The 123,063-nt window shown below is 35.1% G+C and overlaps 4 protein-coding genes and 1 non-coding gene across 8 annotated transcripts; 4 read left to right on the top strand and 1 right to left on the bottom strand.

Moving 5' to 3' along the window:
* Nucleotides 1-19,523: 19,523 nt before the first annotated feature.
* On the top strand, nucleotides 19,524-35,615 carry LOC149079987 (putative ammonium transporter 3). Its single transcript, XM_089238577.1, has 7 exons — nucleotides 19,524-19,655; nucleotides 21,645-22,194; nucleotides 22,325-22,396; nucleotides 26,606-26,665; nucleotides 32,787-32,860; nucleotides 32,989-33,307; nucleotides 35,261-35,615. Exons 1-7 carry the CDS (start codon nucleotides 19,526-19,528, stop codon nucleotides 35,613-35,615), a joined length of 1,560 nt encoding a protein of 519 aa, XP_089094703.1. The 5' UTR covers nucleotides 19,524-19,525.
* Nucleotides 35,616-36,350: 735 nt separating this feature from the next.
* Nucleotides 36,351-42,060, top strand: LOC149079988 (putative ammonium transporter 3). The gene is made up of 7 exons (XM_089238579.1): nucleotides 36,351-36,453; nucleotides 39,175-39,721; nucleotides 40,098-40,169; nucleotides 40,259-40,318; nucleotides 40,524-40,597; nucleotides 41,119-41,435; nucleotides 41,743-42,060. Exons 1-7 carry the CDS (start codon nucleotides 36,351-36,353, stop codon nucleotides 42,058-42,060), a joined length of 1,491 nt encoding a protein of 496 aa, XP_089094705.1.
* Nucleotides 42,061-44,894: 2,834 nt separating this feature from the next.
* LOC149079989 (putative ammonium transporter 3) lies at nucleotides 44,895-57,781 on the top strand. The gene is made up of 8 exons (XM_089238580.1): nucleotides 44,895-45,182; nucleotides 46,870-46,993; nucleotides 47,087-47,636; nucleotides 51,139-51,210; nucleotides 51,944-52,003; nucleotides 52,355-52,428; nucleotides 57,138-57,454; nucleotides 57,695-57,781. Exons 1-8 carry the CDS (start codon nucleotides 44,895-44,897, stop codon nucleotides 57,779-57,781), a joined length of 1,572 nt encoding a protein of 523 aa, XP_089094706.1.
* Nucleotides 57,782-59,799: 2,018 nt separating this feature from the next.
* Nucleotides 59,800-89,421, bottom strand: LOC149079990 (uncharacterized). Of its 4 annotated transcripts, none has more exons than XM_089238909.1 (12): nucleotides 89,366-89,421; nucleotides 88,601-88,770; nucleotides 86,931-87,080; nucleotides 86,046-86,083; nucleotides 84,167-84,303; nucleotides 82,486-82,568; nucleotides 78,326-78,419; nucleotides 77,331-77,448; nucleotides 69,917-69,984; nucleotides 69,106-69,190; nucleotides 66,673-66,717; nucleotides 59,800-59,977 (listed from the first exon to the last, which is right to left on the bottom strand). In XM_089238909.1, the coding sequence occupies exons 1-12, from the start codon at nucleotides 89,389-89,391 to the stop codon at nucleotides 59,891-59,893; spliced, it is 1,101 nt and encodes a 366-aa protein (XP_089095035.1). In that variant the 5' UTR covers nucleotides 89,392-89,421; the 3' UTR covers nucleotides 59,800-59,890. The 4 variants fall into 4 exon arrangements, with proteins under 4 accessions (XP_089095035.1, XP_089095038.1, XP_089095036.1 ...); XM_089238911.1 differs by lacking the exon at nucleotides 59,800-59,977 and adding an exon at nucleotides 60,509-65,296; XM_089238912.1 differs by lacking the exon at nucleotides 86,931-87,080.
* TRNAA-GGC (transfer RNA alanine (anticodon GGC)) lies at nucleotides 79,172-79,243 on the top strand. The gene has a single exon. It is a non-coding gene; the product is annotated as a tRNA-Ala (tRNA).
* Nucleotides 89,422-123,063: the final 33,642 nt, after the last annotated feature.

Here is a 123,063-nt window from a genome sequence, read left to right on the forward strand (position 1 = left end):
TATCTTCAAAAAAGGGGTGGTTGATGACGTAAGCAATCTTCAAAACCCCCTCCCCCCCTTGTCATCAAAAGTCAGCAAATCCGAAACCCCCTCGATGCTGACGTAATACTTGAATGACCCCTAAACGCGAGGTTGGGAATACCATTATACATGTTTAGGGTGATCTAAGAATGCCAAAGCGATGTTTGCACAATTCTCGCGAACGAAACGGCTCCAATAAATTTTTATGTAGTGAAGAATGATGAATTTACTGACGCCGATTTGGCTGTGGTTTCACCCGCTTTCGACTATAGCCTTAGTGATGGTTCACGGTTCGAATGTGAAGCTGACCTTGAAACGTTTCTAAGCATGCGCGCGCTAAATGAAAGTGGTGCAAGAAAAAATAATTTCCCCCTCACTTGTGTTATTTTTGTTCATTGGATTTTCTAAGAATTCTGGATAATTTTCCAATGTAAAAAACGGTTTTTTTTTTGTAGCGACTATTTTCTTTTATTTGCCAGACCTGATTTGGCGCTATTTGCTAGGGATACAAAATAATTTTAGAAAACAAGGAGGATTATGTTGGCGATAAATCGCTTTTTTACGGTAGTGGAAAACTTAGCGACTAAAAGGTAAACCGTATACTGTAATTGTGATGAGGCTTTTCGAATAGATGTCATCATCAGCATCACTCCTGATGGACATGCACTGGATGATCCCCATAGAGATCAACGTTAAAATTGCCGATTTGAGCGTAGAAATGCGGAAATTTAGTGGGGTTTTCCGCCACATCAATAATTTTTAAAATTGAATTGAATCTGGTTTTCGAAATATTGAGCTCGCTTAGAGAAACGAAGCTTAGAAAATTAAATATAAAATAATGAGTCAGACCCACTTTTGAGGTGGATATTCATGCAATAACGTTGATTTCAAATTTTTATTCATATCTTCTCAAGTGGGAAAATGAGAATGTCTCCGTATTGTCTTATATTATCCAATCGCATCAATCCATATAGTTTAGGATGTTTTTAAATTAATTATGGGCCCATATAAATTACATCGAAGAACCGTAGCTTTAATCAAGCATTTTTTGAAAGAAAAACAGGTAGATCGATAACTTGAAGTTAAAAAAAAAATCGAAATTTCTCTAGCTCATTAAAAAGAAGAAAAAACGATTCATTTCATGTTTCTTTAATTTAGATTTGTTTCTTTCATGAATCGCACAGGAAGTCGCCATATTGGCTACCTTGTATGTCCCTCAAAAAAAAAGGGAGATATCACGTGATCCGAAAAGCCTCATTAACGAAATTGTGGATGATAGTAATTGTTGAGATATAAGTCGGTTGAGACCATTTTTCCTGGGGAAAAATATGAAAATCACCAGTGGTCGCCAAAATGCTGTCAAAATTTTCTACGAAAGAAACGTTTTACATGGTAAATACGCAAAATCAATGTATTTAGGATCATAATTAAAAAATTATATACCAAAAAGAAATACGATAAACATGTTAGGGTAAATCGAGAAGCTATCCATACTTAGAATAAGACAACCATAAGTATTCTTTATGGGCATTGTATAATATTTTATCATGTGTATATATTGTTTACAATTTTTTTTTAATTGCATTTTTAATTGGGTTGCTATATTTTTGAAATATATGACATCCATATTTTTATGGGCATCTTTTTCTCAGCCACCTCGTTGGGCATTTTGCCTGTTGTGGCGTTGTATTTGTATTTAAAGTTTGAAAGGTAATTTTAATCCTTGAATTCAGTAAAGAAGAATAATTCAAGTAGGTTTCGTTGAAAAAGCATGCCATTTTTTACAAAAAGTCGAGATGGTCAGAATTAAGGAAAATATGGTCATTAAGAGAAATAATGATTTAATTGATCAATCAATTATATCTATGAAGTGTTAAATTGATTTTTCGTCAGCGCGGGTCGGGCCTTTCTATTTCTTAAAAAAACTTATTTTTAGGCATCGCTCTGTGTAAAATGCTGGTCTTTTTCAATATAGTATATACTCTCAGTCGTAATCACTAGGGACGCATATAGTAAAACTCTTGACTACCATACCGAGAGAAAAGTGTCAAGGCCCGCAGGTAATCCTTTCGATTCCCAGAGTCCGAAAAGGAGAAATCTTTTCGATTCCCAGAATCCAAAAAGAAGAAATTGAACTTGAGGTGATCACCTGTAGATCGGGCTCCAACAAGCTGTTCCCACAAAGTTTTCTAAAACTTGTTATCAAGAGTTTGATAATGTGGATGGACGTCACAAACAATCTAGTCAACACCACAACTTGAGATATCTCTAGTGTGGTGTTGATCCAGTCTCTCGGCTGTAGTTTTTCTGTTTTCCAACTTCGAATAGCAAATGTGAAATGAGCCCCCCTAAAAAAAAGATACTGTCCACAGCGAGCAGCAGACCCACAACGAATATATAAATTCATATACACGACATGTCACTTTGAAATATTGATGAACTCATTACACACAATGTTGTAGGTTCACCAGGACAATTCGACATAACTCACTTTTTCTGGGGTAAAACCCAAAGCTGAGTTAAGAGTTCTTTAAGATCTATTAGATCTTTAACTCAGCTTTGATAAAACCGTAGTAAATTGCTTTAATGACGATTGATCGGGCATTGTGGACATCTTCAAAGAAAGTCTTAATTATACTTACGAAGAGTTACCAGACGTCATTTTCTGCATACGAAAGATATTTAGACCGGGACATGCACTCAGTGGCCAAAAAATTAGGACACCCCCTCACCCAAACTTTGACTAGTCCGTGCAGCAAGTGCGCTGACGTAATAAACAGAATTTCCTAATAAAATGTTTTCTTTCGCAACAACAGAAGAGCTACAACGCAACAAATTGAAGCGCAATACAACTCAGGATCATCGCAAAGCACATCTGTACGCTCTACAGACGATTCTTAAAATTAATTGGATTTAATAGCCGGTGACCAACAAGAGTCTCTTTGATTTCGCTGCTAAACCGAAGAAAACGGCTTTTCTGGCTGGGCTAGAGAACGCCGAAATTGGACACTTGATGAATGGAAGAAAGTTGTCTGGTCTGACGAGTCAAGATTTCTTTTCTATGACGTTGATGACAGGATCAGTGTGTGGCGCAAGCAGCACGAAGCCATGGATCCGACATGCCTCATGACAACTGTTCAAGCGGGTGGCGGTGGAATCATGGGGAACATATTCCTGGTATATTCTATATTCCATTGGAAACATCCGTCAATTCCAGCACCTACCCCCACATCGTTGCTGACCACGTGCACCCGTTTATGGCCATAACGTTTCCTGATCATGATGGCTATATTTCCAGCTGAACAATTTACCTTCCCACAGGGGTGGAATTATTTGAGGAACATGATTCAGAATTTCAATTGCTTCAAGGGCCCCTCAGTCACCTGATCTTAACCCAATTGAGCATTTGTGGGACGAGGGGTTGAAAGGTCTGTTAAAAGCTCCGAAACACCACCTTCTAATCTGAGGGAATTAAGAGCTGCCATTTCGTTACCATGGGCTATTATTCCTCCTCAACGGTTTCAGCAACTTGTCAAGTCCATGCCTAGAAGAATATTTTCTGCTGCCTTTGAAGCCAGAGGAGGTCCCACACGATATTAGTAGTGAGTAGCAGGGTGTTTCTAATTTTTTAGCCACTGAGTGTAAATTTTATCGCCGAATACGTATGGCACGTTCAAAATGTTTTCATATAATCTCGCTGAGGGGTTGGTGTGCCAACTCCTCGGTTAAGGGAATTCCTGCAGTAACAATGCATTCTGCGGTCGTCTGATTACCATTTCTGTTGCATTTCCGCCTCAAGAAAGATTTTTACTGGGAGTACTTGGTTATCGCGAACTCGCGACACCTCTGTGATCATCTAACTTAACTAAGTGCAATATTTGTTGAGATATTTGAATTCAAAAATCACTGAAAACGAGGGAAAGAACGGCATAAACTAACGAAATGCTTATTATGCTGTTCTTTCCCAAGTTTTCAGAAATTTTTAAATTCGCATATCTCAACGAATATTGCACTTAGAAATATGAGTTTTATTTTATTGGCCTCAGAAGCTACACGGCAAAAACTTTCTCTCTCTCTAATTGGGTTGTTTTTTTAACACAAGGTGACCAAATAAAAAGTTAATTTTTTTATTTCAATAACTATACAACCCTTTGCAATATGAACGATGTATCTTAAATTTATGTGTTGGTTGGATATTTTTCTTTTTTCTAGCTGGAAGTATGCCTGTTGGATCAACGGTTTGCCAATTTGTGGCCAAGGGACATAAGGCATCACGATGTGTAATAGCGACAGTACTGCACTTTGGTTTTGGGTTTGGACCAGGCGTTTTCGGTGTCGTTCACTTTGAAATCTTGCGCTCTACTCATTCATGACTGATTTTTGTAGTTCTGGTGCCCTCATATATATCGCGACATTTTAATTAAATCGAGAAATTTTCAAACTTTTCTGAAATTTACAGCCTCGTATCTTTTTAGTTTTTAGATATAGACTTAGAACCCAAAATAAGTTGTAACACATACAGCATGCACTCTTCTTTAAAACAATATTTAATTGACCCTAATAGGATTAGTCTCTGAGATATGATCTCGTTTATGGATATGTGTCGAACCAGGAAGTCAAAAATCGTGGGTTCACTTTGCACACTCGCAGTTCGCGACGTCCTGTGGCCACGAATGTCAGAGCAATATTGAAACAAATTTTCATTCTTCTTCTTTAAAACGGGACGAAGATGGCGGTGCTATGCCTATTTTTAGCCGAATTATTAAAGTTTGAATTTACTTCGACAGAAACTGTTACTCATTTGGGTGTGATTGCCTCCCAACACCCGGGATCGCCGAGCCGAAACGGCTGAAGCTATAAATGTGAAATTTTGTCAGTAGTTTCATTTCATGATGTAAAAAACTCATTAAGAAGGTTTTTTTTTTCGAAATTCGACCCCTAAGGGGGGGGGGGGGTCGCAGGGGGTTCCACAGTAATGTAAAAAAATCACGCCGAGCCGAAACCGCTGGGGCTGTAATTATGAAATTTTGTCAGTAGATTCATTTCATGATGTAAGAGACTCATCAAGAAGGGGCTTTTACGAAATTCGACCCCTAAGGGGGTCATAAGTGGGGTTCATAGGTTACATAGAGAAATCACGCCGAGCCGAAACCACTGAAGCTATAAATATGAAATTTGGTCAGTATTATATCTTATAATGCAGATAGCCAGGGTAGTTTGGCTTAAACCACGTTGGTTTTAACGGACCGTCTTTTTTTCCAAAAAATCATATAAAAGTGGACAAAATGTTATTTTTTCTCCTTGAAAAATAGCATATTGGTTCATTATTAGCCCAATTTCCATTCATTCTTTCCACATTTTCTATTCTTGGGGTACAGTCTGATGGTATATCTTTGAATGGTGTAAGATGTTATAAGTGGGTTTTTTCCTAAAAATCTCATAAAAGTGGCCTGAATATATATGTATATATTTTCCACATAAAAAGAAGCTTAGTTACTAAAGTTATATTTACTGTACCAAAATTTCTCATTCTCACCGCATTTTCTAACCTTTGACTACATTCTGATGCTCTGTCTTAAGCAAATTCATGAATGAGGAGCAATCCTCAATCACACATTTTATAATTAGTGATGTATGATCTCACAGGCTCCCCCCCTATCTATTGTTCTATCACTTTGGTCCCTCTCCCCCGAACGAAATTTCTGGCTACGACCCTGGTGCAGTGGGAGGATTGCAAACTTTGGTGAATTGAAACACATCCACATCCTTACCATGACATAGGTCTACTTTGATCTGTTGAACAAGCATTTTTGCGCTTCCACCTCACAACCAGAACACAGTGGACAGCATATTTAACATTTCTTGTGTAAGTTGTAATTGATTGTTTAAATGACTTCATTTTTGTGATGTTTTCATGAATTACAAAATCGTGCCATGTTAATTAAGCAATCATTTTGTTCGGACTGACAATCGTTTCCATTCTGCGAGAACATTTTCCATGTGCTGGGTGTGCTGGGTGAGAACAAAGCGTCATCTACTTTAAATTTTTAAGTATTTTTTCCACCTTCGCCATACAAAACTCCATTTGCTTTGCAAATTTTCAAATTCTGACCAGTGGTTCTTATTTTACAGTGATTTGAATAATCACCCTGTATATCACAAATCATCGCTGATTAATCTGCATTAATTATGCTACATTAAACATATTGCATTTGCCTATTTTTTATCAAAATAGCGTCCTAATTAAGTGTATTGAAAGTAACTGGGGAACAACAATATTGAGAATTCTCTAACACAAAATAATTGTTTAAGTTAAACTTTAAAATAATGAAATTGAAAAAGTTGGTTTTTGTTAAAATATAAAAAATATTTATCGATTAATTAATATGGAAATTGTATAACTAATAAACATTTTATTTTAATTAATTATTAGAAGTTTTAATGGTTTTTCAGAAATTTTGTTTTTAATAAAAATGATATTTAAACCAAAAAAAAAAACTGGGTTTTTGGTTTTAAAAAAACCAAAAAACAAAGCCAACCCCTGAACTATTCACCAGGGCTGGATAAATCAATAAAAAAGGCTCAAACCAAATTCATTAGGAGCGAAGCATGTTTTTCCCCAACAGTCCTAAATAATTTTTTTTTACTTTCCCATGTTGAAGACACATTATTACGAAATCAAAAAGAAAAAAAAATTGTCATACACTTCATTTCGACAATGATACATATAAAATTTTAGGTGAAAAAACTGACTTTTTAGTCACCATATCACCTGGGTCCAATATAGCAATTTGTCCACCCCTGCAATCTAGCGCCCGAGTGGCGTGGTGGTAAAATGCTAGTCTATCACCGTAAAGATTGCTGGCACGGTCCCACACAGGTTCAAGTTTTTTAGCCAACCCTGTAGATATTTATTAAGGTGGGATTTCTGAAAATTCAACCCCCAAGGGAGTTATGAGACGTTTAAATATTATATTACATCGCCTAGTAATTTTCAGATTACCAAATCCACGCGAGCGAAGCCGCGGGTAGCAGCTATTTAATGAATATAACACGCTAGTTATATTCATAATGATATTAGAACTAGGAAAGTCTAAAGTCTCCAAACTAATACTTAAAATGCTCACAAATATAATTTCATAGTTTTATACGTATATGCCGCCCAACAGGGCCATAGCTAGGATTTTTGCCGCCTGGGATTTTGCCGCCATTATTTTGCCGTCCCCACAACTTTAAAATTCGAAAATTTTATAACTGTGTTCTTTGCTCCCACCTAAAATTGTCGCCTGGGCAGTTGAACCCCCCCCCCCCCTTGCGGCGAGCGCGGTAAAAATAAAGTGGTGAGTTGACGCGTGAATTTACTTGATCCGACTGAAATCGTTTCTGACGGAAACAGAATTATCACAGAAGCGTAGGATCTGAATCTGCACGAGTCAAAAATGATAAAGTTAGCTTCTCAGCAACTTACGAGGGAATGAAGTAGAGTTATAGAATTAGAATGGATGATGATACAAACTTCGATACTAGTAATGGGGCGAGGAGTCTGAGCGAAGGAAGCAGAATGAGAATTGATTTTGGCTCTTTATAGTACAAAAACCTGTGCCGAAGTGAACAAGAAGGCGTAAAATAGCCAGCAAATATATTGAAATGCTGACGTTATACGGCAACACTGCCCCGTAACTCCTGCTAGCCGAATACCAAACTGGGAGTATGATCCCGAAACTCTCAGGCGTAAATTTGATCTGAAGTTGCAACTTCGCAAGAGCGCTTCAATTATTTTTATTAAAGAACGTTTCGGAATTATCCTCTTGTTCGTTGTCCTTTGAGACACTGAAAGGTAACATCCTGATCGCGCTCAGTGAGCTATACTGGTTTCCGTGGGGGTTTTGTTCATCGAAACATTTTCTGAACGAATATACACTATCTACCAATAAGTATTTGGACACCTGTGATAGAAAAGAAAAACTAACTTTATTCAAAATCAATAGTTGGTAGAGCCTCCACGAGAGGCAATTACAGCGTGAACCCTCCGGGGCATACTTTCCACAAGTCCTTGTGTGACGGCTAGTGGTATTTTCTTCCACTCGGCTTGGAGAAGACATGTCAGTTCCTTCACCGATTTTGGACGGGTAGGGCACTCCTTAATTCGGCGATCCAACTCGTCCCAGAGGTTCTCGATAGGGTTCAGGTCTGGGCAGGCCAGTCCATTCGATGAACCCCATTGGCACCATACCAAGCCTTGGTTAACCTCGCAGTATGACAGCTGGCATTGTCGTCCTGGAAGTAACAGGGGTCCACCCCGTAAAACTGCCACAACGTAGGAAGCACATTGTCATCCAAAATAGTGCAGTAGGCATCGGCGTTGAGCTTACCATGAATGGGGACCAAGGGTCCCAGTCCATACCAGGAGAAACACCCCCAGACCATAATTCCACCTCCGCCGAACTTGACTGTTGGCACAATGCATTCTGGCAGGAGACGTTCTCCAGGCAGACGCCAGACCCAGACCCTGCCATCCGAACGGTAGAGGGTGAACCTTGATTCGTCGCTCCAAAGAACCCGTTTCCACTGATCTACGGTCCAATTTCAATGTGCTTTGCACCACATTAACCGAGCAACGCGGTTGGACTTTGTGATCAAAGGCTTATGGGCAGCAGCACGACCATGAAAGCCAATCAGATGCGCTTCCTTACGGATGGTATTCATTGAAACAATACTCTCGGATGTCTGTTGAAACTCCTCGCGGATGAGGGCCATCGGTTGGGTGCGGTTCTTCCGAATTTCTCTGGACAGCACCCGTCGGTCTCTATCTCCCAGTTTCGTTGGTCTGCCGACTCGGGGCAAATTCCGACAATCACAGCTCACCTTCCACTTCTTAATCACATAGGCCACTGTCGATTTTGGGTACTTCAGCTCGCTAGATATGTCCCTTAAGTATCGGTCATTTTTGTGATACCCGATAATTATACCTTTCTCGAAATCAGAGAGCTCCGAACTGCGCGGCATCTTGCATGCGACTAATGCCGATGTTGTTTCCTACACGATATATACCGGCGGAGGGCGTGACGTATCTCAGGACCGCAGATATCGTCATTTGCATAGGTGTCCAAATACTTATTGGTAGATAGTGTATTCCAGGCACTTTCACCTGATCCATGAGATTTTGAGAAAGTGCTGATCAGCTGTTGCTTAATGACTCATAGTTGCTGTGGGGTTTTCGAACTTTTAAAAAATATTATTTAAATGAATATATCTTAGAAACAAACATATCCAACAACGAGGAAGTGGTAGTTCGTTGTTTAATACACTATTCTGCGACTGCTGTAGAAAACTTCAATGATACGCATAACGCATAGAAAAATCTGGTCATTCCTATTTCGCTCGGGCGAACCAGCAACTCGAGACGATTTTCCGCATATTTGATGAATTTCTTACAACTAACTTAAAATGATTTCACACACAATTTAACGTTTAAAACTTTTATATTTTAACATTTTATACTTCAAATAAATAAATAAAAAATAATCTAAGAGTTTTTTTATGTCTGAAGATTCCTGCGGCTCTTTCGCCGGATACAAACGGTATTCTTTGCGGTATTTCTCCGGATTCTGTGCACGTTATCCATTTTGAATTTACGGTCTTCTGTGGAATCACTGTCGCTTTCACATTCATTATCTATCTATTACCCCGATTTTTCCCTTCTTACACCTCTTCATCGCTATCTTCATCACTGCTTTCTATCGTCAAGTAATCTATACATAGACGTAATTTCGTTCTTCAATGAAAAATCGAACTCATTTTCACTTGAACTGATTCCTTCATCGTGTTCCATGCTTATTGGGCTCCGTAACTTTGGAAATAATATTCCCATTGCCACGACTGTCGAGTTCGAACTAACGCAAAGACGCATATATAACATCTAAAAAACGGATTAAAGATTGGCAGTTGTTTTATATGCATGTATTGTTGAATACTCATGAAGCGATATTACCCAAACCAAACCTAAATAAACATCGTTACCGCTCGAGTTATTGCGTCAAACCGAGTGGTGACCGAGTCACCTCTCGAGTGCAAAGGGTTAATATAACTCTTGCAAAGAAGCGATAGATTTTTTTAAGTAAATGTTTAAATAATGTGTTTAATGTGGAATTAAAATTGCATATTGAGGATACTGTTTTTTCATCAGTAATAATGAATATAATTTATATGATGAAAGGTCCGTGAATCAAACTGAGGGCTTGATGTATATAAATGATCGTAGAAGCGTGTTGGAATCATAGGAATTCATCAGAATCAAGAACGATATAGAATTGGCTTCTCGCAAATAATCAAAGGAATAGCGGGGCGGGGGAAAGAGTGACTTAGAATGTGTGGTGTAGCAGTAGTAGGTAGGGCCTCCAAAAAATGGCTCGGGGATCCATGATGTTCTTAAGTCAGCCACCTCGTTGGGCAATTTGCCTGTTGTGGCGTTGTATTTGTATTTGTCATCGTGCCCCCCCCCAGCAATAATGACCGTGCCCCCCAGACTTCCAAGTCTATATCCTCTGCCTATGGATAGACCTATGCGTCAAGACACGTCTGGGAAACGAGGATGGAATGGATCGACGCTTCTAAGCAAAGGGCACAATGCTATCAGAACGAAAGTAGAGAATCCGTATTATAGGAGAGGGCAGAAACGTTGCGCCATTTCGGTTCCCGTGGGGCAAGCGCTGATCCAGAGGGGGGGGGGGCAATTGCTCCCCCAAGAGAAGAATAATATGGGATTAATTTGTCTATCTAAACACGGAATGATCCAATTCACTTACACAATAAGTCGTTTCTCTGACACATCGCCCTGGATCATTATCTTCTAGATAATGTCCCTGGATACACCTTCCTCTGCTTCATTCGCAGTTCTCCAACCACAAGATGAGACAGCTATTGAACGTCTATTCATGTCAGCCGATTCTATTCTTTTGTAAGACAATTTGATCATTTTTGTCGCACCACGGTCATTTTCTACACACGAGGGCTAATTAGACCGGGACTTACAATTTATTGCCGATTCCGAACGGCAGGCTTGTTTTTCATACTCATCGAGAGGTGCGCTAACCCCTCGATGGGGACTCCCTGCGGTAGTAATTTTTTCTGCGGTCATGCCGCCGTTTTTGTTGTACCCCTGTGTCAGGAAAGTTTTCTGACAAGGACGAATCGGGTATCGAACTCGCGACACCTCTAAACATCCTTTGGTACTTTAGGCGAGTATCTTATTGACCTGAGCTACCGCGCCCTTTGTAAGACAAGCCTTTTCTAGTGAAAGCTCAGTCATGGCCAAACTATTCTCGATGCGCAATCATCTTACCTAAAAGAATTGAATAAAATCGTCCTACGTGACGTGACATGACATCGCTGTCTCATCTCGTTGTTTGGACGACTATATCTACGTCGGCTTCATTCGCAGCTGAAGATGTCTGCCTTCGCTCAGGCGCGGATCCAGAGGAGGGGGGGGGGAGATATTAACGATTGCTCCTCCCAAGAGGTGAATAATAAGGAAATATCTGCCCCGTAAAATACGGGATGATTCATAGAACTTACACAATTTGCCCCTCCCAACACATCGTCCTGGATTTGACCTGTATATCTTCGGGTGGATCAGGCAAGGGCGTAGCGAGGGGGGGGGGACTTGGGGGTCTGGTCCCCCCCCGAAATGTGAGAAAATGACCGAAAAAAGGGAAAAAGATGGCCAAATCCATTGTTCTGTCACTTTGGTCCCCCTCCGAAATGAAAGTGGTCCCCCCCCCGAACGAAATTTCTGGCTACGCCCCTGGGATCAGGGGTGCATCATTGAGATTACATCGTCCTGTATCCGCGCTTGCCGTGGAGTTTAAAAAGAATAGGCAGTGTCCGACACTAACAGCGGTAACTTTCGTGAAAACGACAATCGTGTATAATAAATAGAAATTAAATGTTTGTACTATAAAATGCTGTGATGGGGATCATGGGAACAAAATTTCACCTAAGTGAAGGTTTGGAATCCATATCAAAATGAAGATAGATCTGAAGTTGGCTTCTCGGCTGCTAAGGAGAGACAGAATAACAATGGATGAAGATACGAACTTGGAAACTAGGAATGGGGTACCGTGTGTTTAAAAAGGAGTGCAAGAGCGTATGAAATAGCGCTAATCGATTTGAACTGTCGGTGTTGCGAGAGTAAGCCAGTAGCCGTTGTTAGGCATCTACTAACCAAGTGCATACTGAAGTTGAAGTGCGAGCCCATCACTTCTAAGAATCAGAACGAATGCGGATTTTTTCACATACCCACAAAAGTGGTCGTCTGTGCCCGAAAACGGCAATGAAGGCCCGAGAATGAAAGTGGCCGTCCAGGTATGCAAACGAGAATGGGAGCACGAGTGTGCGGAGTAAAATGAGATTTGCGAATGAAATTAAAGTTTAATTGGCCCTCGACTTCCTAGTTTCTAAGTTGGCCGCATATCATTGGTTCACGTGGGGCTCGGTTTCTTTTTTAAAGTAGTTGTCGGCCCCGGTGCAAATCCAATTTCGGCCCCCACCACCGCATTCGGAATGCCAAATGGGTCCAATGGGTCTGAGTCGACCTCCATGGCACTGTTCATTTCATCAGCAATGAAATCCATAGCCATATTTGATCCAGCCCCGTCAGATGTCACCAGAGTTGCCGAAGCTCGCTTGCGTTGACTATATTCGCAGCAGTACTGCGCGTTGGTTTTGGGTTCAGGCCCAGCGTTTTTTGTGCCATTCTCTTTGTCATTTTGTGTTCTATGCGTTCGTGTCTGATTTTTCTTAATTTGGTTGTACTTTGCACTCATATATCACAACATTTTGAAAAAAAATCCAGAAATGTTCGCACTTTTTTGAATTTACAGCCTCGTATCTTTTTTGAATGTTTTAGATACAAACTCGATCCCCAAAATAAGTTATAGCATATATACTCCTCTTCAAAACAACATATGGTTCACTGGGGTTGAATAAGTAGTTTGATATATGATCCCCCCCCCCCACCTGTTTATAGGCACGTGTTGAATCCGAAAACTTGAAAATCGTTGATTCATTTTGCTCGTGCGCATTTGCTGAGGTCAGGCTGCCACAAATATATATATAAAAAGGGTACTATCACAAACTTTCATCGTGCTTCTTTAAAATGAGACCAAGATGGCAGCGCTGTCTATTTTTGATGGAGTTATTGAAGTTTGAAATTACTTCGATAAAACTGTCGCTCATTTGGACACGATTGCCTCCCCATACCCGGCATCGATTTTAAAAACGTTTTCACGGCAAGAATAACTAAAAGAATTATGCTCAGAGAACTCTATATTGGAACACGAGGAGGCCCGGTTCTGCCTTTGTTCGATGCACTTTACCGGTTCCCGTGGGGCAGGCATCTTCAACCAGTTGCTCGCGAGCACCACGGTGCCCTCCGAAGCACCCATAGCACTTTATGTCCGTGCCCGATTTTGTGCTCGCGAGTACTTAAGGTGCAGATTAAACACCTCGTACGCATTGCATGCAAGGATTAAAATCCTCATTTTTTATGTCAAACTTGCTGTAAGGGTGCTCTTCTTCTGATAGTGGATACAGGCAGTGCTCGCGACTAAAAAGAGGTTGAAGACCTGTCGTGGTGTTTTGGAAGGCTAATTTTCTAGGCACTTGGTCACGATCCGTTTGACTAGGAAGAGGTAGGGATCCGTTGATTCTGTTCATTTTGTACATGATACTTGCCGAGTCAATTTATTATAATAATAAACTAAGAGGTTATATGACGGATTTCCGTATTCGTAAACGTTAAGGTGAAGAATTCATCGCTAGGAATGAAATAATCGTTCAACAACAACGGCGGAAAATGTCGGGTTCTTTCTCGGCAGTAGAGAATATTGTGCACAGGATAAACAATATTTCTGATCCGTAACGGTGACTATAGCGTGAACTTCAAAATCTTCAATGAATGACCATGTTTCAGTTCAGTTTGTCACAATATATAATTCGTTTTTCTCTCCACTACAAGTCAAGTATCCTGAAGCTCGATATCCTGTGATCCCTGGTGAATTTTGGAACCGACATATACATCGTTTTTTGTGTAATCCTCCTTTCAATGCCTTTATTAGCCATACGAAATTTCATAGTTTTGTGTAGTATCAGTTTAATTATGGCCACCTTGTATATTCAAAAGCTAAAATATTTACCAGTTTAAAAAAATAGATAAATTATCTTAAGAGATGTTCAGATTAATGTTTTTTTTTTTTACTTGTGACGTCATCGTTTACATGAAAATCGAATTTTCTTTAAGACTTTTAAGTACTCTGAGAAAAACAATAAAAATTGCCATCCACATTATCTTGAGAGGCGAAAATAAAAATCGTGCTTCTAGAATAGGGAAGCTTCCGGAAATTTTAGTGTTGTTGTCATTTAATGCGTTGTTTGACTGACGCTTACCAAGACCATGAGCCTATCAGACTCTCTGCTCGGAAGTGATAGGAGTGAACGGCCAATAACTCTTTTCGGTCACTCAAAGGAGATTACCGGCGACTGCCTCCACAAAATTGACTGAGAAAGCAAACTGAACAAACGTGCCTTCTAACATTCTCCGCAGTGGACTAATACATATCACGAATCCACAAAGCAACTGATAGGTGATGAAATATAAAATTTCAAAGTAAGTAAATTATATATATATATATATTGTCATTATATATTGAATCAAATAATTTTCATTGCTCAAGTTTAGTTTAATTAGGACAAAAATTAGTTTGCATTCCAACAGAGATTTATTCGAATTTCAAGTTTCAAAAACATTAATAAATTAAAATTTCTTGAAAGACGGGAAGAAAATAAATTCTACGAGAGAGCCATGTGTGTGATATCGCTACGAGTCATAATTGGACGGATTTTATATAAAAGGAACCAAGCGCCATTTTTAACATTTTTGAGATATACCGACATCTGAACTATTGAAAGAGATGGGATTTTTGATCTAAATGGAACCAAGTGACATAATAGGCTGTGATGCCGTCTGTGCGCACTTGAACCAACTACAAAACTGAAGAGATAACTGAATCGAAGATAACTTTAAATCGCTTTTTCTCTCAGTTTTGAGAGAGAGAGAGAGAGAGAGAGATTTAATGGTGTTTGGTTCCTTTTATATAAAAGCCGTCCAATTATTACAGCTTAATCGTTTGCAATCGACCTTAACAGTAGGACTGAGTTTAATTGACCTTCGTGCACTTGCTCCGTAAAAGATGACGTTTTTTTCCTAACCACCCGCAAGTCCGGTATATCGTCGATTGAGGATTAAAACCGTTTTATTCCTGGAGAAGTGAGTTGCGTAGGAAAGTCTTTTATTGAGGACAGCCAACAGTGCATGTGCATCTATTGTTGTGTGTCGAAAATTTCCAGTATGTGTTTCGCTTATCTTGCGAATGGATAGAAATGATCAGATTTTATTTTTTTATAACTTGGGGGGGTCACAAACCTGAATGTTCATTCGTTGTGTATTCATGTAACAAGACATAACAAAAGCTATTGCGTTCGGTCACTGTTTATACGAAAAAATATGAATTTTTTAACCTCATGGGCGAGACACGCTGCATATACAGTGTGTCCTGTAAGTGCTAGCCATACCTTTATCTTATCAACCGTTCGTCGTAGAGGTAAGGTTCCAATTTGTTTGGAATTATTTTATGTTTCCAAATGCTCAGCAGGTGTTAAAAAATTACCCTGTACCAGTTTTGAAAGTGAAATACAGTGTATAACAAAATAATAAAAAAAAAATCTATATTTCTATACGGTCCCCCTGTGCTCTAACTTCCAATTAGAAATTTGTTGCCGTGTCTTTCCTAATGCCAACTAGAAAAATTCCATGTTTCGGAATTGAAAATTCAGAAATGGGAAAGAGAGGCAAAAATTCATTAATTGGCAACGAGGAAAAAATTCATTAATTGGCAACGAAGCAAAAATTCAGAAATTGGCAAGGGAAGCAGAAATTTAGAAATTTGTAAGGGAGGCAGAAATTCTGGAAAACAGAAAGAGGGGTAGATATCGTATTCAGACAGGGACAAAAATTGAAGAAAGGGCAAGAGTGGTAGAGAAATTTAGAGAAAACGGTAAGTTAAACTAAAATCAGAAAAGGGTAAGATAGTTCAGAAAGTAGGCAAGGGGAAGAAATTTCGAAATGAGCAAGGAAGCAGAAGCTCGGGGAAAAAAATAAGGAACGTAAAATTTCAGGAAAGAGGGTAAGGGAGGACAAAATTCAGACAAAAAAATCAAGGGAGACCGATATTCAGAAATGGGCAACTGAGGAAGATACTGTAGACATGGCAACTACATCCTGGAGCGGGCCCCTAGGATGGGACCTTTGGCGGGCCCCATACCGGACTTTTCACGGGCCCCTTTATAGTGGATTTATGGCGTGAAAAAAATAAAAAAATAATGAGAATCGTCCCGGAGCCCCAGGACTTGAGCCCTGCCAGCACCTCCCCCCTTGTGGGGGCCATGACTGTAGAATCCCACGATGTCGTCTTGTCTCCGGGGCCTAGTTCGTCCTGAACTGGAGTATGCCGTAAGGGTATGGAGACTTTATCTACAGAGGGATACAGACTTGGTTAAGGGGGGGGGGTTGCAGAGAAGAGCTGCACGTGCTCTTGTTTGCACACCACAAGACTTGAGCTATGAAGAGAGATATGATACCTGATTTCTTAATATGTTTACATTGGAACAGCGCAGCTGTCGGGGATATGATCGATGAATTTTCAACGGGATTTATAAAATGAGCTATGAGTTATAAACACGTAGTCAATAAACATCTTCTACAGGGGGACACCAGTATCGATTAGTAAGGGACAACTCCAGGTTGTGGCGTCGCATGTAATTTTTCTGTAATAGGGTTATGAATAGAGCCCGGATTATATGCTCTAAAAATACGCAAATGTGCACTTAAAAATGCAAAAATATGCACTTAAAAATGCACAAATATGCACTTAAAAATGCACAAATATGCACTTAAAAATGCACAAATATGCACTTAAAAATGCACAAATATGCACTTAAAAATGCACAAATATGCACTTAAAATGTCAAAATATGCACTGAAAATCCCAAAATATGCACCGAAAATCCAAAGATATGTATTAAACACCTCAGAATATGCACTAGAAACATTCATAAACTCAAAAATTCCGAAATATGTACAAAAACTGAGAAAATATGCATTAAAAAATCTCCATGCAAAAAAAAAAGCAAATGTGGTTTTTAAATGGCATCTTTTCTATTTCTTAGTGAATATTTATTCATTTTCAAAAAATTATCCCCTCATATATATACTGCATAGGCAAATAACTTCTACATATTTTTTATTCAGGCATTTTTTTAATTTTCAGTTCGATGTAATTGCACAATAACGAAAATACCAGTAGGAAAAGAATTTCGACACTATTTCTAAAAAAAATTTATCACTTTGACATATCTCTAGAAATAACCTTACATATAAAACAGTTTAGTATTCGTAAAATACTTTATAAATATATATTAATTCACTTAATTTCACCTGCGGGGAAAAACCCCGATGTTATGAAAATATTATGAACAATATTTATTTGAAAAATTATAAAAAAAATTGAGTGAGCTTAAATAAACCTTCAAAAATATGCACTTTTACTGAAAATTCTTTGATTTTATGCATTTATATGCATTAATGCTAAGAAATGCCAAAATATGCAAATGCATATGCACATATGCATTTTCATATAATTAGCTCTAGTTATGAATAAATGGAGTAGCTTACCCCCGTGAGTAGTGAATTCTAACACGATTGACAAGTACGATTAACATATCTGGGTAAATCGAGAAGCTATCCATACTTAGATAAGAGAACCATAAATATTTTTTATGGGCTTTTGTGTATTATATTTTACTATGTAATTTTTAGTTTTTATAATTGCACTTTTTTAATTGGGTTGCTGTATTTTAGAAGTACAGTAGAACCTCTCGATAACGGATATCCACGGGACCAAAGCTTTTGTCCGCTAATGAGGAGGTACGATACACAGTGAAACCTCGTATATACGACATTTATACGACGTTTGGCTCAATTGGTTCCTATACATTTTAATATTAAAATGTTTAAGTGTGTGTTACTGTGAAAGTGATACACCGGTGGTTATGCATAATCACCAATCCTCTCGATAAAGAAAGTTTGATGAAATTTCACTACATATAGCCTACCACTTTTACCAGAGACTATGTATAATTCCCAAATACATATATAAAGTTGGAAATACAAATACAAATACAACGCCACAACAGGCAGAATGCCCAACGAGGTGGCTTTGAAAAAGATGCCCATAAAAATATGGATGTCATATATTTCAAAAATATAGCAACCCAACTAAAAATGGAATTAACAAAAATTATAAACAATATATATACACATGATGAAATATTATATAATGCCCATAAAGAATACTTATGGTTGTCTTATTCTAAGAATGGATATCTTCTCGATTTACCCCAACATGTTTATCGTATTTCTTTTTAAAAGTGTGAATTGTGTTACAATTGACTACCTCCGGGGGTAAGCTATTCCATTTATTAACAACCCTATTAGAGAAAAATTCCCTGCAACACCATAACCTCGCATTGTCCCTCACCAATCGATACTGGTGTCAACGATACTGGTGGAAAGTCTGATAAATATGGAAAAATTTATATTCATTAAAAGCCAATTAATTATTTTTACCCGTACACGATACGCGCACCACACATATTTTGCAATAAAAATTAAATTGAATTAAAATAGTGCGAAGAAGAAAAAAACATTCATAACAACATTATCAGTCTTGTAATGTTTGGATATTTTCACACGTAGCAACAAACAAAACCATTGCAATTCACCGTTCTGGTATTCTTGGACCACAGTCACGTTCAGTTAATTAAATAATTAATTTGCAATTTATCATATTCACGAATGCGAGCTTGAGATTACACATAATCTTAGTTGAATGAATATGATAAATTCTCGGTTTGTAACCAAAAATTAATGAATTAGAGTGTCTGAGTTTACTGTCCGCTATCGAGAGTGTCCGATAACGGAGACTGAAATACATTAACGCCCTATTACATGAGACCGGGGATCGGAAAAGTGTCCGTTAGGGCAGGTTCCATTGTAGGGAGACCAGGAATAGGCTATATGAACCCAGTCCGCGAACTTAAACGGAATAGTCCTCATATACACCCATTTTTTTTCATGAAATGTAAACACATGAAACTCCAAAGCTTTGTGTTAACTCTGTAAAATAATGTACGTTGTATGATAATTATCGATTCAAATTTGTGAGAATAAGTCTTGTTACCATAAAATTGAAAATACATATTATCAAGTCAATTAACCACCGGCGTGTAATAATTTATCCCTTTTCCTGTAATTACAATAAATTAATTCTTTATTTAGCACACGTGACATTTACAGTCAATAATAATATTTTCAGTTTTTGATACTGAAATGCTACAGTACGAAGATTCAACGATTTCACAAAACCAGAATTCTTCAAATCTTAGTCTCGACCGTGTTACTCCAGACGATGCAACATGGATATTGACATCATCGTTTGTGATATTTACCATGCAAACAGGTAATTATTACAATTCTTGAGTCAATATATAGTGTCATATTTGATGCACAATTCCAATTACAGTCAAACTCGGTTATAACGACATCAGAGATTTCTCGAAATTTTGTCGTTACAACCGAAGTTGACGTTGTCGAGATTTTTTTTTGACTAAAAATGTAATCAGATGCTGTGCATGAAGTTATTTCGTTATGATCAGGGTGACCAAATTCTTGAACGATGAAAATACGAAAAACTGTGATTATAAATTTGAAGCATAGTAAATTCTCGCCAAAAGTGTCAAATATTGCTTATAAGTAGGGCTAGGATTTTTATGAATTAAAAATCGACAGGATATGCTCCATAAAAAAATGTATTTATGCCCTAAATCGTTAATATAACTTGTATATCTAGGTATATGGACGTTTCTCACTGTAATAAGATTACTTTTTCGTAACCTCTGTATGTTATTTTACACTGAATGATCAAGATGCGAATCGCATCCTTCCAGTGGAGGTTCCTATCTAACACAAGCAGGAAAGAATTCAATTTAATTAGAGAACGGAAATTTCTTAGTGTCCAATCCTACTGAGAACCTATCAAAAAACGGATATCGCTTGGCCAATTCGTTAACGGGAGCAATCACCAAAGTGTCACGAAGCGAATTCTAATAATGAGAACTTTGTAATCGATACTCCCTTCCGTTGCTCAGTTGATGGAAATTACTCACACATACGCTGCAGTTCGGTACATTGAACCAGCAGTATTTTTTATTTTATTTAACATGGACTGGAATTTCTGTTGGACTGTAGGGTACTTACGGAAGTGACAAGAGACTATAAGTCCTCAAGGTTTTAAAATACAGTAAAACCCGTGAAATTTTGTCGTTATAACCGAGGTGCTCTTACAACCGAGTTTGGCATTTTCAAGATCTTTAAAATATGAAGAACTGCCTAATATAACAAAAAAAGCAAAAAAAAAACCCGAGAAAAGGAATTGGTATAAGGGTTTTTTGACCATGTGTATCAGCCATGTATATTTAAATACAGGGTGTCCTCTAAATTCGTAAATAGTTTGAAAATTCATAAAAATTCAACGAATTAGTGTACAGTATTAAATGCGGTTTGCGAAAAAGTTATTGTGACGGAAGGGGATTTTTTTTGGCATAGGAAAAAAAGTTAGGGTTTTTGTCGATAGAAGGCGCTGCACTAAAGAAAATCATTGGTGATTGGACCTGAACCTTTCTTCAATCTTTTCTGTATCTGTAACACTTGTAAAGACTCAGCCGGCTATTTGAGGCGAAATTTGAGATGAGAAATTTGAGAGAAAAACTATTTATATATAATAATATACATATAGATATAGTTTTTCTGTCAAATTTTGAAAAAAGAAAAAATTATTACTGCATCGTGACTGCGATATGATAGGTTGCTATAGTTAACGTGGACATAATTATCACGAAGAATATGCCAAATACCAGTGACACCGAATCATGCCTTTTCTCAGATAGTACCCAACGCAAATCAAAAGCAATGGTATCGATGATAATGACTAATTTCATTATGTCAGTGCCCTACCACACGATTCAAGGCACAGAAAACTTGTTCACGTCAAAACTTGCGGCCATGACTATGACACAGCCTACCCTAATTTTTTACTTAGACATTTAATGTGTATATAAAAACCAACACCACAGTGTTTAGAACAATTTTATTTCGCATATACGGGGTATCCACTCTCATCACTGTCCATTAGCTAATTCCTAAAATGTTAGTTCTAGAGGTAACTTCCAATCGCAAAAAAATATTTCAAATATTGTCACACATCATCTTCAATGCTGTTAAAGTTTAAAAAAATATTCCCGTGAAAGTAACGAAATTGAAATTTTTCTAAAGTTACTGTTTTCTACAGTTACACAATATGTGTAAAATATGTACTTATTCAAACACAATATTATACTATGCTCATATTGAATAATATTACATTTTATTATTATTCCGAATTTATTCTCAGGATTTGGCCTTTTAGAATCAGGTGCTGTGACAAAGAAAAACGAAGTAAATATTTTGATGAAAAATGCTGCTGATGTAGTATTAGGAGGACTCTCTTATTGGATGTTTGGATATGGTTTGCAATACGGTGATGGACCAGGAACTACACCGTTCTATGGAGTCGGTTCGTTTGTACTGGATGCAGAACCAAAAGAAATGGGTGTTGTATTTGCTACTTTCATATTCCAGTTGTCATTTGCCACAACGGCGACAACTATAGTCTCCGGTGCCATGGCCGAGAGGACTGATTTTCTAGCTTACTGCATCTTTTCTTTTATGAATACGATAACTTACTGTGTACCGGCAGGATGGATTTGGGCTCACCATGGGTTCCTGAGACATCTGGGTGCTGTGGATTTTGCCGGTTCGTGTGCTGTGCATCTTGCTGGTGGAGCATCAGCGTTAGTCGCATCCATCATGCTCAGACCGAGGCTTAGAAGGTATGAAAATAAGGATAACTCGCTCCCCATGGGAAATCCAGGAAATGCTCTTGTTGGAACTTTCACTCTGTGGTAAGAAAAGTATCCAACTGAATATTTTTTAGCATCAATTGTTTCACTACTAATTCCATCCTTTATTTGTGATTACGAAATTTATTGTGAAAATAAACTTTGAAAATTGGATATTTAATCTAAATTACAGGTGGGGTTGGCTGGTCTTTAACTGCGGAAGCTCTTTTGGTATATCTGGTGACAGATGGCATTATGCAGGAAGGTATTAATTAAAGCATGAATAAAAATTTACACCATTAATTTGTTATTTCTTTTGTTGTTGAATATTATTACTGTACGCGAGTAGTATTACGTGTTTATGATATATTCTTTACCATCAGTTTTGAAAGAAAAAAAACCTATTTTGCTAGCAGTAATTTCCATCTTTATCGAGATTTGTAACTCTGACGAAGCAATAGCAACAACAATGAATGCCTACACAAGAACTATTTTATCTGTGTCCATTGTTAACAAAAGTCGCAACGTTACCGGTAAAAAAAAATATTACAAATAAAAAGACCACAACTGGCAAACTGCCTAACGGGGTGGCTGAAAAAAAAAGCCCATAAAAATTGTGGATGCCAAATACATTAAAAAATTCAGCAACCCAAACAAAAAGCAATTTTCTTGTAAAAACTAAATTAACCCATTGAAATTTCCTGTAATGAATATGAAACCCTTTAATTAACATGATGTTGAGGCTATAGTGCGGGGAAATTGTACAATTGGCAAAGAGTTATCTGCTAATGCAACAGATTTCTTAGCTTGTGAAAGTGATTCGCTACGAGATTGAGAAAAGGAGAAAAAATGTTTCAATTGTTTATCGGCTTCTTACTTTTCTTTTAAGAAAAATGAAAAAATTCTACATCCAGTGTGAAAACCAATCATCATGTTGCTCCATGGGGGAAAAAAACCCATGAGCTTTGAAAGGGAGCCAAGGTCAGAATTCAGAAGAGCAAAGTAAGCAGCACAGTGGTGCTACCAGCTTTCCACAATCGAGTAGGTTTCACCTCTGGATGATCACTTTTAATGCAAACAAACTTTGCTATCCATCTACATTCCCTTTAGTAATAACCGTCATCGATGTTTATGTGAAATCGAGAATGAGCAGAACACTGAAGGATTCATCTTTCCGTTTGAATTTCATTGAGTCATCATGCGTAAACATTCTAGATTTGCTAGTAGGGGAGAAAAACACCCACGCACACTGGTGGTGGGATTAAAAAAAAACTACAAATATATAGAGAGAAAAATATAAAAACAGGCGTTTATGATAGAAAAAATACGCACTTTTTGTGATGTAGAATTTTGATTCAGACGGAAATAATTTACGCTACTTCAAGGAGGTAGCCCGCTGTGAAGGCACTTAGGATAACTGCGAAAGTAAGGCCAACCCGTGAAAGAGATTTCATGGAAGAGTATGGAGATCTGCATCATTGTAAATGTAAGAAGTATAGATGTGAGAGAACTTCAAAAATTTCATTAATTAAATTTTATATGAGCTCAATAGTTTAAAAAAATATGGCATTTATTTTTCGAAACTGGAAGAAAATTGCAAAAAGAAAAAAATTGCGTGAGAATCTCGCTGAACAGAAGTGAAAATTGCGAATGAAATTAAGAACTATTGACATTAAGAACAAATTGTAACGAAATATCTCTTGTTACATCTGTTTCGGTATATAAATGTACATCCCAAATCTGCACTTACGATGGCTATGCATGACGACCATTTTGTGTATCAACCAATAGCGGAATTTCTACGTTCTAAATCATTTAGTGAAATTGGAAGTTTTTTTTTTACTCTTAATATCGTTCTTCAGAACATTCTTGCTGTCGAATAGCTGCTTATTCTACTAAAAATGCGGCACCAAGTTTTTGAACAATTATTGCTGTAAGTGAATAAGCGGTGGAAATCTACAGACAATTTCGATTGTTGTTTTCAAAGCTTTCCCGGTCACACGTCAATTTTGACATTGTCACTTAATACTGTATGTATCTTGGAACTTATAAGGAAATCTTCAAGATTATCGAACATCCGATTCATGTTTTGTTTTGGTATCTTGAGGAGTTTTCTTTGAAATGCAATCACACACAAACATGATTCTCTCGGAACATGGTCTTTTTAGGAGCTTGTGTTTACAGACGCTTAGATAAATTGTTATGTTTCAAATCTGCAATTGTCTTGCCTCACAATTCAGAAAAAAATGACGGTCTGTGTATTTCCTTCATAGAAAAGGAGGATTTTCTATTCCTACCCGATTCAGATCCTAAAAGTGTGCTTTTACATTTGGCATTGAGGAAATAGAAGATCAAATTTCTAGATAGACGCAAGTCATTTGAAGTTTCTGTGGAAGGACTTCTTATTCGAATTCTTCATATCTAAATATTGCATCATGTAATGATACAGTTATGTAGCAGCAATAGGAGTTGGAAGAATCGCTTCGGTGCGTTCGCTTGATGAGGAGGGAATGTTATGATTTAATTAGGGAACTATTAATGACGCCAATCATTGTTGCAAGGAATACTTTTACAAGCTGGGGCTATTGCAGAAATCTTGGGGTTGTGCTGGAAAAAAACAAAGGATCACTTCAAGTTGCAGGTAAGGCCTGAATCATATCAGTGTATTGAGTATTATATTCGATGTATGAAAATTGTAATTAATCTAGTTTTTACCTTTCAGAGTTCCAAAATCCCCCTTGCAACATGAATGACGTATCTGAAATTCCCGACATCGCACATTTACATTTAGCAAGAATGACTTTAATATCTGTCACCGTTTTCTTGTATCCCATTTTGAAAACCATCAGTCGATTGTGGGACACTGTATCACTCAGAAAGGCTTGCATTGAAATTTAATTTTCCATATTTGTGTTTTACCAGCCGAAAAAATAGTTTTAAATGCCCACGGAAAATAACAGCAAATAACCTTATACCAAGCAAGAACTGATCAGCAATAAATCAGGGAAAAAAACTTTTAATTCATAGCAAGAGATATATAGAAAATTTTAAACACGAAAAAAGTTATAAAAATTTATAATTTTTCATAAAAATTCACGAATGGATATTATTTTTTCATGAAATATAAAAATCACTCGCAAAAATCATTCATCTATCGATCGATAAGTTTACATTTTAACATAGATTATGCAGCGACACAAAGATAATAAATGAAAATATTGAAATAAAGGCACATTAATTTTTAGAGGGAGATATTATATTTGACATAGAAAATATAATAGTATATCTGCATTGATATTGATGCTCCATATTTGTTGAAGCGGCTGAAAAAAGTAGTTTTAAATGCTCATGTCATATAGCAGCAAATGATCTTATAGAAAAAACTGATCAACAATAAAATCGGAAAAACTTTTGATCAATAAAAATAGAGTTATATAAAAAATTACGCAAAGATATGAAAATACACAATATTTTTTCATCGAAGGAATCAAAAAAAAATACACATGAATGTACCTTTTTCATAAAATATAAAAAATTCTCGCATACAAAAAATCATTCATCTTTCAATCGATAAGTTTACATTTCAATATAAGCGATATATTATTAAACAACGATAAATAGATATACGAAGAACAAGCATATCAGTCTTTGGAGAGAGATATAACGTACATACATATATATTTAACATAAAAAAATTTCAACATAGAATATTTTTTTAACATAGTCTACATCCGAGGACTATATTATTTCGTCATAAATTTTCAACATGGAATGTTTTTCAACACATAGTCTATATCCGAGAACAGTAACAATTGTAAATATATAAAGAATGAAATATTATCAAACAGTGACATTTGACGGAATGTAGTATGGCATTGATATTTATTCCAAAATATCACATTATTCTGATTAATACAGTATATATAAACATAGAGATTTTATACGTGGAGATGAATTATTTCACATCAGTAATAACTCTTGAAAAATAAATAAACAATCAATTTTTTTATTCAAAAACGTGCTTCGGAATGTTTCTAAATTCAAGAGTGTTTATTTTAATTTTATGACTCTTCATGTGTAGTCTACCTTAATGGACGAATCTTCGAGAAGCTTAAATGTATTGTCATGATAAATATATGAATGACGGCAGAGAGGCGTACGCAGGGGTAGGCATGAGGAGAGAGGGGGGGCGATAGAAAATTAAAAGTATTTTAATGAATTGGAAACACAAAAAGAAATATATTTATACCCCGTTTCTATCAATTTCTTTCAATTTAAAATGCTACTTTTTGAAGGCTGCATACATAGGTGGAGATAGACTTGAAAGTCTGGAGGGGGGCATGATGACGATGTCAATTCATATAGTATATGCATATAATACATTATATCAGACGGTTCCACCATTGACGCTAAGGAACAATTCCCCCCCACCGTATCTCTGAATTTAATTAATCTGAATAATTCTTCTTTACAGATCAGCTGTGAATACCATTAATGCTTCCCTAGGAGGGGGTTTTGCAGGAATCCTGTATACGTGAGTCCCACTTTTCAATTTTTTTTTGTTTCATTCTTAACATATTATAAATAACACTAATGATGTAATAATCTTTGAATTTAGACTTTGATTTCAAGTAAAAATTACAAATTTATAAAATTGCATTAATGAATTGATCAACTGTGAAATAACAAACAACACATTCAATTTTTTTAGGTAATTAAATAATGCATTTATAGTATATTGGAGTTCAAAATGATTTATAATTAAGACATTTCTTCATATATGAATTGCAAAATACCGTTTCACAAAACCGTAGTCATAGCAATAATTTCTTTCTCACAAATTTACATTGTTGAAAAATTCCAAAATTTCTTATATATTTTTACAACAAATTAATTATTCATCCCAGTGTCTGAATTCATGGTAATTTTTTTTACTCGTGGTATTTTCCACGGTATTTTTTCTCACTATTTTGCATTGATGGAAAATTTCAATACTTTCACATATTTTTATAACAAATCTCATGGTCATGGCTTTTACTCATGGTATTTTTGATATTTGATAAGACATTTTTTCTCAAATAATATATATAATTAAATTATTCTTCATTTTCAAATATATTCAAGTAAAATACTCATAGTTATTCTGATTAATTATTATGATCATTTGCTTGCCTGAAGTGGAAAACAGACGACAATGAAAAAAATATATAAATGCCTGAATCACCACGAAGTAATTCTATTCTATTCATAACCTCTTGAGTTATCCTAAGATAAAACGAATTTCTAAACAATTTTTTTGATTTAAGATTTGATTGCACACATATGAAGTTTCATACCGAGTAAATGCAAGAAAGGTCGTTCCATCGAACGATGTTGCGAACCATAAGTTTGCAGAACCATTGTTTAGGCCAATCAACAGAATAAAAAAATCACCATGTTTGATGAATTATCAAACAATATGTATGAAATGCACACATTTTTCCGTTGGTGGTTTTATGACATAATATTCTCAGTTGTACCTGAAGATTAGAGATCGACATCGATTCTCATAAAATCTCGATAGTTATCTCTTATAATTGACGATGTCATTTCCAGCAGACGGTCATTTAGTTCGAGTTTTGAGAGGATATGAAGTTTCGCGGAATTCGCAACAATGTCGCTGAAATGAATCTCCAAACCGGCGACTACAACCGCGGCAGCGACCAAGAAGAAGTCGGCAATCAGATACGACGTAAGATGGATAACTTCAGTAACAGGAAATACAATGTTTAAATCAGCAGTTGAAAGCTGTTGACTTAAAATTAAAAAAATATCATTTTCATGGGTCAAGACATAATCCATAATATTTACAAATTTCTTGCGAATTTCCCTGCATTGGGAAAAGAATCCGCTCTCAATCAGCAAATCCAAAATTGCTTCAAGGTAATTGATTGGACCACATACTTGTTGAAGAGACAATTGATTTTCCCTGCATAATTCCTCAATGGATTCAGGTGCAGTATCATCAAGTACGCCGCGAGAAATAATTTCCTTACCGAATGAATGTCCGAAATGTTCTTCGATTATTTCAAAAAATTCCAATAAGTATTTTGAGGTAATGTCCGGACAACCATGGATTCGAGCGGCTACACAACAACTGATGATGGATTGTTTCACATAAAGGAAGATGGCATCTTTCAGGTTGTCATACAAAAGTTTAACAGGCGGAATCTTTGGACAATTCTTGAGAAAGTATACAGCAGTATATTTGGCAGCTGGATCTAATTCCCGGCCTAGAACATGTACAGCGAAGCATTTGAAGATGAGCTGGATGGCATCATCGGGAGCGTAATAGTTCTGACCATTTCTCTTTATGTCTTCTAACCTTTCTAGGTTTCGAAGGTGAAGATCGGCAAGTATTATTTGAAGTAATGAATTTTTGCTGTTCTTCGCCATCTTCAGCAAGTTGATCAGATAAAATCTTCGATCAATAATGATAAAAAATGAAACTCCGTCGAACTACTTCACAGATGTACCTACTTCAACGACGTTTGAGGTGGAACTGAAAGTATACGTATATGGTTTATCCAATTATAGTGTTCTTCTTTCCTCCATTCTGCGTCGCGTCAGTTGTGAATCAAATACACGGACGGCGTCTGGTTCGACACGAAGGTCTTGGTAATCAGCCAACGTAGCTAGAAAATGTTGGCCTTGAAGAGTACGGTTTGTCACAAATTCAACACACAAAACAAAGATTCGCGTACAAATAGGGTTACCTGTTTCCGAAACTCATAGATGACGACGCATGCGCGCACCCTTAGGAACGTCACTTGCATTTGCAGACAGAAACAGATTGCTCCACGAAACCAACAAAGAACAACAATAGCTTTCTAAGCCGAAACAGAGTTAAAGCACAGTTTTTTAATTTTTTATTTCCGGGGTGAGGGGGGGGGGGAAGAGGGTGCTTTCGAACTGTGGTTTTGCTAAGCTATCGGAAATCGAGAGTTTTTACCTACTTTGTTTAGTTCTGAAAGGAAGACGTAACCTCAGAGTAATCTCAACACACGGGCTCATTAGGGCATATAGCCTGGGGACATGTCCAGATTAACCCATATGAAGATCCTAAGCACTAAATTGATTTTGGTGCCTCCCTCCCCTCTCTGTCCCTTTTACTTTTAACCCTAACGCCTGGCCCCCTTATGACAATTAGATCTATTTACAATTTTCGAGTGTAGGTAGGCTATGCAATTGTTGGCAAACAGGTATTTTTAGGCGGGGTAGGGGTTTAGGAGTAGAATTTTGGAAAAAGCCACGACTCTCTCTCTCTCGGGAGCCTCAAGTGCCGGGAAGGCCTCAAAACAATCTGATCTATTTAAAATTTTGGAGAGAGTGAGCATGCGAATTGGGAGGGAGGTGGGGAGAGGGTGAGAAAAATTTGTTTTGACCGAGGGCCTATGATGCTGTTGAGACGGCTCTGGGCTTACTTTATGGAAATAGAGCGATATCCAAAAACTGAGCATAAACGCGAGTTCTTGCTTGCAATCAACTTAGTTTTTCTGCTTTTCTGTCACCCTTAGGGCCGTAACTAGAAACGAAAATTTACTCTGCTAATTAAGGAGGGGGTCTGCGTCCGTTTTGGTACCCCCCCCCAGTAATTTTTAACGGAAAAAGAGTAAAATCGACGCCCTTCCTGCTCTAGCGCCCGGCGAACAATCACCCCGCCCACCTTTCTATTAAAAACCTTCAATCGTGCAATCAAGGTATCCTAAAATTTTGGGATTTTGTACTGGAGGGCATGGCTGGCTTAAGAGCATCATGGACTCCCGGGCGAGTTGGTTTTCCTGAGGCCCTACCTCGTAAATTCTAGAAAACTTCAACCGAATCTCATTTTTGTGGACCCATGCGTTAAGACGGCACTGCTGGATGGTTGATGCTGGGGAAAAAAATTGTATATTTAAAAACAATGTATATGATTATACATTTAAAGTGGGATTGCACATTTAAAAACAATGATTGGATAATTTTTGTGGTGCCCTTATTCTGCTGATGCCCTAAGCACGTGCTTATTCTGCTAAATGGTTAATCCGGCCCTGCCTGGGGAGGGGTACTCGGGTGCATAGGGAGATTCCATGATAATAAGATACAGTGCTAAGACTAAAAAAGCATCTAAATCGGTTGGTTGGTATATCCAGCCAGGTAGTAGGGGAGTATCCTGAAATATTTTATTGCCCATGGTAGTTTTGAGATGGCCTTGGGTAACACCCCCCTCCCCCAATGCATAGCATCAGATGTTGTTAAGCTAACAATGGTATTTTCAAGATGGATATGGGTCCTTAACCAGAGGTCCACAAACCCCTTGAGGGCCCCTGGAGATATTTGAGGAGGGGGGAATCTGTGAATTTGAAAGAGGAAACAACTTATTGTTTTTCATTATTATATAAGTTGAATGGCTAACATCACGCATCGCAAATTACTGGTGAACCGTTGATCCGAGAGAGAGAGAGAGAGAGAGGGGCATACTTACAATTAGAAAAAGTATCCTACACAGGGTGATTTAGAAAAGATGGGGAAAACTTTAAGAGAGAGAGTTGATAGTGCACACCAATACAAACAACTGTCATCAAAGCATGGTCTAACATTATTCGTTGGCCTCAGGAGAGGCAAAGCAACAACTTTCTAATAGATTTTTGAGAACAGGGTGTCCGTATAAAAAAATTGTTTTATTTTATTTTAATAACTATACAACCCCTTGCCATATGAATGACTTATCTGAAGTCTACACGTTATTTGGACACTCTTTCGAATTTGCAGTAAGCCTCTAGAGCCCCGTTTACATGGGAAATGGAAAAAGCGGGTTTAAAACCTGCTTCAAGAATTTTCACCAATGACTGCTCTCCATTTGTTTCCTTACAAAGGAAAAAAGTCGTCAAGAACTCCCAATGCTACAATAATATTGCACATGTAAACGGGGCTTAGGATCAACGGTTTGCCAGTAATTTGCGGTGCGTGATGTTAGCTATGCACCCTGTATACTGAATATAATCCAGTTAGGAGGTCGGTTGTTATTCATTTCATTGGCGTAGTGCGTCCGTGTGTTTGCATACTATCCATCTAAATGGCAGCTGGATACGATAACGTGAAATGCAATGATTTCGTCGCTCTGTTTTTGGTGGTAAAATAGGTTTGATCGCGACTGCGCATTAACCTCTTCCCACAAAATAATGAGATATCTCTTACTAGTCTAGATAGAAGACGTATTTTAGAGCTCTCTTTCTCTCTCCCCCCCCCCCCTCTCATCATCGTGATGTTTGGTTGGTAACCTTATGAAATTAATTCGATTTTTTCTCTTTCCCTCGGCATTACTATTTCTTCTTTTCGCACTCGCTACAGTGTGACGAATAAAAAATATTACATATTGGATAAAAAGAAGACGATGGCTGGGGGTGAAAGAAGGGAAAAACTTGCTCCATTCATCTTTTTCAATTTATTTCCTAAATTTTGACGAAGATACCAGTTTCTGGGATTAACCCCTGGTACTTCAACCATACATAATTCAAATTTGTTGTCAAAAGTCCGGGTGTAAAAGAGTCAGTTAGTTAGTTAGAGTCTTGTTTGCCGTCTTCAATACTATTTTGGCGTCTCATGAACATTTTTTTCTCATTACTATTTTCGTGACGTTTGAAGTGATACAGTTTTTTTGAAGTATCTGTACCATAATTGTTAACAATGAAATAGTCGACAATCGCGCATAAAAAAAACCCATGAACTGAGGCATTAAACCTAATATTTTGCTTTCAAAATTGTTTTATTGAATCCAAACTACTTACTACTTCACCGCACACCAACTCCGGTCATATATCGCCATACGGTAATTTCCAACCATTGGAAGCTCCATCCATCGGTGGTCGCCCCAGGATCGGTAGGTAAAGAACTTGCTTCTGATGTTCTATGCCCGGATTCGAACCCATGGACCGTGACGACAACCTTCACAGTGGAAGACGAGCATCTTTACCACTGCGTTACTCAGGGTAACCAAGCCCAACCTGGCGCAAAAAGCATTGAAACAGTTTTATTGAATATATTTGGCATGTATCAGCTGGTTCAGAACACTTCAACTGTTTCGACTGGGCAACACGAGACAGTCACAAGCTACTCCTGAGGGAACCCCGGGTCAGCAAAATCACACTAGTTAATTGCTAGATTTTTATTTCTTCGTACAACATTTTTTCCACCCCCTGCAATTAATCAACTGCCAGTGGTCGGAGTCAGCTCTTGTTCAGGGTTAGATAAGAGAGGGAGCGAGAAAAAGAGAGAAAAAAATATACCCTCAGAGTATATAAATAATACAAAAATATTTTTTTCCAAAAAAAAGTATTTCTCTTCCTAGAAAGCCACACACGTCATGGCAGGTGTTTTTGTATCACAATGAGAGAAATAAAAGCATGGGCGGAGTCAATTTTCTTGTTGGGGGGGGGGAGGGTAAAACACTTATCAGCTCGCAATCGGAAAAAAGGTTCTTCTTGAAAATAAGTGACAATTTGTGAAGGTTTCGTAATTTCAAATGTGGCCGTTGTAATGCGGATCAGGGAAACCTTAAAAACTGCTTAAAGGTTCAAAATAAGATTGTTTTTTTAATATGTATTTTTAAATTATTCATGATTAATTTCATCCAACAGGTACACCAAGAGCCATTTTTTTCTTGTGAGCGATTTAATAAATTCTATTCTGGGAGCTTTGGTTGCAGTTACAGGTGGGCAATACTCGATAAGTTTTCGTATTTGAAAATAAGTTTAAATGAATATGAACTGAAAATTAAATGTATTGCCATGTATTTATTCTTCCTCATATGTAGACCAATCATGTTATTCATTTTTACAGCTGGTTCAGGACTCTTTCGCTCTTGGGAATCTTTGTTCATAGGAGCCGCAGGAGCGCTGTTGGTGCAGTATGTTCTTCAACTGATGGACAGATGGGAAATCGATGATCCTGTTGGTGCTGTTGCAGTTCATGCTATGGGCGGACTATGGGGCATGGTAGCTGTTGGCTTATTCATCGACAACGATGATCTTTTAAATCTCACTAACAACAGAAGTGGGCTTTTCAAAGGAGGTGGTGTTTACTTACTTGGAGTTCAGCTACTGGCTTGCTTCTGCGTGGCAGTTTGGAGCATGTTCGCAACATTTGTCATTCTCAAGGAAAGGATTTTTTTTTTCTTAAATCATAATGAGGAGATTGAAAACATTACAAATACAAATACAAATACAACGCCACAACAGGCAAATTGCCCAACGAGGTGGCTGACTTAAGAACATCATGGATCCCCGAGCCATTTTTTGGAGGCCCTACCTACTACTACTACACCACACATGCACCGCGGAACCCCCCCCCCCCAACAAATCGGTACATGCGGGAATGTGCGTGTACGTGTAGTGAAACCTGACGTGAAGTTTTTGTTGTTTCTCTGTAATGCTTGTTATGTGTAGTGCTCAAGTTTTTCTAAATTTATTCTAATTTAGAAAATTTCTAGAGAAATTCGAGTTTATTCTAAATACATTCAAGCGTCTATAACCTCTTTCCGTACGAGGGCGAAATAGCTCGGGCTAGAATAGATGGAATAAATACATTCGAACTTTTTAACCCTTCTTTGTCTCATCGAGATGCTTCATTGGCAACCCTATGGACGGGGATTTATTTTTTTCCGTTACCTCAGCATTATTCTTTTTCTGTTCTCCTCTACGCTTTGGAGAGTAGAATAATTTTATATCTCATAAAAAAGGGAAAGGATAATCGGGGTAAAAGAAGAAAAAACATGCTCCACTCATCTTCTTTCCTTCAATTTCTCAAATTTTAACGAAGATACCAGTTTCTGATATATATATCGCTCGTACTTCAACTGTACAACAAGTACAAAATTTGTCGCCAAAAGCCTGCACGTAAAGGGGGGGGGGGGGTTAAAGAATGCGATTAACAAATAATGATTTATAAACCACGTATAAAGTTTACAACGTTACTTTAGAAAACTTTTCTTTTTTGTACAATTTTTCTATGTATAGCCTAAAGTGGACTTAAATATACCCGTTGCCTGCTAGGAGAGGATTTTAGCGTCATCTAATATAATTTTACACCATGCAACCACGACAAAAAATCACCTGCGGGCTGCAATAGTAGATATATGCTACGTCGATCATGTTGATGACTTCGTACGAAGGTGCCTGTAAAGGGTGACGGACGTATCCTCCACATTGGTCCTCAGTGCGAGATGTTTGCATTGGTCTCCAAGGAAGGAAGTGCATTTCTTTTTCAGAATCGGAACGATTCAAAGTAAAATCCCACGGAATTCTCCCCTTTTTAATATATACAGTATATATATAATTAAAATTGAGTAGCGGATTTCTCAAGGAAATCTACATAGCGGTGAAATTGCTGCCACGGGAACCAAACTGTCGGATGTGCCAACCTGGTACAGTCAAAACCAAGTTGTAGCGCCCCTGATTTAGGGCCAACCTTGCTTAGCGCCAGAAGTTTTCAGAGAACGAATGCCCCATGTATAGGGATTATATGGGTTAAACCGTTGTTCAATGCAACGCCAAACTCGTTATAGCACCAGAATTCTGCTAGACAAACGGTGGCGTTAAATCTTTGGCGACTTTCTGCTTTAAGAAGCTAAGCTAGGAAAAAAAAATACTCGCTCTTTACGTGTTAGCAAATAACACTCCTTCGTGGAAGCGAGCCAGCTTTTGAAACCGTTTCGGTAAGAGTTAGGATATATTGGCAGGATTGGCATATTTTTCCACTCAAGGCGATCTCGCGTTTTTGCAATTCTGGAATTTGAAATTAGTCAGAGACACAATAGACAGATAGATAGACAAATGTAGATGTATGACTGTTCACGTGATTGTATATGGATAAAAAGGAACTACTTTTTTTTTGGAAACGCAATAAACACCCTCACGTACAGTATAAACCTGTAATTCAATGTTTCTGTGATTGCCATAAATAATAATGTGATGAGAAGTAGTTCATTTTAAAAATACAAATAAGTCTGATAAAAGTACATACATGTGTATTCGATTATAGCAGCACTTGAAATTTTCTTTTGTTAATTTTATTTATGCTGCAGATGGTTTCAATAGTTTTGGCTTTTACAGGTTATTAGCTTGGTTATTCCCATTCGTCTTGCTCCAACGGAAGAGATACTTGGTGCCGATTTTGCAGAGCACGATATACGTCACGATGGATATGACTATGAAGCTATGATAGTGGAACTAAGCAAGCTGGGCCTTCGTCTAAAAAGACCTTATTTCCGCTTTTATTCTGCTAGACGATGGGAAGAATATCATCACCTGCACAACATTGAAAAAGTCCTCGTCAAATGCGATAGCACGGATTCAACTTGCGAGCTCGATCCTTTTGCAGATCCATCTAGCGATGGCGATTGTCCATTAGTTCGAAAAAGCTTTTTTTCGAGATGTCGTAGCCTTGATGACAGCTGTATTGTTTCATAATTGCAGAATCAGTCTAATAAAATGTTCATTGAGAAAATTATTCAACATTCTTTGGTGGGGGGATTGGGTATTTCTTATTTCATTTTTTTATCGTATTTGAATAAGATTTTTTAGTTCCTTTGAAGAAAGAAAAATATTCTCGAAAAAACTCGATGAGCAAAAAAATATATATACACATAGATCTCACAAACAATTTACTATTCCAATTAAAATTGTATTAGTTTTTCTTTCTGAGTTTTTTCCTCCAACCTAATACATTCAAGTGAATGTCATTATTTCTTCAACTGTCTTTTACGATATCGAATCGATCAATCGCAGACTTTTTTGTTTGCGTTTCACGAGTTCCATAGTTGAATCGATACCTATTTCCACACACGGAAGATTCAATTTTCAGATGTAATCAAATGTATGTGAGGGCTAGAGCTCACGACAAATGCCGAATACGAAAATGTGATGCATAATATAAAAGATGCACATTACTCCTATAAAGATACAGTTTTAGGTATCAGCCGGCTAAAACAGTGAATACGTCGGAAAAAAAGTAAACGTATATTTTAATAAAAAAACTTTTTAATTAAAAAAAAGAATATAAAACGTTGAAAAGTAAAATGTTTAAGTTACGGAAAGAGTTTTATATATATATATAATTGAAACTTAAAAATTAATTAACTTTAAATGACTGAGTATAGTTTCTTGGAAAGGAGGAAACAGCTTTGAATTTTTACTAAAGGAAACATGTCGAATATAAGTGAAATAGATGCGGGATTAAATCCAGTCAATGCTGATGATGCAACCTGGATATTAACGGCTTCTTTCGTGATTTTCACTATGCAGACAGGTAAGCGATGCATTATCAATATTTTATCAAATATTTCCACCGATTTTTGATTTTGCGAAGTTTGATTTTAGTATCTTAAAAAAAATTAACCCTTGAATTAACTATGTTGCTGCTCTCATGCAAACATTGGTTTCTTACATTTTTCAAGTAAAGCCATTTTATATTTTGAGCTCGTTTCGGCAAATATGCTTTTAAGCAACTCAGGCCCGTCATTTGGGAGCGAGTCAAGGGGGAGGGGTAATCACTTCCCCCGACTTTAAAAAATACAATAGAAATGGACAAACAAGGTGAAAAAATATATACATATATTGAGTATATGCTCTTTGCCCCCCCCCCCCGGAAAAAGTTTAAATGACGAGCCTGGAGCAACTCATTAAGCATTCGATTTTTACTTGTGAGCTGAGCTGTTCATGAAGTTTGTACAATCACCAACCGAATGGCTCGAATGTGTCTCTTATTTGTCGACAAGCCAAACAATGACAATTGCTAATCTTTGCGTTTTGGAAAGAAATAACATGTGGAGGAGAGATATTGCTCTGCATTCTTCAACAATAATAGAGAAGTAAGTTGACAAACAATAAATGAAATTTTTTATGCTATTCTTATTTATGTAAATTAAATAGTATGTTCAACATCCCCATATTTTTTAAATATTGACAATAAATTTTTTTTGTCCTAAAATGACATTCAAAGTACCTCATTTGCTTATATATATAATATAACTTCTCAAATTTTTTCCCACTGGATGATTCAATGCTTGCCAAGTAAAGGTAAATATACACAGTCGATTTACATTATTGTGAACACCTTCAATTTTTGACATCAGTTGCGTGTAGCTAATAAGCGAGTCGCAAGCTAGCTTGGTGCGAACATACAGTGAGATTTAAGCATTCTGAAAATGCATCAGTCGCCACCGTATAAGGTGCAATGCATAAAAAATTTCTGTTTCTTCTGCAAATTATTCCATCCAATTACATCCGTAGTTTGAAATTCTACCGACAAAATATGTAGTTTATTCTCATTTTTCGGCAATTATTATTTTTTCCTTACCCTTGATTTTGCAACCTGTGGGGCCGCATGGATCGAATAGACGCTAAAGAAATTGAGTCACATCCTTGAGAAGAGTTTTATTATTGAGATGGACAGCATGCCAAAAGCTTACTCCCACAAACTGTAACTTATTGTTTTCCTTCAAAGGGAGGAAGAAGATGGTGAAGATATTACGTATTACGAGTCGGGAATGGCAACAGGGAAGCATTCGAAAATGCCGGCTCGTATTGTTTATTTTCACCCTTTTACGATCACGAACTAAATATTTCGTCCAAACGCCAGTGGAATAAATTCAATCCTTGTGTTTTCTTTTCTCTCTCCTCAGCATCGCGAAGCTTTATTGTAACATTATGAACTGAAGTCGTTTTTTTTTTTTCTCCCAGTTTTTTTCTATACTCCTGTTAGTGATTCCTTCCCCCCACACATAATGTATCTTTCTACTATATACATGTAGAATAAAAGAGGACACAGTAAGGGTGAAAGAGAAATCTACTGTATACCCTCTTATTTACTTAACTATTATCTTTTATTTTCCCTATTTGTTTTCCTTTTCTTCGATTGTTCCCCTTCTTCAACGTGTGGTTAAGTTAGGACAAGATTACCAGATTTATCACTGATTCGTCAAATAGAGATCATTCAGATTTGTTTCCAAAAGCTTGTACGTGAAGGGATTAAAAGCCCTGTTAGGTTTTCTTTCGTAATCGATGTCATTCATATCACCAAACAACATTGTGAGTTGGCATACACTTCGAAAAATTTTCGTCACGGTGCAATGAATGTAAATAGTTTGTTAATCGGGAAATCCTGCTTTTGAAACCAATAGCCCAAACAGAAAAACAATTTAATACACAGTATTTTTACCGTGTCGGGGGCCGCACAAAATCTCTTCGCGGGCCAGCTGTTGGTCATCCCTGGTCTACATGAACCATGGAGCTACCAGACTCAAGTCTAAAATAGTAATGTAGCGATCCCTGATGTGTATGGTGCTCCAAAGTAGATGGATAGTCACTCCGCCCACGGTAAGGAAATCGCAATTTTCAAGACAGTGTCTATGATTGGAAAAGGGTTCCTCCAGCTCATATGATCTATGGCTCGTCGTATTTCTGCAGTTCGGCGAGATTGTAAAAGAGGTATCAAGTATTCGACTGATACATCAGTTTTTTTCTGGCACATCAATGAGGTTGGTGACTATAATCACCTTTTTACTAAAATACAATATTATTCTTGACGCAGTGCTAAATTTTTCAAAATTATGTTGTTTGAAGGAAACATTAATCAAGGTATTTTGAAGTTGAAATTTTTTCACCTTATAATGGAGAATAAAACAAGAACAATTTTACCCTTCTTTTGGCATGAATTTTAATGCATTCCAGAGTGGTGCAGTGGTAAGATGCTCGTCTACCACCATGAAGGTCCACGGGTTCGATCCTGGGGAAGAACATAAATAACAAGCTCTTTTCCCTAACAAGCCTGAGGTGACCACCAGTAGATGGTGCTTTTATTTCCAACCTAAACTCATTCGGTAGTAAATTGCTGTATGGCGATATGATCGGAGTTGGTGTGTGGTAAAGCAATGGTTCTATTGATTTTTTTCACTAGAGTAAGCTTTGTGTTTCCGAACTTGTAATTGTTTTGTATTAGCATTAAACGATATTTTTGTGATTTTTCAAGGTTTTGGGCTTTTGGAATCGGGAGCAGTGGCGAAAAAGAACGAAGTGAATATCCTTATGAAGAATGTTGTAGACGTTGTTCTTGGAGGACTTTCATACTGGATGTTTGGTTATGGCTTACAATTTGGTGACGGCCCTGGAACAACTGCTTTCTGTGGAATAGGGTCCTTCCTTCTAGATGCCGATAATGATAACATGGGGATATTTGCAACTTTCATTTTCCAGTTGTCGTTCGCGACCACAGCTACAACCATCGTGTCTGGAGCCATGGCCGAAAGAGCTGACTTTAACGCATATATAGTATTTTCTTTCGTAAACACAATCACTTACTGCATACCAGCTGGTTGGATGTGGGGTGATCACGGATTCTTGAAAAGAATGGGTGCTATCGATTTTGCTGGATCGTGTGCTGTGCATCTATGTGGTGGTGCTTCGGCTCTGGTCGCTGCTACTATGTTGGGTCCGAGATTGCATCGCTATGACGAAGGAACGACTTCGTTAGCGATGGGCAACCCCGGGAACGCCATCATAGGAATGTTTACGCTTTGGTGAGTTACAGCTACATCATTTAGGATTATAATATGGAGAAGTTTCTTGTGAAAACGATTATAGCAATCGTTATTTTAATGTATTTATTTTCAAAAATCTCTTTATTATCATTCTTCATTCAACTATACGAGTAAAATAGTGCCACTGGCGTACTACCCCATAGGCGTAAACGGCATGGGCCCGAGGCCACTTACCCCAAAATTTGTCACCCCGACATCTCCATAGTAGCCTATGGAAATATTAGATTGCTCTTCCCAATATTTCCAATCACTTTACGCTTATGCTGATTACAATAAACAGTTACTAAAAAATTATCAAATTGCTTTTTCTTTTCTTTTTCAAAATTGTTTATTATATTATTATTTTTACCAAAAGGTGGGGCTGGCTAGTTTTCAACACTGGAAGCAGTTTTGGAATTACGAATAACAAGTGGCAGTATTCTGGCAGGTTTGTTTCTTAAAAATGAATAAATTTATAATGAAGGTTTGCATCAGAAATGGCGAACTCAGAATAATCTTAACCCGTTTTTCTTTCAGAGCTGCAATCAATACCATAAATGCATCTTTAGGAGGAGGCACAGTAGCAGTGATTACCACGTGAGTTTATGAGAGAGAGAGAATCGTTACTTATTATTATCATTTGAAGTACGGCTGAATAACTGTCTATGTTACATTTTTTGCGAACGTTTAAAAAACCACATGGGCCGTCATTCGGCCGAACCCTTCATTTATTAAAAAACAAATTTTAAAGTTTTTTTGAAGATTTTGTGTTCACATTGTACATTTTTTACAAATATTTTAGGTATATTAAAAACCGAATATTTGGCGTTTCAGACATTGTCAACGGTATTCTTGGAGCTCTTGTTGGTGTTACTGGTGAGTATAGTCATATGATTTTGATGCACGTAATTTAATGGATGAATAATTTTCAGAAAGAAATGGAAACTTAGGCATAGTGACATATAATGTAATAAGCATCAGTCTAAACCTGAAGGAACTATTTTGGATTTTTAGGGATTTTATGTTTAATTCGTTTTTTTTTTATTTAAATGGTTTCTCTATCATAAGTAAGAGAGTGATACCTTAGATTGTACAGGACTGTCTTTACACATCATACTCGGGCAGTTCCAACGCTTCATTTGGATCCCATTATAATGCTGCCTCATGCACATGACGCTTCTAATGGGGTCCATATGATGCTATAAAGACAGCCGCGAGTGGCCGCATTTTCATGAAACACTCCGATCAACATTCAAAAAGCTTGAGTTTCAGAAATCCTTCATTTTCAGTCAAAACTATAGCTGAATTTTCAGTGGTTATTTGTATCAACCGCAAAACAAGCAGTAGTTTTTTGAGAAAATAACCTGTGTTTTATTAGAAGTTCTTATGTATTCCAGCTGGATCCGCATTTTTGAGACCATGGGAATCAATTATCGTTGGAGGAGTTAGCGCACTTCTTGTGAACGAAGTACCACCTATCCTCGACAGGTTCCACATAGATGATCCCGTTGGAGCAGTGGCCGTACATGCCGTGGGTGGTATATTAGGCATGGTAGCAGTAGGATTGTTTGTGGAAGCAGATACTCTGCTCAAAATGACTAAAGGACTCAATGGTGTGTTCAAGGGAGGAGGTTTTTATTTTCTTGGAGTACAGCTATTGGCATGCGTGACTACGGCTGCGTGGAGCATGTTAACTACATTTGTGATATTGAAGGTAAGCAACTGGAATGGAAACACTCTTTCGGTTTAAAAATAGTGAAGAAGCAAATGTGATGACATTTTGGTGGTTTGAATTTTTATTGTGTGTGTTATCTTTTAATTACACCTAAGAAGCTTCAGCTATAAACTTGATAGCTGATAATTTTATATTATAACACCTCTACAAATGTTGCTGGTATATTTGTTTATAATTGACTTAAATTACGAAATATTTTGCCAGTTACTCAAGTTTGTAGTTGAAATTAGATTTTTGAGTAAATAAATTATAAAAACCGAAGTAAACTGGCTTTTTTGTTTTGTAGACCATCGACTTGGTTTTTCCTATTAGAATGAATGAAGTAGACGAAACTTTGGGTGCCGATTTGAATGAGCACGATGTTCGTCACGACTGTTACGACTACGATGCAATGGTTGACGATCTCAAACGACGAGGGCATTCACTAGAACATTCTACTCCTCATATTCCTTCCAGAAGTGAATGGGATTCCCATTTGGTTCAGAAATATTTAACATCTTCAACACCATTTCCGAAAAGGAAAAAACGGAAAACTGCCTGGACTGCTATTGCAGATTCTGGTTGTACTTCCATAAGAAAATGCTCACCATGCGTTATTATTTGAGTGAAAACCTATAAAATTTGTGAAAAGAAATTCGCCGTCATCTAATAAATTTTATTTGAAAACTTTCTTTTCTGTGTGTAAAATTCTTTTGAAATAATCACTCTGTGCAATTAATCTTATTTTTAGATTATGTTTCCTTTTCGACAAAAACGTTTCTGAGTTATTACAAAAGTATTTGCATTCTGGGAGATTTTAAGTCAAATAAGCGTCCACATCGTTTATAAAAAATGATAGTAATAGTTTTTGGGGAAACAGAAACGTGTTTGTGTGTGATAAACCAAAATCAGATGTGACGTCAATTCCCCATAAGTATTTCTTTAATTCAGTGATATTGTGCACACTTATACATAGCCCACTTCAGATCGATATGTACAGCCAGAAAACGGGAATTAAATTCTAAAACTTACATTTTTTTCTTATTCAATTCATGAAATCACAAATTGAAATATCATATAATAAATGTATAACTTATTAATTTTACTCTACGCCTAGAACTTCGAAATAAAACAAGAATGCGTCCCAATGCATACCTGAACTACCCTTATAACGTGTAGAGAGATAAAACAGCTAGTGAACGAATACATAGCTTACGAATAGTAGCTTATTTTCGAATCTAAAGTGCAAAAAATTTTATGCAAGTAAAATTTCTCGCTAAGGAATACTTTTTTGCGTCTGAAAGTATTCCATCCGTTTCCGTGAATTTTTTGAAAAAATCATGAAAATACTCAGCAACTTCATATCCGACTTGTAATGGTATTGCATAGTGATGTCTAAAAGGACACAAAAGTAAGTTTTCAAAAAATTGCTTTAATTTTACAATACTTGTCAAATGTAATGTAAAAAAAATGTGTCAATTCTCAAAATAGGCAACGTGTTTGCACAATTGTGTGTGATTACGTATGTGATTAGAGGATGTGTCCAAAGCTTATGGACTACAAAAGAGCTTGAGTTAGGGGGGTTGGTGCAGGCGAATTTTCTAAAAAAACACATTTCTGAGAATTTCCAATTTCCAAATACTGTAAAATTTTCTGAGTCTAACTGCGTTCGAGTTTTTGTTCTACCTGCACTAAAGGTATATTTGAAACATATTTTAATGTAAACTGTTGGCAGGCATTATATGCTAAGATTTTCCATTAAAAAGCTTTTTTTCTAAAAAATGAGTTTTTTGTCAGATAAGAAACATTTTTTAAACACCACTTGTTAAAATGACTTGAGACTTTGTGTGTCTCTCAATACTTGTGTTACATACTTTATCGAGAGGATTTCTTATTAAAATTATTTAAAGAAATTTTATGGCACCAAGTAGGACTAAATTTAGGTGATTTTAGAAAAAGGTAAATGTTGTTAAATTTAAAATTCGAGAAAAAAAATAACAAACAATTAAAATCCTAAATGCTCTTGTTGAATTATTTTAAAATATCCATAGTTTTTGAGAAAAAGAAAATTGAGTGCTTAAAGTTAATAGACAATTTTCAAATGTTCCTTAAAGGAGAGATATTTTTCCCGTAGGAAAAAAGCAAAGATCGTGCACCAACCCCCCTCAAATCATCTGGTCACCTGTGTGTGTCTGACTTTATTTAGAAATCAGTTTCCCATTATCTTGATGGCTCTGGAAGATGATACCTGGGAGAGTCACTGTTACGCAAATCGGCACATCTCAGAATTTTTATTACACGATCACGAATAAAACCCCCCGACAGCCTCACTCTAAAACATGCATATTTAAGCTACATACAGTATTTCCTGCTGATGCAAACCTTTGACAGCACCATCATTTGCAATATAATATTTTTGCATTGAACCATTTCCTTAAAAACACATTAATTTTTTTTAACATAGCATTTTTTGTGTTTTTTCTCATAATTTATGGAGACCAGATAAAAACAGTTGAAAAAATAGAGGCATTTTTTGAACGGAAAAGCATAAAAATGTATTCTGACATAATGTCAAACTTGAAATATCTTTTTTGACCATTACCAAAGGTTTTTTTTCTACAAAAAACAACCCATCTAAAATACAAAATGACTGCCAATATTCAGGAAAATTTGATGTAGTTTTTAAATAAGACTTAAGTTCACATTCACAGTAATTCTGCAAACTGGTATTCAACAATTTATGTGTGTGCGTGACATATATTAGGGAAGAAAACAATTTTTTATATACCTCAGAGCCAAAGAAAATGTAACTTAGATTTTTTACTTTTGCGAGTTTTTTAAATTGAATTGACCATCTTAATATCTTTTGTCAATCAAATCCAAGTATCAGCATTTTTGCTTCAGAAAGAATTAAACTATAACAGCTCTCAGTTTAATTCCAAAAAAATTATTTAATGACTCTCTTATGCAGGGGGTGATTACTTAATTTCCCTTGCCGAATTTTACTGGTGAACCGTTTATGTGTGTGTGTGTCTTCATAGAGTCATACTTTCAACTAGAAAAATTATCCAAATAAGGTATAGAACTCACATACGTCATTCATGCTGCAAGGAGTTGTATAGTTATTAAAATAAAAAAAATTAACTTTTTAAACGGACAACCTGCCTAGGGGCGAAAGCAAGATCGACCTATGGAGGGGGCGCAAAAATTTTCTTCCTGAGAAATTTTGAGTTACCTCTTTTCAAAAAAGCATTTAAAAACAGAAATTGGTTAATATGGCAGATATAAATGGTATTTTCTTCCGATATTTTTTAATGTTTTCACCGAAATATTAATTTCTTTTAATTAATGACCCTGCCCTCAAAAACCCAATTAGAAAGTTGATGCCCTGTCTCTCCCGTGGCCAACAAACTAAATTCCGCGTTTCTAAGCGCAATATTGCTTCCATTCGCCGTCAAGATGGGCCTAATCCCCTCACTTCAGTTTGACTTCATTCCTGGCCGCTCCTTATCAGTGCAGCAGTTGATTTGTCATGATATATGGGTGAGTGCTACAAATTCGGGACAAGAGATTGATGTAATTTACGTCGATTTCCAAAAGGCATTTGATAAAGTAGACAGGCTGCTGCTATTGAGAAAGCTAGCTGGCATGGGAGTTCCTGATAAAATTATGAGGATAATTCAAGTACTGCTGTCAGACAGAGTTTATCAGGTTCGCGTAGCCAGCGCCATGTCTAGAGAATGCCAGGTGCCAAGCGGATTCGTCCAGGGGTCGGCTTTGGGCCCGATCTTATTTACTTTGTACACTTACGGTATTATTCAGGCTGTGTCACCCATCTCTTTATTGCAATTCGCCGATGACGTGAAGTTATTCTCTCTAGTAGAAAACACTAGGAGCCTAAGAATTGCACGCCAGCAACTTTTCCAGTGGAGTTATCAGTATAAACTCCCTATTTAATCATCAAAAAGCGGATCAATGCTTTCAGGTAGACGAACCGATCCTGAATATTATCAACTAGGTAATGAAACGTTACAGCACTTGGATACATGCGTGGATTTAGGTATTACAATGAGCCGCATTCTGTATTTCACTGATCATTATCATGGAAATGTACGTTATGTTATGTACGGCATACCGCAAGTGTGATGCGCATACGTTGTCATATGCTTTCTGTGTGTACGTTCGCCCGACTCTGGAGTTCTGTTCGCAAGTATGGAGCCCTTACAAAATCAAGGACTTTTTTTTTAACCGTTCAATATTTTGTTGTCCATACTAATTTTGGTAGCATTTACCAGAGAATGGGTAATTTTTTCTTCAATTCCTGGTAATTTTTTTTTCCTCTCTTTTTCCCACATTTTTTGCATTTACACAATAATAAACTTGATTTCATTTGAAAAAGAAAGAATCAATGTCTGGCTGACAAAACATTTTTGGTGAGAATTAGTGATGTCCCGTGTTTACGATCCCAATATTTTCACATTTTTTTCAATAAAATATGGTCACTTATGTAATGAAATTTCAACTTCATACATATAATTTGATTTTTGATGATTACATTTTTTTATTTTGAAGGTCAAAAAACGTCAACCTTGATTACAACGACAAAATTTCACGGAATTCTCGATGTCATTATAACCAAGTTCGACTGTATTCTTCGACTTCAACTGTTGACATTTTCTGGACAAATGTACTGAATATATCAACTAATTATCTGCCTCGGTATGTTTCCAAAACCGATTTAGGAAATTGATCTAGTTTTCGAGCGCATCTATAAACGAAACTTATCCCGGTCATGCAAGTTGTCCCCGTTGCCTTATTTCTTTTGTCCTTCTCGGATATCGAATCTTTCTCCAACAATGCCAACAGATCGATGAAATACGCAGCACAGAGGCTGCAAAAAAAAAAAAAAAACAATAAAGAGAGTTGAACTATTAACGGCAGAAGAAGCACCTGCACCAGAAGAAAAAAAAGCCGATCTCCTATCTCCTGAAAGAAAAGTGAAATTGATTTTCATTAAGTAGACGTTGAGAAATCACGTAACCCGTTTACTTCACTTAGTTTGATAAATTTTTTATGCTGCCTCTCGGAGAAAAAAAATCTTTTCGGGCATAGTACATTACTAAATCACGCAGATAGCTGTTCGGAAATCCCAAGTAGAGCTTTTTATCAATCTCATCCAATATCTTTTTACCTTAACCCAGTTCTTAAATGCATCCTAACCATCATGATTTTTGCATACATTTTGTAATTTGACCTAGAATTTCATTTTTGGTTGATTTCATTTGAACGAAGTTTGTGCTACGATTTGTTGGTATGCTTTCTCTTGGGAAAAAATGAAAGTAAAAGAAATTAATTTATATAGAAATAACTTTTATGTTACATACTAAAAGACTATACGAGTATACACTGAAGTGTCATGTCAGTTTCTTTCAAGCCAAACAAAACAACAAGTGTAATTCACAATGTCACCGGTTGCGATGGACAAGAACGTAAAATATCTTATGATGATGCTACATGGATCATGACGAGCTCCTTCATTATATTTACTATGCAATCAGGTAACTGTATGCAAGCAATTTTCAGAAATGAACTGCATAGCGAAGGTTTTATCCAAGTACAAATAATTTTATTAATCTTTTTATGTGTTACAGGTTTTGCATTGTTAGAGTCTGGAATAGCAAGGAAAAAAAATGAAATAAACATAATGATGAAGAACACAATAGATGTCGTATTCGGTGGATTGGGATATTGGATGTTTGGATATGGTATGAGCTATGGTACAGCAAGAGGTACAAATGCCTTCTTCGCTGTTGGTTGCTATTTCGTTGATACGCACGATGAAGATATGGGCTATTTGTACGCGACGTATATCTTCCAGTTATCATTCGCATCCACGGCTACAACTATTGTTTCCGGAGCAATCACTGAGCGGTTCAGCTTTATAGCTTATTGTATTTACTCATTTGTTAACACTTTCATATACAGTTTACCCGCTGGTTGGATTTGGGGTAGTCATGGTTTTTTGAACAAGATGAACGTTGTTGATATAGCTGGTTGTTGTCCAGTTCATCTCGTCGGAGGAGCTTCAGCATTAGTTGCAACGATCATGGTCAAACCACGAATAGGTAAATTCGGTCAAGATGCAAAACCAATGGAAATGGGATCACCCATCAATGCTATGCTCGGTATGTTCATGTTATGGTGAGTACGTAAAAACGTTTCTTTTTAAAATGTAAATATGAAGTAGAATATGTGTGTGTTTTAGACCAGGATTATACTATATAACAGTTGCATAAAAGTTCATTCATAAAACTTGAAAAATGCAACCAACAGGACCGCGTCATTTTAACTTTTTCGGGGGGGGGGGAAGCAAAGACCATATACTCAATGTATGTATATATATATATTTGCATGCATATTTATATTTGTATGTGTGTATGTATATATATATATATATATATATAGAAAAATGTACATTATTAAAAATTGATTTTTGTCGAAACTCACCAATACCAGCGCCATAGGCAGCTGAATGAATGAACGCCAGGGGCTCTGCCACCGGACTTATCCCGTTGCCGAGATCTCTTCCAGCCAAGCTTTGTGCGCCATAGGCAGCTGTAATATGAAGTGTAGTGAAAAAACATTGCTAAAGTTTCATTGTTCATGTATGAAAAACTGAAAACAAATTAATTATGTGAATTGGAAATTGAAAATTTCAAAACTTTGGAATGAAAAAAAATCGAAGAATTCAAAAAAGAATTCAAAAATGAAAAAAGTCCCAGCCAATGTCTAGGTCTCTCATCGGGGGGAACAACCTGACATTGGCTTGATACGGAACGTTTCTGAGAGCATCCCTTGGCCTCCAAAGCCTAAATAGATGCTCGATTCCCCCGACGTTCTGATGTAGTACCATTGAATTAAAAAATATAGAAGAATCAAAATTTATTAATATAAATAAATAAATAAATAAATATATATATATATATATATATATATACCATTTCTAGTGTATTTTCTAAAGCCGGGGGAGGGGGAGCTCATATGACGGGCCTGGCATCCAATAAGGTTATCGGTTACCGAATGTAACCGATGCACTTATTGGTTGCATTTTTCAAGTTTTTTAAAAGAAATTTTCTGAAACTTTTATAGCAATCCCGTCCTTAGCAATATTTATATGCCTCAACTGCTTTTATAAAAAAACACATCGAAACACATGGATATCGACTAAGGGAAATTCGTAACTACGAATAAAAGACTTCATGTTGACTGTATGCAACCTTTTTTTTAGCAAATATTATTTATTCACGGAGGTCTCACAAAAAATATCAGGATAATCCCAAACCTACATATCTATATCGCTCATATCATGTAAAAGTTTCCAGGCTAAGCCACCTAACACAAAAAGTAAGCCAAGTGTTTTTTCTTTTAAATAAGATTTTTTTTGGGGGGGGGGGGCGGAGAGAATTTGAGGGAGATAAACATGCGCTTGGATACAACTTATTACCTACACGAACTAAAAAAGAAATGTATACGCTTTTAAGCTACGATCGATTTTTTCAGCTGGTACTGAATATATGAGAGTTCAATAAAAAAGGCGAAGTAAATTTTATTTACTCATTTTCTGTGTGCTGAAATCAATTTTTTTGCTATACAGAAACATGATCGGAGAGTACTGCGCGTAATAAGATTGTTTAACGCATACTAATAAAATAAGAGAAAGATCACTCAAATTCTTTGAATTTATTTAATACGGTAATTCAAAATTTACAGATCCAGGTTACTATGGTCTGAATCATTAAAAACAACTGAAAAAATCATCGTTTTCAAAGTTGGGTTTATGGGTTCAATCTAGTATACAGATTTCGAATTCAACAGTTCATAAGAGGAACATAAAATAGCTATATTAATTAGCTTTTAGCATTAATTGACACGATATACAGTGCAGTGTAATAAATGCATTCGCATGTTGATGGTACATTCTGCTAAATCAAAGAATTGGACTGCCGAATGGTTTTCTTTTAGATAAGTAAGAAAAGAATACTTTCATATACTTCATTTATTCAAGTATAATCTACCTTTTACCAAGATAAGAACCGCTGATGAATAGGAGTTTCATTGAAAGGTAACTGTTCTTTCAAATTTAACAAAAATTAAGATCGCTTCATCCATACTATACCGGTTGTGCAACTACATGAATTTTACATATGTTAGTGTGGGATTTTAGAATGTTAAAACCCACTCTGCAGGTATAATCATGTGAAGCCATCCACACCAGGGTCAGACTTAGGCAGGTAAGAAAGATGCCGTCGTACCAGGCCGCTAAATTTTAGAGGTCGTCAAACGGAATAAAAATACTTTTATTAAGTTACATTTTGACTTCTTAATGAAACAATAGCTCACAAAATTCTTTCCAAGACAGAAAAACCCACTGGCCTAGGGTTATGACTTCCCCCCTCAGCCAAAAATACACGCGGGTTAGTGCCCTGGACCAGAAAAAGCGCTAAATCCTCCCTTTAACGAACTATTTATCCCCCCCAAACACGGGGGGGGGGGGAAGAAGGTGAATATATGCTTGCCCCGGCCAAAAAAGAGTATTTAGTTGCGACTCAGAGTATTAGCGATCAAGATCTAATTATAGATTCATAGTGGATCTATAGTGTCTGTCACAATGATGCTAATTGAATCAAAAATGAGCAGTACGCTTTCGAACGAGGTTTCCAAAACTTTATCATCTTCGTGATAATCCTCAGAGTTTTTTGGCTCGCCACCGTCGACGAAACCAATATTATTGCCTCCCAACAAGCTGCTAGAACATAACTGCGATTTCTTTGGTGTATATTCACCACGATAAGTGACTCCCCACCCCGTTCAGTGTATGTTAAGGTGCGTGGATGAGAAAAAAGAAAATCTTGTTAACAGCAACAAATCCCTGTCGTAGTTTACAATAGGAGTCGCGAGTAGTTGCAAAGAAATAAATTTTCAAATAGCTCTGCCAAACAAGATAAGACAAGCACATTTCATTTATGTCATCAAACCATAAAGGAGAAAGCTCCTTTTGCAAGAACTCTTGAAGGAGCGTATATAAAATTTGTTTGCTAGTAGGAATAATAATAATAATAAAAAACAATAACACTTCCGTTAAAAAAGACACAGTAATGTTTGAGTGAGAAAGGTGCATCCTGATCCAACACCCACCCTGAAGACATAGCAGCAAAAATGTTTTGACCGATCTTTAAAAAATATTTTTTTTCCCTCTTCCAGATAACTTAGAAATAATACGGAATAAATAAAAATTCTGAGTATTTTATGATGCGAGGAGCAAACGACAAAGAACTATATTTTTGGCATTGTTGTACTGTAAGAGAGGTGAAATGTTCTTCAACCAATCATTTTGAGTATGACACACGTGCTTTTGTTGACATTTGGACCGAAGTTAGAAGGAACAAAGTTTAGCGTGTATGGTATAAAAATTTATTTTGTTATGGTATAAAAATTTATTTTGTGATGGTATAAAAATTTATTTTGTGATGGTATAAAAATTTCGTAATATTTGTAAATATTCATCACAAACTTTCGGATAAAGTAAAATAAGTTTTCCGGACTCTTGTGCATTTTTGTGCTTAGTATTTGATTACAATGCCACAATATACGAATTAGTTTAATATAGGACATGACGTGTTTAGTGGGTTTTTTTTCCTTTCAGGTGGAGCTGGTTGGGATTCAACTGTGGCAGCACTTTTGGTATATCTGGGGCTAAATGGAAATATGCTGCCAGGTGCTTATAATCTGTAATCAATAGTAAGATAAAATTTAGGATGTCCACTCTTATCCATGCAAAATAAATAATTCCTCAATCGTTAGCCTTTGTGGATCGATTACAAAAAAAAAGTTCCAGATGTTGTCGGACATTATCCTAGACGCCATAAAACATAAAAATCGAAAAAAGTTATTTCTCGAAAAGTTACGAAAAATAATTTTTTATACGGTCCTCTGGTTATAAAATCATATTCAGTAAAGTGATTTGCATGCACTGATATGTTAGACGGAAAAAAAGAAAATCCTTTTCGTACGATCAAAATTGATTGCGTTTTGGGATTTAAAATTTCGTGGATTTAAGACCAAATCTTTAAGGGACTGTATGAAAATTTATGTCAAACCAAAATATTTTCTTTTAAGCTTTTATCTTTAAAGTTAATGGTTAAGGAATTAGCTATTGGACAACGCGATACGTATGGACACCCTGGATATTCACCATAATAAAAATTATCAGCCTGAATTGAATATTGTTGAGCACGGCTCAAATAAGGAACCTTTCTTTATCAATCCTGTGAAAGTAAAAGCTTCAGTAATTTCTATAGAGATAATAGATTCTTATATAGGTAATGCTAATACGTAATAAGTTCATTATTTTGATAATAAATGAACTTGAAAATTTTGAAGACTTATACAAAAATGAATTCCTTCACCAGAGTAATTGAAAATAAAGCTTCTCGTTTTGTATTTTTTAGATCAGCTATAAGTACGATCAATGCATCTGTTGGAGGAGGATTAATGATTATGCTCTTGAGGTAAGCAAATAGGCATACAAGCATTATTTGTATACATGCCATTTTTTCAGTCTTCAGTTTCAACAAGAACTACCAGTGATATTTCTCAAAAATATTTCGTATCCTATTTACATAATCAGCCGATGAACCCTTAAATTCTGAGAAATATGTCTATATTCTACCGTTGACGATTAGCAAACTCGATTTTACTCTAGTTTTACAAGTTACATATCAATAGACTTACCGCAGTCATTTTTATAATTAAGTTTAAGTATAAAACGGTATATGACCTGTATAAAGCAGTGTCCAACATCTCACGTAACCACATATAATGATCTATAATTATTACAGACTGAAATCTTTATTTTTCAGCTGTATCTGGTACAAGAAATTTTTTATTTCAAACATCATCAATGGAATTCTTTCTTCTTTGGTTGCTATAACAGGTATAGCTTTTTAAGTTTTATTCAAATTATCGTACTATATTTCATGATATAAAATAAATAAAACTGCATCGCACGTAAAGCACTTTTTCAAGCACTGTCTATGAAATTAAAGGATATTTTAAATGCATTTGTTCATGCACTACAGTACTGTGACCACAAAAAAAGTTTTAAAGTTTTTACTGAAAGTTTTCCTTTCCGCTGATGTTTATGGCTCGTTATTACTTAATACAGAGATGAATATAATGAAATTGATTATAGCAAGCAAAATTATGTGAATAAAGAATTAAAACTCATTAAACTTACAATGTGAAGAGCACATCATAAAGGCACTGTAATATTTACAATGACAATATATCTCACCGAGAAAAATTATGATCGCGCATACGGGAGAACATGGAACATCGCCAATATAATTAGAACTGCCAAAATAAACGAAACATCATTCGAAAAATTCCCAATAAGCGAGAAATAAAGGGTAAAACTCAATTCAAATTCAACACGTTCTACAAAAAAAAATCACGGAGCAAATCCGAAATAAATTACAGTGTATTTCATAAAAAAAAGTTAAATATACAGTGCAGGGCCGTAACTAGGCTAGGCAACCGGGGCCTTTTCTCAGGGCCCTGAGCCGGATAGGAGACTCCAAAAAATTTACACTTATTGTGCCTAATAATAACCTTTTCAAGAAGGGCCTCCAAAGAAAAGTCTGCCCCGGGGCCCAGAAAAGGCACACTACGGCCCTGATACAGTGGAATCTCCTATAACGGACACTCAACTTAGCGGGGACATCTCTCGTTAACAGATATTTTTTGGAATTCCGTGGAATAGGATTTCGCTGCCCATTAACGGTCACATCCCGTTAGAGGAAAATTTTTCAGTTCCATAGGTGTGAGTAAACCAAGAGATTGTTAAGGAAACAGGATAGATTTATATAATAGTAAAAACGGCTAAAAAAAAAAAAAAAAAATACGGGAGATTTCCGTAAAGTCCTGATCAAATAGTTACTTAAATCCGTTTTTGAGAAAAAAAATTGAAATTGAATGAATATTTTTAAATGTGAGATTGTTGAACAGTACAAAAATGATTATACATTTATTTTTTTCACGCATCAAACACTGCATATTTACGAGACGCAAGAAACCACCATGATGACTAAATCGTTGCAGCCAGAGCTTGGGATCTAGTTGATTTTTGAAATCAATTTTATGCAGTATTTAAAGCATAACTAATTACCAGAGACAAAATACAAACACCCGTAAACGTCCAGGGGGAAACTCGAATCTTCCATTCGTTTCTCGGAACGGCATTGGAAATACTAATTTTTTTAAATTTACCAGCGTAAGTTATCCGCAAGTGCAGTATTACTTTTTGTATTAGACACGTTGATCCGACGTTTTTTCCAATCTGCTTAGAATTCATCCTGTACTATACAGGGTGCCCTGTAAGTCCTATAATGCGGCCCTTATCACATCAAACGTTTATCGTAAAACAGTATAGTTTCAATTAAAAAAAATTCCCAAAATTTGTTCAGAAATCACCCTGTACCAGTTTTGAGAGCAAAAATACAGTGCATCATTAAATAGAAAATTTAAATGGTCATATGGGCAATCTGTTCTAAAAAACCCAATTAGAGAGTTGTTGCTCTTTTGAGGCAAAAAATAAATAAATAATAATAATAATAATAAATAAATAAAAATAATGATAATACTGTAATAATAAAAAAATCCGACGTTAAGGTGACCTCGTCAAAAAGTTTTGAAAAAATTACCACTGTGTGTGATTCTACTCATTTAAACATTCACAAAATTTAAATATTAACAGTTTGAACGCCAATAGAGGCCAACAACGACTTCAAAACCTCACAACTCTAGAGGATAAAGGCTGAAACACACTATGCTGACGTGACGTGGTACCACACGTTAATGCGTGTGATATAAAATCCCACCAATGAGACTTCTGTAGGTATGTTCACACTGTGCTGACGTGACGTGGTAAAGTCTGTGATGTAATCTGACGTAACGCAAAAATTCGTGCACACTACTCTGACGTGACGTGGGCCCCCATAGAAATGCGTGCGATATAAATTCCACCTATGAGTCTTCCGTAGGTAAGTTCACACTGTGCTGACGTGACATGTGAATGTGTCGGATTATGAAATCTGACGTAACACGTCTTATTTACGTGCCACAAAAAAGTCAAACCTTTCACATTTTCGTCAGTCGTGTGATGGCATGTGAAGACGCCTTATTTGTTTTTCTCGTTCTTTTTGCTTCGATCGTGTTTTGATTCATTTTCGTTTCGACAATGAAAAAGGAACTAATCCAACACGTTCGGTCAAATTCTCTGCTGTATGACCCTACCATCACCGTCTATAGCTGAAAGCCTCCGTGCGAAGTTCGAGACGTCACTGAAGTCGTCCATTCCACCTAGTCATTGAATATACTGCAAAAAAAAGATAAAAATTTCGCATACGTCGGACTGCTATATTCAATGGCTACAGGTGAAATGGACGAGTTCAGTGACGTCAAAGCTTCGCGCGGAGGCTTTCCGCTGTAGAAGGTGTTGGCTCACCAGACAGCTGTCGATCTGCGTTTATGAGAATCAGAACCACTCTTAAGGATGTGGGATCGGTGCAGTCGCACGGGGCTCTGAGTTTTGGGGGCCCACATTTACAGTAGCAATAACTTCTTTAATAAATTCAGGAAATCTGCATTTTCATTTAAAAAGAAACAGTTCTGAATTTCCACCATATCTGGAATTGTTTTTTTACTAATTTTTAATTTTCAATCAATTCTGGAATTCTGAATTTTCATCAGTTCTGGAATTACAGTGAAGCCTCGATATAACGATATTCTGCGGACCTAGGAAAAATATCGCTGTAGAGGGATTATCGTTATATCGAGAGGCAGCACAGTTTTAACATTCGAGTATAGACATTTCTGAGCAAGACTTGAAAAATATCGTTGTAGAAGAATTTATCGTTGTAGCGAGATTTCACTTATATATATATATTTCTATTATTTTATATTTAAACACCAATTCTGAAAAAAATTTTCCCTTGCATTTATTTCGAATTTTCATTTTCTGAATTTTCGATTCCTCTCTCACAGAAGAAAAAAAAAATTGGGGCTAAGGGGCTCCAGCTATTATTTTCGGGGACGGGCCCCATGTATGTTAAAGACGGCCCTGTATGGGATGATTCCACATTCTTCTCGAACACTTTACTGCAACGATTAACGCAGTCATTTCTTACTCTTCTCACATCCATGGGTGTTAGAAAAAAAACCAATTTTTCAAAAAGTCAAAACATTTACAAGTTCTCAAAACGATATACAGTAGTACATATCACTACCAACACGCACGACTTCACTTTGACTGATGGTGTAAAGGCTGAAACACACTACACTGACGTGATGCCAGAGACGTGGTAAATTCTGATTCGTGGAAATTCTGTGACGTTTGAATTCCACGCCACATAAGAAAACATTCGTGGAAATTCTGTGACGTACAGGATTTCTACGAATAAGATTTCACGAATTCGTCATCGTAGTGTTTCGGCCTTAATGCATTTCTTAAAACATCAGACCAGTGTACACACCGTATGTCTGATATGATCCCGCGCCATCTGACGTAACGTAGTTACACGTCACGTCAGTGTAGTGTGTTTCTGAATTTAGTGACACGTCATTCAAACACGCGATCAAGTACAGCATAGGCCAGCGGTTCTCAACCTTTTTTGGCTCGCGGAGCCCTAGGCATATTTTTTATTTCTCCATGAAAGTTAATCAGTCACTGATTTACTTTTATTATTCAAAAACATTTATAATTATTTTTTTTTTCAAATTTATATTTTCCTCGAGCGGCCGCGGAGCCCCTGGAGAGTTCACGCGGAGCACCGGTTGAGAACCGCTGGCATAGGCAAAAAAAAGAGAAATTGACTAAAGTTTCTATAGAACAGAGAAATTGGAGGGAAGGAAAAGTTTTTTATAGATATCGCAAAGAAGCAATAAGTGGCCAACTGTTATCATTTTCAACATTTTTTGTGGCTTAAATAATTGCATCCCGCCGCTATTTTTTTTTGTTTTTATGTGTTTCTAAGTGAGATGAATGTACTTGAATTTTTTTCATTTTTTGAGGATGACGTCTTCAGACCCTTTCCCCTTAAGTTCAATACTCGCCGAGATATTTGAATTCAAAAATCTGAGAAAAGTTCAGTAAGAACAGCATCAACGAGGGAAAGAAGCCTTGCCCATTAGTTTCTGCTGGTCCTACCAAAATTCCTCAGATTTTTGAATTCAAATATCTCAGAGAATATCGCACTTGTGAATATGCTGGATTTTTTTTTGTTGGCCTCTGAAGAGACAGGGCAACAACTTTCTGATTGGGTTATTTAGGGCAGATGTCCAAATTTAGATTTTTTTTTTTTCATTTTTTGACTCATTGTATTTTCACTCTAAAAACTGGTACGGGGGTGATTATATCTGAACACATTTTGAATATTTTTTAAATTGAAACCATGTCTCTACGACGAACGCTTGATGAGATAAAGGCCGCATTAGGACTTACAGGAGAACCTGTATATATAACAATTGTTCCTACTCTTTTATACATACATAAAAATTGTCCCAATTTTACGTCACATAAATGGCTTTAAAAAGAAACATTCTGTGAATATAATAAGAATCCTTTTTTTATTTCCCATTAATCAGCCGGATGCGTTCTCTATAATCCATGGGAAGCGATGCTGATTGGTACAGTGAGCTCATTTTTGACTACAGTCGCTACACATGCTTTGGACGCTGTACAGATCGACGATCCAGTGGGGGCAGTTCCAGTGCATTTGATCGGGTCAATATGGGGAATGACAGCTGCAGGTTTATTTGTTCAGCAAGATACTTTATTAGAACTTAGCAAAGGTCAATCTGGTGCTTTCAGGGGTGGCGGATTTCATTTCCTCGGTGTTCAAGTTCTGACTGTACTTATTGTCGGACTCTGGAGTGGCACCATGACCTTCTTTCTCTTATGGGTAAGTATGAAAACTTCATTGGATTCTCATAGGTACAATGAGGCTAATACATCAAATGCACACATTCAAAATGTACCATACCCGTATAACCCTACACAACCTTGGGTTATAGTCACGGTTCGTGACAGTAACACAATATCCTCAAATGGCACCTGTATTTATTGGAATATTTGAAGTACTGTATATGTATAATTTTTGTTGTAAAAAGTAGAAAAGTAAAGTTTTTCTCCCCCCCCCCAGGCAATAGATATGATCATTCCTATAAGGATGAGTGAACAAGAAGAAGAATTAGGAGCTGATGCTGTAGAACATGACATAAGAAGTTGATTTATCATAATTTACTTCTACATGCTTTTTAAAAAAAATGTTTTGGTTATTTAATGGGAAATATTAACAAAGAAAAATAACTAATTTTTTTTCAAAAGTCAGGAATCCACTTGTTTTCAAATTTTTTCTATGTTTGTGCAAATGAAAATCCTCTTTTTATTCAATACAATCGTTTTTACAATCATACACCTTACCCCTCCTGGTCCCCTCTGATGCTCCAATTTGATACATTTTTGTGAGGGAAAGTCAACACCTAGAATAGCATGCAAAATTACAGAATATACATAAATGCTGAAAAGAATTAGGTACATTAAAAAAAAATGAAAATTCAGAATTAATGAAAGAAATAATTTCAAACTTTAAGAAAGCCTTCTATGACGCGGGGCATGGGTTCCGGTTGCCCCATCTGTCAACCCATTAAAGACGACTGTTTAGAGAAAAAAACTGAGTGGAACCAATTCTACACACCATTCACTGGTAAAGAAAAAAAAAATTAAAATTTTGAATGGCAAATTTTCTTACCAACTGGCATCAATGGGTTAAGATGCCACTGCACCTCCTTGTCCAAGGACGTCATTTCAACTTTTTCCAGGGGGGGGGGGGGGGCAAAGAACATGTACTCTATGTATGCATGTATATACACCATTTTTAGTGTATTTTCAAAACCCTCCGACCCCCCAAATGACGGCCCTGTCCTTGTCTGTCTCTGGTATTACACAGGGGGATTCCATAACTCCCTTGCCACATTTTACTGGCGAACCCTTGATCCTAAAGGCACACACATACTTCCAATCAGGAAAAGTATTCAAATAACATGTCATTAACATTGCAGGGGGTCATTAAAATATAAAAATTAACTTTTTACACATTACTGCCCTAAAAAACTGATTAGAAAGTCATTACCTTGTCTCTCCTGAAGCGAAAAAAAAATCCACATTTCTGAGTGAAATATTCACTGAGATATTTGAATTAAAAATCTGAGAAAAATTTGGAAATAGCATAAATGTGAGGTAAAGAAACATTGTCCATCTTTTATGCTCTTCTTCCCAACTCTTCTCCGATTTTTGAATTCAAACACCTCTGCAAATATTTCACTTAGAAACATGGATTTTTTTTTGTTGGCCTAAGGAGAGACAGGGCAAAAACTTTCTTATTGAGTTTTTGAGAACAGGGTGTTCGTATAAAAAGTCAATTTTTCTATTTCAATAGCAAAACAGCCTTTGCAACTTGAATGTATCTAAAAAAAGTTCTAAATGTTATTCGGATACTTTTTTTAACTTGAAGTATTCCTCTAGGATCCATGGTTTACCAGTAATTTGTGGTGCGAGAAGCTAGCTATGCACCCTATATATTTATTGAAAAGATAAATTGGCCTCTATCTCGAACACAGTGCAACTCTGACAGTTTTTACTACCCAAAGCAAGACCATTCCAATGATATGTACTATTTTGGTTAAATTTGGCGAATGACACCTCGTGCACTGCCCTAGTGACATATTTATATGCGGTATGGCTAATTGTAAATTTTCTTCCATGCTATTAATAAATTTTTATTTTAAATATTTGCTTGTTCTTATGCTTGACAAAGTTACAGTACTTACACAAAGTTACAGTACTTATGCTTTACAATCATACAGGACTATAGATGTACGACAGGTCATGAATTCCATGAGCTTGCAGATGTGTTCTATTGGTGAATTACATATAATTGTAAATAGTTCTATTGTGTAGCAAGAAGCTGAGTTTGTTTCAGAACATGTTGCATGACATACCAAATATACTCAATAGGGTTGAGATCTGGTGACCCGGATAAGTGAAACTGGTTAGTTTAGTCTGTACAAGATTTTTTTGTCCCTTTGGCGTACATTAGAATGTTATAAAGTTCAAAAGTATCTGAATGAGTAATCCAATAAGTGTGATGAACTTTCATTTTAAAAGTCATCCTTGTAAAAAAAAGTCAACTTTTTTAGGATACATTCTTTCTATCATAAAAAAAAATATTATAAATTACACTGAAACTACATGAAGAAAACTGTTTATTTTGATACATCTAAGTGAATAGATAAATTTAAAGCTCTTCTGAAACAAAATCTGTATGGAAAAATTGTCATCAGTATCCAACAGACCAGTTGACTGAATTATTCAACTCTTTTTCCTCAATAAAACACTTATAATTTTTCACAAATTCTTCCACCACCTGTGAGGAACAAACAAGCAACATTCAAATTACAGTTTGAAATCAGTGAAATTTACTTAGCAAAATTCAGTATATATGTATAAGAATGTATTATTTTTGGATTGATACATGATAAAGTATAAAAAAAATCTCATCATTTAACAAATTGTCATTGTAAAGTAAAAAAGCAAACACAATTTGTATTTTTTATGAGCTCTCTAAAATTCATTGGGAAATTTTTTTTAGCATGAAAGATTACATTCAATGCAGGAAGAGTACATGAAAATGAATATAATTGTTATTTACAAAATGAAAATATAATTGTTATTAACAAATGAAAATATAATTGTTATTAACAAATGAAAATATAATTGTTATTAACAAATGAAAATATAATTGTTATTAACAAATGAAAATATAATTGTTATTAACAAATGAAAATATAATTGTTATTAACAAATGAAAATATAATTGTTATTAACAAATGAAAATATAATTGTTATTAACAAATGAAAATATAATTGTTATTAACAAAATGAGAATGTAATTTTTATTAACATTATTCACGTGGCATTCTTAAGACAGTCAATTGAATGCTGATTTTACTACAGCTCAATGCCAACTACTAGTACAGTTTGTCTCAAAAGTTTAGATAATGCACTTTTCTTAAAATAACAAGAAAAATACAGTGAGTAAAATTAGCACCTTTTAATGAATAAATGAGACTTAAAGCATTTCTTCATTTATGGTAAAAAAATTTTGAAAGAACATTTAGAATATTTGCAATATCAAAAATACAAAAAATGGCTGTCTCAAAAGTTTAGAGAGAATTCAGATTTACAAAAATTACAGGGTTTTAATAGCTAATAGACCTTTGATTTTTTTTCCAACAACCTCAAACACACTATCCTTTGCGGATCTAATTAAATTCTGTAGGGTTCCAACATCAAAACTGTACCATGCTTCCTCGATAAAGATCCTCAAGTCATCAACAATCGAATACTGTATTTCATTTGCAAACACATTTATCATAAGTATGTCCCATACATTCCTAATAGGATTCAAGTCAGGACTCATCGATGGCCAGTCTAAAACCGATAGTTCCCAACTTTGAGGTGCGCATGCGAGCCAATATTTATACGCGTTAAAAAGTCTTATCTCCCCATTAAAAAGTCTCGTCGCAGAGAGCAACAGACCTACAACAGTACAATTATTCATTCATTACAATTCACTCACTATGAGTTGAGAAAAACTCATAGTTTAAAAAAAATTGATTGCAGATGGCAGCATTACACAGACACAAACTTCATGGAAGGTTCAATATATGTACACACACATTCCAACATGTACCGATTCATTAGAAGTTCCACAGAGGAATATGGACGGAGTGCGGTCTGGTGTAGTAGTAGTCTAAAACTGTTACATTTTCGCAATTAAAGAGCTTTTCGTGGCGGATGATCTGAATAGACATGATATAATGTTGAAATGTCAAGTTTGATACTCCTAAATCTTCTCTAGTCAGCAGCAAATTGTTCACAACGATCTCCTTTAAATACCAGAGTTTTGATGGTTGATTTCAAAAGTTAAAGAAGCCTGGCCATTAGAAGCAAATGCTGCCCATACTATTATCAAAGCTCCACCTGTCTGTCTGCTGAAAACACCCATCTGGAACATGCGAGTTCTATTTTTTTGCACCAATCAATATGATACCAAGCTATTTGTCTCCATAAGACATGATTTTGTGCCCATTTCAGTCTCTCTTCTCCATCCCTCTTTGGTGCTTCCTTGTGACAGACGATTTCCTAATGACTCGTTTATGAATCAAATACAAGCTTCTCTGAAATGTGTATGAACTGTATCTGTTGAAATTTTCACTTAAGTATCTTTCATAATTTTAGCAATATAATTTTTTGTATTAAAGTCAATCTTCCAACGGTTTTGGTTTCACATAAACTTGTACTGTGTTGCCAACCTCAACCAGGTTTCGGCTTTTGAGACACATGTTGAGTCAATACACATCATTTTGACTTGCTCAAAGCAATAGCAATGCCTTTTATAGATTTAAAGTACTTGAAGGATTTCATCGTACAAAATATGCAACGACTTCAGCTGGTTTTTTTTTTAAAACCAATCCCATAGCTTCCACTGTTATACTATCATGTGTCTGATATACCATATAGACGAAATCTTCGAAGTCTGCTTATAATCAGAAGTTTGTCTAAAATTTAAAAAATACCTGTCTCAAGAGTTTAAAAAATGAAAAACCTATTTTCCTTGACAATGACCAAAAGTTTCAAGTAGGTTTTTGAATTCTGATCACAAGCAGAAAAAAATTAAATCAAAATTTGAAATAGTATTCATGGCACATTTAAAAATCTATAGTGTCTAAACTTTTGAGATGGACTGTAATTTTAGCTGTATTTACTAGTCATTTGTATGTCTCACATGAGTGATATGCTCAGGCATTAGTTAGAATTAGTAACAAAGACATCCATCCTGGGATTCAAAACTTGCTAAAAACAATCTTATTCTAAACACTCAATTGCAAGGTCACACAATGATAATTTAATGTGTGAGCATGATTTGTCCTGTAAACATTGTAGTTTATCAAAGCAAACTTTACCGTAAGCAATAATGGAAATTCAAATGATTGGTTCTGCAACCATCTCCCTCTTGCCAGCGACAATTATTTTAAAGATAAAGTACATTTTATATATTATTGTAGTTTTACTTATTTTGCACTGAAGGCTTGAGTATTTTCTGAATGATATAAGAGAGCAGAGCTTCACTATGATATCCCTGATTGCATTAACACACAAGATGGTTATAGTCTTTTATAAGCTTTTGCTATGAATACCACTTCAGTAGTCAGTGGTGTCTTAATAAATGGACCTCACACAGCCTAGGAAGAGGCCCTAACTCAAACTAGCGGCTTTAAACTATTCAAGGTTTTCATTAATACACATGCATTCAATATATATTTTTAAATTTAGTGTTTCATTAAAATAATAAAAGGAATTGGCACGCTAATTCCATGCTAGCAATAAGTTCTGTCAGTGATGGCATAACTCTGTCAAGCAAAATTTCCCTTTTGACAAAATTTTTTCCCACATTGAAAATCATGCTGCCATCTATTGGTGGAAATATGTAATCAAGTATTTTACACTAGAAAAGCATTTGTTTTGCATTTATATATATTTTTCAACAAAAATTCTTTTGTTTGATTAACTCAAGATTTCCCACATTGACCAAATTTCCCACGAGTTACTATCAGTGAGTTCTGTGGACATCTTATCAATGTTTCTGTTGTACCTCAGTGTCAGGAAAGATTCTGATGACAAAATGGGTATCAAATTTGTGACACCTCTGAACATCTTTTGGTATTTAGGCGAGTATCTTATTGACCTGGGCTACCATACCCAAAGATGGCCTTACCTGCAGTGAGAGAAAAATAACTGTCAGATTCGTTGTGATCATGTGACACCCGAAAGAGACTAATTCTCACCTAGGAGGCTTTGCTATACATACTGCTCGTACTGCGAGATATTGCTAATTCACCAGGTCAGCTCAAGTGTGGTGCAGTGGTAAGATGCTTGTCTTCCACTATGAAGGTTACCATCAAGGTCCATGGGTTTAAATCTGAGCGTAGAATACCAGAAGCAAGTTCTTTACCTACTTATCCTGGGGCGACCACCAATGAATGGAGCCTTCATTTCCCAACCAATTCCACTGGTTGGAAATTGCTGTATGATGTGCGATAAAGTAGTTCATAAGGTCAAAATTGGTTTACAATTACTGCTTGTATTGTGCGACACCACTTATTAATCAAGTCAAAATTTTCCTAAACTTTTTATGTCTCATAAAATATTCATAAATGAAGTTACTCATAATCCAAAGATTTACTGTAAATATATTTTTGATATACAGGGTGGGCAAAAAGTCAGTAGAAACTTGAAAAACTCTGGAATTTTTTTAAGACAGGAAAAAAAAAAACCAGTTGATAGATGGAGCTGGTACGAGCGACTTCGGTGGAAATATACAAATGAGATGATATGCAATGAACTTGTGCTCCTAATTCACAACCAATTCACAGTTGTAAACCATGTATGTGAACAAGGATGCTTAGTGCGAAGGATGCTTTGTTGAAGTTGTTTTACGTGAACTAGGAATCAGCGACCATTGCCTTGCATAAATTCATAGTTCAGAAGAATGCAAGGACTGGAAAAGGGTATTTAACAGTGACAGGCCTCATAAAGCTTGTTCAGCGGTTTAAGGAAGGCAACGTTCGCTGTGTTTTGCAGCCAAAATATAAGCGTTAGCATCCGAATCAGCTGCAAGGACCAGTGCTCATGAAGCTGCTAGACGCTTGGGCTTACCACCATCCTCTGTATGCAATATTCTTCATGGAATTCTTGATCTGTACCCATACAGATTGCAGTCGTGCTTTTACCAGCAGATACTGTACAGAGAGAAGCATTTGCGAGGTCGGCTTTCTCCAAAATCAAACAGAATCCCACCTGGGTTTTTAACATCTCGTGGACAGGTGAAGCTCCTTTTTCACTTCATGGCCAAGTTAATACCAATAACTGTCACATCTGGACAACGTTTAATCCATGTGAGTACACGCAGAAACCATTGCATTCCCCCAAAAGTGACAGTTGAAACGAATTAGCCTTCGTTATATCCCGGATTCTATTTTTATCTTTCCCAATATAATTTTGCCAGACAGATGACAACAATGATATAACAACTATTTCATTTACTCAAGGGTTTTATTACAACATTAATCATTATATTTTAAAACAAAACATTTTAAGCCTGCACAACATGCATCAGTAATTTTTCTTTAGAGTTTTAGCATTGATATGTCAGATTCAAAACGTTCTCACCCAATCGGTCCGTCAATTACACCCTTCAGGATGTCACTGTCACAAGAACGAGCAGTTCACTTCTTGATTGATCCGTCCAATCTCCAGGTGAACTTTCTAAAAGAAAGCTCCATAGGAACAGCATTACGCATCCGAAGAGGCTGCCTCACGACGAACCCGATGAATATGCCATCAAAATGAGAACCAACATCTCACAGAAACTTCAACACGACCAGAGCGATTTTTGACAAGAAGATGAAGAGCATGATCAACGGATCGAACGGCACCTAGCTTAATTATTAACTCATGGCTTCCGGAACGAGGAGGGATGAAAATATCACAGGTGAAATAAAATGTAGTGATAAATGTCCAAGGACCAACGCATCTGTTCGCTGCACACTACTGGCATAAAAGGGAAAATTCTCCATCTCACATTATTACCGGAACCAATCCGTATCAAGATTCAGCGGTGCTAGAATCAACATAATATTTTGTTAAATAAATTTGCATATTCACATGAACTTAGAATAATATTGTAGAACTATGATATTTGATACTTGCCGATCGATCCCAGAAACAATATAAAGGTAATAAAAATATAAAAATGACTAGAAAAATACCATTTAGGCTCCGGCGGAAATGGTTATGTTACAGTTTGATATGAGTTCACAGGTTTGTTCATCATAGGACACTTCTTCTTTGAAACACAGTGCCCAGTAAATGAGTGGAAAACTGCTACAGTGAATGAGTAGCATTATTTAACGCTTATGGGTGAAAAGGTCGAGCCATATTTGCATGAGAGATGCGCTTTCTACCATCACGTTCATTCAAGATGGACCAACTAGTCACACTGCTACTCCGATCAACGCATTCCTGTTACAGACGTTCGGGAAAGACAAAATCATTTGCAGGTGTTGCAGGTTCCCATGGCTGCCTCGGTCTCCAGACTTGACACCGGCAGACTTCTGGTTATGGGAATATTTGAAATCCCGGGTGTATCGATCTGGTTCATCCAATCTGTTGGAACTGACAGAAGCGATCCGCCAAGAGGTGACATGTATACATCAGGACCTGCTACTCTGCTGTTGCTGGATTTGTGACTCGCCTGCAATGTGTTATCCCGTAGTGGTGGTCATGTGGAACACATACTGCTGTAATAAACAATTTGGAGGCATTCTGTTCGTTATTTGCATATCTTTTCATTGACTTGTGTACGTCAGCGCCACCTATCGGCTGTTTTTTGAAAGTTTTTTTCCTGTCTTAAAGAAATTCCTGTGACCTAGCGATGCTAACCCTGCAAACTGTTTTTTATTTCGGTTATATTTTTCCGGTTTTCATGAATTTTTAAAGTTTCTACAGGTTTTTTGTCCACCCTGTATATATTCACTTTAAATACTCATATTTTATAAATTAATTTTTTAATAATTTTTTCAAATGAACTATTAACACATATCATGCATCAATGAATACACATGATCATATTGTACACATTAATCATTTGTTATTAATATGTGAACCTTTAAAATCTTTGTCATTATGAACTGAATTCAGAAGATATATATAACATACTAGTTCTAACCTTTCCAATTCTTTGATCTAACCACAATATAAATATGTATTAAATTTAAAAGTTAAAAGTCTAGAAGTCTAAAAATTGAATTAAAATTTACATATACAGGTATATATGAATTAGATGAACAGTTTTAGATAAGCAAGAACTATGAATGATTATCAAGTATGTTTATCACAAACTGTGAATTCAAACAAATGCAACATTGAAGTTTTATTCAAAATTAAGATAGGATATGTTTTTGTGATAGAAAAAGAGAAATATATAAACTGTCTTACATGAGTAGCCTTTGAAAGTGCTGCAATATGAGGTGTTATAGTAACCTAAAGAAAAATTATATTTTTCAGCTGTTTTTTGGATGTACAATCTATCTCAAAAGTTTAGATAATGCACTTTTCTTAAAATAACAAGAAAAATATAGCGAGTAAAATTAGCACCTTTTAATGGATAACATCAGAAGCATTTTCATTTATAGGAAATAAAAAAAGAAAGAAAATTTATTTAATAGCTAGCCGTCATATGTGCTTCTAGACATATATACTCCCTGTTCTCTCCTATGCCTGTGAAACTTGGGAACCCCATAGACAAACCAACACAGATGAATTAGAATCTATCCAAAATAAGTCCACACGCTTCATTTTTGACTGCTGGTCTTCCTCTGTCTCCATTTCAGAATTCAAGCACCAACTCAATATCCAACCGCTTACCTCGATTTTTTCTTTTCAAAATATTTTGTGGGTTCTTTAATATAAACTCTTCCAATAGCCTAATTAAACCCTCACATTTTTCTGTGTTAGACTTAACCATCCCTAAAAATTGCAACCCATCTTTGCTTCAGATTGTCATAAATTTAGTTTCTTTCCAAGAGCCATTACCGACTGGAACAACCTCCCACCAAATATTTTAGATTGCACTATGATTTCCAAATTTGTTATTGTAACGCCAATTGTCATTTTTGTCATACTTAACCACAGCATCCTCTTGTGCCTCCGCCAAGCAATAGTGAATAAATAAATAAATAATAGACTTCATTTTTTTTCTTACAACCTAAAACACACCTTATTATCCATGGATCTAATAAAATTATGTAGACTTTTAACATCAAAACTGTATCATGTGTTTTCGATAGAGGTTTTCAAGTCATTAACAGTCGAATACTGTATTTCATTTGAAAACCCATTAATCATAAGTATGCCCCATACATTCCTAATAGGATTTAAGTCAGGACTCATCCACGGCCAGTCTAAAACTGATATATTTTTGCAATTAATGAGTTTTTTTGTGGCAGCAGATCTTTGAATAGACACGTTATAATGTTGAAATATCAAGTTTGGTCTTCCTAAATCTCCAATCAGTAGCAAATTGTTCTCGATGATCCCCTTTAAGCACCAGAGTTTTGATGACCAATTTCAAAAGTTAAACTGTCTGCTGAAAACACCCATCTGGAGCATGTGAGTTCTATTTTTTTTTGCACCAATAAATAAGATACCAAGCTATTTGTTTCCATAAGACATATGATTTTGTGCCCATTTCAGTCTCTCTTCGCCATCTCTCTTTGATTCTTCCTTGTGACAAGCGATTTCCTAACCACTCATTTATGAATCAAATACAAGCTTCTCTGATCTGTGTATGAACTGTACTTGTTGAAATTTTCACTCAAGGATGTTTCATAATTTCATGCGTTGAAGCCAATCTTCCAATGGTTTTGTTTTCAAGTAAACTTGTACTGCATTGCCTACCACAACCAGATTTCAGTTTTTGGGACACATTGGGTCAATATACATCAGACACTTCATTTGGACCTGCTCAAAGCAATAGCAATGCCTTTTACAGCCTTTCTTTTGCTTTCAAATGAAGTACTCAAAGGATTTATTGTACAAAATATGCGACAACTTCAGTAATTTTTTTTAATGAAAACTAATCTGATAGTTTTCCACTTTTATTCTATTATGTCTTTGATATGCCATATAGATGTGATCTTTGAAATTTGCATATAATCGGAAGTTTTTCCAAACTTTTGACACAGCTATTTTTCAACATTTCGAGTTTAAAAGATCCAAAACTTATTTTCCATGACTAAAGTTTACAGTATGTTTTTGTATTCAGAATACATACTGTAAACCCCCTAAGAAAACATACTCTAGACCCCCTAAAATGTTTCCGTCATTTCCGGAGTTCCTATGGCACCTACGACAAATATTCCCAAAACAGGCTCCACGGAGGCATCCACACATGTTGAAAACGCTTTCTGCGGATGATATTGGCTGAAAAATTTTAAAATTACAATGGTTTCTACAATGTAATTTTTAGGTCTATCAAACAAAAAAGACAAATTGTAGTCTTTTTTCTAGAACCCATGAAATTTTTATTATTCAAAGGATACAGTTGAGTTTCAATATCTCAAAAAAAAAGTGCTTCAGAAATAGATATTACTTAAAGTTATTAAAAATTTTAATTGCAAAACCTGGATTTATTGAAAGTATATTACACTGGAGATTATAATTACATCAAAATGTTTAAAATTTGAGTTTTTGAAGTTTGAATTTGATCTCCGTTATTAGAGGAACTCTTCCTAAAAATTCATTGTGTGATTGTTTTCAGTCAATAATTCACAAATTTGCTATGAAAATAGCTATGCATACATTCATAATATAATATTCGTAATAAATGCCAGAAAAAAAATGAATTTTTCATTAAAACTTATACTAAACCTGTTTGGACTTCCATAGTATGCTTGTCGATGGCAATGGTTCTACTTGGAAAACATCCAAAACTGCATGAGATATCCACCGATTACTGAAAAATAAATTTTATTAATTGAGACAAAACATTGCAGTAACACATTTAAAAGAACAGTGCTTTTCAAAAAACATATGAAAGAAATTTAACATAAACCAAAAATGTTTCTGATTTATTCCAAATTTCACTCGAATATAGTCAATTAAGTCATTCATTCATGAATATGATGGCACAAAATGTGTTTAGATATGCTATTTTTCAAATAATTACCCCCCCCCCCTCCCCCCCCAATTTAAAGAATTTGCAATTGTAACAAGAGAAAGGCATGCTATGCAACCAATCATCAAGCCAATGACTGAAATTGATATGACATTCCTTGACATAATAGTGTCAGCATATTTAACACATGGAATTTCATGCTTTCAGTACAAGTTCTTCAGAGGAATATTTATGAGGTGCATGTGTGGATTAGTAATAGGGCAGTGACAGTCACTACTGTAGAAAAAAGTTGCAACTTTCAAAGAGCGATTGGAGGAAAATAAATGAATGAAAAAGACACATACAAGAATGTCCAAAACATTTTTAATTGAATCCATGTCTGAAAAAAAAATATGATAGCTGCTTCATACAAGCAATATCTTTGCTTTTGGGGTACTCATCAATCAGCAATACTCCATTTAGGCAAGCATTATTGTCCAGTAAATGAAAATCTGAACTGATTCGTACAGTAATATTTTTCAAGAAAAACATCAGAACTAAATAGAATTTATCAAAATATCTTACTCCAAAGCTTCCAATATTGTATCTTCATTTATTATGTCTCCTCTCCCAACATTAATGAACACAGGAGCCTGTTAAAAAAAAAATGCAAGTAAAAAAAGTGTACATATATATAATACTATCTATCTTCAAAAACAAAGGCAAATGTTTGAATCCTCACAACTACTGCCCGGTATCATTGATCAATACTTCTAAAATATTTGAAAGATGTGTGGTCCAAAAACTTCTTCCATTTGCTATCAATTCAGGGCTTATACCTCCTAATCAATTTGGTTTTATTCCTGGTTGATCACTACTAATTCAACAACTATTATGTCATGATTATTGGACGGATGCCATTGAAGAAAAAACGGAGATTGATATTTTGTTTATTGATTTCCACAAGGCATTCCATAAAATACCATTCTCTTTCTTAAGAAAATCATTTACAGAAGTTGGAAGAAGAACTGGAAAGAATAAATTGGGACAACTTAGGCATCAGTGATGTAAGAAGAAAAGGAAGAGAAAATCGAACTTGCCAGTGGACCATAGGCGGAGATTGACTTGGAAGTCTGGGGAAGGGGGGCTGATTATGATGTCAATTCATACATACATTAGATCAGTCGACTCCACCTTTTTTCCCTGGTTTTATTCCTGGTTGATTACTACTAATTCAACAACTATTATGTCATGATTATTGGACAGATGCCATTGAAGAAAAAACGGAGATTGATATTTTGTTTATTGATTTCCACAAAGCATTCCATAAAATACCATTCTCTTTCTTAAGAAAATCATTTGCAGAAGTTGGAAGAAGAACTGGAAAGAATAAATTGGGACATCTTGGGCATCAAGGGGGGCTGATGATGATGTCAATTCATACATACATTAGATCAGTCGACTCCACCTTTGATGCTGGGGGGCCATGCCCCCACGCTCCCGTATCTCCACCCATGCAGTGGACATGTATTTTACTACAGAGGAACAGATAATGAGAGAACCAGGAGTAGAATTTCTCATTCATAAAACTTGGAAAAATCATATTATTGAGTTGGATAGTACATCTGATAGAGTTGCAAAGTTGGTTATGCAAATATCAAGCAGATACCGGATACAGATTATACAAATCTATGCACCAACAACAAGCTATTCTGAGGAAGAAGTAGAAGACTTTTATATAAAGAATTAGACGAGCTGCATAGTAAAAGAAACCATAACAAAATAGTAATGGTCGACTTCAATGCCAGAATTGGAGAGAGAAGAAATAGCGAAAGCTCAGTTGGAAGTCATGATTACGGAGTACAAAACGAAAGAGGAAACAGACTCGTCGAATTGACAGAGAGCGAACAGTTATGCATTATGAATTCATTTTTTAAGAAGAAACCCCAAAGAAAGTAGACTTGGAAAAGCGCAACTGGAACAACAAGTGAGACTGAATACATCTTATCTAATAAGAAGCATATGACCCAAGACTGCAGTGTTCTCAACAAATTCAATACAGGAAGTGATCAGAATGGTGAGATGTAGAATAAGGCTTAACAGTAGAATGGAAAGAGTGAAACTCATCAAAAATACAAAAACTGTCATTGATATGGTAAAGCTTCAAGAACATTGATATAAATTCCAGTTAGAGCTGAAGAACCGATTTGATTTGCTATATAACACCACTGAGGATGGACAAGATGTCACCATGATGAACAAAACTTCCTTCCACTACCCTAAAAGAAGTAGCAAAAGAAGTTGCTGGAGAAAAAGAAATCAAATCAGTGAAGAAAATAACAGAAGAAACAAAGAAACTGATTGAAGACCATAGAGAATTTGAGATTAAGAAGAATGACCCTAAATCAAAAAAGTTGAATATGCAGAACTTTGTAAGACAGAACAAAAGTGGATTACAGAATATGTCAGGAAATTTAATTGTGATATTGTAAAGAAAGCATTGGAAAATAATAGGAGGTTAAAATCAGCAAAACAAAAACTGTGTGTTGGGAGAAAAGAAATTTTTGCACTAAAAAGGAAAGATGAAACCATCACAAAAGATAGAAATGAAACCATTAGTACTGTTGAGGAATTTTTTAATACTCTATACCAGCGGTTCTCAACTGGTGCTCCGCTGAGCTCTTGGGGCTCCTTGTGCACTCTCCAAGGGCTCTGCGGCCACTTGTAGAAAATAGATAAAAACAGTAAAATTAAAAAAAATTATAATTGTGAATATTTTTAAATAGTAAAAATAAATCAGTAACTTTGATGAATAATTAAATAATGGGCGTATGGGGCTCCGCCATAGAACTTTTTCCTAAAAAGGGCTCCGTGAGTCAAAAAAGGTTGAGAACTGCTGCTCTATACAAACACGAGAACAGGATCGGAACAGAGGAAAGGGAGCAGGAAGGAAAGAAAATAGAGCAGAATTTGTACAAGTGGCGCCTGTGCTGAAAGAAGACGTCTACAAGGCTATAAGATTTATAAAAAAAAAAGAAAATGCCCAAGTGAAGATGGGATTTCATTAGGCATTATAAAAGAAGCAGAATTTGCCAGTATGCTAGCTGCTTTGTTCACAAATTGTCTTATAAAATCGGATGTGCTTGAAGATTGGAATAGCACAATGATGGTTCTTCTTTACAAAAAGGGTGAAAAAGAGAATATCAAGAACTATCAACCAATCAGTCTCCTATCAGTAATTTATAAAATCTTCACCAAAGTGCTGAACATATAGGTTTGAATCCAAATTGGACGAAGCTCAACCAAAAGAACAAGCAGGATTTCGAAGTGGATTCAGTACAATGGATCACATCTAAACAATCCAGGAACTTATAGAGAGACACAAGGAATACGAATTACCATTGTGTATAGCCTTCACTGATTTTGAGATAGCATTTGACTCAGTCTTCACATCTGCTGTTGTTGAAGTTCTAGATGTGATTGGTTTAGAGAAGACAAGAAAATATATGACAAAACAACTGCAACGATTCGTTTGGATAAAGGAAAAGCAAAGATTAAACTTGGAAAAGGAATCAGACAGGGTGACAGCGATAATTTTAGAAGTAGTATTCAGAAAACTGGATTGGGATAAGAAAGGAATTAAAATAAATGGAGAGTTTCTCAACCATTTGCGTTTTGCAGACAACATTGTTGTCATCAGCAGTAATCCAGACGAACTAGAAGAAATGATATAAGAATTGGCGAAGGCAAGTATCCAGGTGGGCTTGAAAATGAATCTGCAAAGACTAAAGTTATGTTCAACCCCTTTGCGTTGAAGAGGACAATCTTGCTCAACAACAGAGATAGAAGTAGAAAGCTATGTATACCTGGGACAAGAAATTATGATGGACAATGGAATCATTAATGAAATAAACAGAAGGATCAGGATTGGATGAAACACTTTTGGCAAAAAATTGTGTAATTCTGAAGAGTCACATGCCATTATGCCTGAAAAGAAAAGTGCAGACGTGCCAACTTTTGTAATCCAGAAATCCGGAGATTCTCCCGAGGGGGTACCCCCCCCCCCACTCCCCGGCACTCATAGACTCGACCAAAAAAAAAAAAAAAAAAATCACAAAAAAAATTTCCGAAATTTTTTTTTTGTAAAATCAATTTAAAAAAAGTCCCCCCCCCCAAGGCAGGTTCTGCATTGCTCCTGAGCAGAATATAATTCCATGTCGGTCTTTCCATGCAGAATAGGGAAATCACATCTATATACTGTTCATAAAGCATAAGTGTTTCCTTTCGTGGATGCTATCAGTGATTGATATAATCTTGGGTATATGAACTCAAAAGCTTTATATTTTCTTTCTGAAGACATATTTAATTGGAGGAAACAATTTAAAAAACCTCAAAATACAAAGCTGCTGACGAAAAAACTTGTGTTTATACACCGCAAGGCTGTTAATGGAATACAATAATGATTATACAGGAATTTCGGCAACCAAAGTCATGTCTCTGATAATTGATTGCCGATAAACGCTACGTAAACAAAGTCACGTCTTTACCAGTTGATTAAATACGACCACCAAGACTTATTTTTATGGCTGCTCGATGGAAATGACCATGGTTGTCCTCAATGGGTATTTTCCCTAACGATGATGGTGGTCATTGACGTCACAACAACGCAAATTTTCTGCCAAAATCCAGAGAGCACGAGGAATGATGAAAAATCCGGAGTCTCCTACCTAAATCCAGAGAGTTGGCAGGTCTGAAAGTGTTTAACCAGTGTGTGCTATCAGTACTGACTTATGAAGCTGAAACATGGACACTCCCAAGCAAGGTCATACAAAGGCTACAGACAACACAAAGGAGTATGGAAAGACGTATGCTAGGCATCACAAGGAGACAGAAAATGAATCATTTGGATAAGGAACCACACAAAGGTGTATGATAGCATGGAAAGAATTAAACGTTTGAAATGGAAATGGAGTCAACTGGATGGCTAAAGCATCAGACAGAGCAAAATGGAAAAATTTAGAGGAGACCTTCATCCAGCAGTGAATTGAAAATGGTTATTGTTGATGATGATACATGAGTATTTTATTGTTTGTTATGTACTCAGGAATTTTTTAAACATTTATTAGTGTCATCTTTTATGTATTTTCCCCTCTACATATGTTCGTGTTTCTGATCAGTTTATCGTTTTTACTGATATCCCTGCTTTTTCTTTCCATTTTCATTGATTGTATTGTGCACCTGGTGAAGTCAGAGCCCTTTGGTCTTTCACAGGTTTATATACTAAATAAATAAAATAAATAATAAATAAATAAAACAAATAGTGAAATCTTGATATCACAATATTCTGTAGACCAAGAAAAATACTGTTGCAGAGGATTTTTTTTATTATATCCAGTATTTTGCTGTAGTTAGTTTTCACTATATATACTAGCTGTTACCTGTGGCTTCGCTTGCATGGATTTTACAATCCGAAAACTCCTTGGCAATATAACATTTGAACCCCTCATGACCTTCTTAAGGGATGAATTTTCGGAAATCCCATCTTAGTGGGCATCTACATTATAAAATATAATACTGACTAAATTTCATATTCATGGCTTCAGAGATTTGGGCTCAATGATAATTGCTCCATATAACCTTTGAACCCCCTATTAGGGGGTTGAATTTTGTAAAATCCCTTCTCAGTGAGTCTGTACATTGCAATATCAAAGTACTGACAAAATTTCATATTTATAGCTTCAGTGGTTCGGCTCAGTGATATTTCTATATGTTAGCTTTGAACTCCCCTTAGGAGTAGAATTTAAAAAAAAAAACCTTCTTAGTAATACAAATACAATACAAAATATACAAATGATATAAAATTACTGACCAAATTTCATGAATGCTACCTCTGAGCCCCTTAGGGGTTAAATTTCGAAAAACCCATTCTTAGTGAGCCTTTACGCTATGAAATGAAACAATTGGAAAAAATTCCATATTAATGGTTTCGGCCGTTTAGGGTTGGTGATGATGAATCAGTCAGGACATGTTATTTTATATGTATAGACGTATAGACTATCTGTTACCCACACCTTCACTCATGTGGATTTGGTGATCTGTGAATTACTCGGCGATGATTCCCCATATAACATCTGAACTCCTCGTGATCCCAATTGGGGAGGAGCCTTTCAAAAATATTGTCTTAGCGGGTATCGACATTATAAAATATAATACAGAATGTAATACTGAATAAATTTCATATTCTTGGCTGCAGCAGGTTTGCCTCAGTGATGATTGCTCTATATAACTTTTGAAACCTTCCTCAATGGCTGAATTTTGAAAACTCATTGAATCTACATTATAATATAAAAATGCTGACCAAATTTCATATTTATAGCTTCAACTGTTTCGGTTTGGCATAATTTATCCATATGACCCCCCCTATTAAACTCCTTTATCATCTCCTTGGGGGTCAAATTTTGAAAAACCCCCTTCTTAGTTACTGCTATAAACTATAGCCACTGCATTTGAGGTACAGGAAGTAAGTTGCTTTAGAATCAATCCAGGGTTCTGAGCGGTGGTTCTATCTATCTAATTAGAACACATGATCAACTGACCAATCGCAAAACAATAGTGTATGTCAAGTCACTCATGTGCATAAATACAACCAGAGACTCTGGAAAACTTGACTTCTGATCCAGTTTTATCAATTCTCCTGAAGATGCCAGCCATTTTGTGTTGGGGAAAAGTTGAGAACTAATTCAAACGGACTATGGTCTTTGAATCTGAACAGACAATTTTCATCAAATGATGGCAGCGAAAACCTTATCAACTATTTAGAACACGTGTATCGCGCATCTGGTTCCATGCCATGTTATGGACATTTGGGAGATCCAGGTGATGGCTCATGTTTCCCCATCTATAGATAGTTTGCCTGGTCCATTTTATCTTAGTACCATCACGTGTTTACCCATTCCAATGGTCAACACTATCCAAGCAACTGGATTTTGGAACTCTTTTCATCCCGATAATAAAACTCCTCTTTGACACATTGCATCTAGTTGGAAACACAACCAGATAAACAATGAATATGTATCAGTTCATGCAGAAGTAGAGGAATATAAAGCCCAGAACACACACAAAAGTTTATTGACTATACCTCTACCATGTGTTTTACCATATTACTTATGGCTGAGACACATCTGCAAGCTTATTGGGTCATTTTACTGGTGCGGCTTGCAATGCTGCAGCTGACCATTATGTTGGTCTCTGAACAGGAGGTATGATCAGTAGCTGTTGCAAAATGGAATTAAAAAAAAAAAAAATCTTAATAAAAATCATATGGTAATGAACATAACATTTTTTTTTTATGGATTTGACCAAGAAAGTGATCTTTATTTAAAAATTTGCAATATTGGAGCTATAAGAAAATTTTCAGTTTAGATGTTACAAAATATTGTCATAAAAAAATTCAATAGTTACACAATGAAAAATGGTTTTTGCTACTATTTATCACAGAAAATCCTTCTACATGATGTGTGGCAAAGCTACTCTGAGGGATAATGTCATGAATAGGGATGTGCCAAATATTTGAGTAAAACAATATGCATTTCCGATATGTTATTCTTTAAACATCCACTCAACAGATAAGATTTCAAAGATTTATTAAACACAAATATGAAGTAAAACTAGCACTGATGTTCATATGATAGTGATAAATGTTGGTTACTTGCATGTATAATCCGACTTCATTTGCATAAATGACTGCTAGGTAACTCAAATGATAGACAGTAAAATAAAAAAGACCAATAAATATAAGAAGCCCTAATACGAGAATTTTAACAGAATAATAACAATTTTTTTTGAGGAACACAACTACTTCTTTGAAAAAAGTTGAAAAAAATGTGAGAAACAGTTGCTCTAACAATATTTTACTTGAAAAATCTTGTGATAGCAAAACCTTTTTTCTTTAAATAACCATTTTTTACCACAATTTTGACTAGATAAAAATCTATCTTGCCTTTTCACACATTCGTAGAACTTCTTTATGGAGCAATCCTCGTGTTCTTGTTGTACTTGGCAGAGTATTACATAAATAATCACACTGTGGTAGAACATCAGCAAAACTTGTAGATATTCTAAATTTAAAAACAGATGTATATTTTGCAACTTATTCAAAACTGAATATTTTAAAATATATTTTAAAGCAATAAATACTCTCTCAGTTGCATATAAAACTTATATAAACTGCAAAAGAAAAATTACCTTTAACATAATATATGCTGCAATTCACATTTTGGAAATATAATAAAATATCATGCTTTCATTTCCAAAATTCTTTGTCCTATCATCTTTCTAAAAAATTTCTTCTTGGAGCCCTGTTCCTTAACCTCCTTTTTTCATACTTGCAGCCACTTATGTCCCCACTGGTCCATTTTAGTATCCCTTCTGGGGTGATACTGACCACTTTGGTAAACACTGCTTTAGGTGAATACTAGATTACTTAAAACCTCCAGGCTCTTCCAAAACCTCATGAATACTTGAAAAGTGAAGAATAAGAATGTTATTGGAAAAACATTATTGAATAGGCAACAAGAGCTAAAAGTTAATTGTAAACTTATATAAAGGTGCATATACATTAGCGCATGCTGATCTTTTAGCATACGGCATGCTGCAGAGGTTCTAATCCGCTTGTGGGTACACAAACTTCTTTTGTGTTTGTTGAAAAAACTGATTCCAGGTGGGTCCAGTTCAAATAGCTCAAGAATCGTTCACAACACCATACAAATTACTGGCGACTAATTGCGAATACTTGCATTGCATGATCCACGCACCCTAAGCCGAAGCTTTATTATGGCAAATTATGCTGTTTGAAAACAAAGTATGCCTCAAAGCATCAAAACATAGCACAAAAATGTTATTCTTGTAAGCACTATAAATTCAAAATATTGCAATACTCTATGAAAACATCACATTTCTTAACAATGTTTTTTATCTAAGTGAAAATTTTCTTACTGGTCAAAATGAGCATATTCTTTAGCACCAGGACTTCTCTGATATCTTGACAGCCCAATCACTTTACAACCCACAGCTTTGAGTACCTTTGCAACTGTTTTTAGTTATATAATTCATGAAGGTATCAATCAAATTGAATTTGAAAAAAAAAAATACTGAGAAACAAAAAACAAGATTACACATATTTAAATGGTGTTAACACATTAGATAATGTGCACAGTTTTGATTCAGAACTGACAACAGTAAGAAAATAAAAATACTTACAATATTTTCAATTACTGTGAAAACTAATATTGTTTTTTGATAATAATTACTTTGAACATAAAATTTTATCGAATATCTATCATAATGACATGAATGTCGCTCTCCACTAGTTAATACAAGATATACAGAAGACTGGATGTTGTGAAGATATTTATTATTTGAGATGTTAATTTTTTTTTTAAGGAAGGAAAAAACTCATCTCTGCCTCTACCGGGAGTCGAACCCGGGTTCCTCGATTGCCGGACGAGTGCTCTGACCACTAAGCTACAGAGGAGATAGAGATTTTCCTTCGTTAGAGTGTATATGTGCCGAACGGAACCGTGCAATGGACAGTGAACCGATCAGCTAATAGCTCATTGATGACGAGCCACCAGATGGCTATATATATGACATGAATGTCGCTCTCCACTAGTTAATACAAGATATACAGAAGACTGGATGCTGTGAAGATATTTATTATTTGAGATGTTAATTTTTTAAGGAAGGAAAAATCGTCAATGAGCTATTAGCTAATCAGTTCACTGTCCATTGCACGGTTCCGTTCGGCACATATTTATGCTCCAACGAAGGAAAATCTCTATCTCTTCTGTAGCTTAGTGGTCAGAGCACTCGTCTGGCAATCGAGTGACCCGGGTTCGACTCCCGGTAGAGGCAGAGATGAGTTTTTTTCCTTCCTTAAAAAATTAACATCTCAAATAATAAATATCTTCATAACATTCAGTCTTCTGTATGTCTTGTATCTATCATAATATTTTAGTTAACCAGAAATATAAAACTGAAATTAGAAAAAAAGTCAATACATTTCAAATTTTATTTTTGAAAAAATTTTGGTATCAAACAATGTAATTAAATTGAAAAGATTGTATTATCTTTCCATATAATGCTTTAATTGAAATTTTAACCCTTTCAGCAGCAACCCCCGAGATATCTCGTCTCATACCCCAGAAAGAGTATAGGATGGCTATGAAATAACCTCACCCACAGCTACCCAAATTCTACCAATGACATTTTTGTGATACACAGAAGAGTATTGTTGACTCAAACAATTCAGGGCTAGTTCCAAGGATGTATTTGTTCATTTGGAGCCATTTGAGTGGCTTTTATTAAATAAATGACAGGAACGTGGTCAGGCAGAGCCTTGGACATGCCAGGGGCGTAGCCAGAAATTTCGTTCGGGGGGGGGGACCAAAGTGACAGAACAATAGATTTGGCCATCTTTTTCCCTTTTTTCGGTCATTTTCTCACATTTCGGGGGGGGGGGGGGAACCAGACCCCCAAGTCCCCCCCCTGGATACGCCCTTGGGACATGCCAAAATGGTTTAAGGGAAAAGAAATATTGTAATATATAGTGGCAGTTCATGGTTGAATGTTCTGGAAAGTGCCAAAACAACATTTCATTTCAAGATACCAGTAGTCAATTTCCACAACTATGATTTTCGTAATTTTTTTATTCTAATTAATTAGATAATTTATGTATTGAAGTTTTATTTTCAATATGTTTGTTCAGATAGAAACAAATTCACGCCTAACTTGGCTGAATTGCACATTATGTTAAATTTTTTTTGTACATTAAAGGTTTTTAAATCAATTTATATTTAAATTTTCACGACTATATTTTCTATATGCAAAGAATGAAGCAACTAATGAATGAATTTTTTAAAAACATTGAAATTGAAAACTCATACACTATTAATTTTTAAAATGAAATTAAAATTAAAATTTGTACACTATTATTTTGAAATTTGCAGCCGCATCTGTTTTACAGGCTGTAGTCAGCCCATCACTAGCTTAACCAAAGAAAAACAAATTAGGTGAACCAAAAAAATAATTTCAATATTATTTTTAAAAAAAACTTTGAAAAGTATCAGTCTAAAACTGACATATTTGTATAATATTTTTATTCTATGCACATTTTGTAACGTTTTCTCACAAAAAAGCATGAAATTTTTCAATAACGAAAAATTTCAATGACAAAATAATTACAGTTGCTATCGACAGATGACGTCAAAAATATTTTTAACTTTAGTACCATCTGTTGGCAATAAATATAACTATTCAGACAACAAAAATTTTATTATTTGATAAAATACTGTCTTTTTGTGTAAACTAAATTGTTTATGCTTTTCGAATTATTGAATTACCTTTTGATCACCTTAAGGGTATTAAGTAAAGGAAAATTTCTCTTTTGAGTTAATTTTTTCACTTGCATTTTGAAAAATGTGCTGTCACATATTGGTGAAAATATAGTCAAGTACCCTAGTAAAATATTGAACTGCATGTATAATTAAAAAAATTAAATTTTCTTTTTTGTTTGATTAACTCAAAATTTCCACAAACGTCAAGAAAATTCTTGCGTACATCAATTTTAGCTAATTTTTTTCATGGATATGGGAAATTTATCACTAGTTCTCCACTGCTACATCCTTACTTACAGAACTCTGAGGAGAAAGGCATTACTCCTTGAGTGCCAAAAATATGAACTGAACGTGTTGTTTAATTGAATCTCTAGCTACAAGTTATAAATAATTCTCCTGCAAATGGAAACCACATTTCACTTCAGAATATTTTTCAATCACAGTAATAAACCCACGGGATATATATCAGTTTTGAGAAATTGAATGAACATTCAGATGATGTAGGGCATCAAATTATACCTAGAAATTCTCCTGGGGGGCGCCTTTGCACTTTCATTACAAGCCACACTCCTGAGAAATATATTAATGGCTTTCATTAGCTGGGAACCAACAATATAGCCCTGATGCAGGCCACAAATGGACTGGCGCAACCGGTGCACTGTTCCGAGGCCCTGAGCCAAATGGGGGCCCCCCCTCACAAGAAATTATTTTGCATTATTTTTTCAAGGGCCCCAAAGAAAAGTCTGCCCCAGGCCCACAGAAGGCATGCTATGGCCCTGCCCTGATGTCAGTGCGAGGAGGAGGAGAGAGCTGATTTTTATACAATGTTGTGGAAGCATAAGTAGTAAATCAAGCTTTGAAGATTAATATAAAGATATTCTAGAGGGCGGAAATACGAGCAGCATGCAAGGGCAAAAATGATTATTTACAACAATGTGAGAGAATCAATGAAAAAGGAGGAAAAACAAATGGATTGAAACAAATTAGGTTCTATTTCTGAATTTTTTTCATTATAACTGGATTTACACAAGGTTTTTATGATTCCAATGCCACCAATAACAAATTTGTGTAAAAAACTTTTATACAGAGGAAAAAGGGGCATCTGTTCATGCATATTTCGTCATAGCAGTGTTTCTCAAACTGTGTTCCTTGAAAAAGCCAGTGTGGGTGTGATTGTATATATGAATATGTTGAAAACAATTTTGTACAAGATATTGTTAGCAGCAACGAAAAACGTAGTTGCTGCCAGACAGCGTTGCTGATGGAGTACAGAGAGACTCAGAGAATAGAGATAGCGAAGTGGTAGGTCGGTCCAAGAGAGGCATCAGAGAAAGTAATTAAGAATAGTGTGTGTACCACATAAGGTTTTAAATATTTAGTAGTTTAAGGAAAAGAAAGTAATACATATGTAGAATATAGTAAATAGAAGTGTAAATAGATCATTCAGTAAAGTTCAACTCTTGTACTGAGCTTTCTGAAGAAATTATTTAGCGTGGACTTTTTTGTGTTTATGTGTGTGGCGTGATTTTGCCTGCATAATATTGTGAATAGGTAACAATATGAAACTGCTATAATATCAATGTAGCGGTTTCAAAATTTATTGAAAAAATATTATATAGTGGGATTTATCAAGTTTCATTTCAGACTAATGACAATTCCAAGCAAGGTTTGAAAAATATCCCTATAGTGAAATTTATCATTACATTAAGAATCGTTGTAAGGAGCTTTCACTGTATAATAACAAAACAAAAGAAAGCTTACCACCAAGACCCATATTTCCAACTCCTAGAATGCACACTACTAATTCATTCAGACTTCGATTTTCATGATTATTCATAGCAGACCTGCATTTTTAAAACAGATATTATCACATTTTGTCAACCTTTCAAACTTTCAAAATGGTGAAGCAGAATGTCAAGTTTTTAATCAACTTGTTGGAATAAAATAAGATGTTCTGTTTTAACAAGCGAATAATAATACACTTATTTAGCCGAAACAGTCATAACACCATTCATTTATAAATACTGTAATTATTGGAATAATTAATACATATGCCAAAAATCAGAAAATAGTTGTAAACTTAACATAAAAGCTGCATCAGTTCATTCATGCACTACACTTTCACACAAAATAACTTGAACTTCTACCAGACATGTTTTTCTTCATTCCACAAAAAATATTTGCGGGAAAACACTTGCTACATGATCAGTATTAATTTGTCAAAATTTGAAATAAACTTATATTTGCAAGTGATATGATTATTTCTCTTAGCTTTCCACTATTCAATTTCTTTAAAACTGCCCTTTTCGAAAACAAATTCACACCCCAATCAAAAATCATGTTTTTGGGGGTTGGTCACACCAAAAATAAATATATATATAAATAATAATTCAATTTTTAACTGAAACAGCATAAAGATTACAAGCAAATATGACAAAAAATTTCAGAATACAATTGCAATGTAAAATTTTCAATTTGGAAACATGGATAAACATAAAATTCACAGCAAGAACATTGAAGTCAATGAAATATTTGAAGATTTTGAAATTGAATATTTTCAAAGCTAGCACTCGGCTATGGGAAGGTGAGAACACCCAGACACTGGCCAGAGGCAAAACGCTTCCAAGAGTACTTATGCAGAGCCTAAACAAAAGTACTCAAAACTCTTGTTTTTCCCATGTAGTACTTTGAAAGTCAACTTGGCACAGAAACATCAAATATTTGAATACAAAGTAAAAACGAGAATGAATAAGAATATAAATGCAATGAAAAATGCAAAACAAATGCAGAAAATGAAAAAGCAACATGTTAAATAGGCCTACCTTACTATCAAAACTTCTCTAAAATGAATAGGCTATACAAGTACACTAAATCTTGAAAAAAAAAACTAATAATGACAGCAATCAAGGTAATTTTTCTAGACTTAATAAGTATTTCAAACAATTTGGGTTTAATTGGTATTTATCAAGAGAAATGACTTCAATTTTAAAGTTAATTTTTTAACTACAATTCTCGTATCAGTAAAATTAAAAAAATTTTTTTTGTTAACTTTCTTGAATTAAAAATATCACTAATACTACTAATGATTAATCAGCATATTTCAAAATTCTAAGGAAGTAATAGCTGGCAACAGTTTTCCTGCTACGTTTTCAAGTTGGAGGATGGGGGAACCACATAAAAAAATAAATTTCGTATATCACCCAAATAGAAAAAAATGATTTAAAATGGGCATGTTATTTGTATACTTTTTCAAATTGAAAATATGTTTCCATCACCAATGACTCAAAAGATAAAGGGTGCATGACTTTACACCTTGTATATTCATCAAAATATTCAAAAGTATTTAAAACTGAATTTTTTGTTTCAAATAAATATCCTTATGGGGGAAAAAATCCCACAGAATTTCACTTTTATCAAAGCATAATCAATTACCAAAAGTTACCAGGTTTTTGTTTCTTGACATTCATGATAGAAAAGCAAATGCTTTTCAATGCTCAATATTTGGCAAAGAACATATTCAGCCATCATCAATGCAAAAGCCATTCCACTGTGCCTAGTTACAACAAACTTTGGAGCTACCTTTTTTGAATGCATAGAACATAAGATTAGTATCTCAAAGGTTGAAAAGACAAAAGCAAATGTTTCACAATTTATAAAACAATTTTTTTTTGTGAGGTTCTTAATTATGGAATGAAGTAAAAGCACTGTGAAATGACGAATTTGTTATTTCAGATGCAGAACATAAAGTACTTTTTCAACTTTTGGTAATACAGTACAGTAACCTCTTTTTACATCATTCAAACACAATTTGTTGCTTTTATTGGAAGTGCTGTTAAAAATTTGATTTTCATTGGAACATAGATAAAGTTCTCAGTTATATAGTGCCTCTAGCATAACATACTTTTTCTTTGTCTGCCAAAAAGTATGATATAAAACAAGGGATAATAAAAGTTACATTGATCATGAAGATTTTTGGACTCTGTGCAAGTAAGTTTTTTTTTTAAATTTAACCACACACACACATGGGGCAAAAAACCAAAATCATTTGATTTTTTAAACAGTTTTAGATGTCCTGCATATTTTTCAATGTAAGATTAAACTTTTGTGAGTATATAATAATAAAGGGGGTCGCCACAAAACCCTCCTTTGTCCAAGTAATTATATCGTTGATTGTTTTTGTCACACCACAGTCATTTTCTGCACACAAGGGTTCATTAGACCAAGACCTACAATTTATTGCCGATTCCAAATGGTAGCCTTTTTATACTCAGAGAGGTTAGTACGCTAACCCGTCAGTGTGGGATCTCTGTGGTAGCAATCTTTTTCTGTGGTCATGTCATCATTTCTGTTGTACCCGTATCAGGAAAGTTTCTGATAAGGACGAACCAGGTATTGAACTTGCAACACCTCTAATTGGATTTCGATTTTTTTGGCATAAGGATCATCTAGGTCACTCTAAACATCTTTTGGTACTTTAGGCGAATATCTTATTGACCTGGGCTACCGCGCCCAAGTAGTTACAAAATCAAATTTAACATTTATAAATATGGTGACCACAGATGCATATACTAAGCAAGTTTTTTTTTTCTCTCTTGTAAAATCTTGCATTCTTCTCAGAGGAATATAAAATGACGTTGCTAAAATTAGCTGACAGTAAAAAGTAATTAAAAGTAGGACATTCACTTTTATATGCTATTTTTCTTCTTGATCACAGTATGGATGATGGCTGCACAAAAAGTTTCAAACACAAGTTTAGCAGCGTTTTAGATTTTTTTTGCTTTGTGGAGGAGGGGACTATTTAGAGACCTACAGTTCATAACTGAATCTGGATAGATCTTTAAATCCCTTGCTGAAAAGTTGGGTTGGCACCCTTCTCCCTCAGCGAGGGGAGCTTCCTGACACAGAAATTCACTTTTGCAGTAATCTTGTTGCTTTTTCTGCCGTAGTTCTGAATCAGGAAAGGTTCTGACAAGAACTGAGTAGGCGACAAACTCTGGACACGTCTGAAAATTTATTGGTACTGTGTGTTATTGACTTTGGCTACTGTGCCCTCCATAGGCTAATTGATATATGAAGTGCTAGTTATGTTCATGTAATATCTTAATCTTTTCATTTTTTCATGGATTTTACTGGTGATAGTTGATACTCGGAAGTTTTTTTGCTTCTCCTATTAAAAAAATTCATTTTTATATAAAGTCTGTGTGGTTAATAGAAAGATATAATTTAAATCAGAAGTTGTGCATATGATTTTATCCACGCAAACAGATAAAAAAAATATATTGACATGCAGTTAATTAAAAGAAAATAACATAAACTAATACCTTTTTCTCGTTAACAGCAGCAACCAGATTTTCCACTCCTGAAATGTAAAAATATTTAATACATTTGATATATTACATGAGTTATGACTTTTGTGAAATAAATTTGATGTTACAGAAGATATTATTTTCATAATGATATAGTAATGTATTTTTATAACTTTTGAGTTCAGTACAAACACCTACTTCTATGAGCAAAATAAAAAAAAAATAAAAAATATACCTCTTATTTTTTATATCTTCTTTTTGCCTAATAGTTGAAACATCTCTCCTATTTATAGAAATATTTATAACTTGGTGAGATAGATTTCCTCATATTTATATAGGTTTTAATAAGTTTCTATAATTTTGATTTTAGTGCAATACTGATAACATATGAGATTTAAAAAATATACTGACCTATTATAAATTAGGTGTTATTATAATTTTTTGTATCATGACTTAAATAATTAAGCGGATACACAAGCACCTAATGAATTTTGAAAGTTAAACTGAGAAACTGAATTTTTTGGATGTTATGCCGAAACTGATATTTGCAAAGAAAAGTGATTTGTCTCCTTCGGGAGTCGAACCCGGGTCCCCTTGTATACCATCAATTTCTCTGTATATTTCAGGCTGAAAATATACCATCTCTTGAAAGTTAAACTTGAATGGCTCGATTGATTTGAATATAACCAGGAGAAAAATGACAAAAAAAAAAAAACACGATAGGTTTGATTAAGTTTATGAAAACCACTCTCTTAAAAATTATTTTTTGGAAGAAAGAGATTAGCTTGAAAGCATTTTGTATTTAATGAAGAATAAAAATCAAATTAAATTCTTCTACATGAAAGTGATAAAAAAGGAAATTGTCTGGTAATATTTCAACCTAAAAGCCTTTGTTCTCACCTGCCCAGGTAGAGTGTGCCCACTGAAGATTAGGCAGAGAATCATATATATCAATCAATACTTTGGGGTCACACAATAGAACTTCACTGTCTTTTAAAAACGTCAAAGTTTCTTCAGTTGGCCACTCTTCGCTTGAATCTGGAGACATATCTAAAAAACCCCCATCACAATATCATTAACCATTTAACCAACAATATTTCCAAAATGAAACATTTTTGTCTGAACATATATCAGGAAAAAATGATTTGAACAATTTCCTTATTGTATATAGTAGATATTTTTTAAAAGGTAGTTCATAACATTTGAGTTATCAATTATTTTGGCAGAATTTTCAAATCTGTCATTTTTTGGGTAGTTTGTACAAGTTCCAATTAAAATTTGCCAAAAAACCTAATTGGGTGCAAATTAACATTTTTTATATATTTGCCATTTAACATAAAAATTAAAATGAATCAATTTGATTTTTGTATCCTTACATATGACCATGCTACATGGGTTCAAAAATGCATGTTCTATTTATGAAGCATTTGCGTTTCAGTAGAGCGGGAATTTGGGCAATATCTGATATATAAAAGATATATCTGAGATATATATATATCTGATATATATTATAGAAAAACATTACGATCTCACATGCATACACACACCCCAACACTTTCTTACATGCACTCATTTTTTAAAGATTTTCCAGAGGAATGTACAAGGTGCATGTACAGTTAAGTAGTAGTATACGATGTGTAATAAACTATAGTGAAACTTCAATAGGCCAGTGCCGCTTTAACGCATGGGCCCACCCTGGCGCCTCAGAAAGACTAGTTGAATTTTCGAGAATTGGCCAGGTAAGGCCTCAGAAATATCACTTGGCCCGAGGGCCCACGATGCTCTTAAGATGATTCTGCCATAGGCAGTCACCTCTATTTCCCGGCCAGCTTCCCTTTGTGGACAGTTTTCTTCGGAACAGACAATACACTCTATAGACATAATACAAAAATCACCCTTATTCTGCGTCCACCTCTGTATGTTTCAAAGAGAAAACATTTTCTTACACAACATTTAATAAAATGAATTAAAAGTACAGTTAAACTTCCATATCTCAACGTACTTCTAGCGATTGATAATACAAGTGTCTCTATGTGATTAAGTGATTCCTCAAAATAATCACATGAAATTAGTTGAATTTAATATAGATAAGATAAGAATAGAAGGGAAGTTTATTGGGAAAAAAACTCAACTCCAGCAACAAAATAAATTTTTGTGAATGAACCAATTATTTAAACTAATAAGCCTCACAAATTCACACTACAAGAAATAATTTAGTTAGTTTTTATTTCTGACTTATCAATTATTGAACTGGTTCTGGTGAGCTTGGGATGATAGCCTAACTTATTAATAAAACAGTCAAGATTTAACTGATAAGATAAGCAGATTCTGTGTTTGTGAAGAAAACTGATGTTGCAAGTCAGAGAATTTCAGATATCTCTTGCAATTTAAGACAACTCTAGTTTCATTCCAATAACTTTTTTGATTGAAGTTCTGATATCATTGTCAATGTGTTTCCAAAAGATGTGTATTAGCAAGCTTTGATCACAAGGATTCAAGCACCTCATGCATATTTGGGTAAAAATGCATGTTGAAAACATTTCCAACAGCAAGAAAAAGTAAAAGCATACTTTCAAGATGCATAGTCTTTACTTCTACTCCTTGTGGCACACTTTCAATAACATATTCATGTATTTTTGGTATTCTTGAAGCAACATAAATTGTAGGCATTATCTTCCTTGCGCCATCTGATGCCATGTTAAAAACAGTTTCACAAGCTGTGCGTGTCAAACTCAGAAATCTAGTAACCATTGAAAGATATGAATAAGTTAATATGACCATATATTAAATTCCCATCAACATAATATATATCTTTAATTAAATTTCAACACCAGCTACACAAGACAGAATGAACAATTTCTTAAAAATGAACAATAAAAATTGATAAATTATTTACAATTTTTGATAACTGATAACTACAGTTCAATTCACACAGTAAAAAAATAAATCGTTCAAAATTTTCAGCGGAATCAAGTAAACAAAAAAAAAAAGTAATCTTGTTGAACTTGAAAAATACTGAAACTGAGGCCACTACCAATTTTTGAAGCTTCTAGAATTTTACTTGGGTACGTAACTGATACTCAACAATAAAACCTGTGGACACAACGAAACCTTACATTTAAACTGAAAATTAAACTTTCGTGCAAGATTTATGTTTTAAAAACCTATCCTGGACATGATCCAAAGATGAACCGAAAATTTGCATTTAATTCTTCGGATATCGGTAAAGTCATCTCAGCAATCAATGACTATTTTTTAGACATAAATAAATAAATGCCATTTCAACATTTAAAATTGCTATTTTAAAGCGCTATTATACGAATACAAAACTTCACCTTAACTTTCCCACGCAAGGCAGCATTAACGCAAAGTTTCAAAACATCGACTGTTAGGACGGCATTAACCGTACTTCATAATGTTGTTGAGTAGAACAAAAACAGTCGAACTTTATCCTGTAAGTTCGGGTGACCATATGACCATAAAATTCCTTATTTTTGCTGGAGATTTTCCAGATTTTTATTTGGAGAAGTCCAGTTTTTTTAAAAAAAGATTAAATTTGTGATCTTTACTGAAATCGTGTAAGTGAAGGGAACTTTAATAACTTATAAACTATATTATAAAAATTATGTCAATATTATGACAAAACTAAAGATCATATTAAACCACTGAGCTATAAGTAAAGTTTACATATAGCTCAGTTTATTAAACTTTTTTTAATGAAATTGATTTTGATTCATTATGACCTACAGTGCTCTTTATTCTCCGTTTTCAATTTTTCAGCAATTTTTCTTACATGTGGCATTTTTGGCAAAAATTTAGGATCTTGATGTCCTGTATTTTCATAAATAAAACATGGTCATGGTGACGAGAAGGACATAGATTATTATTAGACTGACCATACATTCCGTATTTCCCGGGACAGTCCTGGTTTTTACTGTTTTATTCATCGAGTTCTCTTAAGAAGACACCAACGAATAAGGCAAATACACGAAAATACAAAATTTTTCTGTATTTTCATGTATTTCCTTATTCGTTGGTGTCTTCTTAATATTCTTGGGCAAAGTTGATCAACTCTTCTATATATTACTCTCGATGGTTTCCAAAAATGTCTCGGTTTTTCACGTATTTTCAATGCAGCCAACTTGACTTTTTTTTCATTTTATTCTTCAAATCAACGGTTAAAATTATCTTCCCAACTCAGAAATTACATTAGGATAATCACGACTACAAATATTCATCTTACATATTTGTGTCGGGTTTTTTTTTAAATTCTCTACAATTTGTAGTAGTTCTTTATCTCCCGCGATTGGCGACTTTTCTGGGATTTTAGAACGAGTTAGCAACTTTGCTTACTTTTGTCATCATTTTGGCGATAATTGGCAATTTCCCGTATTTTGAAGCTCCACATCCCGTATTTTAATCGAACAAATATGGCCAGCCAAATTATTATTATTAAACGTAAAAATATGAGTAGAAGATATGTTTTATGCTAAAACTTTTTCATGGTTTTCACAGCTGATCAGGGATATACGTATACCTATACAGGGTTAAAACTTGCATCCATTTGAACTCAAACAATTCGTGAACCTTAGTTATGTATAGATACACGCTTCAATAGGAAAAAAAAATTAAATAATGTGCTCATTTGCTCATTTTAGATATGTCATTTCTGTTGATAAGGGCTGTATATATAGCAAAATTTAACTTGTTCTGTGGTCCCCCGTGTTCCCTAACTTCTAATTAAAAAGTTGTTACCCTGTCTCCTTTTAGCCCAACAAAAAAGTTCCTTGTTTCCAAATGCAATATTATCCGAGATATTTGAATTGAAAACTCGCTGAAAATGAGGGAAAGAACAGCACATGAACAGTACACAGAACAAGCTTGTCCGTTAATATATGCTGTTCTTTCTCTAATTTCAGTGATTTTTGGACTTCGATATCTCAGCTAATATCGCACCTACAAGGAATGGGTCCCAAGTTGCAGTCCTCAAAAAATTATGAAAAAATTCAAGTAAATTCATCGCACCCAGAAACAAATAAAAAAATAGCGGCGGAATGCAATTATTAAAGCCACAAAAAATTATTAACAATGGCAACAGTTGGCTATTCATCACGTCTTGGCGATACCCATAAAAAACTTATTTTCATTCTTTCAATACAACTTCTTTCTTCGAAACTAGTTATTTCTCTTTAATTTTTTTTTCTTTGTGTGTGTGTTGTACCAACACCAGCCATAGTAGAACTATAGCTGGTGTTGACTGTACCTGATCATGTGTTTTTGAATGGCATTACTCTAACCCTTTAGGGTTGCGGGATTTTTAAATTCATTCTTGACCTCTACTGGCGTTCAAAATATTAACATTAAAATTTTTTTTTCAGTGAACCATAACAGTTCCACCGTATGTTTTTTCTAATTTTGTGCATATTTAAATGAGTAGAATCAGTGAATGAGTAAAAAAAGTTTTTCAACATTTTTTGAAGACCACACCTTTCCTTGTTAGAAACATAGAAGTTTTGTTCTTGTGCTGAGGAGAGGGAGCAACAACTTCGTAATTTAAAGTTAGAAGACCGGGGAGAGGAACCGTATAAAAAATTAAATTTTATACCTCGGTACACATACGACCCCCAGTAAAATAAATGACGTATCTAAAATGGGTACGTTATTTGGACACATTTTCTAATTTATTATGCCTGGGAACTTTCCCTGATTCAGTATGCTATTCGTGTCTGGGGAGGAGACTGAATCAAAGTTAAATCCGATTAATATTTCTCTGAATAAAATATTACGTACAATGTTGTCGTTATCAAAATGATTTTCGCTTTAATCTCAACAAATTATATACCGTTAAAATATTAATGTTTATACAGAGAAATCCCTCGTGGTTTGAAATCAAAACTGGATCAAACCCGGAAAGCACGCGAGGAGTTTTCTATCACATTCACAAATCCAAGAAAACCATTTTCTGAAAGCAGTTTCTTTATCTCGCCCCCAGAAACTACAATAACTTAAACCGGGATTTAAAAAAATGATATAAATGAAAACTCTTTTATGAAATCCATTAACAACTATATAAATAACCAATAACAAAATTTCTGTACTTTATATGAAAAATAATTAGATTTGGAAATCTTTTTAAAATTATAATAAAATTGGAATTGGCTTGTGATTAGATTGATTGTGAAAACCGTGTTTAAGTCTATGCTATTCACTCTGCTCTATATGTGTGTTTGTGACCAACATAGATGTTCTATATACATAGTTTGTCTTGGACGGATTGCCACTGATCCCTTAGGCACAACAGAAGTGGACCATGTATGTTCTACGTGTACATTCGTATATGTGCCGTGTTGCAATTACTTTGTGTATTTATGAATTGTATATGTGTGTGTGTGTGTATGTTAATAAATTTCAGTTTCAGTTTTTCAATTGAAAGTACATTTTTACAGCGAAAGGTTTACGAGCTATTTAAGGCGAAAAAGACTTATATACATGTATAAGATTTCACCCTGTATACATTTATGCAAGAATCAAAGATGACAATTTTTCATCAAGTTATTTCTGATAAACTTTTTTTACTAAGATGCAATAGCGTATTTAATCTAATTTAATTAAATATTGGATATATTCATTATTTTTTTGATTCTTTATGAGATTTACATGACAGAAAAATCCACAGTATGTTGAGTCATAAAGAGATACTTCATATACTGGCGACCAGGACAAACCATTCTACAACTCATTTTGGCAAAGAAGAGGAGTTGAAAAGAAAAAGAAAGAAAGAAAAGGAATAGTTGATGTAGAAAAAATAAGGGAGAAAATAGTGAGATGCTTTTTTTTTTTCTCCTGGCAAATGCGTCAAAGAAAATTAAATTTATGTGTGCTGATGGGAAAAATGAGGCCGACTTCCGCATTTTAACGTCCTGCTCTAATATAACGTTTAATGGAGGCGGCGAGAAAGAAAATGAGCAAAGAAGAGAGAATCCGTAATGTTCGCATAAATTCTCAACATCGTACATCAAGTAAAAGGAGATCCAAGTCCGTTTTTTTCTTGCCTTCCTTCCTTATTCTCATTATTATTTTTCTATTAAGGTGACCACATGGCGCAATGAACACTCGATTCACCATTTAATTATACCTTGTTTTATCTAGTTTTTTTTTTTGGCCAGCTATTGTTTTATGAGATAGCAGTGAATTTCTTTTCAAAAAACAACAATAATGCCCCAAACAGAATCGAAGATAAGCGGGGGCGTTTAATTATTATTACTGTTATAATATCAAGTTTAATTTGAAAACCCCGTTCTATAAGTGAGTGCGGATAATATTTGCTTTGAAAAAAAAAATAGGAGAAAAAATATAAGTGTGGTTATCAATTTTGTGCTTTTTAATCATAATTTTCCGATAGAGAAAATAATTTTCATTTATATAGGAATTTTTCTGTTCTATTGTTATTAGGTGAGCATGTGTAGTTGATGGTGTGTCCATAACTCGATGATATTTTTGTGATCGACGTTTTTTGTTGATTAACAACAATCATCTGAGAAATAGTGGAGGAAGTATTGAAGGTACGACTCTAGCTGATTGGCAGGTCTTTTAGCTAATTGCATACGGGGAACAACTCATTCAGAAGGAAGATGTATTGATAGATTTTATTGTACATGTCACGTGGCAGTTGGACACTGTTTTAGGAAGAAGAAAACTTCATTTGATAAAGTGTGAAGAAATGTGAGAATACGTGCGGTTCAATTTAATCGAGAAACTGCTGAATCACAACCTGCTAGATCTGAAGCATAAGTATATTGTACATTCAGTTATAAACAAAATACTTCATGATTTTGCGATGGAATTTACGTATGTTCTATTACAGTTACTGATGATGTACGTTAACACGAAATTTTGATAACAGACTCCATTATTGCTATAAATTATAATTCAAACTGAAATTCATTCAGTAAAGAAATGGATAACTACGAAAAATACACGTGCATTAGAATTAGAATGCGAAAAACCTTGAAAAATATGAATTTCACTTCTCAACCAGAATTGAGAAGTGAAAGTCAGCTGTGAAAATGTCATATGATTAACTGCTGTTAGTCAAATCAACCAGAGAGCTATCAGAATATTATTTGAAATGCAGGAGTGGCTCCTAAAAAAAGCGCGAGAGCGTGCACGTATCTAGAAATGTTTTGTTCTTGGTCCGAAAACGGAATTGATACCAATTTAATGGCTTCGAATTACTATTATAAAAATTAAATTTGGAATTAAAAATATATATAAGGAAAAGCGATAGTTTGCCTATCAATAATTCTGTCGCGTGTAAAATATGTAAACACACCCCGTTAGAAGCTGAAATGAATCTTTCATATACAAATACAAAGGCCGCACCAGACAAAATGCCCAACGAGTGGCTTAAAAAAGGATGCCCATAAAAATATGGGTATCGAATATATATCTAAACTGTATGAAAAATACAGCAACCCAATAAGAGCAATAAAAAAACTAATAATTATGATAAAATATAAATATACTGCCCATAAAAAATATGGTTGTCTCATCTAAGTATGGATAGCATCTAGATTTATCCCAATATGTTTATTGTATTTCTTTTTAAACGTGTCAATTATGTTAGAATTCACGACCCCCGGGGTAAGCTATTCCATTTATTCACAACTCTATTGAAGAAAAACTCTCTGCGACAGCACAACCTGGAATTGTCCCTTACCTATCATTACTGGCGTCCCCTTCTTGATGTAGTTGATTGAAGATGTATTAATAACTCATGTATGGCCCCCCAAAGGTGGGGCTGACTGGGCTCCAGCCCCGGGGCAGGAACGATTCTCATCATTTTTGTTGTTTTTTTCATGCTATAAATTCACTGTTGAAGGGCCTGTGAAAAGTCTGGTCTGGGGCCCCAGCCTAGATGTCCTGCTCCAGGATGTGGAGGCCATGCACTAATGTCCATTTTATCCATCCCGTTGAAAATTTTAAACACTTCAATCATATCCTCCTGCCATCTGTGTTCTTCCAATGTAAACATTTTCAATAAAATCAAGTGTCTCTTCATAGCTTAAGCCCTCCAGCATGGCCCAGCCGCAAGGTAGCTTGCTTATATCCCACAAGGGACAAAGCGGGGGCCATGTTTGGTGTTTGCATAGCTTAAGCTCCGTGTGCCATCAAGAGCATGTGTGTGGCTCTTCTTTACACTCCCTTGACCAAGTCAACGTCCTTCTGTACGTATAGTGTCCAAAACGTGACGAACTCCAATCTAGGTAGAGCTAAGCCCCAGAAAAGTAGAAGGATCACGCTCATTAATAAGAATATCCAGATCGGTGATCCTAGTTACATCCGGAATTATAACACCATTCAACTCGTAAGTGAAACATGGGTTGTTCGAACCAAAATGAGCGACCATGCATTTGCCAACGCTAAAAGACATGCTCTATTCATTTGTCCACGCTGCAATCCTTAGGTTGGTCTGAAGCAACTCATTATAGCTTTGATTCCCGACTACCCCTATTAGCTTCACGTCATCCAGTAGCTATTTAATCATACACCAACCCCGGTCATACCGCTATACTGCGATTTACTGCCGTTAACTAGTTGGGTTGGAAATAAAGGCGTCATCTACCAGTGGTTGGCTCAAGCTCATTAATGAAAACGTCGTGTTATTTTATATTTTTCCCTTGTTCGAAACTGGGATCGGAAGGGAACCTTCACGGTGGTAGACGAGCATCTTACCACCGCGCCACTCGGACGCACCTTCCAGCAGGTGACGACCAGTAACTGTAGTTTGATTCACTTTAGATACTAGGGACAACTTTTCAGCATCTAATTGTGTCAATTTCGAACCGTCTAGCTTAGGGTTACCAGACGTCCTCGAAATGAGGACATGTTTTCATTTTTTATGCCATTCAAAGCGTCCTCACACGTTTTTTTTTGGGAATTTCTCCTTTTTGTCCTCATTTTTAGGGTTCCGGAATTTTTCCCCTTTGTTTTACTTAAAAAAAATTGCAAAAAATCTGTTCACCGAAGTGTGTTTATTTGTTTTTTTCTCCACAATATTTACACTCTTTGAGAAAATACGGGCTGTATTGAACCCTATTCAAAAGCACCCCGCCCCCCCCCAAAATATTGTGTACATATCGAATGCATCTCTGTTGTAGTTGTGAAAAAACTGTTGTTCTCTTATGGTTTAGAGGAGCCATCTGTTGCGAAAATATATAAAGGACGTTGCCAAAAGAGAGCGCTTGCATGTGGATTCACTTCCAAGTTTTGAGAAATCCAGTAACCTTATAACCTTATAAGGTATTATTACCCCTTATTACCAAATTCCGAAAAAAATGGCGGTAGCAATTCTATTTTGAGATCGAAAAAAAATACTTTTTGCTTTTTAGTATGGTGGCACCATCTTTTGTGGACAGAGATAAATAAGTCGTTACCAAGCAGCACAAGCATGCGTCCTCATTTTTGAGTTTCGGAATCTGGTAATTCTAGTCTAGCTACTGTCCGAGACGAAAGCGACCGTCATTTGAGTATTACTGAGTGCAATTGGACTGTGATTATGAAATCAGCTTTTCGTGAGTTTTATGCAGAAAATTATATCAGAAAATAATTGTTTTACCTTTTTATATAAATCTCATAGTTAAAATGGAACTTCTCTTACGAGGAAACGACTCATTTAAACATCTTCGTTAATTGTTATACATCCTCATCATCAACCATTTTGAATCCACTGCTGTATGAAGGCCTCCTCTAAATTTTTTCATTTTACTCTGTCTGATGCTTTTGCCATCCAGCTGATCCCAGCCACTTTTCGCATCTCGTCGATCCATCTTGCGTGGGGATGCCTTCTCGGACGTTCAACACCACAGGGGTACCAATTCAGAATACTTGTGGTCCATCTGTTGTGCTGTCTTCTTGCATTATGTCCAGCTCATTTCCATTATAAACGTTTAATTCTTTCCATGATATCATATACCATTCGTTTGGATAATTGTTATACATATATTACCTTATGTCGTACTGTGGAGTTTCCGGTAGTGAAAGTTTTACAGGAAAAATGCGGAAAAAATACAGCGTATAACAGTGTAAAAAAATTCGACGAAGTAGTAAATAAAGGAAGAATAAAGGGAGAGAGAAGAGAAAGCAAATATAGAAAAATTGCGGTAAGTAAATGAAAATTTCGCGAAGAATTTTGAGAGTTTCTTGATTTGAAATAAACAGTATTAAGGTTTGAAGAAAAGAAATAAAGGAAAGTAACAGCTATAACAACGAAAAAAAAATTTTTTTAGAAGAGAAGTGGTTTTTCACAGGAGAAGGATTTAATAGACCTACAAGCACATTTTGCTCTTTTCCCTACAGAAACCTGAAAAGTCAAGCTCAATAATCCCGAGACTGCAATTTGTGGAGCGAAAAATTAAAGGAACGAGCAAAGTAAAAAACTTTCCTTTCTGCAATTTTCTCTTTAACAAATGAATTCTTCTGCGGAAAATATCTTCTACAGAGTTAAAATATTTTGGTTGAGGGTTTAAAGAAGATATTCTTTCCGCAACGCGGTTCAACATAACTCATTTCAGCGGTAAATCAAGAGACCTCTTCATTGGAAGCATTTTTCATTGCGAGACAGTTTGGCTCTCGCTCCCGAAACCATTTAGATTTCAAAATGCTTGCTTTTGCAATGGATCAGTCATTTTCTCCAAAACTGATCAGGGAATCCAAAATCCCGCGAGATGTCGTTTTAATGCAATAAATTACGAACAAAATGTGCTATTAATGCACTTGACTGAAAATAAAGTCGTAAAAGTGTTATTAAGAAGGAATTCTTTGCCAAATGTGTGATATATTTTTCCTTATCCAGAAGTTAAAAAAAAAATGAAAATCGTTAAAACCCATTTGGGCTACAATTGAATTTTAAAACAAACGAGGAAACTATAGGTTAAGTGCAGATTTACTATTGAACTGCACTTTTAGAAATTTTCTGCTTGTCACGAAATATGAAGGAAACTAGCGGACTATCGGAACTACTGGAATTTCCATATCCTCCTAGAACCGCGTTTCTCTACCTTTCTGAACCCAAGAGGACCAGTAAAAAGCCTGAAACAATTCGACGGACCACTTGTGCCCCGGATTACGAGACATTGCTGTGTTTTTAGTTGTTTTTTATGCATTTGTCCCGTTTTCTCAACAATGCTTATTTTGATTTTGCTTTTTTATTTATAATCTTTACTAAAATCGTGAATAAACATCGTTTTTATAACTTATGATAATTACAGTTATAAATACAAACATTCAGCTTACATATTTGTCACGTTCCTTCTTTTTCAATCTTTTTTTTCAATTTTTCAGTAATTTTAACAAAAAGGGGTTTTGCCGACATATGGAAACGTTTTGATGATCATGACGTCCTGCATTTAAAAAAGATTCCGGTTCCTCTTATTTTTCTCATTGAAATACGGTCATCCAGTCATTTGAATGGTTTTTTTTTCGTCAAATACATTTTTGTTCACTGCGATTTTTAGCAACCCTTCATTTCCCCACCCTTTCTCCATTTTAGCAGTAATTTGCAGATTTGTCGTAAATTGCATTTCTTGGCTACAACTAGTGATATCCTGTATTCAGGATCACAATTTCTTACGTTTTCCTTGATGAGTTATGGTAAACACTTAGTTACGAATATATATGTACAATTTTCATTTGATCCCAAAAGATTATTACTATGTATCAATTATTACAATTTATTAATTTTTCCTTCAGTTAGAATTCAATAATGGAACCCACCTGCGGACCACTTGTAACATCGTCACGGACCACAGGTTGAGACAGGTTGAGAAACGCTGCACCAGCACTAACGAAGCAGTCTTTTTGACCGCTATTGCAAAAACTAATTATACAGCTGTGACGGTGGATTTATTTTGAATTAAAACAAGTGCCGTAAGAACTGGGCTGTCTATTTTGAAACATTGTCGTATCGGGGTTTTGGGGGACCACGGGATCCTCAGCTCAGTGAAAAAAATCTTATGTTAATATCTTTGAAATTTATATTACTCATTGATTTCAAAATTTCGGAATGTAAGTTGCTCCATGACAACCGAGTGATACCGCTTCCCTTCCTACTCAGGGGTTCCGATAAGGCAAAAAAAGGGTTGCCAGACATCTGGCATATAAAGGGATTCAATAAAGCAAGCGGGGCAGAGTATGTGCATTGCTTTGTATGTTCATGAATTATTGAGGGCATGCTTCATAGAAATTCCTGGGGGGTTCAAGTGACCTGAATCCTTAGAGTTCCACCACCTATTGTCCCCCCCACTCCACCCCCCATCCTAGCTGGAGCAGTCGAGAAACTTTTACGATTGAAGCTAATACTCAACTTACTAGCAGAAAGAACGTGAGGTATTGTTGCAATTTTGTTGCTTTTTTTCAATTTTTTGTAACAGGCAAACCGTTTTGTCACTTATCATGTAATTGTATAATGCCCACGAATAATACAGAAAACAAGGGTTCTGTCAGATAAAATACGGAATCTAAGGTCACTATACAACTTTTACTCCAACTTAGTTAAACCTTTGACACATGGATCTGAGCCTGCATCCGCAAAATGCACGGTCGAAAATATAATGTGATTCACCGCCTTGGTTTTACCCCCACGGGAATCTGACACTAATATACTCTATTTTCCACCAAGTAAGACAAAAAATACATTACTTCAATGCATTCTACCACCTTTTTAGAAATCAGCCTATCTTCTTTTGAAGCACCCTGAATGTTTGCTCACGCCTGAAATGTAACGACCTGAACGATTTTGAAGCCTAGTTTTAGGAGAGAAAATGGACAAATTTATTTCCTAAAAAATGCATTCATAGTATATTTAAAATCTGGTTATAAGCAACGAAATTTCCAACTGCGGTCAAATGCAGACCACTTCGTATTTCTAGGTAGAAGTAGTTCTTAAAAATCAACGGAATGACTTAAAATTTCCGTTTTTGCTCCAGAAGCTCCCGTTCCACGAATTAGAAAAAGTCACGGAGGGAAATTTTCATCTAGAACTACTGCGCGGTCAGAACGACCACGCAGTAGTTCAAGTGTCGGAAAATAATATAACTCAACTAAAATAACGGCGTTCCCTTGCAAATGACTATAAATTCAACCAAGAAATCACTAATTTTAATGGAAAATAATAATTAAATAAATTAAAGGAGATGTCGCATTTTGTATATAGTGAAACCTCGAAATAACGATATTCTGCAGACCAAAGGAAAAATATTGTAGAGAGGTTATTGTTATATCGAGAAGTAAGATTATCATGGGCGGAGATACGGGGGGGGGGCATGGGGGATTGCTCCCCCCAGCGTCAAAGGTGGAGTCGACTGATACAATTTATATGTGTATATGAATTGACATCATCATCATAGTTCCTCCCGAGTAACAATGACCGTGCTTTTGACCGTACTTTCAAGTCTATCTCCGCCTATGAGCATTATCATCAATCACCACCACAAATTTATGCTATTATTGGGATCTCTTCTGAATTGACGTTGTAGTACCACCATAAAATGCATTTGTAAGTTTTTATTTGCGACAAATATTTGCAAATGTTAATTGATTAGTTGATAATAAAATTCTTTTAGTTGTTCCCACACTGTAAAGTGGTTTACCGTACATGATTTTTGTGCGTACAACACAGAAAACAGCTTCACGCGACAACTTCATTAACACTTTCGGAAGGCAGTTAGCGCAAAATACCGATGTTAAAGACCCTCGGAAGAACAAAAACAGGTTAAGAATTTAAAAATATATGCATTTGAGAAGGTGATTTTGAGTGAAATATAATAAACTATTGTTGTTGTAGTGGTTTGAAAAATCTATAAAAAAATATCGTTATATAGGGGGAGTTTATTGTAGTAAACGCTATCGTTGTAGCGAGAGGAGTGCAACATATTTCACTACCAGTTTTTATTTATTCATTTATTTATCGATCATCCTAATAACAGTAAAAAACCAATTACAGTTGGACGCACCAAAAATGAAACAAGTAAAAATAAAAAAAATGTCAGTGAAAGTAAAAGACATTAAAAAATGAAAAAAAATGGAAAAAGTAAAAAGACAAAAAAAAAAAAAGAAAAAAAAGAATAAAAAATGTACAATAAAAAAAATATTCAGATGAATATAAAAGTATTGAAAATGCATAATGTAAACGAATAAAAATAGATAACACGACCGACGAACAATTAAAACTATTAAAAATGGATGAAACAAAGAATGAAGTTCATAGTAAAAATTGTATATATATATATATATATATATATGCTTAAAAATTCAAAATTGAATCAAATTTTACAGTTTAAATAAGTGATTTTCTAAAATTTTCGGAAAGTGTATGAAATGTATCTAGTTGCCTTGTTCGACAATTATAGTATATAGCTTGTAGAATCGGTAAAATCTTAGTCGCAAATACTAGTTCTGTATTTTTTAATTGCGAATAAATTACAACATCTCGTGCGTGTTTAAAAGACATTTCACCGAGACTGTGGTGCCATCTATTAGCCAAAGTTGCAACCATTTTCGAGAACCGGTGTGTTTTAAATTCCATGCTTACCACTTGTTTCATCGTTCTATTTATCATTGTTTCAAAGTTATGTGATTTCAAAGTATGGGAGCCACATTTGAAACACCCTGTATATCGTATGCACTTACAAGCGCATATTGAAGGATCAAATTAGTTCTGCGTTTCGCTAAAACACATATTGATATTTATTTTCGATTTATATTAGTGATTTTATACTTTTCTCTTTTCAAAGATTTTTATTTAAAAAAATGTTTATACGAAAAAAACTGTGGACTTGTAGTTTTAATCATGCTTAGCTGTGTTTACTTTTGAGAAAAGGCGCAACTTTTTACATAAACGTATATTTTTTATTCGTAATAAAAAGATCGGAAAGCTGCGCTTCCGAGAGAGAGAAGTGGTTATCTCTTAATTCCAAAGATCAAAGATAATAAAACGTGGGGATGATAGAACTAAAACACTTAGGATATAATAGAGTCAGAGTTCCCATGTGAGTATCCATCGGCAAGACGATCAGAGAGTTTTCTACTGAAAATGGTGTTGTCATGTTACGTCACTCGTTCTCAGCCTTTTTTTTTCTCCTTTTTATTTCTGGTGAAATTTCGTAGATGGAAGAGTGAGACATTAGGGTATATCCGTATTTCTTTTGGGATATAATTTATTTGATTCTTTCTGTTCCTACGGCAGTATTTTTCAATGATTCAATGATGTTTTTATATATAAATGGTCGATTACATCAAATTCAGCAAGAGAAATCGATGTATGAAGTTGTTAAGTGTCTTCCCCGTAAATTAAAATATTTGACTACGTTTGGAAGAAAGCAGCGATTATTTTAATTTTAATTTTTTTTTTTTAAAGTCCCATTTCTTGATTCCAAAACAGGTCTTGTTGACACTTAGAATTGAAGTTACGCCTACTTTAGTGTTGCGTTTTATTTTTACATCAAGTAATCTGTGAATAAATACTTTAAACGCGTTTTACGAAGAATGCTATTTTTGACATTTTACTTGAGTTTGAAACATAATTTGTGTAAAAATCTGTTGATTGTATGATTATAGATTTTAATATGATACTCTGCCATATGTCCAAGGTCGGCATTTCACTATAAAAGTTTGATAAAAGATCTTTTACAAAACTTGAAAAAAAAACAACCAATAGACCTATTAGTTACATTCACTCGAATGTAACCGATTCGCTTGTTGTGGTTGCATTTTTCAAGTTTATAAAACATGAGAGAGAACTTTTCTAAAACTTTCATAGTGTAATGCTGGCCTAATTACAGTGTTTTATACACGATATGTAAAATGAAGTTTCTAAAATTCACACGTACATCAACAGATTTGGGTGTAAATTTTAGTTCATAACAGCATCATTACTAGCTGAATGTACTGTGAAATTTACAAACCTTTTTATTTATAGAATTTTTTGCAAACATGTTTCAAATATTACACGAATTTTGCTTAAAATTTGACATAAAAATGACTTTTCATAGAAAATAACACACGTAATCCAAAATGTATTATTGTTTTCACCATTTTAAGATGCTTTCTATCAAAAAATGTTATTAAAGTTCACTCCGGTACCATTTTATAGAAAAGTGACAAGAAAGGGATATGGGGTCGCGGATACCTTAATAAATCATATCTCTCTAGCCTATAAAATGGTGTACGAAATGCATTAATGCAGATGTCAGAAGATATGATTTGAATATCTCCTAGGACAGATTACAAACCAATTTTGAAGCTGGAGTATATTAAGATCATTTAGCAATTTGAATCTTTCGTCAGATATCCTTGCATTAGCATTTGGAAACGTAGCGGAATTCGTTTGCCGACCTACATCAAGTAAATCCTGTCTCACCATTACAGCGCCGTCAACAAGTGCTTAATTTTCGGCATTCCCATATCGCTCTGAAGTAACACGAGCGCACATTAGAAGCCACCTGCTAGGAATAATATTCTTGGTGGTTTAATCCTTCATACTAAAACAAAATTTTATGCTCTGCTGGTCACGTTGCTGGTAAAGGACATTAACGTTGGTAAGTTTAAGCCCAAAGATTCGTGGAATATATATACACACGGGCATAGAAAGCGATGCTTCAGTGGTCAAGCAATGACGTCGGCTCAGATTATTAAGCATTGCACCATTACACTCGAGCCTCGACAACATACACATATGAATTGCAGAAATCCGAGGCCCGTGCAATTTATTTGTGCAGACTGCTTGTATGGAAAGCATAATTATACGACGGCGAGTTTGTCTTGATTAAAAGTATCAAGAAAGCCAAACTACTTGACACTAGTATATCTTTTCGCGACTACGAAGCACAAACTAACTTTCAAAGTGAATTTCTTATATTCTTAACAAACTTCGCATACAATTTATGGCGTTTAATAAATTTTTATTAGAAACTGAAACCACGAAATCTGTAATACGAGAAGTAATAATATTCGAACGTTTATTGGCGCATTAAAATGATGAACTGGAAATAATTTAGAAATGTGTTAGAGCGAGAAAATCACCTGCAAGGCGAAAGTTTTAATCTCAATTATAAATTCGGATGTTTCTCTATAAATTTTCAGGTGAAACATGAGGTTTTTATTTATAATTTTTTTTTTCGGAGTTCCTTCCTCTCTCTCTCTCTACTCTTTTAATGCTTACCTTGCGAGAGGTTTTCTTTTAGTGTCGCGAGGACGGAGAGGAAAAGCTTTAAAAATTTCACCTTTTAAAAAAAAAAAGTTTGAGTTTCAGGGAAACGCGAACATTTATACTTATTTCGGAAATTACCAAAAATAAATAAACAAATGAAAAAAAAAAATAATTTTCGTTCGCTAGTTCTTAATTAATTTCTAAAACTCTGGCTAACATTTTTGACAGCTTAATTTCCCATTAAATGCTGTTTTGGGTGCGCGAAGGGTAATGGGTTCGGATGTCTAGTGGAAAGCCAAGAATTAATGTTATTCCATTGGAATCATTCGTACATGCCATTTTATGAGTTTCTTGACGATGTACGAGCACATTTCGCTTAATGAGGTGTCAGCATGACGATAATTTAAAGCAAGGATTTTAAGTTTATCGGAATTCATTTGCACGACCGCTGAAAGCAGTTCCAACAAATCACGGAAGTTTATGAATCCCCACAATGCGTAATATACAGTCTCGCACATGCTACGGCTCGCTTCATAATTACGAGAGTCGTAATTTCCCGAGATGAAACGCGCCTAGTTGGAATTCGGGCAGAGCACCAACGGGGTTCAGAGTCTCTGACTCTGGGCTCAAGCTGCGTGAAAATAAGTCATATCAGTTTCGGAATGTCCACACTACTCATGATTAGCTTTGTAATGATAGTACTGACACTTTTTTGAACGGTTCTGGGCAATTATTTCTTTGTACAGTTGTTCTTCCACGTGTTTGCACAAGAAAAAAAAAATGGCATATTTATTTTTTTCTGTTTCATGAAAGATGCTTAAAAGAAATGAATAAATCTGTTATTTTTTAAGATTTATCGAATTTATACAATGTTTCCCCCTTCTTGAGGATGAACACAAATTTATTGTTATTTTTTAAAATTATATTTTCACGCACTATTTCTTTGCACTTTAGATAATTTGGAGTTTTACGGTGCATTATGGACCATTAATAAGAGAAAATGCTTCATATTTCAACGATTTTATAATGCCTTGAATATTGTGAGCAGGGTGTGATCTGGATGAATTAGCGTATTAGTTGTTCAATGTTGATAAAATCAAGCGTGCATTTCGTATGGATTAAAAAATATTTATTTTAATTAACCAAATACAATGAGAAGCATGCAGTCGAACCCCGTTATAGCGCCAACTCCCCACTTAGTACCAAACCCGTTCGACGTCAGGAATTTTCAGGAAAATCTTCCATTTTTATGAATTACACGTATTCAATCAAAATTCGATACAACGTCAAACTCGTTGTAGCACCAGAATACTGTGAGACAAATGGAGGCGTTGTATCGGGGTACGGCTGTATATACGTCAGCGAGGACCCTGACTCGAATCACACCAATAACAAAGTGGTAGTTGACTGAAGTTGGTTTTCTGTGGTTCCCAACTTTAAGGTGAGAATGTTACCCGATCTTTCCCGTTAAAAAGTCGTTACAGAGAGCAGAAGACCCACAACGATACAAATCTTCAATCATTACACTACATTCATAGTTTGAAAAATAGTTGGCAGCACTAAAAATTCAGGCACAACAGTAGATACACATTCAGACTGTTAGGTACACATGCACACTTCCGGGACGACTAATCGTTTGTAAATTTCACTTTCACCATAGTTGTGCTCAGTTTGAAAGAAAATAACAGTACTATGAAGTAAAGGTACCGTATTTTAACGTTTAAATAAGGAAGCCCCGATTTTTTGGGGCTTAAAAATTAGAAAAAAGTTCAAAAGATATATCTATAATGCTATCCATGTATAAGAAACCCCTTTTACTTTTGGGACAAAAGTTTTAGCAAAAACGGGTTCCGTATACACGTTAAAATACGGTATATACGCGTCAGTCGAAACCTAATCCACTTAATGTGCAGAAAACAGACGTAACAGCAGTAACTAATTGATTTTTAATATTAATTTGAGTTCGCATCTCTGTTTCAGATGGAATGTTAGTTTGAAATTTTTTTAATAAGATTGCTTATTTACATATTGTTTTAATTAAATCTATAAATTGACTTCAGCTGGTTATTTAAACAGAATACACGGAAACGTACATAAAAAAGACAGGAATTTCCACTAAGTAAGTTATTTAGCACACTCTTCAATGTCTTTATTATGGGCCTGCTGAAAATATGGAGTGAAATTGAACGAACTCATTATGTGGAAAGTAAATTCATGAATTTACAACTATTCTTGAGCAACTCGCTTTTAAAAACGCGAAGCTAGAGAAATGTCGTATGCATATTTAAGCATTATAACCCTGCTCCACATTCCCTTTTTTTTAAACTGCTTGAGCATTGAAGATATTCCCAGAATTATAAAGAGGAAGAACGTAAGTTAAACAGTGAGAACAACAAAGGCGGTCTGGTTAATTTGCATGATAAAAGGATTTGTGAAGGAGCTAATTGAATCTCATGATCTTCTTCCTGCGAGTGAAAATATACGGCGAGATGTTAAGAAACCATTATTTTGTATACAAAGTATTTTACCCAAGAAGAAAGAAGCAAGGAATACACCGACGAGAATTACTCGTTATCACTATTTATATTTCATAGTTCTGAACGTAAGGGATTTCGGAAATAAGTTAGCCTGAAAAAAAATATGATTATCATTTTATTTATTTATTTTGTGAAAAATAAAAGTGCAGTACATGTATTTTCAAAAATGGACAAGCGAGTGAGATGTTTGAGACAATTTTCCTGGGATAGTTCCTGGAATAAATATTATAACGAGTTATACATTTAGTTGTATTTAGTCTGCAAACAATATACATAGTTAACATGACTAAATGAATATTTGAAATATATTTCTTACTCACGATAAACCATTTTTATTGTATTTTGTGATCACTGAGATGTAGATGTTTTTTCTAAAATAGCGTTACACACACACACTGCAGTAGGATTATAGAACTACAGTTAAGATATCTATATTTTATTTTTAGAGACGATCATTATTTAAAAACGTTCTTTTCCGATGAGAAAGAAATGAGTATCTGGTTTTATTCAGACATTGGAGTACAAAGAAGGTCGTAATTTCAAATAAAAGAATCCGAAAACTCCGTCAAATACACGGAACAAAGACCGTCTCTTCATTTGTTCTTTGCTAAAGTGCCCATAAGATCTTCGCAAGACGGAAACGTTTTCTGGAAAAGCACCAGTTCTCGGGAACATTATTAGCAATCAAAGAACTGCATTTCAGACTTTTGAAAAGGTGGAACGACTCCTTAAGCACTAGTTTTCAAACCACGTAAAGAATGACTTATTCAGCATTTCGAGCAATGGTTCAACTATTTTTTTTTCAACGCTTGCAAATAATATAAATTATTTTCTTGAAATGTTTTTTCAAAAGGCAATATTTCTCACCTAATTTCAATACGGCCAACTACTAATTTGTCGATTGTTCGATAGAAAATGGCTGATGTAAAGCTAGATAAAAACTTTTCATTGATCACAAGTAGAAAATAATACAAATAAAATAATTATACGACAAAAATCAAAGATTAGAGTAAAGGTATCTCCTGATGTTTTTTTAAATGCAAATATAGTCATATACATAGGTACAAAAATCATATACATATATATATGTATATGTTTTTGTATATGTATTAGTAAATGATGACAGGTTACCTCTTCCACTTTTGTATTCTCTGAATGCTCTTCTCTTTTCAAGATAAAAAACACGCACGTTATCTGTGAGCCAGAAGGGGTGTGATGAACAGAGGAGAATTTTGTTCTGAATTCTTTCCACTGACTTACCACACTCACTGATACCAACCGGTCTTTGAAAACTAACCCTAACCTTTCTATGAAAAGTTCAAAGTTGGTTCTTCGAAAACCAGGAACCATTCTTTTATTATTCGGTTTATCAGCGAAGCTATAAAAAATGTTAATAACTCGATGATCACTGGACGAAAAGTTGTCTTCAATCGAAACATGTTCAACACAAGATCCTCGGAACTAGTGAGAATCAAATCCAAAATAGAAGTACTCCTAGTAGTTTTTGATACTTGCTGATACAAAAAGTATCGCGCACCACCTTAAGAAAATCTCTCTCATATTGATCCCTAGCCGATAGGTTCTTCCATTCGATACTCGGATAATTAAAATCCCCTAATATTACCACCCTCCTATGTTTACACATGTACGAAATTTCTTCATGAAGCTTGGAGATGGAGTTTGGATCCCGATTCGTTGGGTTACAGCAAACTTTTACAATAAGCTTACGACGCTTTTTGTTTTCAAGCTCAACCCATATAGTTTCAATATCACTTCTCTGTACGTTACACTCTCTAGCCTTCAAATATGATTTCACGTAAATCAACACTCCACCTCCTTTACTATCAGATCTATTTTTCAAAACAGTATCGTATCCCGAGATGTATATGAAAGATTCATTCCTATCGTTTGCCCAAGATTCTGTAATGACTACAAACAAGGTCTAGACCCTCCACAGCCATCATCGTTTCTAAAGAATCTTTCTTATTATCCAATCTGGCACTTATTAGCACATATTTTAATTTGTCCTGTGATTTATTGTCAATCGAGAAGCTACCCAAGTCAGAATTGGGTAATTCCCCATCTACACTGTTATTATTATCATTAACTAACCCACATTCCCGTCTACTTAGTATGGGAGTAAAAAACCTGACCTAAACCTCCCAGACACCCCCACCTATTCAGGTGAATCCCGTTCCAATGAAGCCCCAAGCAAGAAGTTTCACTTATCAGTGAAACCAGGAAGCTAAAAAAACAACTCCAAGAGGTAAACGTAAAACATAGATACAAACAATATAAAACATAGATACAAACAATATAAAACATAGATACAAACAATATAAAACATAGATACAAACAATATAAAACATAGATACAAACAATGTAAAACACATACTATATGACCCCCAGGGACTTGAAAGTTTCTCCAGCATGCCCAAAGGGTATTATTGTAGTTAGTACTGGTTATTATTATTCATATTAGTTATTTAATCATATTAGTACACATAACTGAGTTCTAGAAAAATGAAGAAAACATTTAGATTTTCTTCGATTCTGAATTTACTATAGTTTTCATATAGTTACAGCAATATACGCGTTCTTCATTTTTATTAAAATAATTTTTACGATAAGATTATTTAATGATTGTTTTCTTAAATTAAGGCTTTTTATTGAAATTTTTAGTTTTCTGTTCGGTATAAACGCCTAAAACATCACCGTTCCTAGAAAGGAATTTAGTGAAGCAATCTTTGATTTTTAAGCTACATAAATTATATAGATTTTTAATCGAAAAAAACGTAACTTTCAGGAGAGATTTTATTTTTTTTATTATCGTTTCTAAATCATATTTATTGTTTTTACATATTAACCAAGAGACTTTTTTTTATCATATGCTCCTACAAATTCAAGAACAAACGTGTTTTTTCAGGAGAATTTTCATGTTTTCTTTATTGATCTAACTGCGTCACCACTGTGGCAAAAGCTTTAATTCGATAGATATTCGATAAAAAACGAACAGTTAAGAAACCTGGAAGAAAAATAAGAACTAGAAAAGCATGAGCATGTAATCTCTTTAAATCTCTAGTTGCAGATGCAAATTTCACAATGACACATGAATCTTTTAGGTATTCTGTATGAATATCTACGTTCAAACAAGCAAAATACATAATGCACCATCGAGTATGGTATTCGAAATACTCTGATAAATTAGATTTCATTTTTAGGTCCCATAGAAAATGAACTTGATAACCTCAAACTATCGGAAATACAAAATAATACTTATTCTTATATTTGAAGAATTGATTATACATACCAATCCAGAAAAAACGGATGGTTATAGTTCTCTTCTTGTCAATGATTTCGTTTTTATATTTTTATGTGGGGGATTGGTTGATACATTTATAAATCATAAACACCCAACTATCCCTGAATTCTGCTAAAAAAGATTTATCTGTCAAAAAATATATCGGACGACACTTACTTTTCCTTTAAGACGCTACTCGGATTGTAAAACAAAAATGGCGAAAAAAATAAAGCTAGTCTGTGATTTCGGATAAATCCAATAACTTGCACGACATGATTCTGCTCAGCGAGACAACAAAAATGCTGTATTTTTTATTTTCTTTCGGTAAGGTCTTTTCGTGATCGTTGTAAGATTATACCTTTAGGCTAGATATAGTATACGGTCATTGATTTGTTGAGCGCCTGGCAGCAGCTCAATTCTGAATCCTCAAGGGAATGGTTATGAAGAGATTCCTATTTTTTTTTTTTTTATCAGTTTTAAGCTATTGTATTTGAAGTGAAATTCGAATCGCGAATTTTCATACAATAAAATTTTAGTTTGAAGTCATCGGAAGATCGTTATGACGTTCTCCCAACAATATAAGACTTTTTCTCTATTTTATGCTTCGGAATCTCCTTTTTTTATGATAGTCTACTTTGGAAAATTGAAACAGCTAGTATTTCAGATACTAGCATAAGTATGGATGTTGATTGAATTCAGATTCATTGGAAACTAACGTCAGATAAAATATTTTGATAACTGCTTGCTGATTAGAGGTCCACGAAAATGAGCTCAAAATGAGTATTGTTTAGAAAAAAAAGCGAATTGAGGGGTAGCAAACAGTCTTTCGTTTCAAATAGTTTATGTTTAGGTATAAATATCTTTATGTAGTCATTACGCAGGGCCGCAACTGCCCCGGGCGGAAAAATTTAGGGGGCGGCAGTTTTAGGTGGGAACACAGAACATCATTAAAAATTTATCGAATTTTAAAGTTGTAAGGGCGGCAAAATAATGTTTGCCCCGGGCGGCAAAAATCCTAGTTACGACCCTGCATTACGAATTATGAATTCTCTAGGGGATGGTTATGAAGATACTTCATTCTTTTGAAATCAGTTTTAAGCTATTGTATTTGAAGTGAAATTCATAATGCAATAAAATTTTAGTTTGAAGTCATCTGAAGATCGTTATGATAGATTTGAGTCTCCTATAACAATATAAGCGATTTTTCTATTTTTATTCTTCGGAATCCTCCTTTTTATGATAGTCGGCTTTAAAATTGAAACAGCTAAAATAAAACACTAAAATATTTTGATAACTGCTTGCTGTTTAGAGGTCCATGAAAACATACTGAAATTAGAAATTAGAATTATTTAGAAAGGAAAACTCATTGTGAGGGGGGGGGGGGGGTTATCATACAGTATTTTGTCTGAGAAAACCTTGGTACATATTGACACCTTGAAGGGATTGGTTATGAAGAGAGCTAATTTATAAGTAATACAAATACAAAATCAGAAACCACAACAGGCTAATTGCACAACAAGGTGGCTGGAAAAAAATTAAGAACAAAAAGGAAAAAATAAATATAAAAAAATAAATAATATTAGAAAAACAGATAAAAACATGATTGTAGTAGTCTAAATACAGCTATCCTATAATGGTAAGCCAGAAAAAGTAACTAAACACAACTGAAATATCTACCACCACAGAAATAGGGCTGTCATTCATTTAAATATCGAAGCTATTGTAATTTAAGTGAAATTCGATTCGGATTTTTATACACAAAAATTTATTTTGAAGTCATCGGAAGATCGCTATGATGGATTGAGTTACCCACAACAATGTTGTGCAAACGTTTTTCTCCATTTTTATGCTTCGGAATCCCTCTTTTATAATTATCGACTTCGGAACATTGTGCAACAGCTAATATTTCAGACTCTATCATAAGTATGGGTGTGGATTGAATTCAGATTCATTGGGAACATTCATTCATTGCCACATAAAATATTTTGATAACTTCTTGCCATTTAGAGGTCCATGAAAACACGCTCGAAATTAGCGTTATTTAGAAAAGAAAGCGCAGATTGAGGGGTTACCATACACTCTTTCGTTTCAGAAAATCTAGGTTCAGGTATAGATGTCTTCATGTAGTCATTTAGAATCAGTTTTAAACTGTAGGGGTCTCAGTCTTATTAGTCTTGCACAGCATAAAATGATTGTGGTACGACAAAATGAACGAAATTAACATTAGCTAAAACGTCTATCTCATTCATTCCATAACATGAATTTGAAGCTTGAATTGGTGGAAAGTTAAAGGAATGTATCGCTATCTATATATTTGCTAGCGCCATAAAATTTTCGAAAATGAGTGCCGAGGGAGAAAATTTCCATTTAGTGCGCAATGGAAATCAAAAACAGTTATGTTCGGCCGTATGGATGGAATTTAATTATATTTTGAGTGTCTTGCCGAGGCAAATAACGAAATTGGTTCAGATATGTGTTAGGAATCGTTTAGAACACAATAACGAAAGCATTTATTCTCATGGTTGACTTAATTAATATTCATTTCCAAGCTCTCTCTCATTACTCTGGGGAAAGGCAATTCGGCAATTTTCGATTTGTTTTAAGTATGGGCGGAGAAGACACTGTATGTGCCAGTAAGTACATCTGCAACTGGCTGATTCGGACTTATCTCATAGTTTCATTGATAAAATTAGTTTTTTTTTTAACTTACCAGATAGTAGCAGCTGACGGTGTTTTGGAGTTACCGAGAAATAAGCATTTCACATACAATTGCTTCACATTTTGTCTCGGTTCGAATTTTCCATTTGCTATTGGAATTCAGTCGAGTAGATATCTTATTAGTGCTGGTTAGCGATGCATTGTGATGAACATCTGTGGCTACGAAGCGGTTTGCGGAATCAATATACTTTGTTTCCCGTTTTGAATTCGTTATTAATATCTGGTGCATTAACCCTAAAACGAATCCATTTAAAGCTTATTGGGGTTTTCTAGCTAATATGTTATTATATTTGCTTAAATTTTTGTTTTCACACCTGAACGATGCAGTGTTTATTTAAATGAGAAAAACGTAAATGTTTCATGTGATGTCTGTTCTTGATGACTAATAAACATTTCGGCAATACCGTTATAAATGTTTGGAGAGAAATTTTCTTTTTAGAAAGACAACCATATTAAATAGAAGGTTAATTCTAATGCAGTGAAACCTCGCTACAACGATACTCGATAGAACGATAAATCTCTCTACAACAATATTTTCTTAAATCTTGTTTGAGAGATTGAATGTAGTCTAATGTTATACCAATTACAATTTTTCTCAGTGGATAAATATTTAAAACTCATTTTCTGGTGGTACTAAGAACAGAAATGATGTCCACAAAAACAAATTTCATAGCAAATGATGATGATATTGCCTCTTGATATAACCGATAATCCTTCTACAACGATATTTTTTCTTAGTCCACAGTGTATCGTTGTATCAAGGTTTCACTGTATTTAAACACTATCCAACGCTAAAAAGGAGTTTGGCGAGATGTGTGTGCATTTAAAATTTTTTATATATAAATTATTCTCTTAAAATGATTTTTCTCAACAGGCAATATTTCTCATCTAAATTCGATACGGTCATCTATTAACTACATCGAAAATGGCTGATGAAAAGCCAGATAATCATATATTTCATTGATCACAGGTAGAAATGTATGAAATTTGGGGGTTTTCATAAGAGGACAGCACTTATATATATAAAGGGAATGAAATGAATGCACTTGAATTTTCAGGGGGTTTATAAGATGGTTTCGTTCATTCATTCTTTGTTCAGTCATTCATTGTTGTTCTACTGAATCTCTGAAGAAAGTATCCTCAAATCCGAAATTTTCATATCCTTTATTTATTCAGCAAAGATCATAAACTATATTTATCTGGTTTACCCTGTCACCCCGGGTGCAAATTTTTAAACTGTCTCACCAGTTAGCAGCAACCTTATAGCATTAGCATTTGTCGTCCTATTTACAAATGTTTCCAATGTACGATAGTGTCATACATGAACAGAAAATCCGATTGATCCGAAAAGGTATTTATGTTGATGTATTAAGATTAAAAGGTTATACAAAAAATAATTACCAGCCCTGAATGCAAGGAAGAAAAAACCCACAAAAACTTAAAAATTTAAACTCTTATCTACAAGGAAGTGGCCGCTTACAGGTTGGCCGATGACCGCATGCAGAGGTGGCCGAGGAATGGAGATGACTTTTGTATTATGTCTATGACGCCTATTGTCCGTTCCGACGGAAACTGGACGCAGGGGGGGGGGGGTTGGCCGCCTAGGGGAGTTTCACTGTATTTTCAAATTTTACCAATGTTTCTCATTCATATTTTTCGTTCGAAGAAATAATTCAGCTTATATACGTCTCGCAAATGTATACCTGGGAAAAATATGAAAAGCAAGTCAAAACTTTTGTGAACTAAAAATGTGAGGAAATTTGAAAATAATAAAAATTTGCTGACATTTATGTTTTCAATGCATTTTTCGAGTATGAAACATGCAAAAACCCTTCGGAAATTCCAAAAAAAAAAAAAAAATGCTCTTGTCTTAAAGGGATAAAAATGCGAAATAATCGATAAGACATTTATAGACACGAATACAGTGTCTAAAATTCAAAGCCGAATGGAAATCAAATAAAACTCTATTGTCGTATCGATATTAGAATAAATGATAGATTGGGGGAAGAAAAAGAATATAAATCAGTAGAACAATACACACACACACAAAATGACGAAGGTATAGTACGGGGGAAGAATATAATCTATGTGTTTAGTGAGAGTTGCGAAGAAGTGGTGTGTTGTTTCCTCCCTACAGGAAATTAAAATCTACTAGCGTATTCGGTTTCCGAACAACCTGAAGCGGCACTTCCAACAAGTGAAAAAAGTAAGGAATGGAGTAAAAAAAAAAAAAACTAAAGGAAAGATAGGAGAAAAGAGGCTAAGAACGATATCGACACACATACTAACTCTAAAACTTTAATATCTGCAAGGCAACATTGCATTTTACGTGGTTTTAAAGAGTTCTGCCTTCACCTGATAAGGCGGCATCAGCCACTTTAAGGCGCAGTGGAAAACATCAGACGGATTTATGAAAAGGAAAATGGTCGAAACTTCTTTTGTTGTGAGAGCAAGTCAAGCTCCGATAATCAAGAAAAAGTGAGAAAATGTTCTAAAAGTACAGAAGTTACGTGTTGATGCTCTGCTTATATATTTTTTGAAAACTAAAATGAAATGTTAAAATCCTCTTTTATGTATATATATTTTTTTCAAAACTTTGGTCTGAAATTATGAACACCGTAGTTGAGAGTGAAACAAATGATTTTTCAAATCTGTTATGTGTCATATATCTGCTTCTAAGAAAATCTATTATCATATATAATAAGAACCTGATGACCGCGTTCTACATAATAATTGAAAAAGCTATTTTAAAACATATCATGTAATATGATGGAAATACAGTGAAACCACGGTATAAAGATATTCTGTGGGCCAAGAAAAATATCTTTTTAGAGGGATTTTCGTTGTATCGAGAGGCCACACAGTCATCACATGCCACCAAATTTATGCTGCTGTTGGCATCTTTTCTAAATTTGCGTTATTAATATTATGTGTGGAACACAGTTCTTGCCAGAAATTTATTGTTTGGAAAAAAGGGTACAGGAAAAAAAGCAAGAAATATCTTTTCGGAAGAAAATCATAGAAGACCATTCCACGGTGATCCCACCAGACAGACGATATGACCTTTTTGTGTCAGTGTGCGTCCAGCGACCTTTTGTGCCCTCGTACTGAGCAATCTCCAGCTGGATTGTAGAGGGAAATGTCCATTGTAGAAACAATATCCTACTGTTCTGGCACTTACAGTAGACTCTCCTAAATTTATCGCGGTTGCAGCCCTGAAAGCACTAAATTTGGGTTTTCAGTAGAACAAAATGATGTCACAAATTTTAAGTTTTTCAACAGACATTTTACACGTCCCGTACTAAACCTAAAAGTTGCAAACAACGAACAAAATTTTACTTACTACTAGAACACTCTTTAACGTTTCCAAAACGATCGCGATTATGCAATGATTATTCGCGATTATTCGTGTTATTACATTGACACGATAGTTTAAACACGACTACTGCAGCTCGTCTGACGCTACCTATCATTTCTGGCAAGAACTTCGTTCCCCACCTAATACCACCATAAACCACGCTTTAACGTATTTATTTGTCACGAAAAATGTAATCTATTAGTTGATTATTGAAATTGTCCTGTGAAGATTTTACCGAATTGAACTTTTGTGTCTTACAGAGAAAGTGGCAAAACCAAAAGCTTATCAACATTTTCGGTGATCACGTGATGTAAAACACCGATGTTATCAGACGCTCTTGGAAGAATAGAAACATTTGACGAAGTTAAAAATAAATTTAAGACGATTTTGAGCGAAATGTAATAATATATCGTTATAGAGGAATTTATTGCAGCAGAGGATATCGTTGTACCGAGAGGTGTTCAACATTAGACTATAGGTAATTCCAAACAAGATTTAAAAAATATCATTGTAGAGGGATTTATCGTTATATCGAGTATCGTTGTAGCGAGGTTTCACTGTAATTCATATTTCTTAAAAGCTTAGTATTTTCATGAAAAAACGAGATGTTACATGCTTATTGTAAAAATGACAAAATATGATTTGAATTAAACAGCTTTTGAGCACAGAATGAATAAAATTTACAATCTTTCACATTTGTTACATGTTTATAAATTTGATTATAGTGAAACCTCGCTGCAACGATGCTCGGTACAATGATAAATCCCTCTACAATGATACTTTATCAAATCGTGTTTGGAATTGTCCATAGTCTAATGCAGTCTTATGTTGTTGCAATACGCCATCAACCGACAGCTTTGACAAGGGGACACCAGTATCGATTGGTAAAGGACAATTCTAGATTGTGAGGACAATTCAAAAATATCTATACAAAAAATTAAAAAAACGCAATTAAATGTAGATTAAGGCAAGAAATTGATTAAAATTGCGCTGTGAAGGTAATTTTGAACTAATGAGAAAAATAAATTCCTGAAATTAATGAAAATTTTAGAACTGCTGAATTAAAAATAATTGAAAGAAATAATTCCAGCACCAATGAAAATTCATAATTAATGAACGAAATTATTCCAGATTTGAAAATTTAAAACTAACAAAAAAAATTCTATCATTGTTGAAAATTCAGAATTGACGGAAGAAATAATTCCATTTTTCTCCATTTTGAAAATTCAGAACCAATGAAAAAAATAATTCCAGAGTTGATGAAACTTAAGAATTAACGCGCGCGAAAGCAATAATTCCACAATTGATGAAAATTGAGAATTAATGACATTAATAATTCCACAATTAATGAAAATTCATAATTGACGGGAAAAAACAATCCCCTTTAAATTTTGAAAAACCGATGAAAAAATTGATGAAAATTCAAAATTAATGCAAGAAATAATTTAAGAATTGGTGAAAGCCTTCAATAATTTACCGTGAGTGCGGGGCCTCACAATGCGTGGGCCCTGGTGCGACCTCACTTTTCGCACATCCCTAAGAGCAGCTCTGGTTGCACTGGATTATGTACTCGGGAAGATAAAGGTAAAATAACAGCTAGCCACATTGTATTACGCGCGCGCGCGCGCCCGCGGTATATACTGGGTGATTCAAAACTCAACGTAGAAACTTTTAGGGGAAGGTCATTTCTGCATCATCGTTTATCCTTCAGCTGATCAGGTTGGGGTTTTCGATCATACATTCCTATGTGATTCTGTTTTGTTTTTGTGTTTTCTACCTCCCCTAAAAGTTTGTACTTTGAGTTTTGAACCACCCTGTATATTCGACTATACCTTTCTTGTCACTTTTCTATAAAAGGGTACTGCAGTGAACTTTAATAATATTTTTTGATAGAAAGTGTCCCAAAATGGTGAAAATAAAAATAAATTTTTGACTACTTATGCCATTTTTTATGAAAAAGTCGTTTTCATGTCAAATTTTAAGCGAAATTCATGTAATATTCCAATCACGATTTCAAAAAATTCCATGAATGGAATGTTTTATTATTTTCACAATATATTTAGCTAGTAATAGTGCAGGTTATGAACCAAAATTTAAAGGATTTTATGGTATTCTCATGTTACACTCAAATCTGTTGATGTACGCGTGAATTTTTTGAAATTTCATTCCACATATTGCGTATGAAATACTGTAATTAGACAAATATATGAGATAGACCTTAGATTTTCGTTCATAACCTCGGCAATATGTAGAAAAATATCGACTAAAATTTCGTAACGATACAATGAATAGATTTGTGGCGCTGCTTGTCTTGCGCAATTTTTATATTTTTATTATATTTTTTATGCCACTCACTAGCTTAGGCATTATCTAGTGTCTTCTTGTATTGGAGTTCAGTCTGTCGACCGAACATGTTGTAAAAATCTCTCTCTCTTCTATTTCTTCTATTAAATAACTTAAAAAAGAAAAGGAGTCATGACTCAGTATGTTTCCAAAAGAACGAGACATCCACCAACACTAGCATCACCACAGATTTTTAGAAATCACGTTTCAAATCATCAACTCAGGTAAATCATCAAAAATAGCATTCTTCGTGAAACGCCATTTCAAGTTTTTATCCACTATTTACTTGTATGTGAAAACGCAACACTAAAGTGGACATAACTTCAGTTTTAACCGTCATATAAACAAAACAAGGCCGGTTCGGGAATCACAAAAAATAGAGTTTTTTGGACTTTTATAAAAAAATGAAAAAAAAAAAAAAATCGATATTTTCTTCAAAAATGACGTTTTCAACGTATGATACCCGTAATCTCAGTAGAGAGTTTTTCTGATTTTAATATAACCACCAATAATTCGATTATTAAAAAAAAGAAAAAAATGAAAGACGAAAATAGATGACTAGATTCTCAAAAATCTGCTCCCACTGATAATTGCACTCACCTGTAAACAGCAAAGACGAAGACGTTCGAATATACTGTATATACAGTATACGCAAGCATCTTAGACAGGATAAAAAAAAAAAAAAAAGACTGATAAAGTATCAATTTCTTAACAGAAAACTCATCAACGTCGAATTCCCCTGAAATTTCAGTTACCGAAATGCCAATAAGTGTTCAAAATTTCATAGAGTGAAAAATTACTTTCACTTCGTGTTCATGGGAAATCAATTTCATGTCATCTGAGTCTTGCGTGAAATGAACAGTTGACTAATTTGAAAGAGAGACAGAGAGAAAATGTTGCTCTTCTCTCTCTTAAATCCCGACGTCGATAAAAGCTCAAAATCGGTTATTAGTGCCTTTTAAGAACAGATGCAACCGCATAATTCGATAATTCATTTTAATTTTATCATATTTTCTCGAACGTGTGCGGTTCAATTTTTCTCGTTCTCTGAAAATTGGCTAAAAGAAGTGGGTTAAAAAAAAAATAGCAATTAATTAATATTTTCATTTTACACCCATTCTATGCAACATCGACTAACGTTCTTGCTTGATCATATCGTTTAGATCAGGGGGTGTTTAATATTTAGGAGAGAGCGTGCGGGCCACACGCTTCATTCGTTTGATAACGTGTAGCCGGCCACTTAGGTCATCTGTAAATGTGCCATGGACCATTTATTTGATCTGGAACCGCACGCTGCTTGAATGATATGATAATGTGCCGCAGGTAACTTAAGAACTCTCTGGAACTGTATCGCGGGTCACTTGAGTGATTTGCAAATGTGCCGCGGGTCCCTCAGGCTATCCAAAAATGTGCCGCGAGCTACTTGAGTGATGTGAAACTGCACCACGTGCCGCTCAAGGGCTCTGAAACTGTTTCGCGGGTCACTTGAGTGATCTGGAAATGTGCCACGAACCGTTCTTGCGGTCTGTGAATATGCCGCGGGTAACTTAAGTGATGTGGAACTGCACCGCGAGCAGCTTAAGTGCTCTGAAACTGTGCCACGGGCCACTCAAGTGATCTGTAAATATGCCATGGGTCACTCAAGTGATCTGTAAATGTGTGCATGTGTCACTTGAGTGGTATGGAAATGTGCCGCTGTTCATTAAAATGATCTGAAACTGCATCGCGGGTAACTTAATGCATTGTTGACCGGTTACTATGTTACTCTACCGGTACTATGCATGAGTTAATTCGTGACCAGTCAACAATGTATCAAGTGATTTGTAAATGTGCCGTGGGTCACTTGCGTGATCTGTAAATGTGGCGTGGGTCACTTGAGTGATTTGTAAATGTGCCGCTTAGTCAATTTTTACAAAATTAGGTTTGTACCCAAGTTATTAAGGTCGCGAGCCACATCAGATAACACCAAGGGCCACATTTGGACAGCAGGCCATGGGTTGAGTATGCATGGTTTAGTTAGATGAAAATATAAAAAATTTGGAAATCTTCTCTCTTTCATATCGTATAATACATAGACATGTTACGGTAACTTTGATAAATCGGTAACTATGTATAACCGTCATATGACGTTGATGAGAGCTTGATAAATATTAAAACTTCATACGGAAATATTATGTTAATTCAACCAATTATCAGTTTTGCTCAGTCCGTGAAGAGTGCTCTACAAGTATTTTGCATTAAAAATTAAATTGAATTAAAATGTGTGAAGAAGATAGAATCATATAAAATTTTTTATCAGTCTTGTAATGTTGGCTTTCTTCACATTTGTTAACATGTGCAAACGTAACATCACCGATCGAATTCGAATTCATGATTTTAGACTGAAGTTTATGCATAATATTTCAAAAAATTTAAACTATTCATTGAAGAACTACTCATACTAATGATAGCTGGGGATTATACATAATCACTGGTAAATATATAAATTCTCAGTGAATGAAGAAAATTGATCAACTTACCAAAATGGTCGGTGATTATGCATAACACCCGGCGATTATATTTATTTTCATGGTTGATTCTAAAACTAAAGTAAAATATGAAAAATAATCAGAGCAAAAAGAGATGGGTTTTAACTACTCATCTCTGTAAAATGATAATTAGTGGAAATACAAACAGTAAAATTTTCATGTCCTTCAATCAAATCACACTAGTTTACATTTTCTTGATTGGTTTAAGATCGAACCGTACTGTATAACTTATATTCCTAACGGAATAAAATGGCAAAAATCAAGAATTTCAAAGAAATCAACGCATTTTCATTCAAAAGTTACGGTGTAAATATCTTTCAGCTTTATAAAAAAGAGGTGCAAATTACACTTGTAGACATTTTTTCTTAATTGGTTTCAGGATAAATCGTAGAAATAGTATTACTTTTGGAATAAAATGGCAAAAATCAAGACTTTCAACGATCGATATCTCAGTGAACTTTCGTTCAAATAAGTACGAGGTAAATTTCTTTCGATATATTAAAAAGGTGACAAAAATTCCACTAGTTTACATATTTTTATTAGTTCGAGAAATACCGAGAAATTTGTTATCCCCTTTCGGGATATACTCTTCATGAAACACTCTGTATAGCGATCAGTTAGAAACTGTCGGTTTTTACGTCGTGTTACAATGCAGTAAAAAGCAAGTTATTGATACCGTTAGAGGAATATAGTCGGAAGATACAGTGTTTGTTCATGTATTCGTTCACTCAAAGTCAAAAGGGAAGACAAAAAAGAAAGGCAAAAAGGGACAAGATATAACGTTATTCCTCACAATGTTGCGTTCTTGAAGCTAAGCAATATATGTGCTTGTTTGTTCTAACAACTCACGCTATCGTCCGGAAAATACAGGGGAGATAATAGAAAGAGTTGCCTTTTTTTCGGTCCCGCAGAAAAAAAGGTTTATTGTCTTGGCTGATGAATACTACTTCCTCTTGCTGTGAGATCTAGCGAGGACATATCCTATGGTTCTGTTGCCATTAAATTGGACGTAGCTTATCGGACTCACGGCTCCTGCCAGGAATAATTTCGATCAGTTCATTTCTGCTATCAGATGCAACCAGAATCCCCCTACCACAAATACGCTATGGCAAGCATACATACATACACTTTGTTGTGCTGCTTTCATAGGATCGTTTTATAGCGAGAGAATGATCGTCATTTTTTGGTACTACATCAAAAAGAGAAACGCTTTGACGACTCTTAACATGGCGTTATGAAGTATGTTATTAAGATTGTACAGGTATATATATAAATGTATAACGTTCACTCAAGCATGTATTAAAATGTTCTGCGAATCAGAAAGATCCGTAGCAAGCATTAAACACGCTCTTAAATTTAGGGTAATCTACATTTTTATTTTCATTGAAATTTCGGTGATTGGTTATATCAGACATGAAAAAAAAATTAGTGCACCCGTAAGAGACCACATTATACCCGTATTTTATGGGACATTACAGTATTTTCATATAGTTTTAGCTGACTGTTTTAAAGAAAAATGTTACGTGTTTTTCACGTATTTTCAACGGAGCTCACTTGGATTTGTAATTTTAACTCAAATAGTGGATGCAGATAACTTTCATCACGGTCTTATAAATTGCATTACGATATAATTATGGCTATAAATATAAGTATTCAACTCATATATTTGTGTGACATGTTCAATGTTTTTTCTTGAAATACTGTGCATGTAAAACCTGTCTTTAATGGAACCTGTATTAAGTGGAAACCTGTCTTCAACGGAAAAAAATCGTGGTCCCGTGATTTCAATTCCAAAATACACATTAAAAAACATGGATTAAACGTAACCTGTCTAACGCGGAAACGAAAGGAAAAATGTACCCTTTAACGGAAAATTTCACACAAACACTGTGAGTATTTGGCGACCAATAAACCAAAGGATCATACAACATGGTAAAAGTGCTCCACCGAAATTTTTTACTCAATCTATGATTGCAAATGTGAGTTCATCATCCACCGTTAGATTAGCAAAAATCGTTTCTGTACTTGACGCTGTGGTTTTCA

This window comes from Pholcus phalangioides, unplaced genomic scaffold (assembly GCF_987345545.1).
Source record: "Pholcus phalangioides strain wild (caught in Gottingen) unplaced genomic scaffold, Ppha-v1.0 ptg000011l_1, whole genome shotgun sequence".
Classification (NCBI taxonomy): domain Eukaryota; kingdom Metazoa; phylum Arthropoda; class Arachnida; order Araneae; family Pholcidae; genus Pholcus; species Pholcus phalangioides.

Bases quoted from the DNA above. Each gene is read 5' to 3' on its own strand.
- LOC149079987 (XM_089238577.1), top strand. From the start codon at position 19,526: ATGCTACAGTACGAAGATTCAACGATTTCACAAAACCAGAATTCTTCA. The intron at 19,656-21,644 runs GTAATTATTACA...ATTTATTCTCAG, and splicing joins GATATTTACCATGCAAACAG to GATTTGGCCTTTTAGAATCA. The intron at 26,666-32,786 runs GTGAGTCCCACT...TTCATCCAACAG, and splicing joins TTTGCAGGAATCCTGTATAC to GTACACCAAGAGCCATTTTT.
- LOC149079990 (XM_089238909.1), bottom strand. From the start codon at position 89,391: ATGCTGCCTTGCGTGGGAAAGTTAAG. The intron at 78,420-82,485 runs GTAAGCTTTCTT...AACTAAAAACAG, and splicing joins TGGAAATATGGGTCTTGGTG to TTGCAAAGGTACTCAAAGCT. The intron at 69,985-77,330 runs GCAAGATAGATT...TTTTTTTAACAG, and splicing joins TTCTACGAATGTGTGAAAAG to GCTCCTGTGTTCATTAATGT.
- LOC149079989 (XM_089238580.1), top strand. From the start codon at position 44,895: ATGGGCCTAATCCCCTCACTTCAGTTTGACTTCATTCCTGGCCGCTCC. The intron at 45,183-46,869 runs GTGCCAAGCGGA...GTTTCTTTCAAG, and splicing joins CCATGTCTAGAGAATGCCAG to CCAAACAAAACAACAAGTGT. The intron at 51,211-51,943 runs GTGCTTATAATC...TGTATTTTTTAG, and splicing joins AAATGGAAATATGCTGCCAG to ATCAGCTATAAGTACGATCA.
- LOC149079988 (XM_089238579.1), top strand. From the start codon at position 36,351: ATGTCGAATATAAGTGAAATAGATGCGGGATTAAATCCAGTCAATGCT. The intron at 40,170-40,258 runs GTTTGTTTCTTA...TTTTTCTTTCAG, and splicing joins AAGTGGCAGTATTCTGGCAG to AGCTGCAATCAATACCATAA. The intron at 40,598-41,118 runs GTGAGTATAGTC...TATGTATTCCAG, and splicing joins AGCTCTTGTTGGTGTTACTG to CTGGATCCGCATTTTTGAGA.